Consider the following 118,912-nt stretch of genomic DNA (forward strand, 5'->3'; position numbering starts at 1 on the left):
GAAGCCTTGAGGTCAGGGGCGTTTGAGCTGGTTCATGTAATGACCAGGAGAGAACCTAAAGGGCAGCTGTGTGTGAACTGGTTCAGTCATGCCGAAGACCTGGGACCGATTACCATGTGTGAAGCCCATTTCTGGTGTCCCCCACCGTGATACTTCTGGAACAATGCTCGAAGCAGCATAAAACTCAACTCAGTGTTTGAGCTAGTTCATGTAATAAGCAGGAGAGAACAAGAAGTCAGGAGTTTTAAAGCAGATTTCTGAATTACATAAGAAAAACCCAGAGATCAGGAGTGTGTGAGCTGGTTCCTGTATTGAACTTGGGGAAATCGTGAAATGTTTGCGCTGAGGATGAAGGCTTTTATGGATGGACTTCTTTCTCGCACCGTTACGGCTTGATAAAGGTTCGGTGTAGATTCTAACAACGTTGCGGCTTGGTAACGGTATTAGAATCTACACCGCACAATGCTTTAAGTATCTGGAGAAAGGGGTGTTTGATAACTTGTATAATGTCATGGGATGTGATGGTGACAGTGAAAGTCAAAGGAACGTGTGTCGGGTCACCGCGACCGCGACTTCAACCAGTGACAGTCGTACCTGACACACATAACCGGTGGAGTATGCATGCCCGTGAGGATATGTTTGTGTCAACAGTGAGGTTGCTGAATACAGATTCTGCCTATATTAGACACGAATTGTTATAATTCCCACAACTAGCGTCGTTTTATATTCCCAAATAAGTCATTATAAACTGGCGTTCCTTTCCAGACACTGTATGTAATTTGCCTTTGGTGTCCCTATGCTTATGGTGACTTCATTGATGCAAGGTGGACCCTTACTTGACCCAGCACTCATCCCTCCACACCTTGAGGCTTTATCAAAACCAATCACAAGAATATAATGAAATCATATCGAAATCATATCAAAAGAATATCATGAAATCTTATTCAAGTCTGTCACAATAATATCATAAAACCATATTGAATCCTGCCACAAAGCTATCATGAAGCCATGTCGAACCATGCCCGAGGGATATCATGAAGTCATATCAAATAGACCCACAAGGCTTTCGTAACGTTAAACTGAACCTTGTAATTAACGCTCGACCCATGCTTGTCTTAAAAGGCGAAGAAGGGTATCCGCTGGTTCAGTTGGCTGACTTGTCTGATGCATGTTATCGTAACCAGCTGCGTAGATCGAATCCCATTACGTCAGCCGCTGGATAGTGTGACTTAGACTCAAACTTACACACCGCTGCCAATTAAAGCTCGAATATTACAAATGTGGCGTTGAACAACGAACAAAGGAGCCACTAACTGGAGATCGAATGAAAGAAATCGTGCATTAGCAATACGTGAGATGGAGAACCTTCCACTATCCACTTGCATGTTGCATTACATATTGATGTATGTGTGGTTTTGGTTCAGTATGACTTGTTGTATGTTTCATCCATGAAGATCCGGGTTAGAATTGGTCACAAGAAATCCATCTTGTACACGAGGCGACTAACAGGTTAGCTGACCTGGTTGACGCATGTTGGTCGGTAGATCAACGGGCATATATGTGTCAGCGCCTTAAAAAAGTGTGATGCTCTCTCGAACATAGACTAACGCTTAGTCCCTGAATATATAAACTTTTCATAGTAACAAATAAAACCATTCAAACTGAAAAGGAACCCAAGTGAGTTGAGAGAGAGAGAGAGGGGGGGGGGGGAGAGAAAAAGCGAAGAAGACATCATTGTCTTAATTAAATGTTGCCAACGCGCCAGTACTACCTTAAGAGTGGCTGTAGCATCACGTGTAAACTTTATATACTAAACATTTTAAAAGAAATTCAATCTACCATATATATTTCACAAGTGCCGACATCCATCAAATCATCCCTTCACTTTGTAACAGGTTACACTCCAATGAACACACGCACAGTAAAAGTCAGCTCTCATGACAAACGACATGTTGAGTATACACCTCGCCATGATGTGCAGTTTAGAGTGTAACTCCTTAAACAGCAGCAGGTAATATTCAAATCTATTGTGCTCACGTAGTTCATATGCAGCAAGATGATGTATTCGGTGGGTAGAATCCCTTGATTCAGTCGTGAACTGTACATGTAACTCACCAGTAAACAATACTGAGTCATACAGGTTCACCTCGGGGCACTCTATCTTGTGTTTTTGGTGGCAGGCTGAGACTGTACGTCACTCTGATTTATACCACCAGAAAGAAACATGATAAGGTTTGGGGGCATAAGGCTTTTCGGGGTCAGGTCGACTAGCCGTGCACCATCCCGACCACCGGCGACATTAAAAGTGTGTCGCCATTGTCACCATTGAAACTTAAACCTACTTATCCCAAGTTACCTAATCAGGTGAATGTCCAACGGCGAGGGTTGTAAATAACGGAGATATCCCGGGGTAGCAGGTAATACGGGTTATATTAAACCCCAGGTGGTGACTGATTGATGGGGTACCTTCTCAACGTATGACGCATCTAGGTGGTGTTGTTTCAATGCGACAATTGTCTTTTGTTGGCCGAAGATTAATGTTTACCTGCACCGCTGCAGACCAGGATGTGCTTGAGGATATTCAGTTTGGTTTTATGTAATTAGCATGGTGCAATAAACTTGCCATGCATCGTTTCAAGTCTTATCTACCCATATACTTTGATACTAATGAAATACCACAATGGTCATAAAGACGACTCCGGCCATATTCATCGAGTATATGGCTACGGCTTAAATATGGCCATTAAATTTTATAGCTTACATTGATTCAAAATGTCTTGATTCAAAATGACTCTTTCCATCGTAAATTACAGCCCTTGGCGTAGAGTGGTACAGAATATTTTTTCTATACAGCCCTGTAACATTAATCACGAAGCGTAACATTCTTCAGCTAAAACTAATTTCCTCAACTCTTGCCCTTCATTTCTATCTGTCCATGCGTTTGTTACAAGAGTATCTCTTCGTCTCCACAAGGTCGCACGTGTTGGCAACAGGTGTCAGCATGGCGCTGACACCTTCGTTGTGACGACACACTGAGTTACTGTCTGTTTGCTGGACCTGAACTCAGTCTGAAAATACTCTGTCTCATGAATATTAAACCAGGAAGATGTGTTCATGTGATGGTGTAGCTCAGTCAGCTATGACAACATGACCTATAGCAAGAGTCTGCAATACTGTAATTTCAAATAGACTTACATTTTGAAAGTATTTTCAAAATCCAAGTAATCAATACTTAATTTCAGTAACTACAGCAAGCAATCTAGACTTGCTTGATCATCTTTGAGTTGAGTTGGATTATTTCATAATCACATGTCAAGACAAACTGACACTTCACTTTGTCAGACATGGTATCAACATCACTATCGAAGGCCTGTCTGCAATCTTTTTAAAATGTGTGGCTTGTGGACAGACATATATCCACTGACATCAAAGTCCTTCTTGCAGTTTCAACCCAGTCATTACTTCAGGTTTCCATTGCTTGTTTACTGACTATGAGTCACTTTAAAACTGCCACCTTTCAGCAAGTAAAAGAAACAGAACATGTCATAAATATAACAAGTGTTTATTTATTTGATATACAAGTACACCTTTTGATGGTTGTAAAAGTTGCAAGATTTAACGAATACAAATGCATGTCTTTTGATTAAAAACATGGTTGCATACATATCAAAATTATCTAAAAACCAAAGTAACCAATGAAAATGTGTATTAACGAGAATAGTTTTTACGTGTAAAATTAATTATGAGATATAATGCTGATAAAAGCTGATATAATGCTGACAAAAGCAATATGAACTGTAATTAGACATAACACATCTGCAAATTGATGACTATTTGTCAGAAATAAATATCTTTTAACAACATTCCAACTGATAAGTACATTCTGCATTTATCACAGTTGTGTTAAAGTACTGACATTACCATGCATAAGTAACCCACTTTTTAAGAATGAAGAATAGTGCATCATCATGGGTCCTGCCCTAGATGTACTGATTTACAGTAAGTGAGTGAGTGAGTGAGTGAGTGAGTTATGCAGTTTTTAGTAACATATACCAGCAATATCATGGCAGGGGCCATTAGACATGGGCTTCACACATTGCTGATTTACTGGTATATTTGTGAATTATAAGTAAAACTTATACACATTCTAAGACAACCATTCCTGTGTAACTGGTAAGTGATGTAACACAGAAGAAATGGACCACTGGGTTTAACCAAATAATCTTCAGTTTCACAATATTACAATTAATTGCACCATAAACATTCAACAAATATATTATGCACTCTGACCTCAAATGAAATTCAAATTAATACTTATCTTGCTGTGAGTGATGAGAGAAACTTCAAACTAGCGGTAATGATTGAAACAGTGAACAACTTGGCTAAGAAGCAGCTTCTTTTAAAAACGTTTCAGTCCACAGCATGTCTGCTTGATATGGCTGCATAGTCTCACCTCATGAAGGTCACCTTTGACCACTACTGGAAAACACATGAGCGTGAGTGTGTTGCTGACAAATCAAGATACATAATGAGGCGAACCTCCTGGCTTAAGAGGCAAATCTACAAGGACCCGGAAGCCAATTAACAGTAAGTTCACCAAAAAGAAGAATGTATATAAAGCTTGTTTGATTAATATCAGCTGCTGGTGTCAGTCAAACTGAATTTTTTTTTATTTTAGTATCGTGTGGACATAAAGTACAGGTTTCTGGGGGGTGTCATTGATGCTGTGTCCAACATGCAGGGTGGGGTGGCATTGTCACTTATGCTGTACATAAACTTTGTGTGTGTGTGATTCACACTGTGTACACTTCTCATAAAAATCATCTTCACACAACCATATGGACTGAACGGTCCATTACAACAGGTTCTCCCTTCATTTCAAAGGGACATGACTCTTTATTCAGGAATATGTTTTCTCAGCATTTTCCAGCAGTTGTTTGAGTCAGCATGTGAAAACGAAACTTTTTCTGTTGAGCAGCAGTACAAATGGTGTGTCTGGAGATACCAAATACGGAAATACAACCTCCTGTAACATTTGTATTTATCACAGAGTGCTAGTATGCAATTATCACAGAGTGCTTGAAAGTAAACACCATATCCCTCATGTATACGCTGTATACAAGTCAAAATAAATATGTTGTAGAGTACAAAACCCCATCCATCTCCACTGAATAACAAAAACAATGAATGCATCAAACAACATCAATCATAAAGAATTATCCCATAATGACCAACAGTAATGGAATCTGAACATAAAAGTGTCTACTGTTCAAATATGAGTGTGCAAACATGACATTGAAACATAATGCTGTTATGGCTATTGGTTTGAAAGTTATTTATCTCCTCCCATCACCCAAATACAGATCTGAAGTGGACTCTGTTTGGGTTGCCATTAAGTGATTTAGTTGACAGCGATGCCATCTACTATCCTGATCTTAGCATGACTCCGAGCTTTACGACAGCTGACGCTGATCACCTGAAACATACAAGAGACCATAGATGACTTGTGATACATCATGCCATAATTCACATGATCCACATCTATTACCAACAAGCAAATCCTTCCATGACTCCCTCTGCCTCCAACGAAAAACATTTGTAAAAACATTGACAGTAACTACCCAAATTGGTAAAATTGGGCATCATGTGTATTTCATGTCATGTACTCGAAATGACTTGTCTTCATCATATATCTAGACAGTTTTACATACAATGACAATTGCTAGATAAAATGTACATAATTAACAACACATATTGCAAACAGATTTCTACAGTCACTGGTTTGTCACAAGGTCAAGGTCAACTGTAGCCTGAGTAGAGGAACACACCTTTTTCCCGGACTGCTGTTGAAACAGGAAGTTCGGGTGTCGGACGGAGGCGTGTGCCTGGAAGGACTCGCGGAACTCCTGGGCAGTTGCACTTTGGGACCACTTGTTCCTGATACGCTCACTGTTTTTCTGTAATGCATGGTTTAATCCACAATGACAACAGTTGGGTCTTGATATCTCTGTTAGTTTGTTTTGTTCAACCCCCACCAGCAGTTTTTTTTGTTCCACAACAGTGGCCACTACTAACTTCAGTCTGGACAAGGTATACCATGAAATTACATAAACAGTGTCCCATGCTATTTGGGTACAATTCATAATTCATGTCAAATGTCAGTGTCACTGATTTTTGTACATGGCCTGCGCCAGGAGGAGAAGAATGGGAAGGGTAGACTAAAGTGGAACTCTAACCTGGAATAACCTTGACTGCTTGAAATCTCTACAAGCAGAACTACTGACCCTGACTTCTCAACTTAACTTAAAGTTAGAATAGAGAGACATCACTGAAACATTGCTACGAACATCTGAGAACAACCATGCATACCAGATCTGCCAGCTTGTGTGTGCCATGGTAGCCCTGCTGTGGATCCAGGAGGTGAAGGTCAATGACAACTTGTCCCAGGGATTCATTACCTTCCTGCTGGCTCTCGTCGATCACATGGAACACAACATACCTGAACAGAAAACAGCATCTTGCACTGGATCTGAATAAAGCATTAACATATATAATATACCTCGTCATCACACACATTCCTCACATCCATCAACATTAAACACTTGTCCTAGAAGAATCACAGAAGCTAGTAAGATTGTTTTTTATTTATGCCACTTTTCTCAATATTCCAGCAACACTACAATGGGTGATACCAGAATTAACAATGAAATCACTAGGCTACCCCACCATCCATTCAAAGAACAAAGTTGTAAAGTCCTAGTCTATTAGCTAACTGCAATATTACCTCTACAATAAACATGTAAACAAACTTGGAATCAATGTAAACAAAAGTCTGTTGCCATAAATCCGTGACAGAACGAATGATGACTAAGAGTGTACACACTGACACAATTTTTACCTGAATAAAAGTTCTTCACATGGTACTTGAAAGTGAAAGGTTTCCTCCCACACAGGATTCAGGGTATTTTTTTGTACCTGAAAAATATAATTCATTTGTTGCTGAAAACATGTCTAAACATCCTCTTGGATTTCAAATAAGGGTAGACAACTCCTACAGTGAGGATACTGCTAATAACGTTTTCTGCATCCACAAGAACACCAATAAACATATTCTTAACCACCAGAAATTCAACTCCAGTTTAAGAGGATAACAAATTACTGTCCTCCAAACACAAGTTATCAGTTAACGCGAAACGAACACATCTGTATTGGTTTCATATCTGAATCTTGTCAGCTCTTCCAAACATGCTATGTCTCACCTCAGATTTACACACCATCCCCACACCTGGAACACTGACTTTAACAAAAGGTTCAGCAAGAGTGCTGTCATCACGGGGTGACAGGTTTGTTGCCCCATGGACAGTCACATACAGGTTGTCCGGAGCCTGGAACGCCATACTGATGTCCATCTCACCAGTGATGCTTAGGTCAGTCTTCACACAAACAGAAACAAAATTAAACTAGTGGATATAGATGGCAATAATATTTGCCTCGTATCTGGTTTATGGAATGATTTAATGTCAAGAAAGTTGATATCAAGAGAAGAAAAAGAAGCGAAAGATCAGTGAGACAATGTGTGTTACTCCATTTGCAGCAATTTTGCAGAAACATCATGACAGGCAAACCCAATACAAATATTGTAATGAAGGACACTAGATAGCAAACTAGATGTAGGTGGCTTATGTTTAAGATAGTGTTATCTTAATAAGTTAGGCAAACATTTTATAGTTATTGATTAGCAGTGACTTTCCGTAACCCTGTAATACGAGTAAGTGAGTGACTTTTACACCACCTTTAGTTTTAGCAATATTCCAGCAATATCACAGTGGGGACACCAGAAATGGATTTCACATGCTGTACCGATGTTGAGGATCGGACCCAGGTCTTCAGTGTGACAAGTGAATGCTTTTACCAATAGGCTACCCCAACAACTGTGCCCTGGTATTGTGAGGCTACAGAAACTTTGTTCCATAGAACATTATAACCGTACCTCCATTTTCAGTGTATACCATGCTGTGTGGACTGGTTCCTCCTTGAAGTTGAATGTGGTCATGTCAATGATCACCTCCCCAAGGAAGTCATCTCGGTTGGACACATCGTAGTCCCAAACCTGGACGATCAGCTTGGAGTCCAACAGCTCCAGCTCTGTCTTGGTAAAGGCAAATATCTCATTGAACACAGGTTCATTTGTCTCCACAACAATCTGAGTGGTCTTGGCTCCCTGTCCACGACTGTCAGGGATAACTGCAAGCTGGAATGACAAATGTAAAACATGAGCATTGTAGTCTTACAACCGCTTATTCCAGTAACTCTTAGAATTGATTTGATTCATATTTCATTTCAAAAACAACAGCTAGACTTCACAAGATGATAAGCCATGCAGAGATCTTCAACATTAAAAACCAATCAAACAAATAACATTAGGCTAATGATTGTGTGCACTACTTTTATCTTACCTCACAGATAAATGTCACTCTCTGACTGGTTAAGTGCTTTCCTATCTTTCTTATTTCGTCTGCAAAATCTAGCGATGGCTACAAAAATATTTGCCTCACGTTTCAATAAATAAATTTTGACAAAATGTTCAAATGTAGTCCTTGTGAAAATTAAGGGGAATTACACCTCTGCGACTTAACTAAGACAATACCTGCAGGAAAAACAGAAAGATGCAAGATTCAAATCATTTGATTCACACAGGTTGGCTGAAGTGTACAGTCCAATACCCATGCTTCAAACTGTCAAAATTTTACATTGAGGTGATCGGGAAGATAAATACCTTCACTGGTCCCCTGTTGATGTACCTTTAATGTTTGTTTATGTTCCCCTCAGCCTCTGGGCTCAGGGAACATAAACAAACATGGAGGGCATCAACCCATTACCCCCTTGTGACCAGTGAACAACTTATAATGTACATGTCATATTTGTACAAATAAAACGAATAACATTACATTTGTATTAATTAAACTAAGAGTGAGTTACTATTTATGACACAGTAACCCATGATCATCTGTGTGGTGAGCAAATGCTTTAACCATTAGGCTACTCCACTGACCCTTTTAATCAAGCTATTAAACCCCTTTTCATTGATTCTATATTATTCATATGAACATCTATATTATTTATATGAACATTGATAGCATATTAATTCATATTATGTACAGAATTAAATAAAATGCAAACATATGATCCCAGAACCACTGAGACAATACACATACTCTGATATAGGGGTCAGAAGCTTTGGATCTGACATCCCGGTTCCGCAGTTCTCTGCATCGGATGACCTTGACCAGCAGAAGGTCACGATTGAAGTCATATTTGAAGGAGAGCTGTACTTCACCATTCACGTCCAATGTAGATTTCATGATAGTCGGGTCCAGCCTCTTGTAAATTCCTTTCAAAATCTTCATACTTTGCTGAAATTGATAAAGTATGTCATCTTAATGTAGCACACGTTATACACTCATGACAAAAAAATGAAAAGACAATACGAAGCGGAATGTTGGGATGGATCTAAGTGTATGAAATTTAAATTGCCCACCTGTCAAAAATGATGAAAATATAGCATAATAGCAATTTCCATTGTCCTTTCACTGATACAGAATACTGGTAATTCATGTCAGGAGTTACCAACCTTTAAAACAATGGTTTGGTGATATTAACACAGTGTGCAAGCTAATGAAACACAGTACTTTTAAGCTGACTACTGATGATGTATGAGCACACAGGAAGAAGACATTCTCACACTACATGAAATAGAACTATCTCAAATTACTTGGTCAAGAATCTTTTTTTCTTGCAGATTCAGTGATGCTTTCATCATACAGCTAATTGTATAACTAGGACACTAAAAGAGATGCTTATAAGTTTGAAGTGTAAATTCCCATGACATATCTACTACCAATATCAAATATTTCAAACACTTTTTACATATTCAGTCTGCAACTGAACAAATGAATCAACATGATCAATGGATACACCAGAAAATATTTTGAACAGGATACATTGGAATTGTGAGTACCTTATCTTGCTCATGTTGACTGAATTCTTCTTCAGTATTAACCAAGCACTTTTGAGTTCCTTGTCTAGCAGAGAGATACTGTACAATTCTTGCAATTTTTTCTGGATCTTGTCTTAGCCTCCTCTCCTCCGGCATCAGCTGATCATGTGACTGACCTGCTCCCATTGTGATGTCTTGAGACTGTTGTAAAAATGATAGTCTTGAATTATTTCAATACCCTTTAGCAATATTTACTGAACATAATATTTTGGTTAAAAGAATCTAACATAAATATACTTAAATGGCTATGTGAATACACACATATGTTGCATCACACTAGCATTCTATACTTTTGGACAACAGACTGTGACTAGGATAAATCTTGTATAAGTTAGTGACATGTTCATATCATGATCATGACAACAACGTATGTTTTTAAGACTTCTGATATCACCTACCATATGTCATGTACCAATTAAATAACTCGTGTAATCATGCATTTATCATTTGCATTGTTATGATTAACTATTATTATAAAGTGGGAAGAAAAGTATTCGGGCCCAAGTATTCCTAAAATATATCATATCCCACATTCACTGTGGAGGACAAAGCTCCTGTTGTTTGACGAAAGTACATGTACGTTGGTTTGTTACGTCACTATTCAGGCTTGCATTATGGATTTAGATCTAATCAGTGTTTAAAAACAAACCGTGATTTACATGTTTCACGTGTCTGTTGGCATACATTTTCTGCTGTTTGAATATGACGAAAAGGGGTAAAGTCTATCAATTACCTAGTCTGTAAATGATGGTGTCAACTTGTTTCCTGAGGCCCTATCGCTCTATGGCAGGTGCCCGCTCCGCCATATTGTTTACCGTGGAAATGGCGATGACGTCATAATAACACTATGAAAACAATAGATAGAGATTAAATATACCTCTAAGCATAAGATTAGAAACTTATTTGAGAAGTAATCACACGTGACCACCATAAAACAAAATAACTCGACCAATACAATTTGAAAGAACCCACGTAGCACGTCACGTGACCTTTCTTTTAAGAGACGCATCCATACTTCTGTGTGCAGGTGGCCTGTCCCTGGACATTCATATTGAAAATTTGCGTCTGTAAACATCTTTAAAGTTCATCAAAAGTGATCGGTGGCAACAGCGCACTATGGGGAGTACGTATACGTAATATTTTATTCCGTGATCGCGTATTTATTGTACATTATATCACATCCCTTATGCAGGCGTGAGTGTCAGTGCTTACGTGGCTCTGAAAAACGAGGTGTCGTTTTATAAAAACTCATCACCCCCACTCACCATCATCGATTGTCAAAATCTGTAGGTTGAATAACTTACTCTGATTGTTTATCTACGTGTTCTTTTTAATTTCAGTTAAGTTCCTGGAATTTGTAAAGCCGTTCTGTGCGGTTTTACCAGAAATTGCCAAACCGGATAGAAAGGTAATTATCCCAGCTGTCAACGTTCTCTAAATGCACAATCGTAACAATCCAAATATCTCTATGTCAGTAATATCGTCTTATTATTAAGACAACATATTTAAGGTGGCGATTTGATATTATGGTGTACTTTTGAACATATGGTCATCAGAGACACTTATTTCGATTGCATCATTTAACCTTTTGTCTTATTTCAAATACCCATTGCAACACTAGAATCTGGATTGTTTACAAACAACACAGTAAATTACCTGTAGAATGCATTATTATCAAGAGAGAGTTTATATTTTTGCACTATGTAGTTGGCATGTAATCTCTGTGTAAGCAAAAAAATTATTTGAAATCTTGAATATTGAGGTATTTTGGTTAAAACTTCCCCTATATTTCAGATCCAATTCAGAGAAAAAGTGCTATGGACAGCGATCACACTCTTCATCTTCCTTGTCTGTTGCCAGGTATGTTATATTTATGTTATTATTGTGTTTGTTTTTCTAGGGTGGTGTGTACAGCTTAATAATTCATTTTTAACATATCCATTGTCATTTGAAGGAGCATTAGAAGAGATTATTGGCCTGAAATAAATGTAAGGGGTTCATGTTCCAATCAAAATGAGTTGATACTGAATGGAAACATGTAATTCTACACACAGACTTAGAAAAAGAGTAACATCGACATGAATGTCTTGAGATGATAATCTTTTCATTGTGGACAACAGATCACTACCACCTCCATCTTGTATAATGTCACAGGTGAATGTTGTGATTTAACTCTACTCATAACAACTATTTTATTTCAGATTCCCTTGTTTGGAATCATGTCTTCAGACTCAGCTGATCCCTTCTACTGGATTCGTGTCATCCTGGCTTCAAACAGAGGTGGGTTCTCCACATTCAACACTTGCCTTTTGCACCAAACATGTTATATCGGTTCAAAGCGCCAAGAATAATTACAAAAGTCTGTTGTATTCCTGTAGTTAAAGATAGCCTGTTCATGTTAATTTGACAAACCTTGTTTTGTTCATGTAGGTACATTGATGGAGTTAGGTATTTCCCCCATCGTGACATCTGGTCTGATCATGCAACTGTTGGCTGGAGCCAAGATCATTGAAGTTGGTGACACTCCTAAAGACAGAGCTCTCTACAATGGAGCAAATAAGTGTAAGTATGTTGACAATCACAGACTCGAGACTCTATCAAATTAGAATACACATTACTAAAAAAATCATTCTTAATTCAGGACGTTTTAAAGACACATCAATTATGTCCTCATTTTCAACAAGATTGTGGTAATGTTTTTTTCTTTTTCATCCAGTGTTTGGTATGGTGATCACGGTGTGTCAGGCCATCGTGTACGTGATGACAGGAATGTATGGTGACCCTGCTGAGATCGGAGCTGGTGTCTGTCTTCTTATCATCATTCAGGTGAGTTTTGACGAAACATTTCTTACAAGGTGTCAGTGTTAACAGTGGAAACACATTACTACAAAAGAGAACCTTCAGTTTGTCTGCACAAGTTAGAACTCTCTCAGTACAAAAACAAATATTAACAGTAAGTTGTGGTAGAGAAAATGATATGCATGTTATAAATTTTCGATATGAATGACTGATTTGGTTAATCTAGTAGTAGCATCATCCGTGGAGGGATTATTATGGAAATACCAAGGAACTTTGATATTAATCTGTATTGAATTGGCATTTTTGAATATTACCCTAGAGGTTGCCTCTTCCTCAATGGTACTTTTCAGTAGTCAAGTTTGCCTGCCTTTGTTTCAGCTGTTTGTTGCTGGTCTGATTGTGCTGCTCCTTGACGAACTCCTCCAGAAGGGCTATGGTCTGGGCTCTGGTATCTCACTGTTTATCGCCACCAACATCTGTGAGACAATTGTTTGGAAGGCATTCAGCCCTGCCACTGTCAACACTGGAAGAGGTAAGTTAGTCTTTTGACTAGTTAAGGTTTCCATGCTCTTACTGAAACACACCCAGACCATTAAGTCATCTCAACTGAGGTTAAGCTTACCTTTCAACATAACAAGGTAGTGTTGTTGTAATGATGTGTGAAGGGGGATATTGTTAAGTCTGAGATGCTGTAATATGTGATTGTTATTTACAGGCACAGAGTTCGAGGGAGCCATTATTGCCTTGTTCCACCTGTTGGCTACAAGGAACGACAAGGTCCGCGCTCTCCGTGAGGCTTTCTACAGACAGAACCTCCCCAACCTCATGAACCTTATGGCCACCATCTTTGTGTTTGCCATAGTTATATACTTCCAGGTATGTAAAACAGTGTTATTTAAGTTAATTAGGATCAACTTCTATTCCTAGTTTGCAACAGTTCCAAAATAGTGAAGATCACAGTGTGAGCATGAATATGGTGAAGGATAGTTTCTTAGTTTGTTGTATTTTTAATTGCGAAATATATGTTACAATTAAGTCTATGTGATTATTTGTGCTGACAGTAAAGATAGATGTTTGTATTGACCATTGTGTTTTCAGGGATTCCGAGTGGATCTTCCTATCAAGTCGGCCCGCTACAGAGGACAGTACACGTCATACCCAATCAAGCTGTTCTATACCTCCAACATTCCCATCATCCTTCAGAGTGCCCTAGTGTCAAATCTCTACGTCATTTCTCAGATGTTGGCTACAAAGTTCAGTGGGAACTTTTTTGTCAACTTGCTTGGTGCTTGGGCTGTAAGTGTTTGGTTGCTATGATTGAAGAAACTTGCGTATTTCCATTATCCAAACTTGCATAAAGCATTATTGCATTTGTTGGTTTCAGTAAATTGTAGATAAAATATGGAACTGTGCTTAGACGAAGCAAAGACAGTTGGATAGAGTAACATTCAGATTATTGTAATGAGGTAATACAAGACTTTAGACCAGTAGTTAAGGTCTCATACAGATTGAAGTGAACACACTCATAGCTTCAGATACGTTGTGCTTAGTTTGAGGATTCAATTTGTTTCATTACTTATTACAACTTGCTGGTTGTATATTGATTGAAATGTATGATGGGATTGTGAATATGTGTTTTTGCTGCAGGATGTTGGAGGCGGTGGCCCAGCCAGGTCTTACCCTGTAGGAGGTTTATGCTACTACCTGTCTCCACCCGAGACGTTATCACATGTAGTGGAAGATCCTATCCATGCTATTCTCTACATCGTCTTTATGTTGGGATCATGTGCATTCTTCTCTAAAACCTGGATTGAAGTCTCTGGGTCTAGTGCTAAAGATGTAAGTATCGAGTAATTATCCCCAGATGCACGGTCTGTAGTATTAGGCTCAGTCCATATGTGCGATTTGGAATATCTTAAGTGCTCACTAGATTCTAATCTTACTTGGGACCAAGGCTATTCAGCTCCATCTTAAACTACGACCTTCACCTACATTGCTTTTGCTTTAAGTTTGATTTGATAATTTGCAGCAAGGTATTATGTCACCTCGGTGACAATGCTTGTTTTTGAATTGTATGTAACAACATTCTTACCTATTTCACATTGTCAACACTCAATACATAGATGACATTAGACCATTTACAGTGGAAAGTTATCTGATTCTTAAACATCAACTTTATAGTTAAAAATGTTGGAACGACCTTGAGTAAAATGAATTATAGTGTATAATTTCTGATAATAATGTGTTAAATTCAGCTCACTACTGTTATCATTTGTGATTATATACACAATGCTGTTTTTTTTAGGTTGCTAAGCAGCTGAAGGAACAGCAGATGGTGATGCGAGGTCACCGAGACAAGTCTATGATCAAGGAGCTCAACAGATACATCCCTACTGCTGCTGCTTTTGGTGGTCTGTGTATCGGAGCCCTCTCTGTCATGGCTGACTTCATGGGTGAGTGTGTTACACTGTCATCAGTCTTCATGTAAACAGCACCACAACAAAGCTCAGGTTTTATAAGCATTACATTGCACTGTCCCCAGAGCAGTCAGTGATATTAGAAAACACTTAAAACAGCATAAAACTCACTTTCACTCCCATTCTTCTGTGTTTAGAAGGGCGATGGGATGGCTGGGGGGTCTAAGTGTTCGCTCATCGCACATAAGACAGGGCTCAATTCCCCATATGGATACAATCTGAAAAGCCCATTTCTGGTGCCCCCAGCTGTAATATTGCTAAAAGAACTGTGTAGGACTGTAGTTGCACACATTTTAGTATTATGTCAAAGTGTGCAAATGCATATCAGTTTTGAACTTTTCGCTACAACCTTTATGAAAACTCTGTAACTGCAACATTCTCAGCTTTCGACGAGCATATTGTCTCCTTGTAATTATTCCTTACAGACCTGTAACGATCTGTGGTAGAACAGATCTTCAGCAACACATGCTTGCCACAAAAGGCAACTCTGCTTGTTCTAAGAGGCGATTAACAGGATCAGGTGGTCAGGTTCGCTTACTTGTTTGATGCGTCATCGGTTCCCAGTGGCAGATCGATGCTCATACTGTTTATTCTTGGATTGTCTGGTCCAGACTCAATCATTTACAGACTGCCGCCATATGGCTGGAATATTATGACTTAGAACTAATCTCACTCACTTACTATTACTTACACAGGATGTTAATCCAGGGCTCCAGATAAGGGCTGCATCAGTGTATGTACCGATGACAAATATGCATGATGCAGTAGGAGAAACATCAGGAAACGTAGCAGATACACGCCACACCATTAATGTATGAAATCATTTATGGACATATTTATCTGAAAAATATTGCTTTATTGTTTATTGACCTGTTTACACAAGAGTAGGAATGTTGTGGTGCATATATGAAACGAAACATGAGATTACTTACACGCCATTACATTCCAATGAGTACTCCATCTTTTCCCAGTACTCTTATGTTGAAAAAATAAGGCGTAGGTACTCCTCATGTTGAAAAATTATCTGGAGCCTGTAATTATTGACATATTGCTTACGTCTAATAAGAAACTGATTTTATATATTCTTTGTTCTTTTCAGGTGCCATTGGCAGTGGAACTGGAATCTTGCTGGCTGTAACGATTATTTACCAGTACTTCGAAATTTTCGTCAAGGAACAGAGCGAAATGGGAGGCATGAGCACACTACTCTTCTAGACTTTCGGATACGGAAAAACAGTTAATATTATTATTATTATTATTCTGCAGCTATTTTTCAATCTGCAGCATTTGTACATATTTTTCTTGTCACATGAAACCTTGTCATTAGATGTTAAGATATCATTTGCCCTCCACGGATCTCAGTGGAATCTGTTAAGTAGACAATGATCACAGCTTGATTGTTTTAAAGATTTACATACCAAAGATATTTTATTAGGGAATAAAAATTAGAGGAAAAAAGGTTTTAAAGAAATTATATGGATAGAAATTTGTAAAACAATCACTGTGGTCATGGAAAAAAAGTTCCGTCACATTTGCAAGTAGCCTCATGACTTCATTATACTATTTTTATGGACAATATGAAGGACTATGTGAGTACAGCGACATCAAAATGTAGTTCAAGCATTTGTTATATGAAGCAAACTTTATTTTAGGTGTCCCAGAAGCATTTCTTTTGTTTTGAAGAAAGTGTCGTATGTTGTTAGATTGGGTCGGTATGAAAGAAACATTCTGTATCATGAGTCCTCAGTGTTGAAAAAACTAAAAATAAAAACTTTGTGTAAACCTGATTTTCTTGTTATATTTGATTGCAAGGATGGTGGTCATTCACACAAGCTGTTAGTGAGGAGTGTTGGTACAATGTCCTTGTTACGAAGCAAATAAAACTCCCCACTGTACAGTTGTGCCCCGTTTATCCGAATACTTGTGTTTTTCTTGAAATTGTTCGGATGATTGGATTTCCGGATATCTGAACCACAGACCATATGTAAATGCACGAAGAAATGAATACAATAGACATTGAACCTTATTGATTGATAACATCAATGCATACGTAAAATATCACACTTGCAAACGTAAAATATCACACTTGCAAACGTACATGTGGTTCTGCTCGCTTGAAGAAATGTGTCAGAGATGTTTGTACCAGCTCTTAAATAACAAAACAGTTTATCAGTGTGATTATAGTGACCCACAAATTGACACACCTCAAAATTTGCTCAGTGTTACCTTGCTACTTACAGGTGATCTTTTCATGCTGTCTTCTTTCATGTTAAGGCACACAAAGCCAGTTGATATTTGCGTGTGTAAACATACTGACAGGTGATCAGCCATCTGGATATACGAGACAAATATGCTCATGATTTAGCGTTTTGTATGTAAAAATTACCATCCGGTTACTGAAACCGGGTTTCAGAATAAGTGAGGAATTTCACAACATTGAGAATTCGTTTTCTGAATATCTGAGGTACAGATAAACAAGGCATGACTGTAGTCAGTGTAACACACTGACAGTCATAATGAAGAAGCTGGACGGGCAATAAGGCTGCAGCATACAGTAGGTACTGCTCCACAAAGTCTGAAATCCCAGAACAATGTTGACGAATGGAAGCTCCCTCAGTAGAATTGTCATCCTTGACCATTGTGTAATTGCATGGGAAGATGACATTTAACAGAATATGACCCATCAGTCTGTTGATGTGCCAGGGAATGTTTGAATGTCTCACATCTGGCTAGTCGCACTTTAGGGTTGGGTGGTCACAATGTGTCACTCTGTCATAAAACAATGGCACAGATTGCTCCTAATGCAGTCAAACACCATACAACTCTCCATATCAATTCCATCAAACAACACAAACTACCCATCTACAAGACATACATATTTAATATCAATGAAAAACAGATCAATACAAATGCTGTTTTTTCTTGAAAATGTGACTGTAGTTATACTACACCATGAAGACAGGAGTGACAGAACTCATGAAACAATTCACTGTAATGAATTAATGTGACAACTTCGAAAAGACAATTTTCAACATTACTTTGACCAGCTGATTTCATGGCCAATATACCAATGCACACAAGTTGCATACATTTCAAGTGTTCTGAAGTTCATATTTCACTCAGCCCTAAGGTCCGAATGGTCAGCTGACCAAAGTATAGGTGGAATGAGACTCTTGATGAAATTCCAGGTAAGCCTGAACACTGCGAAGGTTGAAGGTCTATGTACATTCTAACCGAATGTAAGGAACATGGTTATTTCATGTATTTGTCTTCATGGGCTGCAAGGATCTTCGCTGATGACTTGGCATCATAAAACAGTTTGTGAATCTCATCAATGTCTTCTTTGCTTATCGATTCCTTGCCGTTTATCCTGGCTAGGATGTTGCTAGGGGTAAGTAGCTGAACAGCGTACCTACAAAACAGGAGTATGCCACTCAAAGAAAACTCCAAGAATGATCTAAATACAAACAAGATGGTGATGTAGCTTACTGGATAAAGTGTTCGCTTGTCATGTTTGCTTTTTCGTCTGAAGAACTGGGTTTGATACCCCACATAGGCACAACTTGTTACATTTATTTGTTGTGTAACTCACTAGGATATTGCTGAAAGTGGCATGATAGCATATTCGCTGACTATACCCACTTTATATGAGATGTAAACCAACCACCCTCTACAAATTGGATATCAATTAATCAGACATTAACCACATACATTACTTACTTACTGAGCGAGTTGAGTTTTAAGCTTTTATCAATATTCCAGAAAACTCTTCATTCAATGTACCAATGTGAAGTGCCATGCAAATACTTTCACCACTACCCCACCACCCCCTAAAGTATGAAGCAAATATAAGTACATATTAATATAAGTAATTAATCACAGATGAAATATGTTTACCTAAGAGTTGAACTTGTTCCAATGGTGCCAAGCTCCTGCAAGGATTCATCATCAATCTGTATGCTTTCAGTTTGTGACCGGATCTTCAGAATCTGGAACAGGGAAAGATTGATGTTATGTATCTGTTAAAATCGGAAAACATGGCTGTTTGGTAATTCAGTGACAATTCATCTCTATCAGTGATACTATAGACTGACCAAAACACAGAGGTAGGTGAAGGGAAGGTAGTTATATAATACATACAGCAACCATTTCCTCCAGTGAGTATGGTAGGGTCCTAATGATCATCACTCGGTCCAACAGATCTAGGGGCATGCCGTGGGGGGCAACAATGTCCTCCGTTCCCCTGTAATAATAACATACACACATCAGTATCATATACCTGCCTCCTCTAAACATAGTGTCCTGTGAGTGACCAGGCGAAACAATTTGGGCTGATTAATGACAGGAATCTGAAGCAGTAGCATAGTCTAAGGGCAGATAACTCTTTGCAATCACCTTAGGTGTTCAACATATGTCATATTTGGGATTTCACTTTCTTAGTAAAGTACAAATTCTAATACTGTTTTGGTTGAGTCCCATCCGTTGAGTCCCATTCAAACCTGCACCCGCAGAGTCAGGCACCTAATCGCCAACACAAATTCAACAGCCTAGCCCGCTCAGCCACCACGACTTCCACACCAAATATGACATACGTTGCACTTACCACTTTCTAAATGGCATCGTGTAATCATACTCATGATATAGTAAACAGCACTTTTACATACAGCTTCATGCCAAGATGAACAAATCAGATTCTGTTATCCATGCAATCTTGAAGTAAATAAAGGATGCTACAGAGATAATCTTTGAAATGTATTCGAAAATATTTACACATTCATAGTTTAACTTACAGGATACATCTGCTGTTGACATTTAAAATAATTTGTACAATGATAAAACTTATTCAGAATACACTGTTCTTACTTTATTGTGCATTTTCCTCTGTTTGTGGCAAAGATAACAATAGGTGCGATTGTGGACTCTAAGGCTCGATGTAGGTATGTGAAACACTCAATATCCAACATGTGAACCTCGTCTATGAACAATACACCCGGCACCAGCTCTGCTATACCCTGGTCTATGTATTTGTTCACCACCTTGTTTATCTCCTTCCGAAGTTTGTCTACAAAATACAACAGGACCAATGTCATCCTAAGAGTCAAAGATCAATCAACATTTCAATTTCATTTAAAATTAGTGTGAGTGAGTTAAGTATTACCTGCTTTCAGTAATATTCCAGCAATATCAAGGCAGGGCTGGGGACACCAGAACTGGGCTTCACACATTGTGCACATGATTTAAAGTTAGATCCAGCCTGAGAGGCCTTTCAAAAGCACTTCACATTACAATGGTCTGAAAAGTGCTTTGAAATCTTATTTAGACAATTATCCTTTCATTTACAGCTAGCAGAGGATGTGTCATATGCAGAGAAAGTAGAAAAAGTAGATGTGGACAATATTGCATTTCTGGTGGAAATTGTTCTCACATAAAGTGTTTGGTGGAATAGTGTGACGTTTGTCATGCTGGGTTTAGTGCAACTAAAACAATATGGAGTCAGAGTTGTTTTGGAGATTTACTCTCCAAGTCTTTACAATAATAATCCACTGGTTGCTAACCTGTGATTTCTGTCTTCTTTGGCTTCATCAACTGTCCCATCATAGACATTATATCTTGGCCTCCCTGAAATCAGAGTGGGATTGCATGAGATACATGTAAGTCACAGTAAAGTTCATTTGCCATTTCATGTCGCATATGGTAATATTCCAGCTATATGATGGAAGTCTTTAAATAATAAGTTTGCACAAATCCAGAATCAATGACACATACCTGTGGCCTTGCATTAGCAACATCAAGGTCATGCAGTGTGACATCTTGAATGACTTCTTTCTTCTTGTGCACATCACCTTTAGGAAGTGGCACATACTCCTCTGCCTCCAAGTCGTACTCAGTTGCATAGCTGTCAGATCGGCCTTGTCTCTGGAAGATGGAAGTTCAGCATCAATATCATCTGGTAGTGTGTCCATGATATCAGGATAACCATTTTAAGGTCAGAAAGTTTCTCAAATCGAATGAATTCCAGCTATGTTTTGTTCAATATGTTACACTGATGCTTGACCAGTGACAATTACAGGTTTTAAATGTTCCACCCTATTCTAACCTTGACGGCACCACTATTGGCCTCTATGTAGATGACGTCCCCAACCTCCACCTTCTCCTTCTGCAAACTCTCATAGATAGATGGGTCAAGCTTTAACTGCTTGGTGCCCTTCGCTGTCTTCAAGCCAATCACCACATGGCTTACAGTCTTACCATAACCTGCAACAGGGTAATATTACATTAACGTCAAGATGGCACATTCACAAACAAACAAGGTGAAGCCAAAGAACTGACAGCATCAACACCAACAGAAGACCTGCTAAATGAAGCTTTAAGTCAGATCAAATAATTTTTGCTTTGCTTCCAATAGTCAGCGAACACATTCAACGAGTTACCCTTCAATACATACCTCCCATAGGGTTCTCAGTCTCCACAGGTGACAGTTCTGTCACCTCTCCTTCATACACCTCTTTTGTCTCCTTGATTCGCAAACCTATGGCTCTTCTGAAGTTCTCCATCAAGACTTCTGTTTTCTTGATCTCAGATGAGTACACTTCACTTCCAACCATTGGACAAAAAGGAACTTTTGTGCCTAACTCTTGTGCAATAGCTAGAGCAATGGCAGTCTAAGAAAGAAAAAGTGTAAAAATTATCAGATTAATGACTGCAGCATACAAGACTGAAGGCCTGTCTTAATTTCTTCCACTATTTATATCACCAGTATTGCCCCATGATATAACACCAATTCATACAAAGTTATGTTAAACCAAACTCACTCACTTACCAATAACACTTTGAGAAATAAATGAACTCTCAACAGCAGCAACTGACAACAGTACACTGTTGGTTATAATATTGTTAACTATTCAACAAACATTATTCTAAACAGTTTGCATTATCTCTGATTGAAAGGTCTGTATGTGTTCATTCTAAATATCCTTTCTTGTGTCTGCTGCAGACTTTTAATGATTGAACAAGGTCTGCCTCAGTATTTAGCAAATTCCAGTTTGATTCATAGTTTTCATCATCATGCATCTCATTTGATAGCAACAGGAAACCCCCAGCTGAAAGAGAAGTTATATTTGACAGGTTTACAGCAGGCCTACATTACACTGACTGGAAAAACTTAGTTATGTCCAGTATTTTGTTGAGCAAATAGGAAACATCACATCAACAGGCACAACACACCCAACAGAATATCCAAGTTGAAGAATATATCACACGTTTATCAACCTTGACAAATAAATACATACTGAAACTAACATACCTTTCCTGTTCCTGGTGGTCCTGCGAGTAGCATTGCTCTTCCCGCCATCTTTTTGGATTTGATGAGTTCCACTACAACCCCTGCAGCCTGACGAAGGAAGAAACATTCTGTTACCATGGAGATTGGTTAGAAAAGACAGAATGCTTACAGAGTTGCTGGCAATCATGATCTAAGTTTATCGTCAGTTTTCACTTGAACAAATCACGATAACTCCATACAAGCGGCGATACACATCAACTGAATAATATCAAAATTATGGCTTTTGAAACACTAAAAGGGACTGACAAAGTTTATAATACTTTTGAAGAATGTTCCAGATAAACAATAAACTTACTTCACGTGCAAGTTCTTGGCCGACAAGCCCTGCTGCAGTTTGAATGGCATAACCATTGCCATCTAATCCTAGACCTTTGATGTGACTGTGGGAAGCAATACGCTGAGCCTTTGCCGTACTTTTCACTTCTTCGATCTTCATCTTGACTCTTCACAAGAGCATCAACAGTCTAAACCATAGGCAGAACGAAACACGCTTTTAGCCGGGTACTACTTAAAATACAACTTACTACTACTTATTAATGGCATGAAAATCCACGGGACTTTATTAAATTATTTCTCTCCAAAATATGCCACTCTATTTAAGTTTATATGTAAATTATCTTGTAATATTGTTTTGAATATTAATATCACGATTACTATATATAGGAAAACAATTTTATTCCTGTATTACTTGCACTAATGTGAGTATTTACGAAAGTAGTTCATGATATTATCTTGCCCCAAACTGGATTCAATGTTGTTACAAACGTTTGGGATTATTGTAATTGCTAAAGTTCCTTCATTCATACTGGAATGAGGTTTGTGTCATATTTAAATGCATTACGTATATTCTGTTATCTAATAATTGTTTAAAACAAAAATATAAATTTTACGTCATCGCCCATGCCCCTTCTGAACATGCGCAGAATGCATGGTAACTGTTGTTAATGTAAACCAGCCATATTGGATGGGCAAATAATTCATGAAGCTTCATCTTCCCGACCTATCTCTTGAAGGTAATCACGCACAAGGGCATGATCCTAGGAAATCGATCAACGAAATCAAGACGGACCGTTTAATTATTCATCGCATCGTTTAATGGGATTATGGAGTAATTTATGGGTGTTAGTTGTCTGACCTCCGTTAGTAAACAAAATATTTTTTCTCTTTCTTGTTTTTGACGTTTGCATCGAAAGTTTGTCATACATGAAAGTCAGTAGTCGCAGTCTTAGAGAAGTGTCGATACTCTCTTAATACAATGATTAATTTACATGTGTCAGAATTATTGTATATTTTCCCGTTAAAATGAGTTCATGAGCTAACATGGATTTCGTCAAATATGTATGAAAATATTGACACGTGCCCGATTTTGTACAATCAACAAACTGCAGCACTAAGCTAGGTCGATTGTATCTTTTTTTAAAAATTTTGGACAGTTTATGACTTAAGGAAAGTTCCTGTTTAAGAAACACAAATAGCAATAGTTACTGCCCATAATTTATACCGAAATAGATGAAAAATGATGTCACGAAGCCTGATTGAAACAATGTGTTGATGGTCACCAGAAATGGGCTTCCCACATTGTATTCATGTGTGGATATGACAACTGATTGATTTCAATGCAAACTTTAATGTATTCGTTAGATAAACGTCCATGTCAAGTCATCACAAATCTTACTCTTGTTAATATTTAATTATTAAGTTCTAAGCATGTTTATCCCGATTGCTGTCAGTGCTGTTAACCTGTTTTGAAGTTTAAATAACCAAGTTTAATTAATTAAATGGAAACGGGTGAGTTTCAGGTACAGTCTGTTTAGATTAACTCTATATCGCAAATGAGCCTTCTTCTTAAGGAACAGTACATACATTCTAATTTCCTTATGCACTCTGTGTGTATCCATTTTCCGTGATTGCACCACTCTGTTACGTGCCCTTGTCAATCAAATAAATGTGATTGACATTTTATGATGACTGGAAATCCAAATTATTTATAAGTTGGTTTTGGCCTAATTATCTTGTTAGCAGTTTATTGACAGCCTATTTCGTTAGCTTGAGAAAATCATTGATAATTCAGAAACATTTTGTCAGTTGACAGTAGTGAAAATTACTCATTTGCTTCTTCTCAGTTTCGCAGTGAAGGAGTATAGGATGTGGTCAGCCATGCATGATATATCTGTGTTATATTTATGAATAATATTGATTCAATTTAAGAGTGTTGGTGATAAAATATCATAAGAAGATTATTTGTTGTAATAGATTAGGTTCCTTTTAGCGGATTGTATTAAGATAAATGCTTATCTTCTTTCATTTTACAAAATCATCATCTGTTCCATATAAAGAGTGTGATTAAAATATTTGTAGTGTATCAAACCATTTTTTTCTGAAGAAAACCATGAAATATGCTTAAAGAACAATTTCTTAAAAATAGTCTGACACTGGCACTATAAAATTCATTTGTCTTTATCTTTTTCGGATGATTCACATAACAAGCTGTTTTCATTGATTTCATAATCAACTGAAATCTGGATCAATAACTTTTTCAGGAATGAGTTAGCTGGTTTTCCAAGGATGAGTGATGCGGGAGGAAGCGAGAGGGAGGAGGAGGAGGTGTCAGAGTATGTCCCCCCAATAGCACCCCTTCCTCCCAAGGTCATCAAGCAGGAAGAAAGTCAGATAGAAGTCTCATCAAGCCCTGCTTTCCAGTGTTTGGATGAGGTGAGTTGTTGCTGTAATAATACTGGACCTAAGTAATGTGTGTATTGTGGCATTTTAACAGTAGTTACAATTTTACTTATATTAGTAATAACAATTATTGAAAACATGTTTGCATCTTAATCTTTTTCATTTTTTCCTGTTAGTTAAATCTTTCAACAGATATATGTATGATATATTCAAGATTTCAAGAAACTCAGGAAAATATTCTATAGCATGGCTGTAGCATGTTTAGCAGATATGAAAACTAGTCTATCAGAATTCAAATTCTGATCTTTGATTATGAATGTATTTCATTTGCAATATGTTGAAAAACTAAAGATCATACAAGGCACATATTGTAAGGTTCTGTCATTTCACATACATGACAGAATTCATTTTAAACTTTGCTATTTAGACATAGACAACTTATTTGTTTAATTTCATGTTTCAGTTATTTCAGCAAGGAAAGTTAACAGGGACAAAAGTTGCTTTACTGAAATCTAAATACACAGAACTGCATGAAACACTTAAAAAGTAAGTTATCATCCTGTTAATATTTGAACAAGTGTATTCTGAAACTCTGAAATCTATGTTCATACACAATTTCCAGTTTGTCTTGTTGTAACAATGTATATATATGTAACACATAAGACAAACCAAAATTATGATCTTTACGAGATGACGGTGGTGCAAAGTAGCATAGTTTATTAACATATTGCACAACAATAATGTATCAATGGTTTTACTTCAGAATCAGTAATTGATACTGTTTTGCATTGTATATCTTACTCTCTGTGACACACTGTTTCTGTTGACACCAGCTCTAGACAAAATGAAACAACACTTCTCCGTCAAGCCAAGGAGTACACTGCAGATCTAGAGAAGCAGAGAGCAGAGTTAGAAAAAGGGGATAACTTCCCAGAGAGTTCCAACACCGAAGTCACCAAACTCCGTGAACAGTTCCTCAAGTACAACAATGATCTGGTGGAGACAGAAGAACGCCAGTATCAGCTGGAGTACAAGCTAGAGAGGTGAGTCACCCAGTTTTATGTGGAACATGCTGTCGGATTTCATTTGTAGGTTGAAGATGAAAAGACTAGACTTGAACCAATGTGTATGTGTGTTTTGTTCGTTGCATTTGATTTGAATTTTCTAGAAAAACACATTAGCCTTAGATCAATGTGTGTGGGTTTGTTCAATTAACTGCATTTTACAGCCTAGGTTGTTAGGAAACAATTCTAAATTATAATTCCCATTGATGTGTGCCCTCTGGCGGTGCAAGGACATTTTGTAAAGTCTGTAATGAAGCAATGAAATGATGAAGTCCCTGATAAACTGATATTGAGCATTGTCACTCTCATTCTGTATCAGAATAGAAGGCTCCAAAGCTAACAATTGAAATTATGGAGCAGAACCTCCTTTCACAAAGCACTAAGGTGATTGTAAGTCACTAAGGTAACCTTAGTGGAATGTTAAAGAAGGGGAGTTGAGGTTAACTTTAGCAATGGTTCCTTCATGAAAGGAACCCCAAGTATCCCACTCTGATATTGCTGGAATATTACTGAATGCATAGCAGCACTCTCAGACTATATGATTCGATGAGAAACACATCCATCTGTTTCTGCTAACACATCTTGTACTATTGTTTTATATGAGAAGAAGAAATGATGATTGTATGTTTTCAGGTAATGTTTTATATACTTGACCTGAATGTGATTTATTTATTATTTCAGTTTGTTAGAAGAGAAAAAAATAGTTGAAAGGGAATATGAACGGCTTCCTAAACAAGGGGTGAGTGTGCTTTTTGCAATTGTCAATGTTTGCAATCTTAGATTTATTTTTCTGTCTTCTTTTGTTAGATAACAATCTCACAGGAGGATACAGATGGCGGATGCAGGGATGTGCATCCCACCCCCATTTGTGATGAAAGTTTATTTAATATTTAATTACCATTGATACTCTCCTAAAAATAGGTGAAAATGAACTGTGCACACCTTCCCCTTTCTCAAAGAGCTGTATCCTCCCCATTATGTCTGTATGTTTTTTAACCATGCCTGTGTATTAGTAGTACATCCTGTAACACTAGTTGCAGAGGCATCAGAGTTGAAGTGCAGAGTAATATTTTGATATTCAAAACAGTTCAATGTTAAACAATCCTACTTTGTAATTTGTCTTTATTTGATAATATAGAAATAAGTATGAAAAATATTAACTTTGAAAATAATAAGTTTGTAGAAAGAAGTTTGTTGAATCACAGTTTGTCTGCCATTTGAAAAAGGTTACCAGCATATTATAAATACTTTTGAAAGGGGTATGGTTACATACTACTTGCTGTTTCATCTACTAAGAATGTGAATATACAAAGAAATACCTTCTCTGGTATCCCAGGGATGAAGTTTTCCTTTGTTATCTTGAAGACTATATGTTTATTAGTATGGTATCTTAGGTTCATTGTTGGTGATACTGTTGTAACATTTGTGTGGGATTCCTATTGTGCATGAAATTTCTCAAGATATACATTCTAAATTTCCATATTATCTACATTTAAGGAGATTGAGAAAAAGATCAAGCAGCTACAAGCTGCCTGTGATGAAATGAGAAAGGAAATTGGACAGAGTCAGAATGAGGCTAAAAACCTTCGTGAAGACCTCGAGGCCAATCAAAGACAGCTAGGCCTTGACAACAAGGAGTATGAGGAGTTGACAGAGAAGATGGAGAAGTTGAAGGTATACATTCTTTCATTCTTTGTTTTATCACCTATAACGGTTAGTGTTATGTTTGCTGTTCACCAGTATGATAAACTATGTGTCATAATATCTGCCAAATATACAAAAGGCTCACATTATACAGTTTTTATTCATAGTATTTAAATGCTATTATATGATATTTATAAAATGGAAACAGGCTCTACAAATAATGTATATGCACACATGTAATATTGTCTTACATTGTATCAGTATACAGACATTATTTGAAATGTGGTACAGCAGTACAGCATGAATTCTTCCTCTGAAATTGATTTTAGATTGTATTCATCTTTTATTTTTTTCAAGGTCCTAACATAGATCTTTGCATGTTTTAGTATACTGAACAGCCAAAGAAAAAGAGTTTTGAAAAAACGAAATGTCATAAAAGGAAGCATTCATGTTTATTTCTTCTATTTAAAAACTTCTGTTTAAAAACAGGGTTGGGTTGCTTTTGCTGTTCAGTATATATTTTTTTATGAAATTGATGATGCAACTATTCCACACGATGATAGTATACAGCCCAATGTTTGCTGTGCTGTCAGATAACAGAGGCATATACAGATGACGATTTGGAAAAGTGGATGCTAGACAAAATGAAATCAGACATTTTGTGCCAGTTGTATTTGTCAAGTGTAGACTGGCCTTGTACTAGTTACACATGCACACTACAGTAATAAGTAATTGTTCTAATTTCAGCTAGAGTATATGAACATTTCGGTGATTATTTTTACCATTCCATTATATGTCTTTATTTGTAGTCAGAATATTTTTATGCTAAGCAGCATGTAAGGTACAAACAGTTTTGAAGTTGTAGTTCCACACAGGTCTTGCTATATCTCAGTGTTACAGTGCTCCATCAAGAATTGCTTTTAGTGCATATTTCATATTCTTTTTTCTTTGATGACTGAATGAAGGATCTGAAGGTTGTGGTTGTTAGTATGAATGAATGTACTGTGAGTATTGTATGACACTTTCACCCCAAGCCACTCCTGGTGTCTATACTTTAGCTGAAATATTGCTGACTATAGCACATTATTTGATTTATACTTCAGCTTTTCAAGACACTGAAACCCATTCCTTATTTCACAAGTTTATGAAGCTTAGTAAAAAACCTGCAGTTGTAACAATAATTCTTAGTTCCTTGCATTTACCAGTACATTCGCCCATCTTTTTTTTTTCAAATACGCATATAATGTTTTCATTATGCTCATTGTAGTGTTTGTAGAGGATTTGATTGCCAACCAAATGTGATAAATTACTTGCTTGTATCATCTCACTAGATAGCTGCTTTATGGTTGGACAAATAGTGGACAAGAACAGCATGTAGCAAGAAGTAGTCAGCTTGTCCTTGATGTTCTTGTTGTTTTTACAGCTATTCCCAGTGTTGATAACGTTCATGTATGGATTCCTGAACAGACTAGGTCCTTGGGATCAGTTTCTCAACGTGATCATAGCGCTACAGTTTGACCATCGTAAATCCATGTGAAAGTATGGGAGTTAAAATCACCTTGGCGCCACAACTGCTTTGTGAAATAGGGCCCTTGAGCATTGTACTTGTTCAGTAGGATTAAAATCAGATGTAGGAAGGAAGTTTGAAGTTTGAAATTGGCATTGTAAAATTGACTGTGGCTGTGGTCATTGCTTACCATATCAATCTCTTGTTCCTCTGTCCAGACTTGAGTGTTTACAAATTATATGATAGAATATTACCCACTGGTTTAAACAACTTCCATTCACTTTTGCAGAGTGATACTTTGGGGACACACTTTTTATTTTGGTTTTCATCAAAATAAGTGAATATAGTTAAACTTTGTTATTATTTTCATTTTGGATGTATTTACTTCAGTAGTATAGGGAATGATAGTCCGAAAACACTTTTCAAAAACCCCTCTAAAAAGCCTCATTTACTAAATGAGGCTTTGGTGGGACTATTAGCTCTTGCTATTATTACCCCTACTACAAAGCTACGCCATCACGTTTACCGTGACTTGGCAGGCGGTAACACTGTGCCGTACGGTACGATCAATAATTCTTCTCTTACAAATCCCCTACCCGGCCCATCCCTCAAGTAGTACAAGTTAGGTTCGTCTGCTTTCATATCCACTTTATCTATGTTGTAAGTTTTGACCGACCATATAGGATCGGTGGCTCGCTTACGGCTATGTTATATTTATATCAATGAAACAGTTTAATGTGAACCGCCTACGATCTCTTTGGTGTTCATAATAAAGGCTTGCTGGGCTTTTTGTATTCCCTGTGCTATGTACTTTTTTTTCTCGTCCTCGCTGATAGCAGACTTACGAGACTTGGATCGAATATCTTGTTTCATTCCGTTATATTTTTTGAGTTCAGAGAGGATTGAACTAAACTCCTCTTCTGAGATCTTACTATCAGAGAGTGCCGTGGAAATTCGCTCACTCACTGTGTTCAGCTTTGCTTCGGCCAGAACCCTGATCTCGTCGTGTTTCAATGCCTTACGATTAAGTCTGCGTGATACTAACTTAAGCGCCAACCCTACCAACCCTGTCACCCCAGCCGTTATTTCAATACCTAACACTATAGGTGCAGCCACGATGGTGGTTAACAACCCAACACCTGCCGCCCCTAGTCCCATACTGGTTGCCATAAGGGTAGTGTCAGCCCCATCCACGATATTGAAAGCTCTATTATATTTTTTACATAGTGCTTTCCGCGTGTCACGGTCTTGTTCTAGTTGACGTTTTACATCACATAACTGCCTCAAACGGAACCCATCTACGGTTTCTAACGTCTTAGCTACTTCCTCTACGACTGGGTACAGACCCATCCTATAATATATATTTTGAAAGATATTTTAATTGGGGTTCAGTTAAAAATCTATCAATGTATTTGAAGCCTATAAGTTCTAGACTACTAGTCAGGGCAATAGGTGAGAGGCTAATAAAATATCCTATTCTAATAAAAACCCCACTGGGGTTTATTAAGTGGTTTATAGGACCCGTGGTATCCTGTTGTATAACAATACGACAATATTGGTTTCTTGTGTAACCCCAGCGTATTGACACCCCGGGTAAAATTTGGTGTACTATTAGTGGGTCTTCATCGAATGAATCCGTAAAGAAGACTTCTATGATGAGTGTGAAAGGGGGGGTTATTATTTCAGGATTACTAAATGTTAATTTATTTTCGAAGTAAGTTGATAACCCATTTTTGTCGTAACCATCAGATTGTCTGGGTCCTAATCCCCTCTCCGGAATGAAATCCCCGGCCCAGATACCGTTGTTCCTAATCTTAGTGATCCAATTATTTTCGTCTATTGTGATATAAGGTGAGGTGGGTGTTAAGTTGATCAGCCATTTAGGTTTTTTAAAATCTGGTAACGGCACCGGTCTGTACATGTTGTCTTTGAAGTGTAGGATGTAGAATTCATCTTCCTCACCAGGCTGATCGAATCCCTCTGTATCTCCCAGGTCGTTAAGTGTAGTGTTGGGATGATGATTAGTCATTATTATACTATTATGATATAATTTCCAACTGGTTTTCTGATAATAATTCAGGGGTTAACTTAATACCCATGAAGTGTATGTTGTCAGGCAGGAAGATATTGATTAGTGATATCTTGTTTTCTACGATCACGTTGACCCCCTGCAGACTGGTCTTGGAGTCGACACCCACCCGCACGTAAACGTTGCAAACTTGATACTGGTGTCGTTTCACCCACCCGAGTTTGATCCCCTTCACGATCTCGACATCATTCACCGATGGTTCCCCTAGGTAGACTTTGATGAACAGTGTTGAGTTTGCCGGTAGACTCTCTAGTATCTTGACCACGCCTTCGAATTCAGACACCAACTGCAATTTCACGTTTTGCATGGCCGGTTTACTCGATAGCATGTGGGCTGCTATAGTGTTGACTGGGCTGACGACTATGCTACGTCTCTGAGTTGGGACGTAAGCCACGAGCAGGGTTCCATTGTTCACGACTTTGTTTAGGTGGTTGTCTTTGTTATCCGTGAACACGTAAGGGGAGACGAGTCTAATATTGAGAAACCATTTGTTATCGGGTAACAACACCCACTTGTCATCTTCGGTGAAGACGAGCATATATGGCTTGTTTTTGACGACGGTAGTGCTCTCAACATCGTCTAAATCGAACAGTTTACCTCCGAATGATGGGTATATCCTCCAGTTGTCATCACCGGTGTTGACGAGGGCGTACTTAGTGTTGGCTGTTGCTCCTGTGGTATCTATCATATCACTTAGGGCTCCACCGGAGGGGATTTCAACGCGTTTGTAAATGTTGTTTTTCAGTTGCAAGGCATACGATTTACCATCTACTCCGGGAGCGTCGAAACCGCGTGTGTCTCCGAGGTCGGAGATCCCGATATTGACGCATTTTTTCACTCCGGGACCTTGTGCGCTGGTCATGTTACGTGAAGCGTTAAGCTGAGGTATCCTATATTTACAGGATTATGATTTATATCTAACACCGATATTGTCAGCTCAGGTATGTTACCCTGGGTTAATCTCTTATACTGCCGTGGTGAAAATGACTCGGTTCTACCATCGTTGAATTTCTCAGTTTTCACCGGCACTGCTCTCAGTATAGTGGAAGGGTGGCCTCCTTGAATGTTATACGTTGTGCTCACCTGACTGAGATGAATGTATAGCTCTCGGTACGGTACTAGTTCGGGTAACTTCGTGCCTGTGACGGTTGTTGTTGGTTTTATCTCGTCAGGAGACATACCGAGTATCCTCGCTAATGGTCGGCCGAGCCTCAAGGAGGTTCTTCCGTTGTTGATTAACACCACTGTGCCGTTTGAGTCGTTCATCTTGAGTTCGGCTCCCAGGGGTTTGAAGACTTCGTCGTTTAGCGAGCACACGCTGTAGTAGCCGTCAGTTATTTGACTGCGAGTTCCACTGACGAACAGCTTATTGTTGCTGATATTAATGTTAGTCCATTGCGGTAGGTAGGTGATATCGCAGAGTGCGACTTCGAGTTGACCTGACGTGTTATCGATCGCGTGCGTCAGCTGAACGGCCTCACCGCTCGTTATTCCTGGAAGTGTTATGTACATATTACATATATATTTATTATATAATAGTTTTAAAATGTATTCCCCTGGTGTGTTTTACCCTAAACTGGACGTAGATTTCTCCCCCATGAAGATCGTGGTTGATCCTGAGTTGTATTTCAATGCCCAGCTTTTAGATGTGTTCGATAAATATAAACTTTCGGTGACTAACATCAAGGCAGTCCACGCTTGGTTCAACAACCCTATGCAGTTCTGGCAGAATCAATTAAACTTTGCCGTGTGGTGCGCTACAACGGGATGTGGTGTGACATTGACCGACACTAGGCGTGGACCGCTGAGTCAGTCTGTGTTCAAGTTCCACGTGTACTACCAGGTCAGACGTATCCTTAAAGAGATCAGCGCCCCCCTCCCACAGGACAAAGCGTGGGACGCAACAAACAACCCGTACGATAGACTGGTCTACGAACGTATTTGCAATGAATTCGAAATAAACCCTAAGACGGATTGGCGTTTGCCGGGGCTGAACCACGGGTTGGGTATTCCTTACAGCGATGGGCTCTCAGTAAAAGCATTTAAGAAAGATTTAATAGTAAACTTTATGAAACGAAAAATGTTTAGTACTGAGAATTTTTTCCATGCATTAGATGATATTGTTCCTAAACCTACCAAATATGGACCACAACCAGTGAAAGATGCCAGTGATGATTTACTGAAACGAGGTATACTTAGGCAGGACTTTGCTTTGTCGAGTAATGAATGGAGGGATGATCGTATGGACTTTAAAGGTGGTGTTGCTTTCACAATCCAGAAAGTGGAGCAGGACCAGTCAAACGCAGACGGGTGGAAAATGTTCATGCTGGACACGTCGAAGGGATTCACTCGTGCCGGGGTAGTCAGGTTGAACGACTCGATTCGAACGTACGTGTGGGCGCTTTTGGGTGCTCAGTCGATGACGCGTTCCAACATCATCGGTAAGGGAACTGCTTTCGACGCTCAGACACAATTCGTTTCCAACGTTGAGGATGCTATCAATTCTCCAGTTGATCTCCCGCGGGCCATCAACCGTTATCAAAACGTGTTAGAATACGCCAGATCGAAAGTCAACTACGTGTTCGGCGTGGGGTTGTACATGGCTCCGAGTGATATGCAACTGAGAATAAAAAAAGTGGTTGGTTATAACAACAAAATAGTCATAGCCACGGCGGACCAAAAGTTGGGTATCAACCCCGATATTAACACCCCATATATCCCACACATCCCACCACGTGAAAAGGGTATAGTGGCGCCACCTCCGGAGCCTAAAGTTCATGTGGAGGTACCCCCCACACACTCTCATATTCAGGCTCAGCAGCATATTGATAATAAAACAGTTTTAGTGATTGGTGGGGTAACTTTGGGACTTATTTGGTTAAAGATTTCTTAGCCGCTACGTACACCAGACCCACCACGGCGACGATGGCTGCCCACAGGTTTTGACTGAGCCACATGGCAGTTTTAGACAGAGCGCTCAACAACCACGAGACGATGCTACCCAGGATGCCGGGAAGGGCTTCGGCGGCTTTACCAGCCAGTTTAGCTAGGCCTTCCCCGAGTTTTTTAATCCAGTCTTTAACACCACCACCACCACTTGGAGTTCCCCCGCCGGCACTTGGGGGTGTGGGGGCACCCCCCACCAATGACACCACCAGGGTTGATATGATTAAACCCAATGCAGTCAGAATGCTGGCGATGGTGATCCCTTGCTCCCGGAATAATATCCGAATCCTGTTGGCTAAAGTTGTATCTTCGTTCAGTATTCTATCGATTGTTTCCCGAATGCGACTGATCTGGGATCGAAGATGTTCACGATTCGAGGAAGCGGCTTCCAATCGTGTACGTCTCTCGTCTTCTAAATCGCGTAGTCGTTCATTGATACGATTCTTCATATCATCGTCGTCAGTTTCGGTGAGTTTGGTTTTTTCCCTAGCGATGTGCTCGTCGATTTCATTCAGTTTCCCCATGTTGTTCACGAGTTCTCCACGCACGCGTTTCACGGCTTCGTCTAAGCCGTACAGTTCCCTTACCGGAAAATCAAACCCCGGTAACGGTTTGTCCCAGTAGGTGCTCAACAGTTTTTCTATGCTGTCCGAGGCTTCTGTAGCACGCTCTGGCGTCATTTCATCTATAGTGGTGAGGTGGGATCTGGTAGCTTGCAGATCTTCTTTAACGGTCTTAGGTATTGCACCACCGTAATCACGCATGTTTAGATGTTCACGGATAAATTTAGCACCACCATTGCGGCTGGCTAGAGTTGACAAGGCCAGTGGTTTTTTAGTGATCTTGTTAAAGAGGTCAACCCCTGGGGCAGACTTAAGACGTAGAACACCCTTTGTATCAACAAAAAAATTCTTATGGTATATACCCTGGGGTTCAACGTAGTTTTTATCACTTTTTAAACTTTCGTAATAATCATTTACCGTTGTTTCTAAAAGTTGTTGGCTCAATGGCAAACTAGTAAATGAGGTCTCCTGCTCATCAGATGCCTGGGCACTAGCGCCCCGCATATCATCCATAGGTATGTCTTCATCCATTAGTATTTAAATATATTTTATTTATATATAACAATGTACGGCAGAAAATTAGATCCTTTCAGAAGATTGAGAGAGCCATTAGGTGCCAGAGCCGTGCGACAGTCGGTGACCATCACCAATAATCCCAGTAAGATAGACCAGAATCAAACTCTGCTGGTTAGATTTCCAAACCTTGGTGAGAATGACCTCATTGTACCAGGCACTGTTCGACTGGCGTTCAATATCACGTTGACCTCCGACAACGACAAACGCGAGCTAGTGCGGAACGTGGGTCGAGCTATCATCAAGAAAACGACCGTCAAGATCAGCGGTAACGAGGTACTGAGCATCGACGACAGCGACGTGTTTCACTGCTACAAGGATCTCTGGAAAAGCGAGAGAGAACGAGTCAATGATGTGTACCAAGGTATCAGCAAATCAACCCGGGCGCGCATAGGATACGTCTTCACGCAAGACCAACAAGACAAGCTATCGGACGGTGAAAAGGCTATCGCTCTAGCATACGGGAATCGATTCTGCGTGCCGCTCGACTTCGAGTTGCTCACGGGACACGCGCCGTTTTACCAGGCCGCGCTGGGTGATAGGCTAGAATACGAGCTCACGTTTAACGACTATAGCAAAGTAGTGCGTACGCCGAACGGTGATGAGGCCAGTTATGCCATAGACAACATCTCTCTGGAGTTCGACATGGTCACTAGCCCGGAGCTGGCCAGGCAGGTTCGAAGCCAGTACTCTGGGAAGATGGCAATTCTGTACGATCGCGTACTGAGGCATAGATCAATCATGCGAGATAAGAGCGACACTGTGTGGAATATCAACCTGAACGTGCCGGCGCGATCGATGAAAGGTATCCTGGTCGTCCCCGTGGAGGATTACGATCCATTCCGGAGGGACAGCGAGAAGTTTTTCAACCCCGAGATTGAAAAGGTGGAAGTGACCATCGAGGGCGTGCCCAACCAGCTGTTCAGTCATGGTATGAGGCCACACCAGCAGTGGGATGAGATAAAAAAGCTACCAGTGGGGGACTACATAACAAAGGACCTGGACCTAGGCTCCGTGCAGATCGGTGAATACCTGACCACCAAGTACGCCCTATGGTTGGACATGCGATCCACGGATGATGATAAACTGCACGGTAGCGGGCGTCGTATAGATAACGGCAGCGAAGGGATAACTATCCAGATTACTAAGAAGGCTCAAACCGCTGGTAAGTTGAAATTATATCTGTACGTTATTATGGACGCGCAACTTAATATAGACAATGGGAGATTCGTGCAAGCCATCTACTAGTGGGGGAGACCCCCTGGGGTTACCCACTGACCCACACTGCGCTATCATATGCGGGCAGACTGGCTGTGGGAAGACCGTTTTCGTGTTGGATATGTTAGAGGGTTACTACAAGGATGTGTTCGATAACATTGTTATCATGTGCCCTACTCTGAGCATGAATAAAACGTACGCGCGACCTTGGGTGATGACGGACCCGGACGTACACAAAATCGACCCTGGAACACGCCTGCAGGACTGGTTGAAAGCTCTTCACGAGAAATTTAAAGGGGAACCGACGCTGTTTATACTGGACGACTGCAGCGCTAATCGCGAGATAACAAAAAAGAGAGACATGCTATCGTACCTGGCCTTCTCCGGCCGGCATGCAAATCACAGCGTCTGGGTGCTAACACAGAAGTTCAACTCGGTGTTGAAAGACCTCAGGGAGCAGACGCGATGGGTGGCCTTATTTCACTGCAAGGACAGGGATTCGTTTGAGGAGTGTTTGAGAGAGAACGATGTGATGAGTAAATTAGAACGGGAACGGGTGAAGAAACAGCTCGCTGAAACTAAACACGCTAAGCTCGTTCTAAAGACCGACCAACCAGTAGCATATATAGTTTGCTAAGCAAAGCTAAGCTAAAGCTAAGCAAAGCTAAACAAAGCTAAGCAAAGCTAAGCATAGCTATGATATTTGAAGTATTTGTCGTGTGCAATTTAACATTCATTTCTCTGTGTTTTGCCTGTATCGGGTATTATATAGTTAAAACTAAATCTTACTTGTTATATTATAAGATGGAGTGTGAGGAATTGCTCGAACAATTGTCGCCCGCAGGCCCCACTGATGACAAGCGAGAGAAACTGGTGGCGTTGGCTGTTGGCGGCAAAGCCAAACATTACTTTGGAGACTACACCCCGGATAAAATTCACAAAATGTCAGCCGAAGAAATCGATAAGCTGTACGCTAGATACGAGTCCCGGCTCGGAGCAGAAATGACAAAGACAATAGGATCGGCTATGACCCAGATATACACCGGTATTGTATCACAATTCCTTCCCATTCCACCAGAGCGCCGACTTTACCTGTGGGAAGACCTCGAGAAAGACCCTTTTATCGAACACGCCGTGAGCTCTATCAGCTGCGGGCTGTACCACAAATATGGTATGTTGTTGGCTCCAGTGACGGCGGCGATTATCACGGCAAAACATTGTCAATTTGAGAGAAAGAATAATAATAATAGTATAGATGGATGCTGCACAGGAGGAGACCCCAGTGGATTCACAGGAACCAGTGACGGTGGAGACCCCAGTGGTGGTACCCCCCACACCCCCTACAGTAACCAGACAGAAGAATCCTAAGAGAGTAGCTGCCGGTAAAAAACGGTGGTGTAACCAACATAAAGTGACCAATCCAACCCGACTGTTGTTGGCTGTAGGCGTAACTGCTGCCGTGGTTATAACATGGTTATACACCTCCCACAGTGAGCCACCACCCAACAGTGAGCCCCCCACCCACAACAGTGGGGGTATGGGGGTATCCCCCATGGTAGACCCGCATATCATGTTATAATTTAAAATATTTTATATCATATACATAATGTCTGAGGGGAAAACGTTCGTCAACGACGCATACCACGCCACAGTGGTCGCTAGTCTAGCCGTAGGGTACGCTCGGTTGACTAAAATGGTGCTTAAACAACCAACTATCAAGCTAGATTTCAACCTGCAGGATATGGGTATGCTCATAATGAATCTTGGTATGGCGATGGCCACAAAAGACATCCTAGTAAAACAAGGAATAATACCTGATAATATAATGAAATAAATATAGGGATGGCCACGATAGCTGTGATGGTCGGTGGGGCGTTAGTGAATGCCCTGGCATTTTCCGGGAGTAATTTCCTCTTCTCTAAACTACGAGATGGGGCTGAAATACAGGAAGAAAGGAAGCGACACGATCTCGCTACTGAGAAATTACAAAGAGCACAGGCCGAGTACGCTAAAAAACGCCTCCAGAGGATCGATTTTATTAACGAACAACTACAGCGTGAAAACCATGCCGTTCAAACATTCAACGATGTCGATGAAGCAATGAAAGAATACTATTTACTAACTGGTAAACAATTGGAACCGCTCAATAAACCCACACTCGCTCAGTACTACACACCATCCAAGGGACAAATGAATCGTGAACTGGGCTTCATAGTGTTGGGTATAGCAGCTACTGCGTTGGTTGCAAAGCAATTAAACTAAAATACCTATATAAGTAAACATGAGACCCGCTCCATACCGATGCGAATACATACTTATGGGGAAGACCGAGGCCTGTGGTAGGAAATGTAGGAATCAGGGGTTCTGTTGTTTCCATATGGGAAGTCCTAACTACACGTGTTCTGTGTGTGGTATCGGGGTTAAAGGGCACTACTGTCTATGTAAAGCTCACGGAGCGAACGTAGTCAGACATCAACTCATATACGAGAATAAAAAAGGCTACATAAAAGAACGTAGGCGACTGCTCAAGATAGACTCCAATTAGAGATTATACACACCTACGTATAGCTATGTCTGTGGAAAACATATTCAAATATGAACTGGCCTTATGGGGCAGCTTCAGATTTAAGATAATAGTGGACGTGGTATGGATTAAAGAGGGTGTTAAGTATACTCGCCCCTTCGAATGGGAGCGGGATATCGCGACTCAATACCATATAGAACGTTTTTCAAGTCTAAGTGAATACAAGGAATACTATACCCAAGGCGAGTACTGGATTGAAACAGCCACACTATATATTTTACCAGGTACGTGGGACGATTTGACAGAATGTCTAGAATTGTACCCGGCCACCAGAAAATATTTTTTAAGAGTTACTGCCGACCAATTAGACATTGATTCTCTTAGGTGTAAACACTATGGCTACTGTGCGCGAGCTCAAGCGGGCCGCAAAGCAGAGAGGTGTTATCGGGTATTCTAGAATGCGGAAGCCAGCATTGTTGAGATTACTAGGTTTAGAAGTCCCTCCTACGGTAAAACAGTTAAAAGCTCAAGCGAAACAGCTTGGATACACGGGTTATTCAAAACTGGGGAAAGCCGGGTTAACCGCATTGTTATCACATACCCCAGTAGCACGTCCAACTGTAAAACAACTGAAAGCCGAGGCACACGATTTGGGTTTAGGCGGGTATTCTCGTATGAGAAAACCACAGCTTGTAGAATTATTACGACAGAATAGAGCTATTGACCTACAGTTTGTGCGCACTGAGCACGCCGTAGGCAATTATTTGAGAGGTTGGCGCATGCACATTGATAGAAACATAGACATTACAGATATTAAGCCTCTGATAGCTGATAAGGTCAACCAGGAACTAAATAATCTAGGAAGTATCAAGTTTCAGATCACAGTGAAAATGTCGCTCGATAAGCAGGTTGGGAGTACCACTGAGTATGTTCAACCTTACTTCCGAGGCAAACAAGAGGTCGTCACACATGCAGAGACCATTGACGCATCAATCGATACAAGTTTTCAGCAGATACGAGAATACCTAGAACGCTACACACACTTAGGGTCCGGGTGGGCTGTAGATAAAATCGATAACGTCTATCTAGATATAGCTAAATACGTGCCGTTCAGAGGTGGGTCATACCTAGCCTTGCCTCCCTACTATAAGAACAAACAAGCCATAGTAAACGTTAAGAATAGAGGAAACGATTGCCTGAGGTTATCTATCAGGTCAGCCTTATTTCCAGCTGCCACTAATCCGAACAGACCTTCTAATTATCCACAGGACGATGGGCTCAACTGGGATGGTATAGATGAACCCACCCCAATATCCCAGATCACTAAAGTAGAAAAACAGAATAATCTGGCTATAAATGTCTTTGGACACGAAGGTAACACAACAATAGTACACAGGGTCAGCCCGGTGAAGGATTGTCAAGTTATTAATTTATTCATGATTCAAAAAGGTGAAAAGTATCACTACACGTGGATAAAACATCTCAGCCGGTTGTTGCACGACCAGTCGAAACACGTTGGGGAAAAACACTTTTGTGTACGATGCCTACACTGTTTCAGTCGGGCCGATTTATTAGAATCCCACCTGGAGGATTGCCAAGGTGTTGGGCAGACGGCCATACGAGTCGACATGCCTAAGGAAGGTGAAAATATCCTAAAATTCGACAATCACAAGAATCAAATGTCTGTGCCTTATATCATATATGCCGACTTCGAAGCCTTAGTTGTAGGGGAATCATCCACTAGTGGGAGTTTCACACACAAAACACAAGAGCATAAAGCCTGTTCGTTTGGATACATTGTCGTCCGTTGTGACGGGGAAACGAAAGCTCCGGTAGTGTATAGGGGTCCTGACGCGGCTGAAAGGTTTCTAAAGTGCTTGCAGGAGGAAGAAAAAATTATTAGGAATGCATTGTATAGAATCGCTCCCATGCGTATGACCAGAGCCGACAAGATAGCTCACACCAGTAGCACTAACTGTCACGTGTGCGACTCGCCACTTAACGGTGATTCGGTGAGAGATCACTGCCACATAACTGGTAAGTATAGAGGCGCCGCTCACAACGCGTGCAACCTCAAGCTTAAAATCAATCCTAAGACAATAAACATTCCCGTTGTCTTTCACAACTTGAGAGGATACGACTCTCACTTGATCATGCAGGCCATCGCGAAAATCGATGGTAATATAACGTGCATCCCCAACAACATGGAGAGATACATCTCCTTCAGCTTAAACGGACTTAGGTTCATTGACTCGTTTCAATTCCTCCTGTCGTCACTCGACAGTCTGGTCAAGGCCAACAATACCTTCCCTATCACAGATCGATACACAGACGCCGAGACTAGACACCTGCTCATGAGGAAGGGCGTATACCCATATGAGTACATGGATAGCTGGGCTAAGTTCACAGAGACCAGACTACCTCCTATCGACTGCTTTTATAGCAAGCTGAATGAGGCGTCCGTCTCACGAGACGATTACTCACACGCGATTAACGTATGGAATAAACTTGGTTGTAAGAACCTTGGCGATTATCACGACCTGTACTTGAGGACAGATGTACTGCTGTTAGCCGACGTGTTCGAGACGTTTCGGCAAACATGTTTCAAGCAGTATAAACTCGACCCCGCATGGTATTACACAAGCCCAGGTCTGTCGTGGGACGCCTTGCTTAAAAAGACAGGAGTTAATTTAGAATTACTTACAGATTACGACATGCACCTATTCATTGAGAAAGGCTTGCGAGGTGGGATTTCCATGGTATCCAAACGATACGCGAAAGCAAATAATCAATACGTGAAAGGTTACGATCCTAACAAACCAACCAATCACATTCTCTACCTCGACGCAAATAACCTGTACGGCTGGGCCATGAGCCAGTATCTACCTACAGGAGGATTCGAATGGGTACCAAACGTTGATGTTATGAGCATTGCACCAGATTCGAACAAAGGGTATATCCTCGAAGTTGACTTAGAGTATCCCAAGGCATTACACGCATCGCACAACAGCTATCCCCTTGCACCCGAACGTATGAAGGTTAACACAGACTGGATGTCTGAGTACCAACATAACTTGTCAGGTGGTCGTGTGGCGGACGTTGAGAAACTCGTGCCTAACTTAATGAATAAGACCAAGTACATAGTTCACTATCGCAACCTACAGCTGTACCTGTCATTGGGTATGAGGCTGACCAAAATACACAGGGTGCTCATGTTCGACCAGAGCCCATGGATGGAGCCCTACATCAGAATGAACACAGACCTACGAAAAAAAGCCACCAGTGATTTTGAGAAAAATCTCTACAAGCTCATGAACAACTCGGTGTTTGGTAAGACTATGGAAAACCTGAGGAAACGCGTGACCGTGAAACTGGTTAGATCTAGTGAGGAAGACAAGCTCAGGAAATTGATAGCCAGTCCGGCATTCAACCGTAATAAAATATTCACAGACGACCTAGTTGCCATACACATGAAGAAAAGCCACATAAAATTCAACCGGCCTGTTTACGTGGGGATGAGCATCCTCGATTTATCCAAACACCTGATGTACGACTTTTACTACAACGAGCTCAAGAAACAGTACGGCGACAGGTGCGAAGTGCTGTACACTGACACGGATTCCCTGCTGATGGAGATTCGAACCGAGGACGTGTACGAGGACATGAAAAAACACATCGATTTATACGACACCAGCGACTATCCTAAGACCCATACTATACACAGCACGGTAAATAAAAAGGTCCTAGGTAAGATGAAGGACGAGTGTGCTGGCACGCCAATAGCTGAGTACATAGGTTTGAGACCTAAGATGTACTCCATATTGAAAGTCGACAATAGTGAGATCCGGAAGGCTAAGGGGGTTAAGAAGTATGTGGTGAAACAACACATCAAACACGCCAGATTCAAGGAGGCTCTGTTCAAGACCCGTACCTTTAGGCATAAGATGAACACGCTTAGAAGTGATGGACATAAGATATACGGACTGACTATAAACAAGACGTCCCTATCGCCTATGGACACGAAACGTTGGATAGCTATTGATGGTATAAACACATACGCGTATGGACATGAAAAAATTTGAGGCTATTTATTACAGCCCGCGTGGATATTGGAAAGGAGCTAGCGCAGTAGATAAGCTATCTAAAATGGCACGAGTATCACCAGAGAAAGCCAAAGCGTGGCTTGAAAAACAAGCCCTGTGGCAGATCTATTTGCCGGCGCCACGCTACGTACCTAGAAGGAGTTTCGGAATTAACATACCTAATAGCATTCACCAGGCAGACCTACTGTTCCTACCTCATGATAAGAGGTACAAGTATGCCTTAACCGTAGTGGACGTAGCCAGTCGTTACAAGGAAGCCGAACCCTTGACCACGAAAGATTCGGCCAAAGTAGCCAAAGGATTAGAACGCATATACAAACGCAGCCCGCTGACTTGGCCAACAGAGCTGCAAGTTGATCCCGGACGGGAGTTCATGGGTGCCGTTTCACAACTGCTAGCCAAACACGATACAAAGGTCAGACGTGGCACGGCCGGAGCCCATCGCAGCCAAGCCATAGTTGAGAGATTTAATAGGACTTTGGCTGAGCGCTTGTTCGGCTATCAGTATGCTAGGGAGATGGCCACCCCTGGAAAACGATCGACTGAATGGGTCACGAGGTTACCCAAGGTGGTGTCGGCAATCAACCATGAAGTCACCCGTCTCACCGGTAAGAAACCGGCAGACGCTATCAAACTAAAATCAGTGTTAGCAGAGTCGTCTGCTCCATTGCGTGGAAAGGAGAAACAGATACCAGATAGGGCCTTAGTTAGGTATCTATACCAGCCGGGGGAACACGAGGGCGATAGCCGTAAGCGAGCCACCGATCCTATATGGTCGGTCAAAACTTACAACATAGATAAAGTGGATATGAAAGCCGACGAACCTAACTTGTACTACTTGAGGGATGGGCCGGGTAGGGGATTTGTAAGAGAAGAATTATTGATCGTACCGTACGGCACAGTGTTACCGCCTGCCAAGTCACGGTAAACGTGATGGCGTAGCTTTGTAGTAGGGGTAATAATAGCAAGAGCTAATAGTCCCACCAAAGCCTCATTTAGTAAATGAGGCTTTTTAGAGGGGTTTTTGAAAAGTGTTTTCGGACTATCATTCCCTATACTACTACTTCTGAAATATTTCAAACATACTCATATTGAAACTAATTCTGCATTCTTTGCCAAATGTGGTTGATAGCTTTTGAAGGAATTTAGAGAATGTTGTCACTATTTTCAGGTGCTTGTTAATAAAAAGAAATTATCATTTGTAGAAATACCTCCATATTGCTTATGTTTTGCACATTTTTTTATTGGTAAATGTTGTAGTTTTGTACTAGAAATGTAGAGGTTGTTTTTAGCAACCTTTTACCAGCCGTATATGTGTTGATTCCTGTGATGTACTAGTAGCATGGTCTATAACTCAACAAGTATGGGAACAGAGATATATCTAGGAATAAAAAATGTTGATTTAGTTGGTAAATGCTTTAACCGTCATACACAGTAAAAGATCTGATGAAAAAAAGCATAAGATCTGGGTTAGTATGTATGTAGATCTGGGTTAGTATGTATGTAGATCTGGGTTAGTATGAGTGAGTATGGTTTTATGCCATTTTTAGCAATAATATAGCAATATCATGGCGGCAACACTACAGAAATGGGCTCAACTCATATTAACCTTGTGGGGAATCGAACCCAGGTCTTCGTCAAGACGAGCAAACACATTGACCACTAGGCTACCCTACCGCCCCAGATCTGGGTTAGAATGAGTCAACAACCCATGCTTGTCATAGGAGGTAGTGTGCGAAATAGTTTCTAAATTTTGCAACCTGGTCCAACTAGCTATGCCTGTAAGTTACCCGCCCCCAAAATAATTCAGTATCCTGGACTTTGTAGAACCTAAAAGATTACAAAAGATTACAAAAATACTGTCAAAAACAAATAAGAAATCAAACACATGTCTGATATGCTCAAATTAACTTAAATATGTCATCATTAAGCTGCTTATATGGTGAACATTTTTATTAGGCCATAATCTTGCATGATTTGAAAGTGTATTATGACTTAACAAGTCAGAGAAAGTGATTTATTTACAAAATGACCCCCTGAAAATTAACCAGCCAGTCAGGCCAGTGACAGTGGAGATTTATTTGCCCGACTGCATTTTTGCTAGCCACTGGCTAGTGGGCCAGTGGCTATCTCGCACACTACTTATGGCTTGAGTTCACTTACTTGGCTGATGCATGGCATCATATAAGTGCTCATTATTTCAGTATCTGGCAATTATTTACAGGATTTAAAAAATTAATTTCATTTATTTACATATACACAGCACAATAGTCAGGCATTATTATTCTCTCTAAAGTGTGTTTAATATCCTGTATGATTTGCATTGCAGGGCGACCTGGTTCAGATAAACACTGTCCCAGGACAGATTGCCAAGGAAGCTGATAAAATTGCAAGACAGAAAAAGTAAGAGATATTTTATATGAATGCTGAAGATCAATGTTTCATTATAAGGTATATACAAAAAAGAAACTGCACAAAATGTAATTTGATTGTTTCTGTGATGATGCATCTATGTATCCGAAATGGGATCCCTATCTTTCAACTCTAGAAAAACCCACTCAAACCCATCCATGACGTTAGTGCCAAATCAGGTTTTGCATGTGCAGTCAATCATGTGATCTTCACATCGAAAGTTTTTAATTTGCACGTGTTTGCACTAGCCTCAAGAACTGAAATAACACTTTTAAACCACAGTTCTAACGGTACTTTAAATGCCACAATTGTCAAATGTGCTATGAAGAATGTGCTGTTGGCATATTGCAAGCAGGAAGATCAGTTATTGACGTCACAAGAGCAAATGGGATGCCACCGTCATACTGTGTATGACTTCCGAGGTCATCTACAACAAACTGGCACCACTTTTGATCGCTCAAGGTCCACGTGTAACGTCACGAGCAGAAGACCATCAAATCCTCCTACGTGACAGATTTCTGCCGGCTACACGAACCAGGGCTGAGATGTTTAGAGGTCGACTGTCCTCACAGACCATTCGAAATCGGTTGCAGGCTGCCAATCTCCATTCAAATTTTTATTCTTGTGGCTTGATATTCTGTATACCCGTGTTTTGGAACGGCGGTGTACGCTGCCTAATGGAACTGAGTGTAGCACTGTCAGTGTATCGAGAAGATCACACAGTTCTCAGGAATGCAGTAACAACAATTTAACCATCATACCATCTGTTGTTCTTTTATAGTGCCCTGAAGAAAGAATGTGAAGTTTCTCTTTGACTCAGTATATGTATGCATGTATATCTGGAGGAAAGTGTGTTCAACAAATGTTGCCAATATCATAAAACAGATGTTTTATTTCATTATGAAAATCTGACAGAACCATCATATGAGTCTGTTTCAGGTAAACTGTAAATAAACTCTTACTGTTGCAACAGATCTAGAAACATTTACTGCATATATTTGAAGGTTTTGATTTCAAGAAAAATACAGAATGTTCAAACATATTCACATGCCAAACAACAAGTGAAAAAACAGCAACAACAATATACAGCACAGACAGCAATACAATGTCCACTTGAAATTGGATGTTTATACTGACTGTTTATATTTTGATATGGGAAATACCAACCTCATCCTGTCGATTCATGTTTGCCTCACACTGAATTCCATTTTTTCACATTACTTTCTCTCTTGTAAGAAATAAATACATCGAAATTAACACCAGAAATTTCTCCCAATCATACATGCATATCAAGTGTCATGGTACACTTTTTCCATTGTCATCTGTACCAAAACACACAGCCTGTTAGCTGCATTTTGGTAAATTCGTTCACCGAGAAAAATTTTCCTTCGATTATTTAAAGTATTACTTGGACTTTGCAGAACTTGAGTACTTTGCAGAATCATTGAAACGCTGAGAGTAGCAACAACAACAATTCTATGCCATTTCATTTTTATCTCAGGTCTAATTTACTGATGTTTGGCTTTCATGTGCACTAGCCAAAGTTAAGTTCCATTTAAGTGCATTGGGTTATGACATACTTATTTTATTTTGTCATGAGCTTAGATCAGATAACTGCTTTAGTAAATGATAGCTACAGATATCAGATAATAAGTCATAGCTGCTCTCAATATATCACATGCTTGTATTTGTAATTTGGAATGTTTAACACTGGTTAGTTGTTTGGAAAGGTCACTCCAACTGGCCCCATATTGTGACTACAAATGTTTATGAAGAATGGTATCATATTGTTTGTGTTTCAGTGAAATGGACAACAAACTCAAGACTTTAGTATCCGAGTATGATGAACTAAATGAAGCATCCAAGATCCTGGAAACAAAACGAAGGAAGTTGGAAGATGAAAAATTAGAATTTGACTCTGAATTGGAAGAACAGCGATCCATATTGAACGAGAGAGAAAGAGAGCTGGATTTATTACAGAAAGATTATGAGCATGCAAAGGAGCGTGAAGCAATGTTGTTGGGAGATAGGTAGGTGTATATATGTGTGCTTGATAGTTATATTATGTGTATTGCACGGTATAGCCACAAATCATGTGAGCATACTCAAGGTAAAGATGTAGAGTTCTTCCAGTACCCACACTGACCAAAGTATTTTGCAGATAGAAATATGTAACAGACTGTTTGAACAGGTACTTTCCTTGATATATATACTAAGAATAAAAAGTTAAGCGCCAGCCTATTTCAAAACTAAGATGTGAAGCTGTGGAAATTTTAGGCTGAACTAATTGGGAAGACCAATCCATACATAGAGAAGGTTCATCTGGTAACTGTTTTAGGGATGTCATAATCATTTGAATTTACAATTAAAGGAAATATCGTTACAGATATGATGACACTGCTTTTTAAATCAAAATAACTATTCCTGTTGTGCTTATACAAGACTATTAAATGTAGGTTTCACTTGTTAAAATTGACAATCATGTGACAATCATCAGTCATTTCTGATTTTCACTTTTCAAGAGAAGGTAATCTTTTGAGGAAATCAAAATACTTGTTTCCAAAAGCGCATGCATCCTGTTGAAAGTAAAAGATAATTTCCATTATGATTTTGTTTTTGAACTGAAAGTACTGAACCAAATTATGATAGCTCGGTTTTTCTGAAAGATTTCCTATGCGCCAACATATATTTTTGCAAAATATACTGGGTGGAGCTTAACTTCTTATTCACGGTGTACAATGTTCGTACATGTATTGGGAGAATGGTCAGTTCAAATGTTTGATAAAACTTATCTTTGCGGGAACTATATGCATGGAATTTGAGAAAGTGTCAAACTGAACCATGTCTGTTAAAGCACTCAGTCATGCTAAGTGTTGATTACTTTTGCTGAATTCCCAGATGAGCCATAATGTTTGAAAGGCAGTTCCATTCACAAAATATCATTTATGAGCAACAACAATGGAATTATATGGAATAAGCCATTTCCACCCTGGACCTAATCACTACCATTGCCTCATTTTTAGTCAGATTCAAATTTTGCAACACATGAAAATGCTCTTCTATGTGGTTCTAACACTAATTAGGTATGAGAGAATTCGGGAGAAGGTACAGATTGTAAAGTAGTGAGTTATTACATCGAAGATGAAACTGTCATAGATAATGGGCCTGGGGTATATGACATGGCAATGTAATCTCCTGGATAATCAAGGAGGTCTACAGTTGTAACCTGTTGAAACCTACAAAGGAAATATTGCACACACAAAATTTCTTGGTAAATGTGGTACACTATGTCATACACTAGATGTCATCAGACTGTTTGTGTACAGGGCAACACTAGACTTGAACTTGAGGCATGTTCATCTGGAGAAGAAAAATCTTCATGATGTTCATTCCCGCAAGAGTCGAGAGAAGGATCGTGATCTCCGCAACCTCAAGAAAGCTGAACTCCAGCTCCGTGTGGCTGATGAATCACTCAACCACACAAAGTCTATCCATGAAAAGATCAAATCACAGGTAACAGACTTAAGATACATAGTCAATAATGTATCATTATTCATACACTTATACACTGTTTAAGACTGTTGATTGCTTGTAAATGCGGAAATTGCCTTGTCAAGTCTTTCAACATGTCACCAGCTTCTGAAACACTGTAGCAATTTTTGTGCTAGTAGTACCAGTACAGTGCTACAAATAACATGTTTCATGAAGGGCTGTCATTATAGAAATGTTTTTGGTTTTTTTTCCCATTATTTTTATTCACAAGAGTAGGTACATTCATTCTGCAATGATTTTACATAGATGATATTATGGTTAGGCATATTGATAAATCGTATTGCCACAGTCCATACTGTGAGGAATATTCAGTCTGCAGAGGTATGGCATGGGGCTATACATGTTGATAAGTCATGGCACTATAGTGATGCTTAAAAAGTAATATTCATAAAAGTAATGCCTTCATTTTACATTTACACAATATAAGGTTACACATAGTGGTAAATCGTGGTGCCAGAGCTCGTACTGTGATTAGTAGTGTTCACAGAAAGTAGGTATATTCGTTATACAAACAGAAAACAAAAAAACATGTTTTTTCAGGTTGATGGACTGCCTCGAGATGATGGCTCTCTGGTGAAGAAGAGAGAAGATCTTCAGAAGGAGGTGGAACAAACCAAGAGAGCTCTTGCTCAACAGGTCAGTGTGTAGATGAGGCATATTTATGTGCTCATCTTTGATAAAGCTGCCAACATGGCTGTGGGTGTGATTTGTATTTTTGTTGACTCAGTAGTTGTTGGAGAAAGAGTTCCACCCATAACCCCCGCTTTTTAAATAGTCAGTTTGCACCAGGAGAGTGTATTATTCCAACACTGAAGTTCACTGATTGTTTTTTACATGTGTTCTAGTTTACTGAATGCATGTTTAAGGTCAGGTATGCATGCCAGTTAGTAATTTGGGTTTTTGATTGGGGTGATGGGGTACGGGCGGAACTCTTACACTGACATTTATAATTACATTCAATCATTCTGTGCCTCAGAATTTGGCCCTGTTTGAGTTTCTTTTTTTTTGTAAGAAGGCTAAGCCTAACATTAAACCCTAAACCTAAATCCAAATGCTAAACCTAACCCTAAACCCTCAAAATACACCTAATATATAGAATAAATGTAAAGCATGGGTTACAGGGGGAACTCTTACCTTACACTACAGTTGTCCAGATATACAGAGGTGAAATCTTACAACATGTAAACTTTATCATTAGATAACTGTATATATTTACATAATGATGTTGAAACATACCAGAAGTATTGCCTGTAGGTGAAAGTCATATTATACTCTTCCACGACTGCCAGTGGCTGAGAATGTTAGGTTGTGTTCTGGCAGTTAAGTGCCTGACTGAATTCAACCCAACAAAAGTACTAGAATCTGTGCTTTACTAAGAAAGTGAAGTCACAAATATGACATATTTTACTTTCAGTACATATTTACAGATCTGGCATAGCATACAAAAATACCAAACATCCTGATACAATACTATCATAAATACACATACATATGCATGATAAAAAGTGTCATAACCATATTCAAATAGCAATATGTCTTTGAGATTCTGCAGTTTATTAAATCTCTCTTGTATCAACCAAATAACCTTTTGTAACGTACACAATACATATTTAATTAAACAGACATACCTTGGCAGTAAAGAAGTATGTCAAATGTTTCATTTGCTGTCAGTGACTTGTCTGGGCTGTGACTGAGGTGGAAGTGAAGGGTAAAAAGCATTTCCCATTATCATTGGGTGTCAATCTCAATATTAAAGAAAGGCTTGTACTTTTTGTAGAGTTATGGTAACAACAAGTATAAATGTGTTTAATGAGCCTTTTTCTTTTTGTTGATTGGAGAATGTGTGTGATTAGACAACTTTTGAAGGGTTAGTTATATTGCAGATAGTTCAGTTCAGTTTTGCAAGCATATGTTTAAATCAAATAAAAAATTACAAAATACAAATACAGCAGAAACTGTCTAAACCAGCAACTGTCCTATCTGGCAAGTTGTCTGCACCGGCTTAAAATCTCAGTCCCATCTGTGGCTAGAACATTTATTATTATTTAAAAGCCCTGCAATTTGGCAGCTGTGAATTCCAGATCTTGGTGTGAAATGAGCTGACAGAATATTTGTGCATACAGTAATCAGTGCTGTCTAAGCCAGCATGTGGCAGGCGAGGAGTCACTCGGGTGTGTAATGTCACCAATTAATCTTGCATTAAAACTACACAGTTGTGGACAAAGATAAATTAATCTTAGTTCAGTATGGGTATACTTGAATCCATGTACATGTAATTAGTGATGTACTAGAGAGATGACCGTGTTGTTTAAGGATAACACTCAAAGCCACGCCCACAGAGTTTCACTTATCAATGTTACACTCAAATGTATACCTACAAACACCACATCTGTTCTACAACCTCTTAACTGAGATATCATTCAGGCATTTGAAGTCAGAAATCGTATCTCCTGGTTCAGTCCACACTGTACAATCTAGCATGCTGTCTAAACATGATTATTTCATCAGTCCGGACAAGTACTTCCACTGTACAAGAATGGGACCTGGGAAATCTTTTGTCTTTACAATATGTCTCATTTTGTCTTGTATTTGTAGAATTACTCTAGCATCAACAGTCCATTGACTACCCTGTTGGGACTGTTTACAGAACTCCCTGACTGCTGTGGAGCATGTGAAGCTTGAGGCCAGTGCAGCTGATGAGCAGAACCTGTTGTTTGAGCAGAGCGATCTGCGCATAGAAGTCGTAGAGCTTACCAGACTCGCAGCTATCAAGGTCAGTATATAGTCATGATGGTTGTCTCTCTGAATATTTCTATGAATTGTCAGAAATCATTCGTTTGTGATATGATTTCGAAAATATTTACTTCCTGAAAAAAGGTTAGTCTGAACCATGTTTGTCTGTTCAATAGGATCTTGTGAGAAATGTTTTTATTATTATTTGTATTGGAAAATGTCTATACTTCAATCTTTTATTGAAACAGGCAAGTTCTCTTGGAGAACTGAATGTTTTACAAACTCTGTGTTTGTTTACTAGGCTGACGAGAGAGAGCAGAAGGCACGAGACTTCATGAGGGCAGAGATGCGCTTCCATCGTGCTGTGGAGGACCTGAAAACAAAACAGCTGCAGATTCAGGACCACCAGAAGAAACATCAGGAGATGCAGCAGAAGTGAGTGAATGCATTGTTGTCAAGGATAGTCTAGGGGTGCAGAGTTGTATCCCTTTATCATGATAGGATCTGCTGAATGTAGGACTCTGTCCTCTTTCTTTTTCTCGGCACCCACTCACCAACACCACCCAAACACATACACACACCTTTAATTAAGAGTATGTATGTCAATTTATGCTTTACAATGCATTGATTCTTCATATTTACATATTTTGTCACTTAAGAGGTCAGGTGTAGGTCATTGATGAGTGTTGGTGGAAGTTTGTATCTAATATCCCAGGGTACTTATTTTGGTTTACAGATCTATGTTTGTGGAAATATAGTGCATTTATATATAATTATGCAATTTTTAAACAAAAGTTGTGGTGATCAAATCTTTTATTTCTTAGTTCGTCAGTGTTTAACTGTTAAAATGGTACTTCAGACTGAAGGAGTTTGCCAAGCTGTATGACGTCATCAAGAATGAGCGTAACAAGTGTGTGAACCTCATCCAAACCAGCACCCAGAAGGCAGCTGAGATGAAGGAGAAGATCAAGATCCTACAGAATGAGATTGAGATCCTCCGTACAGCAGTCATGCAGAAGGACAGGTAAGAGGTGAACAAGGGCCGAAGACAGACACCACCTACATCAGTTCATCAGACACTAGTTTCATTTGTTCCCCTGGGTAGTATTATTAACAAGAGGAAAGTTTTCTTATAATGTCCCTTACAGCTGGGACAGATATATTACACTTGTTGATGAAACCTTTGCTTTCACCAGACAACTTCAGAAGCATCGGCTAAAGCACCGCGCAAGTCTTGAACTACGTGACAGTATGCGAAAGGAGGTTGCTAAACAACAGCGGGTTGAGGAGGCAATGAGAGAGAAGCAAGAGCAACAGAAGATGGACATCTCCAAACTGAACTTGATGATCAACCAGGCTGAGGAGCAGATGGTGCGACTCAGGAAGCGATATGAGAGAGCAGTGCAGCATCGCAACGACAGGTGAGGAGGGAGTTGTTTCACAGCAATCCACAATGTCACTGTTTAAATTCCATTCAAACAACCCAGTTGACAGCATTTTGACCGAATGTAACTAATGTCATCTTTGCCTGACCAACATCAGCTAATGAATGTTAAAGGGGCACTGATGCGGAGCGAATAATGTTTCTCGCCAACGGTCTAACTATGAAACCAAACTGCAATTTGGTCAGCGCCCGCTCCTTAGACCGTGACGGACAAAGGAACTGGGTTCCTGTCCATATCAGCAGAATTTTTTCACCTAAACAGTCTGGAGGCCGGATGTCCATCTTATGCCATTTCTTTAAAAATATCCATGGTATTCCTTGTCCGATCGTAACCAAATATCCCAGCAGTGTAGTACTTTTAGGATGCTTGGATGGTATAGTTACTGATCCAATTTGATCCTATTTCTGCGTTTTTAACCTCGATATTTAATCATGTTACATCAAAATATGATGTCTACAGGCACGTAGCAAGCCATTTGTTTCAGTACGGAAGATTGCAAAGCTTTATATTTAGGTAGTTTTGAGTGTTGGTTGAGCTGTGATAGCAAATATCATACGTAAATTTTGGTAGCTATGGCAGCTACAATGGTTTCTTATTTATGATAATAAAAACACAAAGTTGATTTATTTGAATTCGTAAACAAAAAACGATGACTTTGCCTTTGGTAGAGAAATCTGAAAATTTTCTTACGTAAAAAACCCCTTATTTCACCTATTTACCAAAGTACACAGCAAATGCCAGTGTGTATTCCTTATGTAACGAAATTCCGTTGGTATCCTCAAAACAGTTTCGGCCCATAAGGGTTTTCAGGCTGCATGCGACACAGAGATTACATCTTCCTTGCTGTAACTCGCGCTTGATGGTGTAAATACACGTGTTATTTGTCATCATTCCCTTAATGATATTTATACAGGTATAATTAGTAGTAACACCACTTCGGTTACTCAACAAAGGTTCCCATTTGGCATTTCTCCTGTCTGCAGTAAATACTCAACATTATAAATTAAGGTCTGTAATGGCAAATGTATTGTACGTTATGTAATATGTGCATGTAAGTGATGCAAGAGGTTTTATCAGCTGAGTTACAAAAGCAAACATCGATCAAAGAATTAACCGATAACACACTGATTGATTAATTACTTTTATCTTCTAGCGGATTTGTCAAAAGGCAGAGTGTGTAGATGACAACACCCTGTCGTAAAGTGTGAGTGCAAAAACAACATGCTCCCTTCAAAGAATTAACCACCCTTGCGTTGATTGATTGATTGCTCATTATTGGTTAACTAAATTACTTAGAATAGTGGACATCATACAATTAGTTGCCAGGTGTGCTATCTTGGGAGACCAATGAGAGGTTTATCTGGTTTTCACCAACAAAAGACGTGAAACGATGTGTTACTTTTTCGCAAATGAGACAGTTGTAAGACACGCGACACAGAGCAGGATTATTTACCAGCTGCAGATGAATGGAATACGATTTCTTTTACGTGGATATTGATGGATACACTCCTGAACAAGGTAGTAGCCTGACATTGTTGCTATAAAATTAGTCTGTTTTACATTCAGTATTTGCATTTTGTTTTAATATATTTATTGTAGCATTCAGCAGAATCTGTATGACAGAAAACAGACACTAGATCGCGTATGTGTGTGAAATAGGATCCACATTGGCAATCTATACAATGTATAAATGTTGCTGTTATGTTAGAAATTTACTATGAGTATAAGCAGATCGTGTGTTCTTTTGTTAATTTTCAGAATCATACAAATATGACAATAAACTAATTAGGGTTATGAGGCAAAATATAGAGACGTTCATTGGCTTCGTTATTTTTCCGTCCTAATAGTTTTTTACCATTTCTACCACTGGCAGATGATTAACCTTCAAAGTGTTTCATTTGTTTTCATAATACATTTGTAGCGAAGTAAAAAATGACTTCACCTCAGTTGATCTGTCTATAATTAAACTATCAGTTGCGCCTACGGACTGCGCAGCAGAGGTCACGAACCAGTCACGAATTCTGGGATATCATCCGGGTACTCACGGGAGAAAAACAATAACAAAAGTTTACACCAGTCCACGGAAATTGCTCCGCATTAGTGCCCCTTTAACTGATTTATTGAGCTCAATTGTCCATACCTACTCACCACTGGATGTTTTGCTATCATTGACTAAACCTGGTTGATAGAAATATGGTAAACTTGTAAAATTCTGGTTACCCAAATCAAACACATACACAACTATGTTTTTGCAGCCTGTAAGTAATCAAATGTGGATTATTGAAACAAGCTGTAGATAGAAACTAACTATATATATCAACCAGTTGGGTCCTCATTCCCTATAAAGATCTGCAAAACATGAAATTGAGTTCATAGTTGTACTTCGGCCATGTTTCATTAGCCATGGTAGACAAGACTTGTATGTTTTTGGTAAATTTATGAATATGACACATCATCATAGCCACTAACATTCCCTCTCTACTTTTTCAGAGGCATTAAGTTGATTGAAAGGAATGAAGAAGTATGCATCTTCTACGAGAAGGTAAACATCCAAGGTGAGTACCAACCACTGTACCTTATGTTTGTGTGTATTTGCAGCTCCATGGGGAGTCTTGTTTCTAAACCTTCATTTGGGTAAGAAGAATGTGACATACTGTGTAATCATTTGATCTTGCCATGAGTTTAGTTAGACTGAAGCGGGTCGTTGTCAGCATGGGTACTACAGATGTGTACACCAGGTACTTTTCTGTATACTAAAGAACACCCTAGCAAAATCTGAATACCGAAATGTACCCAAGGATATTAGATTGAGTTACATATGAAACGAGAACACTCAGTAACAGGTATGTTGCTTTGCACAATACTCACAGTCAGTTGAACTATGATTAATGACATACAGTTGCAACAATGGACTGCGGAAATGGACTGCCATCAACCAAGGGTACACATCTGGAGTATGTGTATTCACAATGACCCATAGTTAGAGTGCCTTATGTTTGGTTAAATGCAATACAGTATCTACTGTTTCAAGATGCACATGTCTGTGCATCAAGGAGGATAATTAATTCAACTCAGCAAGCTAAACACTATATGTGGTTCTTGTCTTCAGATCAGATGGTTCGTAACGGAGAAGTGGAGCTGAAGGCAAGAGAGGAAGAGATCAGGTTCCTCAAGATGCAGCTGAATGAGGAGAAAAGGGGTCGCGAGGTCATGAGGAAAATGGAGCCAAATAAACGAGCATTTGAGCAGGAACTTGTTACTCTCCAGATCCAGGTGAGAAAACCTGAAGAATGTTAGGTCAAGCTGTGTTGTTAATCCTCAATAATTCTTGAAACTTGCTTTGTAAGATGTGTTTCATATATCTCTGCATTATAATCTTTACTTAGTTACGGTATACGCCAACATGGACTTCATGATTGTCATAGTCGTAGTGAGTGATGTCTTGTGTCAGTTAGTGATGTCATGTGTTAGTCAGCGATGTCTTGTGTCAGTGAGTGATGTCTTGTGTCGGTGAGTGATGTCTTGTGTTAGTGATGTCTTGTGTCAGTGAGTGATGTCTTGTGTTAGTCAGTGATGTCTTGTGTCAGTGAGTGATGTCTTGTGTCAGTGAGTGATGTCTTGTGTTAGTGATGTCCTGTGTTATTCAGTGATGTCTTGTGTTATTCAGTGATGTCTTGTGTTAGTGAGTGATGTCTTGGGTTAGTCAGATGTCATGTGTTAGTCAGTGATGTCTTGTGTTACAGCTGCAGCAGTGTCAGGACCGGATGTTGGAGCTGGAGAAGGACCTGGAAAATCCGTATGATGAGACCCGAGTTCGATACCTGGAGGGTCATGACCCAACTCCAGCAGAGATACAGACTAAAGTGGAGGAGGTAAGAGTGGCAGGTGGTTTTCCAATCATGGAAATATTTCAAGGCTTCAAAACACAAATCGTTATGGATAATAACTTCTCTACTGCGTGAGTGTGATGTTTCAATACAGATTCTTGTACCACTGTCAAGCAGGAATGATGCATGAAATGAAGAACATGTATATATAATATGCTAATAAAACAATGAGATAACATAATATACAAAGAAAACACAATTGACAAAGGGAGCAACATAATGCCAAGATTGGTGAATTGTGTTTTCTTTGTATATTATGTTATCTCATTGTTTTAATTAGTATATATATAAACATGTTCTTCATTTCATGCATCACTCCTGCTTGACAATGGTACAAGAATCTGTATCGAAACATCGCACTCACGCAATTAAGAAGTTGTTATTCATAACAATTTGTCCTATTTGTACACCTCAACTTCTAAAATGCCACTCAAACATGCTTCAAAAGGTTTTGTAAAATGAAATTATCATAGTAACTGGACAATATGTCTTTTATTGTATGAAAGTTCCCATTCAAGGAAGGGTAAATTTTTTTAAATTGTGATTTCAGGGAAAGCCATGTTGCTGTTCATTTAATATCATCGACAGGCACAGACACATGACTAGATATGCAGATTGAGACATTTATAGGCTAAATTGTTGCATCTGTCTAAACTGATCTGTGATGGTGATCTAGGTGATCATAGCACTAAGTTGAACGTAACTCCCATCCTTTAACTATAGACTTAAGACTTGCATAGGGTCACAATTACTTGGAGGAATGGGCCCTGATGTTGTACTTATATTTTACATTTATATAGAGAAAACGTCATTTTAACTTTCCAGTTATTTTCAGACAAGTCATTCTCAGAGAAGTATGTTCTACTGCTATGGCACTAATGTAAGGGAGCACCCTATCTAACATTCCAGACTATAACGTTGGTAGATATCATGTGCATCACCATTTGATAACTCTGCTTCTGAATCTGAAGACATAGCATTCTGTGTTCCAGAGTTTGGGGGATTATGGGTTCTGATGTTACATATTGCCTTCATATTTTCAGCTCGAGATGAGATTAGCTGAGAAAGAAGAACAGCTTCTGGAAAAAGACCTCATCTTTGAACAGGTGAACAGACTAGCAGACCGCATCCGGGGAAAAGCTGAGGTCGGGAAACAGGACACCCTAGATCTAGCCAAGAAGGTTGGTGTTTAATTGCATTCCTTGCTATTACATGAAAATATAAAGAAATAAATGGTCTTAGAACAAAGTTGACATGTTGACCAATTGTTATTTCTAATATCAAGGGTCAAGTTTGTATTATTACTGACAACAGCGTGCAGCAGCATTCACTGTGTGTTCTCTGTACAGGTTAATGATGTGCAAGCAAGGATCAAGGAAACAACGCGGAAGATGATGGCGCTTGTGTCAGAGCTGTCAATGAACCAGGCAAACGCCATGAAGCTACAGCAGCAGCTGCGAGGTCAGGAGACAGAGCTGGAGCAATGCTACATGAGGATGGAGAAGGGAGAACCACCATCTGAGATGATAGAGAGAGAATGGCTGCGAATGGTCAGAGATGAGATGAGGAGGATACAGGACAAGGATGACATCAGAGCTGTGAGTGGCTGACTGTTGGGGTCATAGGGCACTGGAATATATTATGTCTTTAAACCGTACTGTTGTGTATGCAATATTAATTATGTAAGCTGAACATCATAGATTTTGTGATCTTGGGTGTACTGACAATCAAGCGATATTCTGTTTGGGATGATGAACAGAGGGATGTTATATTCAAGTTTGCATTTCAATACATGGCAGCACAAGTGAGCTTAAATGTAAGTGGTTAAATGTAAGTGGTTTATCAAAAAAACGGTAATTCATTCCCTTATTTTGCATTGAAAAGGATTATGGACAGATGTGATAAGAATTATAACCACGGTGTCTATTTGGCGTTATGCCCCTTCTATGTCCTTCCCAGTGACTAGTCAGATTCCACCTCTTTGATCACATGCATTTGCTTTGAACGAATTTGGGGATGCCAGGTCAAGACATCTAATCAATAATCAAGAATCTCCCAGCTGATTGTAGACATGCTCTACAAATTCTCAATTGAGCAAAACTTATGAATTGCAGAGACTTTGTTGTTTATGAACCAGATGTTGACTACATAACGTGATTTAGATTAAACTATGCACTGACCTCCTGAGGCCAGCCAAAATGTAACTTATTAATTGCAGCCTATTTAGGTGGAATAGAACTTCTCAGTCCCTCGCTTCAGAAGGACCAATGCTCATGCTGTTGATCATTGGATTGTCTGGAATATTGCTGTTTTTGGTATAAAACTAAACTCACTCAAAACGACAGGCAATCAGTGTGTTATTGATAACCTAATTTTACCTTCAACAAAAACACTGCCAACTTAGTCAGTCTTGATTCTAATTATTGTGAAAAATAAACACTAAACCACCATCTTTGTATGTTCCCAGGCAGAAGAAGAGGAGGAACAGTACAAGCTGGCTGGAGGATTGTACACAACTGCCGAACCTCGACCTAATGCCTACATTCCTGATGATGATAGTGAACTGCCAATACCTCGTCCATATGGCTCTCATGCTCCATTCAAACCAAATGAAGCTGGTTCAACTATGCGACATATCAGGAAACCTGTGCCTAAACCCATTGAAATTTAAACTTTCTTATTTTCTCAAATCGTGTGCATGGAGGAATGTATGGTGCTGGAAATAAGTGTAGACTAGGGTTGCATTTTAAAGCTTTAAAATATTGTAGTATTTTGTAAGCAGTTAATCAATATTATGATCTAATTTTGTAATGAGACATACATGATGACTAATCAGTTAAGCAAAATCAGTTCGACTTATCTTTTAAAGGAATATATCTGACACATATTTATGAACCTACCATGATGTCATACAAGTGAGGAATTTCTAACCTAACCACAAACAAAAACAGGACTGTATATATATATATATGAATTTATTTTAACATTGGAATGCAGAACATGCTGCAAGACATATACTCCACAACTCATGCGCTCTGTTTCTCCACATCTGACGGAATATATTACAATGTGTCACTTCCTTTGCAAAGCTTTGCAATCATTTATTGAAAAATATCTGGTTCAGTAGAAACAAGTGTATGCTTGAGTTTCTGTACATATGTAGAATACTACAGTGGAAGCTGTCAATCCGTCATCTGTCCAATCTGGCAAGTTGTCGACACCGACATGAAATCTTAGTCAGATCCATGACTTGAACATTTATCATCAGCTCTACAATCCAGCACATTGTCTAAACTGTGTTATGTATTCAGTCCAAATGAGTGTCGGTTTAGACAGCTTCCACTGTAGTTTCCCCTTACTGTGATATATTTTTACAACAGCGTCTTATAACACATGCCACAAAATCGGTCCATGCCAAGAATCTACCGTGATACCTAAGTAAAATTTTCTTACTTTGGCCATTGTATGCCAAAATAAGGATGACTGTGCTCATTTTGTACTATTTGTAAAAGGCACTTTCATATGAGGACTAGCTTGACATTTGACACAAGCCATTTTATAACTATTAAAAGTTAAATGTCATTATGACATACACTGAGTAACTACAGAGATTTCATATTTTTATTAATGCTTGAGGAAGTATAAGTCTGACATGAAGTAGTTGTTGTGTGATGTGACCCCATGCCATGTTGTTTTATTCATTTCAGACTTAAGCCAGAGTTTCTCTTAAAGAAACTTTCACAAGCCAAAATGACATGCACTGTCCTCCACTTCCCATGCCATATTTGCCCAAGCTCAATATTATTGATACACGTGAATAGCTCAAGAAAATTATTTTTGTCCCCATTATTATCTATTCCTTATGTTGACACAGTATTAAGCATCCATACATGCTGGCTGCACTTGTATATTTACACACCCGGTAGTGAAATGTACAATTGTCATCAATGTCATGTACATTTCAGCCTTCCTGCATGTGCCTATAACCTGTCAGCATTCCCCATGTCATTGCCTTCCCTTCAATACCAAAACAGTTCGTATATCTGTTGTACATGTCTGTGATTGTATTATGCAAATCAGTATTGACACCGATGTATTTTTATTTATCTATTTTTCTGAAGCAAAATGGTCAGAGTGTTGTTTGGGAATTGAATTAATTTGGATTGTATTTTAACACAAGGCTTCACGATGTCACAGGTTTATGATTGTGATAATACAGTATGAAGTATTATTTTGCTCCTGCTGTGTACATCTTTTACTGCAACAGCAAGTCAAGTATTACAGAGTTAACGTCAGAAGAAAACAAATGCTAGGTATGTCCACTTATGAAGTCATTCATACATACTGGTAGTGTTCAAATATATACATGGAATATCTCATTTTAATAATAATCGATGTCACTGTTGTAAATAAATACTGTGGAATATGTATGTGTTTCTCTGTTTTCTTCCCAGAAAATGAATGAGAGTTGGGTTTAACTGTGCTGTGAACAGTATTTCAAATACATCAGGAAGGAACAGCAAAATCAGACATGCGAATTTTCCAGAGATGGATTTCCCTCGTTTTTGTTTCGTTGTTAACGCTTTTGAGATGGATGCAAATCTGCAATAAAAGCCCCCTAAAATCTCGGGCTAATTTTTCAGTGTCTTTTGTGCTTTGTCGTTCAGGGTAAATAATGCAGTTCAGGGACAGTAACACCATATCAAAATGGCTCCTGTCCTCTAGAGGATAAAGTGTCTACCCAAGAGAGGAGAGTGTGGAGTCGATCCATTGGCTACCACCTACTACCACCCTCCCTACCACCTACCACCAGGCTAGTCAGCAATAAGTGGATAAGGTCTGTCCAGCTGAAAGTCTGTGTCTGACGGGATTATCAATCCTGTTAAACTGCATGTATGCATATGTCTTGAAGGGCAAGGGACACACAATGGTCATGAGGTCAGACTAGTACAAGCAGCTACACACATGCATCGACCTGGATATATAAGTGATATAATCTTGAACGTGACATTAAACATCTTTTATCTTACCCCAAAAACAAACAACATTCACATCAAGGTTTAAATTCAGATATGGTAGCGAGTGAGTTTAGATTTACGCCCTTTTTTTAAGAAATATCACAAAAGGGGACACCAGAAATGGGTTTTACACAATGTGACAATAGTGCAATGGAACCTGGGTCGAACGCCTAAACCACTAGGCTACACCTGCAGGGAATCAGCTCACAACACGGTTGACACAGATTCTATCAAACAGCCTGAACCTCAAGTTACAGATATTGAACAGAAATAACACATAGCACCGGCCAGGAAGGCTATCAAGCAGCTTCACGACTGCTGTTGTCCATCAGAGGTATTTGGGAGTACTCAAGGACTGATCTGTAACAACAAACTCGTCTGGAAACCACATACAAACATACGTATGTGCGGCAGTGACAACTGATTGATGCTGTTATGATGTCATATCTATATATGCGGCACATTGAGTTCACTGCTCTTCAGCATGTTATAGGCTATATTTCGGAGAAGTGACTCGCGTTTGTGGTTTAAATCGATAAAACACTTGAATTTTTTTTTAATATGTTAGGGATACAGACCATACATACGCCGGACTTAAGACCTGTCGGGGTTTAAGGGCTCAGCAACCGTCTTCATACAACGTTTTTACAGGGATAATCTACAAAAGATTCTGTTACAGTATCTCTGGTTTTAACATGAAGAAATATTCCCCCAGTCAGTGTATTGATATTATATACAGCCGTATATTATTCAGAGTGCCGTTAATACAGTATCATAATTATTCAACTATACAAAAGGGGCGTATCCTAATCTCACCTTAACCTCAAGGAATATCTAAACTCAAAAAGAACGGAAAATGTCGCAGACTCTCGAATTAAGTCATGATGAAGACGAAGAACATATTGAGGAAGACAAGGCATGTTGAGTCTGATGAAGAGAACGTTGACGAAGACGGACGAATACGTTGTGTTTTAGTCTGTCGTACAGACCCTGAAGTATATATATCCAAGAAAGCCCTCGCAAGTCTAGAAAATGTGGCAAGTCTAGATTTCCTCCAGCTTCTGAAAAGTCTCTGAAAGTCTCAAGTAAGGCTCCATTTCATTATATTATTGTTTTTCACTATGAACGTTTTTTCAGTAAAATGTGTTCATTTCAGAGACTAGAGTTTAGCCTAGTTGTGTTTAAACTTCGTTAGTTAGTTCCACAAGACATGACATGAACAAGTAAACATGAACTTCCAGCTCAACACCAGGGCCTTTCCTACGAGCGGCATAACGCTGCTCGTGGTCGTCCCTACACAGGCAGTCGGGATACCGGACTCCACCATCAGTATAGCTGTGAACATACATGTATATATACACAGGTTTTAACAACAGTGGACAGGCAAAGACTCAGAGATGGACAGACAGAGAAACAATAGCACTTCCTTCTAAAGTTGATGTGTGTGTGCGTATGGTTTTGGTTGACAGACATAGCCAAGGGGTTTGATCACTAAAGGCCATAGATGTCATATGCAGATGTACAGTAATTACTGGAAGTGACAAAGAGAAACAGGGTGGCTGACAAGAATATGTACACTGCAGTGGTGACAAAGATAAAGAATGCAGATAGGATAATAACAAATAGTCTCAAATGGCTTGGTTACATAGTTTAGGGGTTTTCAGGAATATTTGGACGATGGATGTCCTGAATTACACACAGCAACAGTTTAATCGGATAAACAACCTCGCAAAAGTCGACTCATTTTGTAGTGCTGATAGCCATATACAGCCGTATGACATCAACAAGTACGGTCATTTACATTATTCTGGCATACAAAAAATAACCCATTGCGTGTTCCAGTATATCAGGATTTTGTACTGGAGGATATCTATGATGTTCTCTGCGACCTACAACATCCCAAACATGTTCTATGGAATATCACCAACGGCATGAGCACGGTGTGGCCTGATATTGTCGTACACGGAGGATGCCCTTGTGCTGAATTTTCGTAGTGAATATGCAGCGTTTCTGAGACCCAAGACTTTAACACGAGCACGTCTGTTGTCACGTCAATCGGTCGAAAAAACATAAAAAGGGACCCTAACCTATCACCTCAAATGCCAGTGACGTCGTGCTGCTTGGTGCTCTGGGGATAACAACGGGTGACAGCAAAATCAGCAAGCTGTATACCCGAGACTGCAATTAAATGTTGGGAATTTCAATTAAAACTAATCATGACTTGTCACATAAAAAAGTACACTCGTATCGAAAGAGCACATTCTGATTTCCGAATGCTGTGTTCGACTGGTTATCATTATATGAGAAGAAAGATCATAAGAGTGAGTGAGTTTAGTTTTACGCCGCACTCAGCAATATTCAAGCTATATGGCGGCGGTCTGTAAATAATCGAGTCTGGACCAGACAATCCAGTGAACATCAACATGAGCATCGATCTGCGCAGTTGGGAACCGATGACTTGTGTCAACCAAGTCCGCGAAACTGAACATCCGATCCCGTTATAATCGCCTCTTACGACAAGCATAGTGGTATTTTATGGCAAGCATGGGTTGCTGAAGGCCTATTCCACCCCGGACCTTCACGGGGCGAAAGATTATAAGAAACAGAAGTACAACTCACGTAACCCTCATGTAATACCACTGCAGTTTAAACATTGTATAGTCCATCAAATAATAACTAGGATACAGATATTCCAAAGAAGATATGCAATGTTCGCTTACATACAAAATTAGAATATTGAATTGACAATATTTTCTTAAAGGTAATAATATGCATTTAGATACATTTCTTTATCCCTACATTCAAACAAAAGCGTTTCAATACGACATATATCAAAAGTGAAACACCATAAATATTCCACATACGGCTTTGCGGCCAATGAGTTATTCACGGTTCTGTATTGTCTGTACTCTATAATGTGTGATAAGCAAACTGAGTTGCGCAGCAGGTCGAAATGACTAGTCTTCCCTGATGTGCGCGAAGCATTTCGCAATACTCAGTTGCATTACAGTATGAACATTTCCTATCGGTCGTAGTAAATACATCAATCAAATATTATTCTATATAAGTTTACATAAAGTCTGCAAGTGAAACATAATAGGTTCAGTTAGACGATCACAGGAACGCAGTGTCTACTAGTTGAATGAATGAAGTTTCCCTTTACATTAGTTATAAGCAGACGTAAATCAAATAACCTAAGATCAGTGATTCAATTTCTTATTGCCATTATTGACTGAAGTTCTGCTAAACAGCTGAAGTTGCACTGGGAATGAACCAAGTCACTGTGTGCACTGGATCATGACGTGGCACACGTTAGTACAAATGGTAAAGAAAGCAACAATCCCTCTTGTAGATTATCCCTGATTCAACTAAGGATGAAGCATATTTGGTCAAATTGCCCCGAGTGTTTGATCAAATTGCCCCAGAGAATAGTCAAAATGACCCGATTTATTTAATATGATTAAAAATATGCCATAAATGCATAGTTTTTGTAGATTTGATATTATATTTGTTCATATAAAAGTTTTTACAGGAAGTAAAATTTCTTAGAAATGTTCCATCGGTAACTCCTAAGAACAAAAGGCATATTTACTGTTGCATTTTGTAGCTGGGGCAATTTGAATGGCACCCACGAACTTATACCCTCCCGGAATAAAAAACATAAATCGATATAAAACAGGATTGTCGTTCCCGATAAGAGCCTTCAGCAAGGCTACATCTGGCTGATGCAAGAAAGCGTCAACATGGAGAATGTATAGCACTATCAACTTGTGCTAGTAGAAAAAGACCAAAGTCACTATGATTTCGAAAGATCTTGTTTTAAAAAATTCTCAACATTTATATTTATTTGTTTATGCTTTCCAATTTATATGTGTTTCATTCTGAATTCTCGTTTACATTCAAAACAAATTCAATATAATCATACCTCCCCAAGGCTGAAAACATAAATGCGCATGCGTAGTGGTCCACGTTGGGAGAAGCGAACCGGCAAGGCTCACAGGCAGATCGTTGCGTGAAGTTTTATTTCATTTGTCAACATGGTGTTAGATATTGAACTCTTCCGTGCCGACAAGGGCGGTGACCCTGCTAAAATCAAGGAGAATCAAGCTAAAAGATTTAAAGATGTTACGTTAGTGGACAAGGTAGTCGACCACGACACTGCTTGGCGGAAACGTAAGTTTGGGAGTTGACATCTGCCTGTTGAGGCTAAGTTCACACTATGTGACAGGTGATGTCGTCATACCTACTGTAATCATGTGCAAGATTATGTGTAGACTGTTACTACTCTTACTAATCATGTTTAACTAATTCCTAAGACATCTTGCCCTTCTTGGGTTATAATGTATAATATGGTGTGTTCGTGCACACTGAGGCGAAGTTTGTCTATTTGTAAGAAGATCCAGTGATGTTTATTACTATTTTAAGATCCTTGTATATAATGGTATACAGCTGATCATTCGTTTGCTATATATTCTGTATTTGTTTTCATTATAATGAGTAAATCATGATTCATTGATCAGTTTACTGTTGCATTAATCTGAGTGAGTGATAGAGTATATTTTTACAAGGCCTATAGCAATAATCCCACAATATCACAGCGGAGAACACAGAAATATGGGCTTCGAACTCGAATCTTCAACATGATGAGCAAACACTTGAATAGTGCAAATTAATCTTCTGAGACACACAATACAGGTGAAGATGTAGGTTGGAATTGGTATTCAGCAGCCCATGCGTGTCATAAAAGGTGACTATCTGGATTCGGTGGTCAGACTCACTGACTTAGTAGACACATAATTGTACCTTAACTGTTTAGATGCTCAATTTGTTAATCACTGGATTTGTCTGGTCCAGAATTATTTACCGACAGACACCATATAGCATGAATGTTGCTGAGTGTGAGGTTAAATAACAAACAGAAAATATATTGATTGAAAATAAGGTCACTTTGGGATTTGCGGATTTGCTGTCTGCAATGGTCTGTATCTTATTATTGATTGTGTGTTTCTTTTCTTTAAGTGAGGTTCCGAGCAGATTTGCTGAACAAGCTCAAGAACATGTGTAGCAAGGTTATTGGAGAAAAGATGAAGGTTTGTATATTGTATGTATGTATATGTTATCATGGGTATGTGACAGAACAACAGTAAGCTGGTATAGCTAAGTCGGCAAACTGCTATAAACACCCAAACAGCTGTTTTATCATTCCCCAAAACTTTGATATTTATTCATCCTGCCAGATTGTGCACTTTGACACATGATGATTATGATAATAGGCTAACTAACTAACAACTACCTCACAGTCCATGATCAGTCTATCTGTGACATCATCTTTGAATAACAAGCAAAGGAGGCCTGAATTAGTAGTCAGAGTGGGTTAGATTGTTCACTTTGTGAGCTGGGGATTGTATGGCATACTCTGAATGTGTGGTTCGAATCCAAGATGTGAGTATACCCAGAAATGTACCAGAATGTGTACTTTCCTGCTGAAGAGTAATTACATGCATAAAATATTTTCATGTTTATGGTCGTTTCTGTGTTACAAAAAGGCATATGGTGTGATTTCCATTGAACTTTTCAAGTCTACCACTGCCATGTTCATATGTCCTTTACAAAGTGATCCTTTTACTTGTTCAGTATGGTAATATGACAAGATATCCAGAAAACAATGATTACACGTCTTTGAAAGGCATTTTAGAAGTTGTATAGATGAAGATCTATGGATAGGCAACTTCTTTATTGCAACGGATGCAACATTTCGGTACTAACAGTAACACCTTTATCAAGTACCTACACTGAAACGTTGCATCCATTGCAAGAAGTTGACTTTCCATAGAACTTGGTTTTCCTTCAATGATTACACAGGTGATATATGTCAGTCTTTCTTCACAGAAAAAGGAAGCAGTGGGTGATGATTCAGCAGTTCCATCCGAGGTCCTGGACAACCTTGATAGTCTTACACAGGAACAGCTAGCTGTAGGCAACCCTTAACAGTCTGTGCTGAAAACATTTAATTCAACAAGTGTGCTAGCAAAATGTTGTCAAGACAGTTTTGAGTAGAATTAAGTCATTTGTTTCACACCTAGACTATTTATTGTGCGATTATCTTGGCTTTCTTCCCAGTTAACGACTCATTATCAGTCTGTTTTCAGGGTTGGAAATTGCTTGTGTTCCATTATCTAATAAAGTAAATTATGATGAACATGCTGAAACCAGACTAAATACTTTCACATGAATGAACAGGGTAACTATATGATAAAGATCAGATGAACACAATTATGTACGAATCACTGACGACACTCGGGAATACTGTAGTTTTACATTGATCACAGGGTTTGACAGTGAACCAGATCAAGAAAGTACGAGTCGAGATCGATGAAGCCATGAAGAAGAATGATGCTGATCTGGCTACAGAGGAAACCTTGCGGAATGACAGTCTCAAGGAAATTGGCAATTTGATTCATGAAAGCTGCATTGTCAGCAATGATGAGGTCAGATTTGCATGTGATCTTTATTCTGAGTATTTTCATTGTGTTTCAAATTTAATAGATTTTTAGAACATGATACATTGTTTTTTATCCTTCTGCATGAATGCTTCAAGGATGTAAAGGAAAGTTTGCAATGGCAGAATGAGGTTAGTTAATTTGAATATTGTAGAATTTTTCACATTAGGTGGGTACAAATGTATACGATCTGTTTTCCTCGACTAAGTGACACAGTGTCCACTGTTACAACTGTTCTTTCAGTTCTTTTACAACATATGACTTTAATTATGTGCACAGGCAGAGAATGGAATTGAACGTACATTTGGTGAAACAGAAGTGAAGAAGAAGTATTCCCACATTGATCTGGTGGTGATGGTGGACGGTGTCGATACTGAGAGAGGGACCGTCACAGCTGGTGGACGAGGATACTACCTTAAGGTGTACTAATCATTTCTAATAAAGATCTTGTTTAAATACACCATGTTGATAGAAACAAATGTCACCATTGTTTTAACATTACAGGGGATTTTTACGTCTTTTACTAAGATTTGAGCTTAGTTCTAAAACACGATGACAAAACCAGCCCAATAAAATTGAAAGAGGGATCAAGAAATTAGAGAAAGAAAGTAGAAATGAAACCATATCACTTAATGACATCTTGGCATCAAATAGCAACAGAACTTTTCTTTTCTGTCATGAGTCAAAGTAGACAGTGTGTAACAGATCAGAGATTATGTTGCATGATGTTTTACTATGATGACCTATGTATTAATCATACATATAATGTTTGCAAGTAGTTGTAGTGAAGTCTGTCCTCGTTCCAGGGCCCACTAGTCTTTCTTGAACAGGCCCTGATCAACCATGCCATGCAGATGCTGCATCTTCAGGGCTACACTCCACTGTACACTCCCTTCTTCATGAGAAAGGAGGTGATGCAGGAGGTGGCTCAGCTCTCTCAGTTCGACGAGGAGCTCTACAAGGTCAGTGTCCACTAGGGACATGTAGTCCCACTCAAGCTGGTGGGGTGGTAGGAGGTAAAGAAAGTTTAAATAAACAAGGACATTGTGCAGTGCTGTTGCGGTACTTTTGTGAGTCTGAAATTTGTCTAAGCTGTCCATCTGGTCATTGTTGTAAGTACTGGCCTTATCCATTGTGGGAGCTGGTGTAGTCCTGCATGTCATTTGAAGTTGCAGGCTCAAGTAATGCCCATTTCTGGTGTTCCCCACTGTGATGTTGCCGGAATGTTGCTAAAAGTGGTGTTGAACTTGCTCACTTATGCCTGTGGTATGTAGACAGACAATGCAGTGCTGGGAGTACACATTCCCTATACTTGTGTTGCATAGATATTACAGGCCCCATTTAACAAAGTTATTGTACTACAACTGACAAACCTCCTATAGGTAACATAGACGTACCACACTCGAAGCACTTCGATAGCTTCATGATGGGAAGGTCAGTGTCTCAGCTAATACACATCTACAGTTTGGGTCAGATTGTAAGTCCTTCGCGTGTAAAAAGGTTGGCCAACCTGCCTTAAGTCCTCCTTGAGGTCCTCATACAGTTGCCAGAGGTACTGTTGGTTTTGAAATATAACATAGGTATGTGTCAATATTTAACAACAGTTTAAAATATGAAATTCACTTTTTTTAAAATTTAAATTATATCATTGGATTGTGCCATTAAACCTAGACATTTCTCGATGTAGGTTATTGGCAAGAGCAGTGAGAAACAAGATGACAGTGGTCTTGATGAGAAATATCTAATTGCAACCTCGGAGCAACCTATTGCTGCGTTCCATCGTGATGAGTGGATTCCAACTGAGAGTCTGCCACTGAAGTACTGTGGGTACTCCACATGCTTCCGCCAAGAGGTTGGGTCACATGGCCGAGATTCAAGAGGAATCTTCAGGGTGCATCAGTTTGAAAAGGTGGGATTCACATGCGGTATTTAGTCGCCAGATTAATACTACATACTGTCATCTGTTTTTGTTAAAATCTTAGGGGAATTCTTCATCCATGTATTGTGTTTGCTCTTCATGTTGTGACAAATTGTCAGTGCAACAAATTCCTCTTAGGAGTGAGAAGAATCAACTTGTTTCAAAACAATTAAGTAGTAGTAATTCTTCAGAGTTTCTTCTCATATTTTCTGATATCTTTTCATTGCAGGTAGAGCAGTTTGTAGTGACTTCACCAAAAGAGAACTACTCTTGGCAGATGTTTGATGAAATGATTAAGAATGCTGAAGATTTCACACAGTCACTTGGCATTCCCTATCGAGTGGTGAACATTGTCTCAGGTAGGATGTACATCAGAACATGAACTTTCATGCAGCGTTTGTGCATTGCAGGAATTAGACATTTTTCTTAAGCTGAAATTGCTGAAGGCATATTTTATGAAGAGAAAGACAGTTTAATTCATATATTTCTTATTTTTAGGTGAACTAAACAATGCTGCCTCCAAGAAGCTGGATCTGGAGGCATGGTTCCCAGGGTCTGGTGCCTTTAGAGAGCTGGTGTCATGTTCAAATTGTACAGACTACCAGTCGAGGAGGCTCAAGATCAGATTTGGCCAGACCAAGAAGATGAATCAGGAGGTAAGGAATGAAGGTCATGACCGCAAGTGTATTTCAGCAACAGATGCTGACAAGTCCTTTAATGACTTGGAAGCTGTCCCAATTCATAACACAACAAATTCTGCAGAATGTATGGTCCAGTTGTGGGTTTGTCTTCTTCATGTTTTCCTTTTTTGAGAAAACCAATTGAGTTATGAGGAATTATCTGTCCTGCACGAAAGAATGATGTAGGCCATTAAGCTAGGCAAGCAACTGACATTGACATAGATATTACTCATTATCTTGAGGGTCTTGGGGTTGGCCCTATACAGAGTTGTGTCCCTTCATATGTCTTTTAGCAATATGCCAGCACTATTATGGCAGGGGAAGCCAGAAATTGGCTTCACACATTGTACCCATGTGGGGAATCAAACCTGGTTCTTCAGCGCGATGAGCGGATGCTTTAATTACAAGGCTCCCCCACCGCCTCTCTCAGAAATGAAGCAGTGTACCATCATATTGCCTAAACTTGTTGTGTGCCTATGACTGATGATATTATTCAAACATAAACATGTCCTATTATCAAAATGTTATTATGCATGTACTTTCTACTCTGATGTAAGTAATATTAAAGAGTGTTTGCTGGTGTTTTCCAGGTGGAGTATGTACACATGTTGAATGCTACCATGTGTGCCACAACTAGAGTCATTTGTGCCATCCTGGAAAACTTTCAGACAGAGGATGGAATTCTTGTCCCCAAGGTCCTGGCCAGATTTATGCCAGAGGGTAAGGTTACATGGAGAAACAGATTTCATGAGTCTTCTTTGCTTTTGATATGTTATATTCCATTACATTTGACAACTTCCCAAACTAAATGGTAACTGTACTGTGATTCAGAAGTAAGTTATGTAGTTTTTAGGAATGACCTGTCATAAGTTGTCATGGCTACTGTTACTGTATGACTAATGGAAACAATTCATTTACTAGCAGGAGCTCATGTATGTTGGCAGTTGAAAGGCTAGACTTTTAAAAGTGAATCATTTAAAAATTTAATAGTGACAAGTAAATCATTCTCCTTTTGCACCTGTATGAGTGACAATGTTGCAGACATTACATTTTAAGAAAAAAATAAGAATAAAAAATAAATGTTTCTGGGACACATTTTAAAAAAAAAAGTGACGAGGGCGGGAGGATTTTAAAAAAATTTTGATGGAGTAAAAGCTGATGAGGGAGGAAAATATTTGTTTTCTTTTCACTCAGAAATCCAGCTTTGGAAGTTGTCACGTGTTATATTCAGTCCCATTCAGTCCCATTCATTCTTACTTCATTCTAATAGTGGACAAATGTTTAATCAGGAAGTGGCCAAGTCAGAATTATTTTTCTTAAATGGCAATAAGAAATTGTTACGTGCAAAGACAAAAATGATCCACTGATGCCTGAGAAACATTTCACTTTTTTTTTATTTAGCCTTACATTTTAGCGTTCTTTGTAATAATTATTCTCTCTTTTTATGAAACAGTCTGTACATGTACACTTTGTGAGTCTTCTTGTTTATTTATGTACTGCTTTCTGTTTCAGTATATGCAGAGAAAATACCATTTGTGAAACCTGCTCCAATTGATGAACAAGAAAACAAGAAACAGAAAAAAAGCAAAGACAAGAAAAATTTAGAAGAAGGTGTACAAAATATGGACATCAAGAAATAGACCTGTGATAAGCATGACAAATGCTCAAGACAATGGGACCTTTACACAAGTGTGCAGAATGTTTACTGCAATTTATTTATTTCACGCCAAGTGCTGACATGTTTTCATCCCTTTAGTGAACATAATGAACAAGTATTAGTGTTCACCATTTTTTTGCTTAGTGCTTTCTCATCATTGAGGCCTTGAACATCTTTAGAATCTGAATCTATACACCATGTTTTGTCATACACCATGCAACTTTTGTAGTTATGGGCCGATGGCCTACACTTCTGTAATAAAGAATATATATATAATCTGAATCTCCACAGGTCTTGAAACCTTGGAAGATGTGAAAACAGTGAAGCTTGTCTTATATTTTATTTTACTTTTCACAAATGATATCCTTTAGTATTGAGAAAGAAGATTTTTTAATACATTTTTGTAAAAATACCAATGTATCAGGCAGTAGTTAACACATTTATGGTACATAGTCTTTCCCCTAAAATGTACATGAATTGAGACATCTGTTTCACAATTTGTATTGAAAAATGAGTTATTTACTTGAGGGAAAGTATCGATCATGACATATTCAGAATAAGTCAGTGTAGTATCAAGACTACAACAGTGATGACAAAAGGTTTGTTTTGTTCCTACACATCAAACCTTTTATGAGTTTCAAACACTACATACTTAATTCTTTCATTTTTAAGTTGAGTTAATACATGTGTATGTTACAGATCATAAGGCAGAGTACACTCAAGCACTCTGAATCGAAGAATGAGTTCAGAAATATTTCATTGGCAGTATGTACTGAAATGTATTAAAATGGTAAAACAGAATTAGTGGACTGACAAGTAGCTGTAACTGAATATATTGTCACAACTGATATCTCTCACTGTAAGTACATTGATCATGCTGGTTTGTGCAATGTAACAGCCAAATGTGTGTAATATACAGTGCAAAACACATGAATTGTAGATGAAATGTCAGTTATTAAAGATTAAGACTGAATAGAGTATCATGTTCTCATTTAATGGGAGGTTGAAAGAACAGGCCATGAGAGAAAGAATAGGTCGAAGATTTGTGCGAGGCTAGATGCCAGGGGCACTGTTCATCACTGGCTACTTATTGGTGGTGTCACTGATTTACTTTGTGAACATTCAGTAACAGTCTGCTGTGATGGCTGACTGTGCTGTTATTCAGCAGTCACTGTCCTAATAAGTGGTGACCAGTGGGTTCTGTTTGCATCCCAACATACAAGGATCTGCGGATCGTGAAATCAGATTTGACAAGTATTTGAATCATGGTCACTGAGCATTAAACCTTGTACCTTCTTTGTGACTTGGCTTCAGCAATAAAATATCAATCTGAAAACAAATCGACAATCCAGCTGAAGGAGGGAAACACACAATCGAACCAAACGTGCTATTAGTATAAAAAATACCACCAGATGTCCAGTCAGAAAATGTTTGACTGTTAAGTATCAATAATTATCCAGTCTAAATAGTCCTTTAAGTAGAAGTAAAATCCAACTGAAAAAATGTTTATTTACTTAGTCAAAATTGTACTGCAAAAAACTGAAAGGTTCTAACTATACAGACTATATCTGAATCAGGAAATGTATGCTGAAAAGCCCAAAGGAATGCAACAGTTCAGACAATTCTGTGGTATCTGAACTGCTGTCTTATGTCATGCAGGTCTTCAAAATAAATTCAGAACTGAATGAAATTAAACAAGATTTGAGAGATTCAGGAACCCTGACACAGAATAAGCCTGGAACATATTCATGTTGCAAACCTGTGAGACAGCTGTTGGCAGATATTCAGATTAACACAATACAACGAAACGAGGAACAAATGAAAAAATGGCTGCAATTTACATCAGAAGTAAAATCTGTCCAGACTATAGTATCACAGTATTGTCAACTGGTTATGGTATAGGGAATCCAGTTAGTATTGGCTCCAAATTAGTAAGCTATTTCCCGGTAGACTGTAGGACAGTTAGATGGCAGGCTAGCTATTCTTTAGCCCATTCTTAACACAGTGACTGCAATCAAAGTTACGAATTCTATGCGGCTACAAACACTTTGAGAATAAGGGCCCAAGTGTGTGCGTGTTTCGACACCCCTCCCTTGAACATGACTTATGGCCACAGTGAAGATCTGTTTTTCTGCATAGGCCAAAGGTGGTTCAGAGGGTTCAAACCCTCAAACCCTTTGAGAAACACTTTGAGCATAAGGGCCCAAGTGTGTGCTTGTTTCGACACCCCTCCCTTGAACATGACTTATGGCCACAGTGAAGATCTGTTTTTCTGCATAGGCCAAAGGTGGTTCACAGGGTTCAAACCCTCATACCCTGAACAGCAGTTACATACAAGGCAGACAGGAAAGGTTTGTTTTCTTTTAGCCTTCTCGATACCACTGGGCTGGGGTTAATTTTGCTCACATGGGTGAGTTTGGGATCTTACTGATTTTATGCCAAAATTTTGTTGTTGGAGAAGAAAGTAACAGTAGACTTATGCAAAGAGGACAGTGATAGGTCGACAGACACTGACATATTTGGACATTGTGGAGCAGTGTTGTATTTGTACTTGGTTGTTATAATTCAATTGAGGACAATTGTGTGCTGGTTACTATATTTAGACCAGGAGGCACAACAGTACTGATGTTGAAATTTCTAGGCTTTATGAATTATTTCACAGTAACCTGAAGCAGAGTTAGGAAACCTTTGTTTATATATATATAGATATATATATATAATGTATTGCCTTGAGCATTACAGTGAGAGCAGCTCTTGTGTGAAGATCTCTGCTCAGCCTGGATACTCAGCCTTGACGTGTTTAAATTTGTTCGGTCATTGTTATTCCTCTGTAGTAGATTGCATTGATTTGTAAACTTAGCTAATTTCAGAATACAGTTGTAAATTATAATACATTTCTTTGATCTTCGTTTCACATTAAATTCTTTTACAGAGTGATTTCCAGACAGCATATTGTTTCCACTTGGGATTCCCAAAATACAAGTAACGTAACAAAATATACACAATTCTATAAGATTATTTAAATTTGTCAAAAACATGCTAAATAGCAAAAACAAACCCATTATGTATATTAGAAATGAGATCATATCATCAATGGCATCATACCAGTTTGAATCTCATTTTGTGTCATGGTTGTCTGATGCTTGAGTAAAGTTGATAATGCATTTTCATGGTGTGTCAGTCAAGCATATTCAAGGTACACAAACTGGAGTACTTGTGTATGAGCTTGTGTGAGAGACTGTATACTGGTAAAACTCTAAGAAATATTAAAGGAAGTAATGAAAAAACTGTTTTTATTCACACAATTATCTGATCTACACTGAAACACTTCAGGCAATTGTGTTGACAAAACTTATCCATAGTATATTAATCACACTTTTTACACTTGGTTTAGTACACAGATGCAAACAGTGAGAAATCTCAGTGAAGTATGTATGGACAGAATTGAAAAAAACAAACCAAAAACATTTCAGTATATATCACAGTTAAATTTGTTTTCAAATTTACAAAATGTCAATATTTGTACAAGTTATACATGTAACATGAGATTACTTGCAGCTGAAAGGATGGATCATGCACAGAAACAAAGGCAAGCATTAAAGTTTATAAACACATGGGCACATGAGGTATTTGTACACTAAGAGTAACAATCACATACTAATGATTTACATGTTTTTGGCAGTAATTCACTTGTCTCTTCATACCTTCTCATTTTTCCTTTGATTCAATTTATCCACTTTTAGTAACTTCATAAATAGTTTGGGGGCATTTAGAATACTGAAAGACATGATAAACCCATCTATGATAGCTAAGAAATTGGAAATATCCACAGGGTTTACTGGTAAGATGTCAATGATAATATGACACTTGTATATGCTCCTGTCACAGGAACCAACCATTGAATACCCTTTGTTTAACCAGAAGACAGTCTTTTGGCCTTTTCACATGTCCCAACAAAACAAGCTTTCAGTTCTTTTTCACAACTCTCTTTTTCCACAGTTATGTTTCAATAGCAGCTCTTGCCCCCTTCTAAATGGCCAGGTCCTTTTCAGCATACTGTATCAAAATTTGATCAAAATTTGAAACTAACCTGAATTAAGATACAAGATCTTACAGAGATTTAAATCAGAAAAACAACACAGTTGCCATCTGGCTATGGCACGCATGGTTATTTTGTACAGTTGTCTTGAACATTGATCATTGTGTGAAAATTAAGAATTTGCACCACAGGCTACATAAATAGTAACTTTGGTCATGATCAATCACCGAAATTTATCGTTGATTCCACAATGAATTGTTACAGATGATATGAAGTGGGATTTATAACTTGTGACCAGTCTTATATGGCATACACTAACTGAAAAAGCTGTCATAGACACTTTTGGTCTCATAAAACCTCTATTCATCACAGAGAGCTCAATTACCATAGACCCTTGTCAGTCATACATAGCACTGCTTGCACCTGCACAGTGAACTTGATCAGAATTCCTATTTCACATGCACACTAACTAATCTTTAACCAAGCACTATCCTCCATGATAAACACAAAACATATAGATTTTGAGCTGAAATGCTCTGGAAATGCTGTTATGTCAACCGTGCCAAGACTCGGGGATGGAGATGATCTAGCTCTTATCATAGTGGTTGTTGTAGTTAAATCTCAGCAGCAGCTCCTGGAGATGTGGCTGGTAGCCCCGGAGAGCCAGCTTCTTCACAACTGCAATGAATATATTTCATTTAAGTAAAAGTGGAACCAAGATGTTTACAGTGACAGAAACCCCCCTCCAAAATATGGTAACTCAGCAAAAAACAAACCTCAAAATGAGGTCATTCCTATATTTCAAAATACAGCAAAATCACACTATTTCTTGCCAAACACTTTTCTTACCGTCCATATCAGCCTATAAAAGTGAGAGACTTTAGTTTTACACAGCACTCAGAAATATTCCAGCTATAAGGCGACTGTCTGGAAATAATCAAGTCTGGACCAGACAATCCAGTGATCAACAACATCTGCATCGATCTGCGCAATTAGGAACCAATGACATGTGTAAACCAAGACAGCGAGCCTGACCACCCGATCCCGTTAGTCGCCTCTTACGACAAGCATAGTCGCCTTTTCAGCCTGTAAAATCTCTCATGGTTGTTTTGGTGTGCACTACTAGTTGTGATGAACATATTACGCATTACAGATTCTACAGGTCATTGTAGGTTTCAGCAGTAATTCTGAGATGCTGCCGATATGTCTTGGTTCAGTATGTGGTGTTCATGACTTATGTTAAGTTTGCCTTGTTGGCAGATTAATTTGTTGCTTGCAGAATTATAAAATATAAAAACATCAGTGCTTCATAATAGTTTTCCTATTCTACACTTAATTTGCAGTCAGCAGAATCCATAAGCATTATGTTTCCATATTTCCTTATATACTCATGGAAACAAATAAGGGAGCACATTAAAGTGCAAGTGTTCCTTTATTTATTTCCAAAGTTTCACCCACAAAGCATCACACACCAGTTGAAGAAACTTGGAAAAGTAAAAACAAACACTTATACTTTCATGTGTGACCTTATTTGTTTCTATGAGTATATATTCTTACATATTGTGTGGAATGAAGGTCCAATATGCCTTCACATTCTGACCAGTTTGAAATTTTCATGTCATACGATGTAATGATACTAGTTATCTAACTCACCTTTGAAAAGGAAGAGAGTATATGCCTTAAATGCATCATAAGATGCCACCATGTTGTTGAAGTTAGGATGAGTCATCTCCCCTGTGTTGGCATCTCTTACCCAAGGGGCGCTTACAAGCTGAGAGCGGAACTTCAGGATGAGACAGAAGGTGTCCTGAATGATTTTCATCACAAAAGCAGCTTTCTTGTTCTGTATAGACCTGGTGAAGATAAAATTTCAAAATAAAATGAAGTACCTTGAAAGAAAATATAATTAAAAACTGGAGATGGTAAAACAAGTAAGGATTTTGTAGTGTGCAACCAACCTGAAGATGGCGTTATCGAGGTATCGGGCATGTATATGGTGCAGGTCATCCAGATTATGGACATCAGTCTGGACAGCATCCATAAACTCTGACCAGGTCAGCAGTAGAATCTGGTTGGCAATGTATTCCTGTATGACCTTCACAAAGTGCATCATCTCCCATCTGCAACATCATTGACATATTCACACTGTCTTCACTAAACTGTCATCTTTACTAAAAAACTAATTTATATCAGTACAGAATTTGATGATTTACCTGTGTCCCACTGACTTTAAATCAATCTTTTGACATCTTTGAGTCTTAAAAAATGGGATTTACTTCTTGAGGCCAATAAAAAATCAGAGTATGCATGGGTCCCAGGCCGTCACCTTGTGTAATGTTTCCATGCAATTACCAGGATGTTCACTAATATTAAATAATTGCACATGCTGAGAAGCTACAGAACTACCAGGACTTTGGACGCCAAAGTTCCAGTCAATAGGAAATTCGACCACAGACACCTTGAAATTATTTTTCTTACCAAGACCCAGTTGTCCAGTGTGATCTTCGGTCTACAATTATCACAAGTCCATGTCGGAGAATGGGACTTATGAACATTGAAACAGTAAAACCACTTTCTGCAAGCGTGTCCAGAACAGAAACAACAAAGACAAGAAATGGAACAGGAAGCCACCAACCTGTGAAGCTGAAGACGTCTAAACTGTGGAGAGTTCCCTGCCTTGTTGATAATTGCTGCAGTGGAAAGAAGTCAAACATGAGCTGTTTTGTATATGTATGAGACAAGGACATTCCTTTCATACTAAACACAACTAATATCCCTCTGATGCTCCGGAGATGATCCAGATGAGTATCCATGGATGGAAGAGACAACTAAGTAGCGGACGGTCAAACTTTGTTGATGTCATGTAACTAATACATACATAGTCAAGCATAAACATTATAACATTGTATTTGTTTTATCACATTACAAAACTGGAAAAAAGAACAACACAGTATTACTGTTACAAGTTCAAATGTCCCGTGAGTGAGTGTTTTTAGTTTTACACAGCTTCAACAATATTCCAGGAATATCACAAATTGTATTCATGTGGGGAATTGAACCCAGGTCTTGACCATGATGAGTAAATGCCTTAGCCACTAGACTTCCAAACCGCCCTTCTCGCTAAACATTCGACGACCAAGCTCACATGACTTGCAGGACTGCATGATGCAGATGGAACTTCACTGCGTAAAGTATCATTCATGCAGTCACTTTCCCATGAGAACAGAGCAACTCACAATCTCTCTTGAGCCTGTGCAACATATCCTTGAGTGCCCACACCAGCCTCTTAAGCTGCAGCATGAATGAGAATATGCGGCCATACTTGGTCATGCAGCTGTCTGTCAGCACAATGTTCAGTGGCCAGTCAACCTGGAATTACCAAACAAAATTTGAACTGATGCAGAAGACTGGTTGGTTGGAAAGTATGGCTGAAAATGGATCTACTGAAATACAGAAAAGATGATATGTACTTGATGCCTGGGATTATAACATGTTATAGAATTGGTGGTGCATAATGAGCAGTGCATATTGTAAGGGGCATGTCTCAATGTTCTGTATCTGGGGAAAACCTGACATCATGGCTTTGGATGAGCGCAGCACGCACGCAGGCACGCAAGCACACACGCAGACACGCATGCACACACATAAGCAGGCACGCACGCACGCATGACCTATCCTTTTCCTTACCTTGTATCTCAGCTCCAAACAGTCCAATGTGTCATGAGCTGAGGAAAAAAATGGAATCACGAATTAAAATGTAATCTCTGCAACTGTTGTACAAATGTACTTGATTACATTCTGCTGTCACCACAGTACTGGCAAGTACATAATGTTGAACACAGTATGATATGCAACACTCGGTGAATTCTTAAACAAGTGAGCTTTGCATAGAAAGTAGCATGACCTCCCAATCTCACTTCCATGCTAAACTACATGAATTGAAACTAGGTCTACCTCTTCGTGAGTGAGTGAGTGAGATCTTACACCACTGTTAGTAATGTTCCGGCAATACCATGGTGGGGGACACCAGAAATGGACTTCCCACACTGTGCCCATGTGGGGAATTGAACCCAGGTCTTTGGTGTGATGAGCAAATGCTTTAATTAATAGGCTACCCCAACAGTGTTACAATTTGTTACTGAGTTATGACCCTAGTTTGACACTAGTTTCAGTTAGTATGATATCTTGGGCTCATGAAAAGGCCTATAATACTCTCAGATTGTGGTATCAGGTTTTATTTTTCACAGGCCATTATATGATATGTGCTAGGGGTCTGCAAGCATTTTTGCCACATTTGGTTTGCTGTGTGACAACACCTCAAAGTTAATTATGGATAGTTTTACTACTAACAATCTGATCACTCTTATTTTGACTTCTGTGTATTGCTAAAGGATATAGAAATTATTTGACATATGGAACACGTCAACAGACTACTTGTGAAGTTGTCCCATCTGTTCTACCTCAATTTGTTCAACATGTAGAAAGATGTCAAGAAGGTCAATTTAACGTAATTAAATGTTGGAATTAGTAGTTTCCTTTATAATGATGTCAATAAATGTGTACATGTGATCTTTAAACAACGAACTACACTAATGAGTGCTGAAGGTTACTGCATAAGCCATGAACCACCTTCAGATTCGCTCCCCCTGGCACTTACCATTAGGTTGGAAGACAGCAGGTGTGTACTTGACAGCAAAGCTGAGATTGTCAGCAAACTTGTCTGCCGAGTGCATGGACAACTGCAGAGATTTCGTCAAAGCTCCGTTCAGGAAGAAAGGGTTGAGCATCTCCTGAGGCAGTGGGTTCTGGGCAAGCTGGAGTCAGGACACAACATGGTCACAAAACTGATCAAACATCATGCTCCCAAAATGTCAGGAACAGATATTCTCACAAGTTCTAAGTACCACAATCAGTAAGCTCAATCATTCAATCATGGTTTTCATGACTATCTTACAATTGACTGACATCTCACCTTGTCCAGAAGAACATCACTCAAAATCTGAGCAAAGTCTCCATCCCTCATGAACAGGAAGTTCCGGAGGGCCTCAAAATGACTTTGTATCTTCAGTTCAGAGAAGAAGTAGTCAATGATGCTCTTGTTCACAAGACTGATTCTACAAAAGTAGAAAATCAGAACACAAACATTACAACCATGTATTTCTTTCCCATTTTGTATTCCAGAAGCAGAATTTCTGCTATATCACAGCAGCCTGTAAATAATACACTCTGGACCAGCTAAATTTGTAGCAAGGAGACAGTTTTCGGTGACACATTGGGATGAAAATACAACTTAATTGTGTTGCTGCTTCATGCTGATCACATTTGTTCACACCTAACTATACAGTCTGTTTCAAGGTAAACTAAAAAATACCACATCCCCTTAAATTATAAATTAAAACAAGACATAGCTATCAGTATCCAAAGCAATGGCAAAATACACTTCTTGAATATGTCTACTAGTTACAATGATGTCAAATGTTTTGACAAAGTGGAAGGAGAGTACTGAAGATATTTTATTCAGAATTCCAACACTACCAAAGGGCACCAGTACACCACCTGACCAATCTAAGTGCCATGTCTGGTCCAGAAAATGGTGAACGGTTTTAAAGTTCTCCATGGGAAAAGAGCACACCCACCAAATTCAAAGTCGAACTTGTAGCCATGAAAACAAATATTTTATTCAGAAATCAAAAACCACCAAAAGGCACTAGAACACAATCAGATTTATCTATGTCCTAAGTTTCAAGAAATATTGAACAGTTTGAAAGTGATGCCCAAGAAAAGACAAATGAGTCCATTTAAATACACCCCCTCAACCCCCAGCAAAACATGTTGCGGGGGCATTGGGCATGATCTGTGATAAACTTAGAACTTACTGAGCTTTGAGTGAGGCTGTGATTGTCCTGTGAAGTAAGGCTGGTAGAGGCATGTATCGGAAAGCCTCAACCTCTCCATCCAAGCTGATGCCATAGTCCCCCCAGCTACCATATGCCATAGGAATTGATGCCATAAGGTCAGTTACTGGAGGCTCATCTGCAGTAACACAGGCAATGTGAGGACTAAAAACTACATTCTTTACACAAAATCCCAACATCTGTGGCTACTATAAAGACCATCTCACTTTTGTTCTGATATTTTCCAACATTTACTTCACAGGAATGATATGAATAAAACAAGATGTCTTCTTTTCTCCACTGCTAAATTGCTATTTGAAAACGGGTGATAGTTCTATGGATATACAACTTCTTCATTACAATAAATGCAGCATTTCAGTGTATATGCTAACATTGTTATCAAGCACGTGATTTCACCAAACAAGACATATATTGTAATAAAGATGTACTACATCATACCATCTTGTTAATCATACCAATTTCTAAATTCCCCCCAAAAGAAGTTGTATCTCTACATGTTTGTGAGAGCAATACGGTTGATCCAACAGAATCTCTAGCAAATGTATGTTGCACTCACTGAGGCAGTCAAAGTTGTCCTGGTACTGCTGTATCCCATTATCCATCCACATGGAGTCGGAGGCTGCGGCAGTCATGATATCTGTGCTGGTGTCTAACAGAAACACTGCATCATTATTACCAAGCACATACACACAATCTACAAGACCAAAAACTTCATTCATGGACCAACAGTTACCTATCACTTCTGGCACAAAGTATACAGTGAACATTACTACATTCTTCTCTCACCTGTAGCATGTTCCAACTCCTTCTCCCCTTGTTGACTGCTAGGACTGCCATACTTTTCGCCATACAACAGTTTCTGCACTGTTGAGTCAGATGAATGGCCGTGGATGTTCCTGATCCTAAACTTCTTCATCCTCTGTTCATCCAGGTCCACAAACTCAGACTCCTTGAGGTTGTGCTGGTGTTTGTCCACTCGGATCATTGGTGTAACTTCTGCCGGCTCACTCTCCATGTTCACCATCATGGCTTTGTTAATCTTTATCCTTGGGCGAATGGAAAAGTCCTTTGTGTCAGATTGCAAATTGGCATAGATCTCAGAATGTTTTTTCAGTTTGGGGGCTGTGATATCATACTCCAAACCAGAAAGTTTCGAAACATGCCCAAAGAAACTCTGCTTTTTCACTTTCCATTCTTTTGAGGATGTTTCAACATTTGCATGCTGTTTGCTTTGTCTCTTCAGCTTGGGTGCAGATACCTCCTGGCTTGATGTAGACTCCATGTTTGCATGGACATCAGAGATGACCTTGATGTGTGGTTTCTGTTCTGAACTCTCAGATTCCTTTGTAGCATGCATTTCTTCGGATACCTTCACACTGGGTTTGTATTCTTCATCAGGCATGGTCTCAGTTGTTGCATGTCGGTCCTGTGTCAGCTTCACCTGGGGCTTGGCAGCATCAGTTACATCCGATTCTGTTGTACAATGCATCTCTTCAAACACACGAATAGTCTTCCTCTCTGGGCTTTCTTCCGACTCCTTGGAAACATTAAAGGATTCATTCATTCGGAGCCCAGTTTTCTTCCTCGGGGACACAAACACTGCATCATGGAGTCCATCCCCATCACCCCCTTCCACTACAATAGGCTCTTCCTCCACACTGTATGTCTCAAGCCCTTTCTTAGCCCATCCAGGCAGTTTGTGTTCACCCGATGTATCAAGACCATAGACAGCAGCTGGGGGTGCAGTTAGTCCTCGCTCTGCCCAGTTGGGTAGAGCAGCAACGTCAGGCTCTGTGTTATCTGCTATCACAGGTTTCCCATCTGGGCTGTCACTGACTGTCTCTGCCCACACAGGCAAGCTGGAGTCTGGGTCACGTTCCAGAACAGCCTTAGACAAACAGAATACCAAAAGGGTAATACAGTACACAATAACATAAACCTACCATTAAAAGCTACATGTCTATTTTGGTCCTATCAGCGAATATTGAAAAGTCACCTTTACAATGATTGGTTATAACAATGTAAACATGAATTGGAAAGTTCTTAATTCCATGCTGCAAACTTGAAGAATCCATACTGACCAGACAGCTTCCTCCCTGGCTGGGATACAAAGAAACATTATTGCTGTCATAATCTGTAATAAGATTGCATTTGAGAAATGTCCCTACCTTGGCCTCAGAAGCTTCCTCCATCTCTCTTCTCCACTTCTCCTGGTCGGCTGAGAGGAAGTCCATCCTGGCCAGCTCTAGCCGTGCACGCCGCACCTTCCACAGAGCCTTCTGTTCTCTATGAGCTGCCTCCTCACTCAGATCGGCATAGTACTTGATCAGCTCCTCCCTGTAGCAGTCATTCAGCCTCACTATAACTCCCACATGACAGTTATATGAACACTACATTGGTCTTTAACTGATGGTAATAATAACCAAACTGTCTCCCTATTCCACCTGACTTCTATGACAGCTGCTTAGCTCACACGTGACCTCATCCCTAGCTAGTCCCTCCTAAACACCAAAAGCTCAAGGTGCCCTGTCCGACCTGGCCTTTGTATCATATAAACACTGGCCTCTTGGCCTTCTCCCAGATCCTAGTTGGCCTTCTGGATAACCCCTTCTCCAAAGATCCTAGTTGGCCTTCAGGATAACCCCTTCTCCCCAGATCCTAGTTGGCCTTCTGGATAACCCCTTCGCCCCAGATCCTTGTTGGCCTTCTGGATAGCCCCTTCGCCCCAGATCCTAGTTGGCCTTCTGGATAACCCCTTCTCCCCAGATCCTAGTTGGCCTTCAGGATTACCCCTTCTTCTCTGGTCCTAACTGGCCTCCTATTTAACACTTCACATGTTCTACAGTTCTAACCCCTTCACTCAGGGTCCTACCTGCCAATCCTTTCTCCCAAAGCCCTACCTGGCCTCCTGTTCTAGCTGCAGCTCCCGAGCCTCCATAGCATCCTCCGACCGGGTCAGTCTGGCCATGTGCTCTTTGTCCTCCTCTGCACTCTGCTCCTTCTCCTCTGCACGCCTCTACAACACACACAGACCAGCATCACAACACATCTGAAACTAGCTCCTGGCAAATACTTCACACAGGTTCCAGGTCAGTTCTCTTCCACCTGTGTACACTCTCCACCCACCTGCAGGTCTGTGACCATCTGACTCTTCAGCCGCTGGAACTCCTGTCTCTTCTTAATGTCAGCAGCCTTCTTCCTCTCGTCGATGATAGCTGTCAACATGGATGTCATGAACTATCAGGAACATCATGTATGTTTATATGCTTACAAAAAGAAGCAGGACATAGCAAAGAGTTAAAGTACTTCATGAAAACACAGTATGATGACAATGAGTCAGCCACTGTGCCATCCTAAACTCTGAGGGGACACACAAGGTGCGAGTCTACCAAAAACGCGATACACCACAAATATGTACATTTTACAGAAGTACGAACTGCTGTACATATATACCATGCACAAGTAACTAATTCTCTTCATCAAATCGTGTAGATGGATGCTCATGATGTTCATCACTAGACTGTCTTGTAAAGACTTAACATTTTTCTAGACTGCTGCCCTCTAGCTGGAATATTGCCAAGTGTGGCGTTCAATAACAGGCAAACAATAATTCTCTATAGATATATCAGCTTTACCAGATTATTCTATAAAGCCTCCATCTCAAAGAGACTTAACTTCACTATTTACTCAAAATACAAGAGATGTCAATTGCCATGCGAGGTTGAAACAAAACTGTACCAGTTCTCCTCATTTCTTGAAAGCACATAACCTCAGTTACTCAGTCACAAGCTGACAGAATGAGCTCACCTTGTAGTCTGGAAATCTCCTGTGAAGCTACTGTGTGAGCCTTCTCCATCAAGTTCCGCTTAGCTTGCTCCGCTTGTTCTATCATCTCCTCCCTGAAGTCAATAACATGCTTCAGTAATCCACACTTATCCTGGTGTCACAGTCTACAACAAGCTGAGTGAGGTGCCTTGACTCCAGGTCCAGCTCTACCTCCAGTGTAATCATCCTGATGTATCTGATGTGGTCAGTGTAGTTCTCATGGTTACATACTCATAACCAGGGTTCCTGATTGGTGTGTGACTATTGGTGATGCGTCTTAATCATCTGAATATTGTATGATAATCTTAACAAGACTGGAAACCTCTACGGCATGTATTTATTTGGATATGACCCCATCAATGGATAATTAATTACCTAGATATGACTGGAATTCTATTGGTCAGTAACTTACCTGGATACACCTGATATTCCATGGATTGGTTATTTACCTGGATATGGTGAGGTTCCTGGCAATCTGCTGCATCTTGCTGAAATATATCTGACACCGTGTGTCAAGTGTTGACAGCTGCTGCTCGGAAAACGTCACCGTCATGTGTGGGATGTCATCGTCATCAACCTGACACATAAAGTGCTGGAAAAAACATATTGTGTTAGCATGGGTACCAGTAAGGAAAAAGAATGAGGACTATTTTTACATATATACAACTTCTGTAGCCTGAAAGGACAAGGACACCTGTAAAGCCATGCTATAAGACCTACCTCTGGACAGCAGATTTTGAGAAGGTTGATGGTCTTCCCGCAGATGAAGATATCATTGGCCATGTCACGGAGGAAGAGAGGAGCGCTGTCCTCTATCTGTTCTGCTGCTAAGGTATAACCATTGGTCCAGTAGTGCTTGTCTATAAGAAAAACTCATTTCAGAGAGTGCTGATTGAATGCCTAAATCACATCCTGGAAATATGCCTTCAAGTTCAGGTTAACAAACTCTACCATCAATCAAATGTGTTTTACAAGCACACAGTTCCTACAGAGCCAAGGTCAATATCTTCTGTCTCTCAACCCAACATTCCAGGTCCAAAACTTATCCTGACACTCCAGAGATTGGTGTGTGACCTGAGTCAACTCACCTCGGTACTCCAGATAATGGTGATTGACCTGGATGGTGAACTCTTCATACACATCTCTGTAGGAGCCATGGAACACCCACTCCTGTACAAACCTGTACCAACAATAACAGTGTTGGATGAAACATACCGTAGCTTGGTGATGTATACGAATACATACATCTGCTCATGTAATCAAGGAATAAGCCCTGTGATCCTATCTCAATTCTACATCGGTGCAGTGATTTAAACTTGCACTGGTCCTGTAGACAAATACCTAAAGCATCACTAGAACTACATTAGAAAGGGTCTTCTATGGTACATAGTATCATTATAGAGATGAGAAAAATGAACATGGCACCATGAAACACCAAACAATGGTATTTACATATGTTGAATGGAATGCCAGCTTGTAATCCTTTTCTCTTCCCTTTTCCTAATACGTAACAACTTTAAACCAGCAAACATAGATTCCTATCGGAAAGTGTGTGTGGAAGGGTCAGTGTCAAGTCTTACACTGTGTAAGGTCCACATGCTGTCTGTAAGATGGAGAGCATCATAGCGTAGTTGTCTGTGTTGACTGCCTCCAGAGTCTCCTGGTACAGGTATGTCAGCAACTGGATACCCTAACAACATAACATACATGCTTCAACAAAATGTATGAGTCATGCCAACATATAGGTTTTCCAAAAAAGTCATCCCTCCCAGCTTACACAAACATATATAGTCCACAGATAAAAAAGATCTTGCAAACGACCAGTCCATAACAGTTTGCCCTTAACGCTGAAAAGCTGCGGGCCCTCAGGACCAAAAACCATACAGTGATGTGGCTCTTCATCAAAATCCTATATCTAAAATGGAAATAATACTTTTAGCAATGAGGATGAAAAAACTGTCATAAGGACATGCAAACAACAGCTGTGGGTCTGTGTAGTTTTCAGTCAGTTTTGAACCTAAGGCCCAAACTAAATTTTGGATGGTGGTACATAAACAAGCAGGCCATGACATTGACTAGCTTGAATTTGATAGAAGTGAGCTAAATGTTCATGTGATATTTTCAAGTTCACCACCCCTCTGAAGCTAGAGATGGGAAACAGGCCCAACAAGGACAACTCACTGTTGGGAAGTTGCTGCTGTCTCGTCCACACCAACACAACTGTGACAGGAATCTGCACACAGAACACAGTCAGAATAACAAGCCATGTTCATATTACACAATCACCCAGTTTACAAGTAGGATACCTTTTGTCTTTGTGGGTAACTGAAGACCAATTGTTTTCTCAGTAGCTTGCGTATCCTTAATCAAAAAAGTAAAAGTGGTCTGAACTTTCTATTGCTAAGCTGAGTACCGATGCAGAAAACACACCAAACAAAATGCACAAATTGTACTCATATCTAGATCTCTTGGCGACCAACATGAAACCGTACAATGTACACATGATCAGCCATGTGAGTTTACCTAATTTGCTGGAATGTTCTTTCACATGCACACTTGAGCTGGAGGAGTGTAGTTCTGTGCGGGATGGAGAGTATGACGGCTCGGTAGTTTTGAAGGACTTTACGCACAGCACCAGTGTAGGCCTGGTACACCATCCCCTTATCATAGGATGAGTCAACAACAGGAGCCTTGGAGCACAGGTCGAGGCGGTAGTAGTTGGAGCCACATGCAATAAAATCCCTCAGACAGCTGCTAAGGGCATCAGGAGTTATCCCTGTGACATATAGTCCTTCAGCTGTCTTGAAACTCAGCGTCTCCTGGAAATAAGGAACATTGGAGGTCCCCAGCTGAGCAGATTGCAGTCATACAGAGGACAAAAGATCCATTTGTACTCTGAGACAGATACTAACCCTCTTTGTCAGCAGGAGCAGGGATCTAAACACTGGCAACATAGACAAAAGAAAAACCACAACAAAAGTTTACCTCATCCAACTTGAAGGTATTTGATTTTACACCAATCAGAAGGTAGATAACATCTTTGATAAGCTGTGATTGGCTGATTTCTCTAGTTGGTGGCAGCACTGCTTCAGGAGCCATCAGTTTGAGCTGCAGCAGCATCTGTGAGTACCACTTGTCCACAGCTAGCGGACCTGCCTCAGAGAAGTATGGTCGCTCAATGGACCCTTCACTGGAATAGGATAGAACAGTATGTCATCTCTTGAACACAAAACATTTCTCAAACACAAAGGAGTCTTTTTAGCCTTGAGTAACATAAATCTCTGTAACTAATATTTATGATGCTGTACAAATGTAAACATAGAAACCATTGAAATCAGAAGACAACTGAATATTTTTTCACCATATTTCATAACAACCTTCTCCATTTCACAATAAGTCGGGAATATGTAAAGGACTTAAGTCTTAACTTATGGCTTAACTTAAGTTGGGTGAAAGTAAAGAATGAATATGTTTGGAGGCCTACATTCCTCTCCTCTCCCAAGTGTAGTATCTGCCACGTTTGCACTTCAGAGCTAGATCCCAGATGTTCTCCTCAATGGCCGAGTCATTGAACGCTGTCATCGATGTCGACATGAAGGTGTCAGTTGTGTCTTGTGACAGCTGAAAATATCAAACATTTGTCCTCAGAATACATTCTTGATAGATTTGCAGAAAAATCTGACTTTGAGTAAAGGAACACTGATCCATCAATAACTAACTACACTTGATTGTTTAGTTTCACCCGATGAACAACCAAATGTGTGGACACTTCAGAATGCAGAAGAAAGTGGTTTCAACATACCTGACTGATAGACATGACTTTTGGAATTCTGATTTCGGGACATCTGAAATAGATAACAGGGCCTTAATGAGCACATAAACATGGTTTATTTTGTAAATTAAGTTAACATTTTATTTTGTTGTAATCATGGTAGCATGCAATAACTACAAATGTTTATCTTTTGTAAATCATGGTGACAGGTTATAACCAAAAATGTTCAAATTCCTTGTAAATCAAAACATGGTTTCACAACAAATGTAAATCCAGGAAATCATGGTAGCATGGTTTAACCCCAAGTGTATATCCAGGAAATCGTGGTAGCATGGTTTAACCCCAAGTCTATATATCCAGGAAATCATGGTAGCATGGTTTAACCCCAAGTCTGTAATCCAGGAAATCATGGTAGCATGGTTTCATCCCAAATCTATAATCCAGGAAATCATGGTAGAATGGTTTAACCAAACAATCTTCTTGTAAGTCATTTTTCCTGCCATACTAGAGGCAATGCCATGGAATCCCTTAATGTGCCTTGAAATCAGTGCTAAAATGTTTGTATGTCCACTTTACGACACATAGGCAATAGTTCTAATGATGTGAAAATTCAATTCATTACAAGAAATAGAGATTACTTCATATCAGATTCATCTGGCAGTTCGGGGAGGTCAAGTTTTGCATCAAGGGAGGTAATTCTTCCTTGAACTAGACCGCCAAACATTGTCATTCTTGCTTCCTTCTCGTGGGCATCATTCAGAAGAGGCTGAAATTGGATAGTGATAATGATGTATGTGCTAGGTTCCATAGACAAGGGGTATGTCCAAAGCATTATCATAACACCCTGCTCAGGGAATTGTGAGCATTAGATATTCATTCTCAGGTCCCGTGAGAGAATACAACCCAAGCTGTCTCAAAAGTGCAAAGACATCACACTGTCATCTTGTCCCACCAGGCACCCATTATCTGCTAGGTGAACAAAGAAAATCAAGAAAAAAATCGCTTGCCTAAGGCAACTTAACATGTGTTTATACATGCTTCATTCTAACATTGTAATGTGATATAGTTTGATGAAATTCTGATTTTTTGAATTACTGAGAACCCTGTTACACTGCCATGGAGCATTTCCTCAAAAATACATTCAGATGAAATGTTAGCTGTACATAATTCCACCGAAGCAAAATCAATGCAGTTACCTCACTGGAAGTTAGATAACCATCTACACAGGACATAGTAATACATTAACACTTTACCCTGTAACTGAACCATCCATTTCCTGACAGCCCTGCTCCAGGGGACAGCTCAAAAAGCTGAAAGAGGGAGCAGAAATGATAAGATTCTCTGCAAGGGGTGATATAAGGTTAAAAAGTATAGTGTTCATATGTTTTGATTTTGGAAATGTTTCAGTGAATAAACAAAGTTTCACATCAATATTCAACCCATATCTTGACCAAGCAAATGAGCTGCTTTAAGCATCATCATTATTCTAGGTCATGAAAGCCTGATGAAACACAATCACCAAGTCATAGAGCCTGGCCAACCATCCATCTAAGTCACAAGCATTGGTCACAGTCAGTACATGTCACAATTTCACCGTTAGAATAAAAATGTCTGGTCTCCAGATTCAAAGTGAACACATCCAAAACATTAACCTACAACTGATGAGCCAGTCAACTACAAGTCTTCTAAATTCTTCACAAAATTGAGCAAAGCAGTTTATCTTAATTCTGTACCTCAAAAATGAATTCAAAATGATCACGTCAAAATGGAAATAAACGGACATGATCAGAAATGTGTCTTTTAATGATTAATTTTAAGATAGAAATTTCAAGTGGTACAAAAGTAATAGAAGCTGAATCATTTTAGAGACCTTGTCACTGATTGGCAAAAGGATATAAAAATGGAGCAAAAGATCCAATATTAATGAGATTGCCTACCATAACTTTACATGTGAAACACTATTTTTCAGTATCCTAAGAACACAGGGATATTCCTGAATGTACTTGCATGATGCAACACTTCTGGAAATGAGTCCCTTTTAGACCTTATGATTACACAATACATTAGATAACACTTTAACATGTTTAAGAAACTGACTCACATTTGGAAGTTTGACATCCATTTTTGTTCTGATGTCACTCTGGTACGTTGCCTCAAACAACTCCCTGAAAAATATACACCAACAGTTACCATGGTTACAACCCAAGTGGACAAAAGAAGTTACCATGTGAAAGGTGCAGACAAAACAGTGTAATGATAGCAAGAAACGGGTTAGTGGTCATTGTGACCCCATAATTCCGACTTTCTTCCCCTCTTAAACTATGCACTGGATACTATTCTGCACCAGAATTCCCATGGGTGAATAGTTCAGTTATCATTTGTGTGGAATGACTGTACAAAGATGATTGTGAGACATGGTGAGAGTAGAGCTAACTCACCGTGGGTAATGCATGTAGAAGAAATTGGGACAGACCACCTGGCTATCTCCATACACAGGCGGCCCTTCAGGTAGTAACACATGCTGAGTCTGGACAACATGGAACAAACACACAATAGATTTCCATTTGAAAATAGTGCTATGAATTAGGGTGCTAGAGAGAAACATTCATGACTGTTCGTGCTCAAATATTTATACAAATCTGTTATTAATTTTTTGAAGAAAGTTCTCCTTGGGGTACATATAAGCATTTAAATGTCCATTTTAAATCCTACGACAGTTGTAACTACATTCAATAAAATATTTACAAAACAAAAAATTCATTTTTGTCTTGTGAGACCACCCCTACAGGGCCCCATACAGCCAAGAGCAGATAACTCTTGGTGTCAACCTCGCACCTCTCTTTTCATGCTGTCATTCTGTTGAACAGACGTGAGTGATGTTTTTTTTAGTTTGCTCTCCTACTGACGATACAATGATTGTATAAGCGTGTCAATCTGCATGTCTGGTGCCTGTCTTTACGGCTCCGGGAATGTCTGACCTTCCGGGGACGATCAGACCCAAGTTTCAGCTCCAGGGACACTCTGATCCTGGGGATTAGCACCAATGATGCAGTTACCCTGTGCCAGTAGCTCAGGTTTTGGCCTGATGTCTATTGGCACCCTGGCCAAGAGGCTGTTGAGTGTGGCAGAGCCACTGAGCTCCCACTCACCTCGACACTCCAAGGTAAACCCGTCTACACCACGGGAGTCATGGTTTGCCATGCTACTCAAAGGTGTTTCAGGACCAGGGTTTGATCCCCAACCGCCAACTTGAGCGTACATATATTGTTTATATATATGTATGGGTATTTACATAGCGCTATAGGCTATGTTTAACTGTATGCGCAGTGGGCTTTTGGAGACAGTAACAGGAGAATGCTGATTATCAGTTTATTCCTATATGTCACGGGATCAGGGTTCAGACTTTAACCGCCGAGCTATGGCTCCACGATTGCTCTGAAGTCCATGTGTAGCACCAGTAAGATGCAGATTCCTGGCACCCGTAGTTCAGGTATTGGCATGATGTCTATCAAAGCCTTGTCCGAGGAGCTATCGAGTGTGAAGGTCGCCTCGACACTTCATAGGATTTAAAAAGGACATTTAAATGCTTATATGTACCCCAAGGAGGACTTCTGAAAAGAAATCAAAAGATGAATGCAGACATTTATAAACAACCAGTAAAGCATGTTTACTGCCCCTTAATGATGATAATATTACCATGATCAGTGAGCATTTTACTTTCTTTCTCTGGCAAATCAATTTCATAAAAAGTGCATCAAAACTGCTCTACAAATGACCTAACAGGTAATGTTCCGATAAGATAATATGGCTATTATAAGACAGCATTTTATTTTCCTGCTGATGACTAGGTAGTTGAAAATACAAACAATCCATGTCAATTATGACGTAATTACTGACATATTGAGTGAGCCTTTGGCAGGCAAATTGCCTAAAAAACATCATCTTAACATTCACAACTTCGAAACTTAAGGGGTTTTCTGAAGCACTGAACATGGTGTTTAACAATTCATAACAGCCTTTTCGTTTAAACTGATACTGACTGCTATCACTGAAATACAAATCATCTCACAAAACCATATAATCAGATATACATGTTACATCATGAATTATCTCATTACAGATTATCAATATTAACTGACATTTGCAGACTCAGGGTCAAACATCATGCTTTAACAAGGTCCTCATACATTCTGCACACTATCAGACAGTTAACAAACTAATCATTTGGTCTTAAAAGTTTGGTTCTTGTGACAAGCAAAGGAATCCTGAAATCCACAAGGGAAGATATCAACATGGAGCAATATGTATTAGTTTTGCTGGCACACTTCAAGGATTATCACAGTTATACTGTTAAGGACCAATCACCAACACGTGACTCCTGATATCAGGTCCTAGATTTTCGAACCTCGCTTAGCGCTGAGACAGTTGTAAGTTCCATACATTAACATTAACTTACAACTATCTTAGCACTAAGAAAGCTTAAAAAATCCAGGCCCAGGTCCTTACTTTTTCACATGGTACCAGAGGAAGCTTCTGTGATGCATGACCAATGATTTCTTTACTAGTGGGATTCCTCTTCTCTGATAGCAACACCAGCAGCAGCAACACTGACATGACATCACTCTTGTCACCTGCATTCAAACATGGGAACCACTGAGAAAGTCACTGATAACACACTGAAAGGGCATCTAAAAATGTCCCTTGATTTATCAGTACTGTTACAATTAAACAAGTTTGAGAGTTATTTTATCTACAAATGCTGCTTTATGGTTCTTCAAGATTAAAAGCAGTTGGTTGTGCCTATTCAAGATCACTTCATATCATCACCTCTTCAATTTCAACAATGATGTAATATGTATAACTAAGGATGGCAGATAGGCAGATGGTTCTGATAATCATGATTACCACTAATACAATTTCATCTCGTACACCTTTGACGACTGCACGTGTTGTTTGCTGTTCAACACCACATTAACCAATTTTCCATCTATATGACACTGGCTTGTAAATAATAAAGTCCGAACAATGAGTGAGTGAGTTCGGTTTTACACTGCACTCAGCAATATTCCAGCTGTATGGTGGCTGTCTGTAAATATTGGAATCTGGATCAGACAATCCAGTGATCAACAGCATGAGCATCAATCTGGGAACCGATGACAACCAAGTGTCAACCAAGTCAGCAAGCCTGACCACCCTCTCCCGTTAGTCGCCTCTTACGACAAGCACTGCCGCCTTTTATGGCAAGCATGGGCTGCTGAAGGCCTATTCTACCCTGGGACGTTCAAGGGTGAAAGTCCAAACAGACCACACAATCCCATGAATAACGTTATGAGCATCAGTCTATGCAACTGGGGTGACATACATGAAGTCAAACCACTCAATACCATCAGCCACCTCTTACAACAAATACGAATTGCTGAAGGCTAATTTAACCCAAATCTAAACGGGTAGTTCCAAAGTAGATGCTGGCTGCAGTACCTGACATCATGACTGACACATCTCGTTTGAGGTCAATAGATTACTTGTCCTGGACATACCAGGACAATAATCATGGTGATACACATACCATCTTTTGATAACAAAGTATCCAGGAGAGCTTCCAGGCGACTGGCCTCGTCAAAAAATCGATTACATCGTAAGTGGTAGGCATAGATCAAAATGCCATCTATTTCTTTCTTCACAGGGGTAGATGGGGATATGCAAGAATATCTGGAAAATACAGAAGACTGCTATATGAGTGCTAGTTTGTTATTTAATGCTATACTCAGAAATTTTCAAGCTGTATGATGACAGTCTGTAAACAATCGAGTCTGGACCTGACATTACAGTGATCAACAGCATGGCCACTGATCACGACAACTGGGATACAATGAGTCAGTGAGTCTGACCATCCAATCACAAGACAAGCCTTTTATGACAACATGGGTTGCTGAAGACGAAATCTTACCTGGATCTCCATAGGTAACTTATAATTATTGTACTAACAATAATTCATATAAAACTATACAAGGTACCAGGTTTAGAGTGAGGGGCATGGCTTAACACCTCCTCCACCAGCAGTATTACTTTTTACAGGTTAGCATTTCAGATTTCAAGAAATGTGTAAGTGAATTTAGTTTTATGCCTCTTTTAGCAATATTCCATTAATATCACTGTGGGGTATACAGAAATGGGCTTCACACAATGTATCCATGTAGGGAATTGAACCCAGGCCTTCGGCATGACAAGCAAAAATGCTTTAACCACAAGACTAGCCAACCGCCACTTCAAGAATAATACAAACCATGTATTACAGATGCTAAACACTTGGTTTAAGGGTGTCAGTGGAACTTGTCATTTGCAGAAGACACAAGATTTACTCTTAAGTAGCCACCATCTGATCACACCTAATTAATATATGCAGTGATTATGTCTGTTGATAAATGCTGCTCTTAACCATATTCCAGCTCTCAGATGGTGGTCTGTAAATGAGTCTGTACCAGACGATTCAATGATTGAAATAACATCATGACCATCTAGGCAATCAGAATACGCTGGCATCCAAGTTAGCAAACCTGACCACCCATCCAATCATGTCAGTACTAGAAGCCTCCTACAACTAGCATGGGTTGCTGATAATTATTCCTAACCTGAACCTTCACCGGCTGGAATTAAGTGAAAATGTAAAATTCAAGCAAGTGAGTGAGTTCAGATTTATGCAACACTCAGCAATATTCCAGCTATATGACAGCGGTCTGTAAATGGACCAGACAATCCAGTGGTCAACAGCATGAGTATCGATCTGCGCAATTGGGAACTGATGACATGTGTCAACCAAGTAAGTGAGCCTGACCACCCAATCCCAATGTCACCTCTTACGACAAGCATAGTCACCTTTTATGGCAAGCAAGCCATTATTGCTGAAGATCCATTCTACTCTGGATTTTCATGGGTCAAAAATCCAAGTAAATTTCAAGTGAACGTTACATGAAACGATGAGAAGAAAGTAATTTTTTTCAGAAAATTGCCACTCATCTTGCAAAAACAAATATAAAACAAAAAATGAGAGCCTCTAAAATAGCCTTACATGTTTATCGAACAGATTAGTGACGGATATCGTATTGACCAAACTTCAAGTCAGCAGTTACATACCTTCCTCGTCCTTTGAGAAATTCAAATAATGTATTGTAGGCCTTTCTTTTGAGTCGTTTACACTGTTCATCCCGTGATATTCGAGGCTGAACAATGTAGGCTCTCTTCTGAGTGTCCTGGAGGTGATGTTTGCAGAGCTGTGTCAGCAGCACATCAACACTGTCACAGAACACACCTCCTTCCATGCTGGCAGGTTCTAGAACAGAGGAAATGTTGATGAAATACTCCAGATTGAGCGAGGATGGTTTTACACCCATTAGCAATATTCAGGAAATAACTGAAAAAGTTCCCTGAGAATCAGAAAGGGCACTGAACCCTAAGGATGGTTGACTGGCAGCAGGGATAATCTACGACAGGGATGGGTCACTCGCTTGCTTTCTTTACCATTTATACTAATTTAAGTGTGCCTCATCATGCTCCAATGCACACAGTGACTTGGCTCGTTCCCAGCGCAAATTCAGTTGTGTTTAACAGAACTTCAGCCAGTTTATTGTAACAGTCAGAATTTTACAATGAATGAATTATAGTAAGAATTCAGAGCAAGAATTATGTGAATGAATGACAGAAAAAGAAAAAGCATAAAAGAAAGAAGTACATATGTGAGTGAATGAAAGAATAAATGATACACTGCAGCCTTCCCTCCCAAACCATGTTAAAGAACACAAAAGTATTGTGAGAACGCATGAGTTAACATCAGCGGTCCTTTTAAAAAAAATCTACTTTGAGACATTTTTGTTTACATTAATAATTAATTCAGATTTCTTATTGCATGGGGTGAAGGGAATGGCCATTAACAAAATGTTAACTCACACTGTCACACATCCCTAAAAAACACAAAGTGTAAAACTGTCACAAAGCGTTGTAAACACCTTTCCCATTATTGTCAAATAATAATATCAACATGAAAGAAAGAAGTTATGAAACTATAACCCTAAAGCATCACATGCATCAATGTTGGATTAGATCAGACCGGCGATATGTCATATTTTTCAGACACCTCAAATACACCCTAACATTCTTTTTTAGATTATGCAACTATCACGATTGCTTGCAAACACATTTCACATGATAGCATATTACCCTCATATGAATTAAAGGTGTATGTGAAAGATATTTTTGAAGAAATAATTAGAAACACTCAAACAACAGCATGTACAATTTCAGTGGCGGATCAGAACAGGATCACCGATGTCATATTTTTCACACACCTCAATTACACTCTTACAATTTTTTTTAAGTCATAAAACTATCACTATCACTTGCAACTACCTTTCAGCTAAAGGTATGTTTCCCTTCTAAATATTAATCAAATGTGTGAAAGAAGTTTTTATTGGCACAATTTAGTCTATATTCATGGTGAATCGAGAATAGAAGCCAGTGAGCTATAACATACTGACATGAAACTTTCTTAGAAATCTATTGTCCTAATACAAACACTAATACCAATTATTTGACTTGAATTGAAGTGACGAAATAGTTAACTTATCTACTACATGTAGGATTTCAGTTGTTACAACATTCAGCGAATTTAATCAGCTGTTGAAAATAAACCGGGCACAATCTTAAATGCTATGCTGCCGCCATACTGGCAATGTAACAACCCAATGCATCTCGTTCAGGGGCTTTTTATGGAGCTTCTTCTCCCTCTATATATAGTCTCCCTGCTGATATAGCAAGACAGCGTTGCAGACAGCTGTAACAGACTTTTCTGCCCAGTGACACTAGAAGTTGGTTATTGTATGGTTTAGGACCTTGTGTTATGTATTTTATTTATGTGGTGATGTGAAAGTAGCCAACTTCAGGCTTTATGAATCAGGCCTGTGAAGGTAATCCTTCTACTCATCAGCATCGCTAAGAACACACTAACAGCGCATGTTATGTTAACCCATCTCAAATATCCTGAACTGCCACACAGCTATAGCGCAGGCGGAAGTCTTCCCCGGACTTGTGCATTCCAGTTTATGATCAAAGAGTGGGCTATAGTGCAGTTTATGGGGAGCGCTACCTGGGGACTGCTGAGCGCTTGCTAATGAGCACGCTGCTGTATCCTTAGCCCTTGGGCACCTCCCTTCTGGGTCCTTAGCCCTAGGGCACCCCCCTTCGAGATCCATAGGGTTAGTCAGTAAAGGCTAGGGTTGGCTTACCTATGGTGCAAGTATATCCATCCGAAACAAAAACCCGGAAAAAGTGTGCCCAGTAAAGTGCACTACTCCCAAAGACTGTCTTAACATGTTTTGGGAGTAGTGCACTTTACAGGGCGTGCTTTTTCTGATTTTTTCACTGTGCTGGCGGGGTTTGAACGCTCTCAGCAGGGGTAGTGGGATTCCAACTGGTGCTAATCAGACTAATTAGCGGACACTCTACCTCGGGACCACTGGTGCGATCACAGTTAGTTAGTGCTCGTTTAACGGGTCATTACCACACTAGCTCTGCGCATGTGCAGTGAATGAAAACAAACTATTATGGTTTGTTATCATTTACTGCGCATGCTCAGAGCTTGGCCCCACCTACCCATTCATCAAAGCGAGAAGCCACCACACCTAGCCATAGTTTTCAAGATGTCATGCAGCCAATCCAGCGAAGCGATGATATATGATGATGTTTATCGCTTGACTTTCGATGCGTTGGCTCTTGTCGACTGGCTTACTACATGCAGGGTCATAGGTGACTTCGCAGGAGCCTGTCCCCGTTGTGGTAGGGCGAGTTGACGAAGAAAAAAGATAGCAGCTACGGTTGAGACGGGTTAGTGTGGAGGTGCCGAGTCAAGACCTGAGGCCAGAAAGTTTCTATCCAGGAGGGGAGCTGGTTCAGCAGTTCCCACCTCACTCTTGCTCAAGTTATGAAGCATTTGTACTACTGGGTGTACAGGACTCCATCACATGTCATCCAGCGGGAACTCAGGATCGGTTCCAAGCACATACTCATGGACTGGAATACGTTTTGTAGAGAGATCTGCATGACAGTCATAGAGGCAGACAGTTCCCAGATCGGCGGCCCTGGAACCACTGTGGAAATCGACGAGTCCAAGTTTGACAAGCGAAAATACAACCATGGGAAAAGGGTCGAAGGTGTGTGGGTGCTTGGCGGCATCAAACTCGACAAGCTTTTGTAACTATGCTGACAGACCGGAGCGCCGACACACTCACCCCGGCTATCGAGAAACACGTTGCTAAAGGAACAACCATAAACACAGATTGTTGGAAGGCGTACTTGAAGTCATGGCTATAAGCACATGACAGTGAACCATAGCGACCACTTTAATGACCCCAAAACTGGTGTTCATACAAACACTATCGAGTCTACTTGGTGTGCGGTGAAAAACACAGGTCTACCCAGCTCCAGGACACAGAAGGCTCTGTATGATTCATACTTTGTAGAGTATATATTCTGGCGAAAATACTTGTCTGGTGGATAACGACAAATACCAAGCCAAACCATAACCTTTACTCACTAACCCTAAGGATCTAGAACGGGGGGTCCCTAACCCTAAGGATCTAGAAGGGGGGGCCATAACCCTAAGGATCTAAAACGGGGGCCTAACTCTAACCCTAAGGATACATCAGCGCGGTAAAGTGAGACAGATCAGTAGCTCTACAGAGCGCTATCACTATAGCGCGCTCATTAGCGAGCGCTCAGCAGTCCCCGGGTCGCGCGCCCGGTAAATTGCACTCTAGCCCATGTTTTATTAGCGGTAAACATGATGTCAAAGTTGAGATCCTAACTGTAACTTCTCTAGTCTTGCGTTTCTTTGAGTATTAATTTCACTGTTTACCATTATTATTTGCGCCACAAATGCTTCTCTAGGAAATCGACAACATGTACTCATAATACCACCGGTTATTTACTTACTCCGCTCATGCGTGTTTCTGCTTTACTTTGGTGAGGTGTATTAGAATCAAATTATTCTTACGAACTGTCAACATATTTCCAAACATTCATGTTTTCCGCCATACAAGTTTCGGAGTAACAGTGAAGAAAGCAGAAATTATAAATTATCACCATAATTATATTTCATTGTAGCTACATTTGTATTGTTTACTGACAATAGTGTTAGGTGTGAATTGATATTTTTCTATTGCATTTGCATTTTACAAATATATTAATTAGCCACACGAATAATCCCAAACATTTGCTGCTGGGCTAAGGTTTCAAAATGTCGCTCTCTTGAGACGAAAATCCGCCCTTGATGTTTAGTTATCGTGATAATTAAGTATTTACTCTGGGTGCTGGTCGGTTTGATCAATAGCTACAAATGTATCGAGCTTTGTACGATTACAAGAGCCAGTTGCCACAATATTTGTCCTTTTTGGGTGGCGACAAGTTTACAGTTCTCGATGGATCTAGAAGCGATTGGCTGTACGCTCAGAATGGAATCGGACAGCTTGGCTACATCCCCAATAATTATGTTATCAAAATTGATGTAAGTAAATACTTCGCATAGTTATTATCACCAGTGCGCATGATTGCCAGGGTAATGTCAGTTAGATGCTGCTGATTTTGAAATGGTTGATAATTACATTTGTAAAAGGCTGTTCTGCCCAGTGACAGCTGAAGTTGCCTATTGTCTGGTGTTGGATCTTGCGTTGTGTATTTTTTTAAGCGGTGATGTTAAATTAGCCAACTACAAGTAGGCTCTACGAATCAGGCCTTATTGCTGGCTAAACATAACAAGTAGACAATGGAAACTCAATAATTTATTTACAACAAAATTCCTAAACCTATCTACCAACCTAACCTAACCAGCTATACCTAACAACTTAAGCTGACCCCATATCGTACAAAGACATGACTCTGATTTCAAAACCTATGCCCAAAACAAATAAATATATTAATTGGTATTAAATGGTAAACTAAAAAGCTTATCTCCTTGGTCTGGATTACCAGGACTCAAACAACTGAAATAAACATGATAAATCATTTAAATGTCCTCACCTCTGTCGGACCAGTGGATTAAAGGCAAGGAGTGCTATGAAGCTACTCCATTTGTAGGGCTTGAGACAGGCAGTGCATGGGCTGCATATGCCAGGCAGACCACACTAACCTGCCGGATGTGTTGTGGCTTTGCATATCTTCTGGTAACCGTTATAAAAAAAATGGATGTGTTTTGTTTGCTACCCACAGACATAATAACATGTCATGTGTACAAGTATCACACCATGCCTAATTACATAATGTGGCAGAGACAGGATTCGGGTGCACAAGTCATAAATCAATTTATTTTGTTTATGGTGTATAGCTGATAGGTGTTGAGTTCAAATTGCATGTGGTCAATGATTGAAGCTGTGTATTGCATATTGTCTTGAGCAGACAGGCAGGCAGACATATAGAGTGTCAATAAACCAGACAATGAGTTTTCTCTGTGACAGAGGCTGCTTACCACAATCAACATTTTTTTTTTTTTTATGTAACGAGTAGATTATTTACTTGTTTATGTACACAACCAAGATTAGACTACTGCTCACCACTTCATACTCCAGTCATGCATACTGTTTCAAGCTCCGCAAACCTATTCCCTGCCCATGCATTTTGCATGCAGCGCAGCACAGTTGTTGAAACCACCTTTTCCCCCAGCGCTGGGGGAAATTTAGTGAATCATTTGAACTCCGATTTCCCAGGCTTTATTTTTATCGCGTTTTTTTTTCAACTTTATAAGTTGAATTGGCATATTTGATGATTTGTTTCTGTAAGTGCATACCAAAAGGTAGTATAATCTGCAAGGTTGTGTTTTACGTTGCATGTGACCTTTAAAGTAACCCAACCCTAAATATCCTAAACTACCACACATTAATGGCTTAGGGCAGATTGGATAAAAGTAGTGATGATGCATGGTGTTGACGGAATAAGGGATTCCTTTCTACAGTGCAAAGATGATTTAGCGGATCGTTTAACTTTTTAAGCCACGAGATGTGCATTTTACCGGATGCACTTTTTCGATTTTAGCATGCACTTTGTTGATGATTGAACTCCTGTTCCCAGCCTCAAGCAAAGCTAAACTAATGACTGAATGAGTTAGTATAATTAAGCACTTTACCACTAAGTTATGACAAATGGGAAGAGTTGCTTTACAAGTGTAATGCAAAAGTATTGTAATTTATTTCCGTCACATTACTGATGAAAATAAAGATGTGCGTATTTCCTGATTACACAGGTGTCCTTTGCTATTTAACATATGACAAGATAAGGTAAGACATAATGAATATTCTTATTTGTTTATTAAACATGAAAAAGTAAAATAAGCATGATCGAAAAGTTAAGTATTATTAGTTTTCTGTGATGTTCATCCTGTAGATGTATTTTTCATTTTCAATGAGTTGCACCCATTTTACTACTGGCTGACACATGTTAGTAGCAAGTTTTCTAGGTTACCAACATACTGGTAGAAATCATTAAAATGCCAACATAGTAAGCATGGAGAATTTTATAATGCGACACCTGTGACACATAATGATAAACTCTAAACAAGTAAAACAGACACTGTGGCAAACTGTTAAGAAAAATATATTAGCAATGATTAGTGAAGTGCAAGACATCAGGAGATATGGTTCAGTTCATATAGGGGAGCTGTTTTATAGCACTGGTAATTTCATGCTATGTTCACATGTACTGAAGACTGTCTTTTCCTGCACTCACTGAATTCTTTTATAATTTGCAGGCACCCATTTCTCAAGTTATGAAATTCATCGATGGATCAATTGAAGCAATTCATCTTCAGGCTGCAAGTAATGGGGGAAATTACTCTCACAAGGAAAGGGAAATTCTCAGGTTAACTGATTTTCTTGTGAGAAAATTTATGTGAAAGACAAGGCAGTGATTTTGGAGATGTGTTTTAGAGTTTTATTGTTTGCAAATTTGAATCTCTTCGAAATTTAAGGATTTAAATCATATTCATCTTGATTGTAAATTTTGTTTTAACAGCATGTTTGTGGACTTGGTCAAAAGGGTGAATGTTTTAGATAACTTTGGGTTTTCCTCCCACTTTCTGCAGACATGTCATGATATGGTTTTAAGGAACATGTTAAAGCCAAATCACTGTTTCACATAAACATGGAAACGGGTCTGGTCTGTGTGAATTCAGCATTGTTTAATAATCAGTTTGGTATTTGATATTAGACATATCAGGGCTCCAGATAATTCTTCAACATGAGGAGCACATACACCTTATTTTTTCAACAAAAGAGTACTGGGAAAAGCAATTTAGTGGCGTGTAAGTAATCTTGTGTTCCGTTTCATATATGCACCACAACATTGCTACTCTTGTGTAAACAGGCCAATGAACCACAAAGCAATACTTTTTCGGATAAATATATCCTTAAATGATTCTAAGACAGTACACCATTGCTGTGGTGCCTATCTGCTACAGTTTCTGATTCTTTTCCTACTGTATCATGCAGATTTTTTCCGTAATAAACTGATACAGCCCTTATCTGGAGCTCTGTGTACATATTATATATAAATAGTCATGATAGTAGTATTGAAAATTGCAGAATTAATCATTGGAAAGTGTTAGTATCTCCATTAAATTCAAACAAGCAGTAACCTTTGTGTTAAGGACATGTTGACATACATGTATAATTATCCATAAGACTTGATGTTGCTGAAGTACAAGTCTAGGTTAGTATATTCAAGCTTTTGTTGGAGACTGTCAACACTATGTCAACAGATGCTGACACTGGACATTCTGTACTTTTTCGCTGTGATACTCTGCTTCATTATCTGACGCTATTTCCCTGGTTGTCAGGAAGCTGATACATCATCGGAGCGTGGTGTCTGATGGCAACAGGCAGTCAAGAGTGAAAAAGTCTTCTTCAACCCCTGATGCCCGGGCTTCCTCGGCTAGACGGAAAGCTCCTCCCATACCACGGGAAAATAGTGTTGATGTTGCAGGCAGTAAGCTTTTATTGTTTTCATTGGCATTCAGTATATTCAACTTAAGGCCAGAATAATAGTCATGATAAATAAATCATTAGATCTTTGTTGGAACAACAGTTGGAACTGCTGTGACTGTAAGGAACTTGAATCTGCTCATACATCAAAAGGGTTATGCTACATCAAACATACAATATTTTTGTGTTACCTTTTAACGTAATTCAGTATAATAATACAACATGTGAAATGTAAGATGTATAACGTTGTATTCGGAAAGATATTTTAGACATGTTTGGAACAGTTTCAGCCACAGTCCAAGGAAAGAATGACAAGCCTGCATCCAGCAAGCAAAACCGTGCACCAGCTCCCCCTAGAGAAAATTCTGTCTTATTGGTGGGTGACACTTAGAACTGGCAAGTTTGCCACTGACAGATGATATATATGTATAATATGGCATTTATACTGAAGTACAGTGTTCCCAGAAATTATTGAGAAAATCTTTGTTTTTTTTCTAAAGATTGGAAAAAGGGCTTTCACTATGCACTAAGCACACTAAATAAGGGAGACAACTCTTGAAGGCTTAGAAGGTAGCTCATTACGTCAAGAGTTATCTCCCTTGTCTGAGCAGACGGCTTCCAGTGTTGCCATGGCAGAATTTACAGCAAGAGAGAAAAGAAAGCTCATTCTAGATGATTTTGAAAGGGGTGAGGCTGATGCTAAAGTGTTAGCTTGTAGACATGGTATTCCTCTGTCTACAGTATACAGAACTTTGAAGAATATTCAAACAGGAACCGGGATAGAGCACAAAGAACGGGTAGGTCGGCCTAGGAAATTCAGTGTTATGGATCGCCAAAGACTTGGGCAAATTGTGAGTAGGGGCAAATTGAAAAGTGTTGAGAACATCAGAAATGAAATGATTAGCAGAGGAAGTCCTCAGGTATGCAATGAAACAGTTAGGCAGGAATTACAGAGACTTAATTGGGTGAAAAAACGTGGAATTCCCTCGCCGTTGATGAAAGATGCACAAAAGGAAAAACGTTTAAACTGGTGTCGGGCCCATGAAAATCAAGATTGGGATAATGTTTTCTTTTCGGATGAAAGTTCTGTTTGGCTTTTCCCTAATTGTGTGAAAATTTGGACCAAAGATACTGTCAAACCTATCTACCAGCGACCAAAACATAGCCCGAAGTTTCACATTTTGGGTGGCATATGGGCTCGCGGAGTGACGCCATTGTGTGTTTTCACGGGAAACTTCACAAAAGAAAGATACGTTGACATTCTAAATGGTCACCTTCTTCCGAGAGCACAAACATTGTATGAAGATGATTGGATTTTCCAGCATGATAACGACCCAAAACACACTGCGCGCTACACAAAACAGTGGTTGTCGGGCGAAAATGTTCAAGTTTTAGACTGGCCCAGTTACAGCCCAGACCTAAACCCTATTGAGAATGTGTGGGGAGTCATGAAGGACTGAATAAACCAAAAGGGACTGAGAAATATTGAAGATATGAAGGCCGAGGTGGTCCAATATTGGAATACCCTGTCACACGATTACCTACAAACTTTGATGGGTAGTGTGCCTAGGCGTATTCAGGCATGCATTGCTGAGCGAGGAGGTCTAACAAAGTACTAAAACAAGACTGAGACTGTTAAAGGATGATGTTTTAACATGTTTATGTAAGTAAAATGCCAGAAGTTAATAAACGTAATGAGTTACATGACGCAACATGATTCTCAATAATTTCTGGGAATACTATAAATTCTTTTTTCTTAAAGTCAGTACCTAGTGTGTCTCTAGTGTCTACTTGATGGTCTTGACCATTCAGTTAATCAAAGAAGCTAACAGATGTGATCCCACTGTTGACAAGTTTACTTGAGATTTGTCACTTGCTGAATCAGTTCTTTGGAAATATATGTATAATATGCAATTAATAGGATTATCCAACCCCAAATTAACCATGTGGGCAGCTCAAAGTTTTGAATGACTCTTTATGAATTGGTCTTCAGCAACCCATGCTTGTCCTAAGAGGCAGGATTGGCCGGCCAGATTCACTGACTCACTGATGCATGTCATCATATCCCAAGTGCTGAGATTGACGAATATGATGCCAATCACTGGATTGTCCAGACTCAATTATTTACAGACTGTGCTGACACCAGAATTAAACAACAAACCAATTAACATTTGCTATAACTCGATGAAAACAAAATGTTTTACACATTGCTTTTTCATCTTTTGTTCTGAATACTATTCACTTCTGTCACCACTTTGCCTTCCAGTCAGTAAAATATCTCTAGACAAGTTCAGGGACAGCAAACTGGGCCAAGTGGTCACACGTTTTTCCCTACTGGAGTACAAGGTCCAAGACTCATTTCTCATGTTACCCACCATGCTGGATGTTGCTATAAGCAGTACAAAACCCAACTCAGTTCATAGCTTGATAGATGTGATGACTGCTATGTATTCTTGCAGGAACCAGAAGCAGTGGATGGAGTTCTCTCTGGATCAGAAGAGTCCAACTCTAATGGCGCTGTTGCCGTGGAGACATCTCCTGTCATGGTAGACATTGCCACGTCTCCTGTCAAGAACCTCAAATCTCCAGAGTTTAGTTCAGACATTGATGTCAAAGCTTTGTGTGTGCCAAATAACCTAGGATCTGAACTTGTGGAACAAATCCGCACTAACACAGATTTGAGTTACGACAAATCCAGAGTTGCTGTGGAAACAGTGCTGGGTTACATTGGCTTTAAGGTGCCAAAATTGGCTTCCACAATGGATAAAATATTTTCAACACTCAGTAAAGAGGTAAACTTCATTATTTGCATGTTTTGTAGGTGACATTTTTTAAACATTTCTATACATGTCCACTGAGGAATGGAACAGTCAGTCATCTCAGCCATTGTTTACATGTACAATCAGTTTGAGATTTAACATTGTCAAGTACATATAACTGTTTCAATATAATGGTGACATGGCAGCCAAAGTAACTATCAATTCACAAATTGTTGGCTACCAAACACAAATTGTTTCCCAAATTTGCTAAAGTTTTGTATTTAAGATACGCCCTCTCTCTCTTTACGAAAAGCTGCATCCACCCTTGTAGTCTGTACTCAGAAAGTATTATACTCACCCAATGCCCCACTGTCACTAACACCGTCTACATATACAGGTGACCTAATCTATTACAGATTTCTCGTGGTCCATGAGATTCAAGTCTGTAAATATCCAGGACTTAAAGTTTTGTGTGATTATCAGAAGACTAACAGTCACAATTCTTGATTAACAAAATGTTGTAGTAAAGTTTTTATATTACTGTTACTCCTCTTGACCTCAGACTCTTACCAACCTGTTTGGGAGAGTAACACTGATGTGTGACTATTTGTTTAGTCTGTTCCAAACTGTCTGTTAGCTGCAGGTGTACATCAGTACATCAGCTAGATGTCTATGTGTGTAGATAGTCAGTTCATGTAAGTCACCCATCTACGGGCAGGTCAGGTTCAGGAGATGGCCAGCAGGTATGCATCATTACGTCAGCTAGATGGTCATGTGTGTAGAGGTCAGCTCATGTAAGTCACCCATTTACAGGCAGATCAGGTTCAGGAGATGGCCAGCAGGTATGTGTCATTATGTCAGCTAGATGGGCATGTGTGTAGAGGTCAGCTCACATTAGTCACCCATCTACGGGCAGATCAGGTTCAGGAGATGGCCAGCAGGTATGCATCTTTATGTCAGCTAGATGGGCATGTGTGTAGGTGTTCGTCTCATGTTAGTCACCCATTTACAGGCAGATCAGGTTCAGGAGGTGGGCAGCAGGGATGCTTCCAGACTCGAGGTGATATTCTCAGAACTCACGTCATGTAAGGATGACTCACAACAACGAAGCTGGGCTCTCCACGAGGATGAGTCAATCATCAAGGAGTACCTGCAGGAACTACTTTCCATATTGGTAAGAACCAGTATCTCTACTGGCTTTGTGTAGGCTTACTCAGATTTACACCATGTAGGCTCATCCAAAATTGCAAATAATGAGACAACGTCTTTTCTATGGAGAACTTTCCAGTTATAATGAAAACAGTCACCAAACAGTCGAAATATAATTCTATGGACATCAGCTAGTAGAATTAATAAAGTCTGTCACACAATTTCATTAAATTTGTATTTGCTGATTATTTCTTTTTTTTTTTGTTTCACTGAATGTTTTATTCCTGAGTTGTTAGTAAGAGGCAATGTATGAAATAAGGCCTATCTGACAGTCCAAGATGGACTGTCGAAATTTACAGCCTGATGGTCTTGCACACATTTTAGATCATTTTTAAATCCATTTTGGGCTGGTAACATTTTGAAGTTACCAATGTGTCTGGCGGGGTTTTTTACTTATTTCTTTTTTTCATTCACTGTAAGATGGGCGATATTTCAGCACTGTTGCTGAACACTGATTAGGACTGACATCTTGAGGTTCTCACTAGAACTTTGTATTCTTCAGGAAAATGCCAAGCCTTCAATATGCAGGAAAGCTATTGCTCAAGATAACTATGAATATGTACATAACTTGGTGCAGTATTATCAAATGGTAAGTTGTAGTTAACAGCAATTAAGCATGTATGTATGTAAATCAATGTGTACATTTTGATTCCATTTTTGTTTTCAAATTACTACATTAGGTTGTGAAGAATTCCATCAAGTAAATATTGTTTCAGATCAGTTTCACTACATTAATATACTATAGGAGCAAGGGCTATAGGAACACACTCTATGTGGATCTCTGATATGTTGTTGAAAAATGAGGTACTGTTTGGAGGTTCATATAGAAGCAGTCATAATGTCAACTTTTGTCAAGCCAGTTTTTGTTGCCAGGAGACCAGACTGAGTATTCGTTTGCTGCTGCTGAAGGTGTTTGGGGCTATGTGCGGTCTAGATAAGGTGGCAATCACCATGCTTCTCTTCTCAGTCCTGCCTCTTGAGTTGAGTGAGGACATTCAGAGCAAGTCTGATGGTAAGCTTCACAACGGTTTAGTGTTGTCATGATCAACATTGCTGTCACCAGACCAATCCATAATTTTGTTTGGCTATAGATAAGCCAGCCATATGAGGGAAATAAATTAAACATGATCTGTTTTATTGAAAATATTTTGAATGACTATTTATGTGATATTTGTTAGGAAATTTTGCAACAAACTAATACATTCATGGGTGGATCCAGGATTTTGGAGAAGGTGTGCACATGAGTCATGAAGTCCAAAGGTCAGGGGAAAATGCTTCTCTTAGGAAAGAAATATGGGGGAGAAGTTGGGTTGCACAACCCCACTATGGATCCGCCTCTGACATTATGCATTAGGTGTGCCCTGATTTGTGTCCCACAAGAAATTTTACTACCACTGTAGGGTGCTGATTCATCTCCATTTTGTTTTTCAGATGTCACAAGATTGTGCTATGTGTCTCTAGTCATGGCAATGTTGTTTTCCACTGGGGAGCATGTACCTGCTAATATTCATGGTAATTATTTTGTCATCACTTATTTTACGTTATTGTCACTTGCACCATATCATCACATGGACCTGATCATCACTTGTACCAGATCATCACTTACACCTAGACATCACTTGTACCAGGTCATTACTTGTGTCTGAAATCACTTGTACTTGAACATCACTTGTACTTGAACATCACTCGTACCAGGTCATCACTTGTATCTGAACATCACTTGTCCCTGATCATCATTTTTGCTTGGACATCACTTGCACCAGTTCATCTCTTAGACCTGATCATCACTTTTACCAGATCATTACTTGTTCCAGATCATCACCTGTACCTGATCATCACTTACACCTAGACATCACTTGTACGTGAACCTCATTTCCTATGAAGTCTTTATTGTTATTTCTACAAGTCAACTGAAAGTCGATCTTAACCCTCTTGACACAAATGGTGGACGATAGCAAGGATGATAAGGCCGCATAGAGGAGGTGTGGTCAAAGCAAACCCTCTCATTGGTCGACACTTACTTTCATCCGGTGAGGGTCAAAATCAGCCTTCAATCGACTTATAGAAATAACAATAAAAAACTGGTAGGTGTCATGAGTGGTGATCAACCGGCCAATCACCCATGATTATGTTTAGATGAACTTTTAATCCATTACATGGTAGCGTAGCGATCAGCAAAGCAGACTGGTGGGGTACACCACAGTGTCCTCCTTTGTCTAGATATATTGTATTGTGAAGTATGTCAAGTTGAGGGGTCATCTCAAAATTTTTATATTTAAAAAAAAATCTTAAAACCTTGCAATGACATGTGGGCCTGTGGGTTTGACAAGCCTTATTTCATACACTGACATTATGCCCTTTTTTATCACTTACTTGTTTCAAATTTAATGTTCAACTTCCCTCTATCTCCAGATCACCTGAACCAGTCTTTCATATCTCACGTCCTTGACCTGATCGAGACCCCTCCATCAGCGGAGCACGATGAACAGGCCACAGACATGCTCATTACCTTGATTCTTGCATTTAATCTGCACTTTGAGGATGTCAGGGACAACATCGTCATCCAGTCCCTGTGTGAGCAGCAGAACGCCAAGACGCTAACAGAAAAATTGATGCTGCTCTTTAACAGAGGAGGTAGGTGATGGCATGGAAACATGTAGAAGGACAAGTACAAAGTAATGGTGGATTCAGTATATGTGGACTATAGGATTATCTGATCAGTAATGTTTGTTCCACCATACCCTGGAGAATTCTTGACTTTGTCGGATGGAAATACATTTTTGTCCAAGAACACTGAGAAACAGCTAAGACGAGTATTTCAGGAACACCCTAAAATGGATGTTGTGGTTGATTATTGCAGATGACCCTGTCCGCATGTTTGAACACCTGCCTGAACCTCCCCACTCTGTGATAAAGTTTATGCAGGACCTGTATAGTTGCCCTGGCACAGCCAACCTGCTCTACACCAACGACGCAATGGTCCTCATTGACATCATCATCAGACAGTTGTCCAACCTGTCTGCTGGAGATCTGGTGAACTTTATGAGCTGTTTTTCACGTTGGTTGATAGGTCTTGGTATTCATCAGAGGAAAAGTAATTGTGCAATACCATAGTGGTGAAATGAGTTGTCTTCTTGTTTGGATGACCTTGGCTTGATTCCAAACAGGTGTGCAGTGACAATGATAGTGAACCTCTGAATATGGTGTAGGCTTTTGACATTAGTCAGGGAGGCTTGTGACAGGGGAGGTTTGTGACATTTGTAGAGTAGGCATGTCACATTTTCAGTGTAAGTTTCTGACATTGTGACTCATTAATGTAGGCCAATAGCAGTTACAGTATGCAGTCACTAAGTTAATGTTATCTGAGTGTGTTCATCTGTTATACCCTTCTCCCTAGGCAATCTGTCTTTCCACTTTTGTTCCGAGGATAAAGCAGCTAAGATGAGTACCTAAAGATATGGTGTTCCACTTCCAGTCCTGTTTATTCTTGCTATGAATTTTCACACAATTGTCCTCAAATACTGCCTAACACAGCTAAATGATTTCTATCTAATAATATGTTCTCTCAAAAATATTTCTGTCTAAATAATGTTCACATCATAAAAATATGAATCACATCCCATCTGAATAAGTTATTTCCATTAGTCCCTTTTGATGCTTCATTAGATACCATCAAATTCCTCTAAGTATGAAATGACTTCTTTAGTTAACCTTAAGCCATTGACATACTAAACATAGACATATCTAACTAATATTTCAAACTGGTAGATGCTGGAAGATTCTTAATCAAACCATTTCAGATCTTATGCATATCTCCTGTTGACAAACTGACCATCTATATCACGAATGTCCATCCACCTAATTTTGTGAAGTCACCCGATAATTATGTGGAGCCACAATATTTGATCAAGCATGACAATTCACAGTAATTGTTATTCCCCAAGGAGGGAGAATCAAAGAGAATTTAGTTACTCGGGTCATTGCACTTTCTAAGTACATTGACCCTTCCCAACTTGACTCTATACTTTCCTTAAATGTTTATGAAATGTATGGTAGGTTTTCAATTCTAAATACCCTGGTTATAATGAACTTAGTGGAAACATCTACTATACAACTGTGACAGTCCTAATATAGGCACTTGTTGTATTATGACAGTCAGAGCATCATCATGATCAGTATTTATCACTCGGCACATTCTCATACTTCTCCTTCCTCCACAGACCAGAACATCCTACCTGGTCCTGACCAAGCTAGTGCTGAAAAATTCCAACTACAAGGAGTTCTACCACCGCCAGGAGGAACTTTTCTACATCCTCAGGGCCATCGCTGACGAGGAGGCAGATGTCCCCGAGGACAAGGAGCTGTGTACCCTGATCCTGCTGGAGAACGACCAGACACTGAACCCCACCTGAGTCCCCCATTAGACCCCGGGGTGGTGGAGAGCTGGCTGTGGAGGTGCAACCAGACCACTCATGCAGGTGAACAGGTCTGAATGATAGTGATGATACCAGTGATAGATGGCCATTCACCTGTATTTGTTGTCAAGACTTCAAACCTTTTTCTGACATAACCCTGCTGGATGACGCCACTGTGTGTCTCACATTTTGTTCAGCAAGCTCAGCTCTGTGACTGCCTTATTCTGCTGTGAGGCTGGGAATTATTGTTTTCTTAGATAGTTTGCTCAGTGTGGATACATGGGTGGCAAGATACAAACTACCGGTATATTTCAGGTCAGTGAAATATGTTGGCAAAAACTACCCGGTTCATATTAGTGGGATGTGAAATCCTGCGCCCTATTGCATACAAATAGTATACAGAGGCACAAACTATATAGACTACATCCACTAGGAGAGAATGCAACTGTTTCATAAATTACTGCCATGATTTTCAGTATCATGTAATATATGCTATTGAATGATTGATACAATATGAAAACTAAGAAAGAGTAATTCTGTGCCACATGAAAAAAATAAAGTTGCCAAGCCACTTGGCAACATAAGCATGTTCTCTGGAGAGAAAATATAAGTATTCCTTGCTCCCAAATAATTAGGCTGGGTTTGTCCCTGCTGGCTGGCTGGCTGGTGTTGCATCGACCAGGTCATCAGTACACAGTCAAGTAGTGCTAATGACTAGCAATTAGGTCATGGTACAGAGATGGAATCATGGAAATGCCAGGGAACTTCCCAGGTTCCGTGTCAGCATTGTTGGTGTATACATATGCTCTACCTGTCATATTGTCATAATGTGCAATCTTAGTGTATAGAGAGTCTGCTCCTCAGGCTGCTCAGACTTGTCTGTTAGGCATAAGGGCTTTCATCTTCTTTTTCTCAGGAGTCTTTTTGTTTACCCCTATCTCATATGGTCAGATCTTTCACTTTATGGGATACCTCTCCTTGCAAACATTTGAAGACATTGTTGTATAGGAGATCATGTAAGGTGAACATTATGAACCGACAATGAGCAGCAAGGATTCCCGATTCTCAGCGTGAATGAAACACTAAGACGTATCTTTTCTTGTTTCTGTTTCTGAATGACTTTTTTGAAATGTTCATAATGACGATTGTGCAGTTATAATTTGTAGATTGTACTACCTACTATTCCTGAGCTCGGTGACATTTACACCTGGTTTCTACAGTGAGATGATAAAGAAATTAAGCCAAATGATGTAGGAAAGCTGGTGTGTGGTTCGCTCGATGCATGTTGTATTCTGATAGAAGGTCAAGGTCAGTCAGAGTTCACCTGACATGCCCTGACCTGACATGTGTTCTGAGAACTTTACACTGAGAGTTAAATGAGATTGTGTCTTAACCAGACAGACTGGGTGAGAGATTTATGACAAGTCATGAACACATTCTCCTAGTCCTACTCTGTGTTGATAAGATGAAGGATGAGTTTGTGTAGGGCATAGATACAGACAAACAGTCATTGAAAAACTACTGAGACTCAATGTGTGTCAATATCAGAAGAAACTATTTTTTGACACTACATTTTCTTACATATCATGAAATGTATGTTTGTAATCATGATAAATCATTATCCTGAATAAATTAGTTTGATCCAGAAAGTTTGAAAACATGGGAAGCATGTATGAAATTTCAGTAATCACTGGCCTTTTCAATGAGGATCATGTAAATGTTGTTTTTGTCATGGCTGTAGTTTTCAATACCATTAAATCTTTAAATATGTGCAACAGCATACAGAAAACATTTATCTGTTTAAATTTATAAATTTCTGAATCCACAAAATGTTTCTCTGTCTGACTAAGGCTTAAACTATCAATATCTTCATCAGTAATCCAAGCTGTATGTTAATTTGTTTTCACTCTTTTATTGACAAACTTGTCGCATAACACGAGAATAACAATTAAGAAAGAATCACAAAAGAAATAGAGAAATGGAAGGATTTATTTCTATTTTTACTTTTTTTTAAACCATCATCCCAAAATTTATAAAAAACATAAATCTAAAAAAATGTCACATTGAACCATTGAGTTTTGTTACTGTTAAAGTCAAAGTTGACTGTAAGGGTTCTCAGGCTTGTATTATTTGACTTTCCACCTTGTTAATCATTCTTTATGTACTTGTTGGATTCAGCCAGAAGCTGTGTGAGCTGAATATTGCTGCTTACAATGCCTAGTTAATATCCAGAGACATTTGAATCTCATACAATCATTGTGATGTATCTTTGCCATCGTGAGAAACATTGCCTGTCAACAAGAATTTAGAAGTTCAAATGTATTACAAACATGTGAATGGTTGTGTTTGGAGTGAAATCAATGAAATACTGACCATTTTCAAATTTGATGTTTAAATATTTAAGTCAATAAGACAAATTCTTGCTGTTGCGATATTTTGACTGTTCTGATTATTTCATTCTGACTTTCATGTGCTATAACTGCTTTGGAACTGTAGTTACAGTTACATATATGTGTGTTGCGAACCTCTCGGGCCTGGCCAAGGTTGCTAGACCCATTCCATGATGCCGTTTTAAAGACAACCAGTTGGTGTGAAAGTATTGTTCTGGTGTAACTGATGGGGCCCCTCCCCTATTTGGAGGTGATGGAGTAGGATAGTGGCTAATGCTGAAAACCCAGGGTCAAGTTCCCACATGAGAACACAGGGCTCAATTTAGTGCTTTGTTATTTGCACTGGTGCAGACGAGGATTGCAAAGTGCAACCTAGTTATTCGTCTCACTTTCACCAGGTACAAGTGAATTTTGTGTGGGTAAACATCTTAATTAAAGCTATTTCGATAGCATATTTCTTTCATTACATATTGCACTAGATGCAATGCTGCAAAGTTTTCATCTCTTGGTTCTGACAGACCGCTCACCCAGGGAACTGTTTGTTGAAACACTAAAGCAGGATACATTACTGGTTATTGTGACAGTGAGATCCAGGGCTGGTTGATTTGATCATGTGTAGTGGTGTATGAGTGGAATCGCCATTGTCTTGGCCAGACCCCTGTAGGTAGTTTTTGTTGTCAATTTCAGGGATGACTTGAAGCAATATTTATTCTTAATGACAGACAGGATGCTTGACAAGATGTGTATTTATTTGAAGTGACAAGCATTGTACGGTGACAGTGCTGTTGTTTGGTGTGTTAATGTGTTGTATTAAGGCATGATTTCAAGAGTATTGTTTAACACTGCATGTTTTATGTGTTGTTTGTGTCGTCATGTGTCAACATGGTGCACTTGTGATGCCAAAGTATTATGTTTTAATTGAACAATGATTAGAATAGAATAAAACGTTTCCACTCTTTTTACTGTAGCGATGAATAATTATGATCTTTCAAAAAGTGGAGTTTTTGCACAAATAAGTTGTCCCCAAAGCTGATTGAACAGTGAAAACAATATGATGTCATGCTGCTGTGATGTTCAGAACAAAACAATATGATGTCATACTGATGTGATGTTCAGAACGAAACAATATGATGTCATGCTGCTGTGATGTTCAGAACAAAACAATATGATGTCATAATGATGTGATGTTCAGAACAAAACAATATGTCATACTGATGTGATGTTCAGAATGAAACAATATGATGTCATATTGATGTGATGTTCAGAACGAAACAGTACGATGTCATACTGATGTGATGTTCAGAACGAAACAATATGATGTCATACTGATGTGATGTTCAGAACGAAACAATATGATGTTATCAGTTTCATTAGAACAAAGGGTAACTTTAAAATGTTTAGGAAAGATGTTTGTAGGCTCAATATGTGTGTTTTCTGTCTTGATACCTTCAGTGAGAATGAATATTGAGTGGACTTGAAATCAGAAATTACTGATGATCTGTAATCTGTCTGTCAGTGGCATTATGTGTGTTCTACTTCAACTTGGGGTCTGCCAATCCTGAGTCTACTTTATACATTTCTAATTTTAAAGTTTTTAATAAATATTCTAGTCCTTAAATGCAATATTCATCCTGTGCAAAAGCTTTGAATCAAATTAGGCTGTTTATTTGGCATATGAGAGTTATCTGGTATGAAGTGTTGTTCATTTCAATGTAAGTGAAATTGACATGCCATGTCTCGGTCATTGTGAGTGCTGATGCTGCTGTGACTTGTTGCTGAAGACGTTGTTATATTGCTAGTGCGTATGATCTCTGTTCGGGCCCTGCTGTCTTTCAGTCCGCGCATGCCCAGTGATGACAGGCAGGGTACTGGTTTTTCAGTTGTTGTAGAATTATCATGAGACTTCTACCATTTTATTCATGTCAGATTATGTGGTGTGCTGATGCACAACCTACTCGGGTGCACCCCTACTGGGTTTACAAGCCAAGTCGGCACAATAATCAAACAAAATTGTTTCTACAAGACAAATCTTATGGATGACAAAGTACCCTTATGTCAAAATTGTTTCATACAAATAACATGGAACATCATATCTTAACATACAGTAGTAGTACCTGTCAGTTTTCAAGTTATGTCATTGTGACCTATGTTTGAATAAGGTCAAGACTTATTAAGAATTAGGCATCC

At 39.4% G+C, this 118,912-nt stretch overlaps 7 protein-coding genes across 9 annotated transcripts; 4 read left to right on the forward strand and 3 right to left on the reverse strand.

Moving 5' to 3' along the window:
* Window positions 1-3,546: 3,546 nt before the first annotated feature.
* On the reverse strand, window positions 3,547-10,890 carry LOC137296130 (synaptotagmin-5-like). Its single transcript, XM_067827829.1, has 9 exons — window positions 10,791-10,890; window positions 10,019-10,198; window positions 9,216-9,413; window positions 7,991-8,251; window positions 7,260-7,433; window positions 6,899-6,975; window positions 6,370-6,499; window positions 5,829-5,957; window positions 3,547-5,476 (listed from the first exon to the last, which is right to left on the reverse strand). Exons 2-9 carry the CDS (start codon window positions 10,181-10,183, stop codon window positions 5,402-5,404), a joined length of 1,209 nt encoding a protein of 402 aa, XP_067683930.1. The 5' UTR covers window positions 10,184-10,198; window positions 10,791-10,890; the 3' UTR covers window positions 3,547-5,401.
* A 139-nt stretch (window positions 10,891-11,029) lies between these two features.
* Window positions 11,030-17,115, forward strand: LOC137296129 (protein transport protein Sec61 subunit alpha). Its single transcript, XM_067827828.1, has 12 exons — window positions 11,030-11,180; window positions 11,398-11,465; window positions 11,852-11,917; window positions 12,259-12,337; window positions 12,488-12,619; window positions 12,774-12,883; window positions 13,235-13,388; window positions 13,572-13,732; window positions 13,955-14,152; window positions 14,504-14,695; window positions 15,162-15,309; window positions 16,433-17,115. The coding sequence occupies exons 1-12, from the start codon at window positions 11,174-11,176 to the stop codon at window positions 16,546-16,548; spliced, it is 1,431 nt and encodes a 476-aa protein (XP_067683929.1). The 5' UTR covers window positions 11,030-11,173; the 3' UTR covers window positions 16,549-17,115.
* Window positions 17,116-18,196: 1,081 nt separating this feature from the next.
* LOC137296672 (ruvB-like 1) lies at window positions 18,197-69,685 on the reverse strand. Of its 2 annotated transcripts, XM_067828491.1 has the most exons (11): window positions 69,673-69,685; window positions 22,971-23,137; window positions 22,637-22,723; window positions 21,779-21,995; window positions 21,431-21,588; window positions 21,100-21,249; window positions 20,889-20,952; window positions 20,197-20,395; window positions 19,474-19,576; window positions 19,231-19,322; window positions 18,197-18,745 (listed from the first exon to the last, which is right to left on the reverse strand). In XM_067828491.1, the coding sequence occupies exons 2-11, from the start codon at window positions 23,109-23,111 to the stop codon at window positions 18,586-18,588; spliced, it is 1,371 nt and encodes a 456-aa protein (XP_067684592.1). In that variant the 5' UTR covers window positions 23,112-23,137; window positions 69,673-69,685; the 3' UTR covers window positions 18,197-18,585. The 2 variants fall into 2 exon arrangements, with proteins under 2 accessions (XP_067684592.1, XP_067684591.1); XM_067828490.1 differs by lacking the exon at window positions 69,673-69,685 and having other exon boundaries at window positions 22,971-23,197.
* LOC137296669 (coiled-coil domain-containing protein 146-like) lies at window positions 23,597-62,042 on the forward strand. 2 transcript variants are annotated; one of them, XR_010957655.1, is made up of 21 exons: window positions 23,597-23,688; window positions 25,216-25,387; window positions 25,818-25,900; window positions 26,188-26,397; window positions 27,100-27,157; window positions 27,916-28,092; window positions 45,915-45,988; window positions 47,800-48,027; window positions 49,324-49,510; window positions 50,090-50,185; window positions 52,197-52,322; window positions 52,584-52,717; window positions 53,142-53,306; window positions 53,479-53,703; window positions 56,218-56,282; window positions 56,837-57,000; window positions 57,471-57,599; window positions 58,658-58,795; window positions 58,964-59,212; window positions 60,082-60,765; window positions 60,951-62,042. XR_010957655.1 is itself a non-coding variant. In XM_067828488.1 (20 exons), exons 2-20 carry the CDS (start codon window positions 25,241-25,243, stop codon window positions 60,283-60,285), a joined length of 2,859 nt encoding a protein of 952 aa, XP_067684589.1. In that variant the 5' UTR covers window positions 23,597-23,688; window positions 25,216-25,240; the 3' UTR covers window positions 60,286-62,042. The 2 variants fall into 2 exon arrangements, 1 of the variants encoding a protein (XP_067684589.1); XM_067828488.1 differs by having other exon boundaries at window positions 60,082-62,042.
* LOC137296671 (serine--tRNA ligase, cytoplasmic-like) lies at window positions 66,576-74,360 on the forward strand. Its single transcript, XM_067828489.1, has 11 exons — window positions 66,576-66,805; window positions 67,652-67,722; window positions 68,522-68,605; window positions 68,962-69,120; window positions 69,412-69,552; window positions 69,939-70,094; window positions 70,820-71,041; window positions 71,280-71,409; window positions 71,549-71,706; window positions 72,321-72,450; window positions 73,243-74,360. Exons 1-11 carry the CDS (start codon window positions 66,670-66,672, stop codon window positions 73,368-73,370), a joined length of 1,515 nt encoding a protein of 504 aa, XP_067684590.1. The 5' UTR covers window positions 66,576-66,669; the 3' UTR covers window positions 73,371-74,360.
* A 2,303-nt stretch (window positions 74,361-76,663) lies between these two features.
* LOC137296131 (gamma-tubulin complex component 6-like) lies at window positions 76,664-102,011 on the reverse strand. The gene is made up of 32 exons (XM_067827830.1): window positions 101,919-102,011; window positions 98,070-98,265; window positions 96,505-96,647; window positions 95,445-95,569; window positions 93,377-93,465; window positions 93,040-93,103; window positions 92,192-92,248; window positions 91,577-91,704; window positions 90,969-91,011; window positions 90,651-90,787; window positions 90,152-90,356; window positions 89,690-89,985; window positions 89,348-89,399; window positions 88,747-88,856; window positions 88,255-88,346; window positions 87,887-88,026; window positions 87,616-87,758; window positions 87,149-87,240; window positions 86,468-86,556; window positions 86,242-86,357; window positions 85,510-85,678; window positions 84,128-85,229; window positions 83,898-83,990; window positions 83,303-83,459; window positions 82,399-82,540; window positions 82,084-82,240; window positions 81,114-81,151; window positions 80,663-80,795; window positions 80,062-80,116; window positions 79,385-79,546; window positions 79,080-79,279; window positions 76,664-78,104 (listed from the first exon to the last, which is right to left on the reverse strand). The coding sequence occupies exons 2-32, from the start codon at window positions 98,252-98,254 to the stop codon at window positions 78,013-78,015; spliced, it is 4,806 nt and encodes a 1,601-aa protein (XP_067683931.1). The 5' UTR covers window positions 98,255-98,265; window positions 101,919-102,011; the 3' UTR covers window positions 76,664-78,012.
* Window positions 102,012-102,208: 197 nt separating this feature from the next.
* On the forward strand, window positions 102,209-114,894 carry LOC137296901 (NCK-interacting protein with SH3 domain-like). The gene is made up of 12 exons (XM_067828788.1): window positions 102,209-102,489; window positions 104,722-104,831; window positions 105,808-105,956; window positions 106,237-106,328; window positions 108,412-108,744; window positions 109,724-109,885; window positions 110,423-110,509; window positions 110,794-110,932; window positions 111,352-111,432; window positions 112,333-112,554; window positions 112,781-112,953; window positions 114,141-114,894. Exons 1-12 carry the CDS (start codon window positions 102,322-102,324, stop codon window positions 114,330-114,332), a joined length of 1,908 nt encoding a protein of 635 aa, XP_067684889.1. The 5' UTR covers window positions 102,209-102,321; the 3' UTR covers window positions 114,333-114,894.
* The last annotated feature ends 4,018 nt before the right edge of the window (window positions 114,895-118,912 follow it).

This window comes from Haliotis asinina, chromosome 9, assembly GCF_037392515.1.
Source record: "Haliotis asinina isolate JCU_RB_2024 chromosome 9, JCU_Hal_asi_v2, whole genome shotgun sequence".
Lineage (NCBI taxonomy): Eukaryota > Metazoa > Mollusca > Gastropoda > Lepetellida > Haliotidae > Haliotis > Haliotis asinina.

Bases quoted from the DNA above. Each gene is read 5' to 3' on its own strand.
- LOC137296130 (XM_067827829.1), bottom strand. From the start codon at position 10,183: ATGGGAGCAGGTCAGTCACATGATCAGCTGATGCCGGAGGAGAGGAGG. The intron at 7,434-7,990 runs GTACGGTTATAA...GTTTGTGTGAAG, and splicing joins GGTATACACTGAAAATGGAG to ACTGACCTAAGCATCACTGG. The intron at 5,477-5,828 runs GTGTGTTCCTCT...TGTATGTTTCAG, and splicing joins AACAGCAGTCCGGGAAAAAG to GTGATCAGCGTCAGCTGTCG.
- LOC137296129 (XM_067827828.1), top strand. The intron at 12,620-12,773 runs GTAAGTATGTTG...TTTTTCATCCAG, and splicing joins CTACAATGGAGCAAATAAGT to TGTTTGGTATGGTGATCACG. The intron at 13,733-13,954 runs GTATGTAAAACA...TTGTGTTTTCAG, and splicing joins CCATAGTTATATACTTCCAG to GGATTCCGAGTGGATCTTCC.
- LOC137296672 (XM_067828491.1), bottom strand. From the start codon at position 23,111: ATGAAGATCGAAGAAGTGAAAAGTACGGCAAAGGCTCAGCGTATTGCT. The intron at 21,589-21,778 runs GTATGTATTGAA...ACCCTGTTGCAG, and splicing joins GACTGAGAACCCTATGGGAG to GTTATGGTAAGACTGTAAGC. The intron at 18,746-19,230 runs GTAAACATATTT...CCTGTTTTGTAG, and splicing joins GGAACAAGTTCAACTCTTAG to GTACGCTGTTCAGCTACTTA.
- LOC137296669 (XM_067828488.1), top strand. From the start codon at position 25,241: ATGAGTGATGCGGGAGGAAGCGAGAGGGAGGAGGAGGAGGTGTCAGAG. The intron at 45,989-47,799 runs GTAAGAGATATT...TTTGTGTTTCAG, and splicing joins AAAATTGCAAGACAGAAAAA to TGAAATGGACAACAAACTCA. The intron at 53,307-53,478 runs GTAAGAGGTGAA...TGCTTTCACCAG, and splicing joins GCAGTCATGCAGAAGGACAG to ACAACTTCAGAAGCATCGGC.
- LOC137296671 (XM_067828489.1), top strand. From the start codon at position 66,670: ATGGTGTTAGATATTGAACTCTTCCGTGCCGACAAGGGCGGTGACCCT. The intron at 71,410-71,548 runs GTAGGATGTACA...TCTTATTTTTAG, and splicing joins AGTGGTGAACATTGTCTCAG to GTGAACTAAACAATGCTGCC. The intron at 72,451-73,242 runs GTAAGGTTACAT...TTTCTGTTTCAG, and splicing joins GGCCAGATTTATGCCAGAGG to TATATGCAGAGAAAATACCA.
- LOC137296131 (XM_067827830.1), bottom strand. From the start codon at position 98,254: ATGGAAGGAGGTGTGTTCTGTGACAGTGTTGATGTGCTGCTGACACAG. The intron at 87,759-87,886 runs GTAGGTCTTATA...TGTTTTTTCCAG, and splicing joins TCAAAATCTGCTGTCCAGAG to CACTTTATGTGTCAGGTTGA. The intron at 85,230-85,509 runs GTAGGGACATTT...TGTTTGTCTAAG, and splicing joins AGGAAGCTTCTGAGGCCAAG to GCTGTTCTGGAACGTGACCC.
- LOC137296901 (XM_067828788.1), top strand. From the start codon at position 102,322: ATGTATCGAGCTTTGTACGATTACAAGAGCCAGTTGCCACAATATTTG. The intron at 106,329-108,411 runs GTGGGTGACACT...GTATTCTTGCAG, and splicing joins GAGAAAATTCTGTCTTATTG to GAACCAGAAGCAGTGGATGG. The intron at 108,745-109,723 runs GTAAACTTCATT...ACCCATTTACAG, and splicing joins TTTCAACACTCAGTAAAGAG to GCAGATCAGGTTCAGGAGGT.